Genomic DNA, 120,637 nt, shown 5'->3' on the forward strand with positions numbered 1-120,637 from the left:
CAGCTGCCGTCCCCAGCTCAGAACAGGGACTGTCACATGGACATGAACCTTCAATGCTACCATCTGGCTTTTAGCCAACTGTGAGCACTGGCCTTCCAGATGTGCCATTTGACTTGTAGAGTGTGTTGCTCGGCGTCATCCGGCACACAACTCCAGCACAGAGGCACTTTACTCTTTGCGGTCGTGCTGGAAGACATGTGCAGCACTGGAAGGCTGCAGGCTGTGGCAGGAGCTTAGAGGCCTTCGGGGGCCCATGGGAACGGGGAGCCTGCTTAGGCCGCACAGCTATGCAAGCCAAGGAAACGCTACAGCCGCTGACAGGTCTGTCTGGGGAAAGCAATCAGAAATTACAGTGCCTCTTTCAATGTGAGACCATCTAGAAATGTCAGTTATGACCACAAACATCTAGAGTGCTCTGTAACCCGTGGAGGCTGTTGAAGGATTTGTAGCAGAAAAGAAAGAGAAAAAGACTGTGGGAACCCTGGAAACACATTCTTTCCAACCATTCTGCAGCCATAGATCTTTGTCTCCTCCCACACCTTCATCCTGTCCTTGAGAAGTCTTAGCTAATCACAACTTCTAGTAAGGGTAAGGGGTACCAGACGCATTCAACAGCTACTGAAATGGGGTCGGGGCTTTTTCTCCACACCACACACAACATGGCACAGCTCTTTCAGTCTGGCCAGATCATCTCACTGTAGTCCAAGAGTGACCCTTTTAGGTGACAGGTAAGTGGTGACAACAGGGAAATCCCTGATTCCAAAGACTCACATTTAAAAAGCTGCTCAGGGCTGGCAAGATGGCTCAGCGGATAAAGGCAACTGCTGCCCAGCCTGACCACCTTAATTCCATCCCCAGAACCAAGATGGTGGAAGGAGAGAACCAGTCCCCACAATCTGATCTCCACACACTCTATGGCATGAAGACACATATACACAAATAAATGCAATTTTAAAAAATTAAACCTGCTACAGTGCAATGGGAAACTTGAAGTTTCCCACCTATAAAAATCTTACCAGCTTACTATCAATCTTAAACTCTTAGAGTGATTACAGATCTGTACCTATGACATGGTTTATTTACTGGGCTCATTAAGATAAAAAAGACCCACAGTACAAATTTTAATAAACATCACTCGGTATATAAAAAAATTTCTTCTTAAACTCCATTACAAAAATAAGTGTGGATTTTTATGAGGCTTGCTACTAAAATTCCTCACTGGGCAAGAGAGGAAGCAATGCCTACAGCTCCTCCCAAGGTCCTGGCAAAGAGTAAGGTTGGAAACAAAAGTTCACCCAGAGGAAGCAATGAGTTTGTGAGACTGACTTACAGAGCCGGGAGTAGGGGATTATGGGCAGGAGCTTAGGTGATTTTAAGCAGCCACACTGGGAGGTCTGCACCCAGCAGGGATGATGGTTTCCCCAGAGCTGTATAGATAGAGCCCCTCCTCTCATCCTTCTCCATCTATATCCTCTAGCTCCTCCCCCTAAGACCTTGAGTACACTGCAGTTTAGGCAGAATTGCACACAGCTGGCTGGGAGGAATGAGTGGTACCCAGGTAAAGGTCCCACGACCCTCCCCACTCCTTTCTTTTACGGAGGAAGATAAATAGTCAAACGTGCCCAGCTGTGCTGATCATTGGAGGGCAGACCCAACCGAACAAGGCAGGTGCCCATAGGAACTCACAGAGACTGTGACAGCATGCACAGACCTATACAAGCTCAAGGCGCACAAAGTTCAAGCATGGAGAGGGGGAGGAGAGCACGAAGCCCACCCCTAGCTGAGGACCTGTTGGCAACTGATGGCTTCTAGGAGTCAGAAGGTAGGTTTTCTTTAAAGATATGACCATCACATTCCAGGGCAGGCTCAACACCCAACAGCATTTGTGCAGTACACTTGCACTCAATGGGTTCAAGACAAAGGGGAACATGTGAAGCTGTGTGAGTAGAGAGGTCGGCATGGATTTGGGAGGAGTTGGGCAAGGTGGATAAATAGGATCAAAATACATTGTATGAATGGATGGCACTAGAAGAAACCATCCTGAGTTAGGTAACGCAGTCACAAAAAGAGAAACATGGCATGTACTCTCTCATAAATGGATTTTAGACATAGATCTGGGGAGTACAATCCCAAGGCCAGAGAGTCTGGGAAACAGAACCTTCATTCAATGGCTGATGGAAGAAGAGGCAGACTCCCACGGCTAAGCACTGAGCTAAAGTCAAGAAAGCCAGTAACAGAGAAGGAGTTAAGACTGGGCTGGTTTAACCACCAGAAATAGCTGACCTGACAAGGGTTACCTCTTGAATCCCAGACTGATGCCTGGGAATCCAGCATGGGACTGATCAAGACCCCCTGAATGTGGGTGTCAGTGAGGAGGCCTAGGCAATCTATTGGGCCTTGGGTAGTAGATCAGTATTTATCCCTGGCATACACATGGACTTTGGGTGCCCATCCAACAATGAAAGATGCTCTCTTACCCTGAACTCTAGGGGGAGGGTCTAGGCCCTGCCCTGGATGAAATGACAGACTATGGACATCCCCATGGAAGGCCTCACCCTCCCTGGGGAAAGGAGGGGATGTTGGGGGTGTTGGTGGGAGGGCATGGGAGGAGTGGAGGGAAAAGGAGAGGGACCTGGGATGACAGCTTTGTTTCTAATTTAAATTTAAAAATAAAAATTAAAAATATATACTGTATGAAATTCTCAAAGCATGAATAAAAATATTGTTTAAAAATACTTGGGCGTCCGCTAGACTGGGGTTTCTTCCTTAGTGCACTAAAGCCTAGTGTGAACAGGCCAAGGAAACTAGAGGTGGTGCTAATGAGAAACATCTACCACCATTTAGCTCAGGAAGGAGTTCCACTGTGTTCTTTTGCTTCTGGTGTGAAGGCTCACTGCTCACACCACCCCAGAGCTCTCAAATAAACCATGCTGGCTCTGAGCATGACCCCAGTCTGCAGTCGCTGTCTGCTTACATAAATGGTGTTAACTTGATTTTTGTCTAAAGTGTTCCTTTTCTCAATTATTTTGTTTATTTTGTTTTCTGTGTGTGAGTGTTTTGCCTGCACTGTGTTTGCGCGCCTCGTGTATGCCCAGTGTCTGTGGAGGACAGAAGAGGGCATCAGATTCCCCCATACTATAGCATTATCTGTTCATCAGATTTTACGTTTTATAAACCAAGGAAGCTGGAGTTCTAAAGATTTATTGAAGGCTTAACGCCTCGATGACATGACAGATTCTGGAGATCCACCATGGAGATTGGGTGGGAGACTGGGGATAGGGTGGGAGGAGGGGAGGGAGAGGGAGCTGGGATTGACATGTGAAACAAGCTTGTTTCTAACTTAAATTTAAAAATAAATAAATAAATAAATAACAAGTCGGTTATGGTGGCACACACCAGTAGGACTTGCTGAAGGAGGCAGAGGCAGGAGAATCATGAGTTCAAGGCCAGCCTGGGCTAAAGATTTATTTATTTGTATTTTATGTATCTAGGTGCTTTAATTGCATGTGCCATGTACATGCAATGTATGGCAGATTCCTTTGAAGGCCAGAAGGCTCTGGAACTAGAGTTACATATCGCTGTGAGGCAAGGCACCATGAGGTTCTGGGAACTGAACCTGAGTCTTCTAGAAGGACAACTAGTGTTCTTAACCACTGTGCCATCATTTCCAGCCCCAGGGATCCAAGCTTGATCTTTGTGATCTAGGACTGAAAACAGAGCATGCGGGAGAGAGCAAACACATGAAAACACACAGGAAGCCCATTGGCTGAAATGAAAGCCACTGTCCAAGAGCAATGAATGGCCTGCCTGAGATGCTAAGTGTCATGATTAGCTCATTTGGGTACCTATTCTAAGAACAAAGTTGACAAGAAAATTAAGTTCTGAATCCACAAGCATAAGATAAGACTATGAACAGAGATACCTAGTGAAAAGAGGACGCACTGCTGAGAGAGCTCCATGTAGCTTGAAGATCAAGAAAGCAAGACCTGGGAAGAGCCGAGCAAGAGGCGAGCTCTCTAAGGATAAGTGATAACTCCTCAGGTCCTGTAAGAGAGGGATGAAGACGGAAGCAGCTGCTGCATCCGTCTCCCTTTCCATGGCATAGTGGGTTATTTTTAATTTTTTAGATTTATTTTATCTTATGTAGATGCATGCATAGGTGTGTTGTCTTTTTAAAGATTTGCTTATTTTATTTTATGTATGTGTGTTTTGCCTTCATGTATGTGTACACTATGTTTGCCTTGTGCCATGGAGGCAAGAAGTAGACTGATCCCCTATAACTGGGGTAATGCCCCATTGTAAGATGCCATATGGGTACTGGGAACCAAACTCAGGTCCTCTGAAAGAGCAACCGATGTTCGGTTGTTTTTTTAATTGAAAATATTTTCATATTGTATAGTCTGAGCAGGGCTTCCTTTTCCTCATCTCCTCCCAAATCCTCTCCACCCACAAAACACCATATCTTTTTCCCCCTCTCTCTAGAAAACAAACAGGCAAATCAAATCATAAAAACATAACATCAGAAGCCATAATATATAAACAAAATGCCAGTAAGGTTTTTTTAAGCCCTCAAGTAGAAGCAGGCACCCACAGCTAAACACTGAGCCATACTCCTGGAATCCAGTTGTGGAGAGGGAGGAGGGATGAGCAAAGGAGCCAAGACCCTGCTGGAAAAACGGTTGACCTGACTTAGTAAGAGCATGGAGACCCTAATCGTAAAGCTGGGGAACCACCATTGGACCAAACTAAGCACTCTGAATGTGGGTGCCAGCTAGGAGGCCTGGGCAGTCTATGGAACCTCTAACAGTGGAGCCAGTGTTTATCCCTAGGTCACAAATGGACTTTGGGAGCCCATTCCCTATGGAGGGATACTATTGCCACCCAGATACACAAAAGAGGGCCTAGGCCTTCCCCCAGATGATGTGAGGGACTTTGGAGTGCCTCACTATCCTTGGGGAGTGAGTGGGTCTGTGTTGGGGGGATTGGTGGAAAGCATGGGAGGAGAGGAGGGTGAAGGATTGAGAGGATTATTATGTAAAATAAGATTGTTTCTAAAATAAAAAGTATTTAAAAAAACAAACAAAGCAATATAAAGCAAAATGTCCACAAAAGCACCATTTAGTTCACTTTGTGTTGGCCATCAAACCACTAGGCATGAGATCCACCCTTAAGTGTGGATTATGTACCCCATCAGACTCCATTGGAGAGAACTAATTTTTCCTTTGTGACTGGTTGGCAATTGCAGCTAGCTTCTAGGTTAAGGATGGGAACCAGTGTCCACTTCCCTCTCTCAGCACTAGGGCCCCATCGGCAGCACTGTTCTTAACCATTCCTCTAGTCCCTGGCATATTTATCGTCTTTGGTGTTCAAGATAAATATATCATTCCTACTTAGAATTTGGGAATTTTGCACAAGACTGTGGTTAGTAATCTCTGTTTTCTCTTCCATTTCATGTCTAGCATTGGTTTATTTATCTAGCAAGTGCACACTGAGTTTCTCGGAATTATTGCATTCTTAGTTTGGACTCGTATAGCTGTCTTAATTGTGGACAGGACTAACCCCTAAACCAAAAAGCTGCCGTCTTCAGACACTCAGTTATTGCTGTGAGTGAGCACTAAATACATGTTGGAAATAATAGTTTTTAAGAACTATAAGAAGGAAAATGCAGGCCAGAGATATGGCCCAGCAGTTAAGAGTTAAGAGCATCTGCTGCTCTTGCAGAGCAGGTTTGGTTCCCAGTACCCAAAAGGCAGTTCACAACCATCTGTAAGTCCAGATCTGCGAGATTTTTTTTACCATTTTCTTGCCTTGGCAGGCACTGCACACATATGACGTATAAGCTCTCAATCAGACATGCTAATACACATAAATACAAATATTTTTAAAGAAGTAGAATGAACCACGCATTGTAGAACATTCCTTTAATCCCAGCACTTAGGAGGCAGAGGCAGGCAGATATCTGGAGTTTGAGGCCAGCCTGGTCTACAGAGTGAGTTCCAGGACAGCCAAGGCTTCTCAGTGACATCGTGTCTCAAAATTTTTTAAAAAGCAGAATGTTCATGAGGTAAAGATATTGAATTATCATGGCTTTTAGGAGGTTCTCAGATGACAACTGTTCACACACTCTTAAGTGAAAGTATTTCTTCCACAAAAGACATTCACTCATTATAAGTCCATGAAGATTTATTTTATGGTAACTTTCCACTGTGCAAATGTATTTGTTCATAGTAATTCATAGCTATTTATTAAAAACTGTGAGAAAGAGTTCCTGCCTGATGTAAGATAACAACAAAAACTAAAACCCACAGGGACATGTGGGAGGTAAGATTGATGCAATTTCAATCATCATGGGAGAAGACATTTTATTCCACTTTCCTAGTACTAAGAGACAGCAGAATATTTTTATATGAAAATATTACTGACATAAATATGTATAGAGAATAACATAAACACTCAGGTGTTAGTCTCTCTCTCTCTCTCTCTCTCTCTCTCTCTCTCTCTCTCTCTCTCTCTCTCTCTCTCTCTCTCTCTCTCTTTTGCCCCTACCATATTTGGTTTGCCTTTCGTTATTCTGAGTCATATCCATTTACTCTAAGTTATGCATTAAAATATCATTTGCATAGTTTGTATTTCATAAAAATGCTATTATGTTGTTTCTATCCTATATTTTTCATATGAGATTATAGTTATTGGTGACAATATGTGTGACTCTAGGTCAACTGTTTTTATTTCTATGCAGATTTTATTGTATCACCTTCCACAATGTAGTTATCTGATTCCCTGCTTGTTGTTTATTTCGATTTTTTTCCTTCTTCCAAGCAATGCTAGTAAAAGTGTCTCGGCAGCTGTGTGGGTGCATGTCCACAAGAGAAATCACTAAGCCTTAGTTCACACACTTTAACTACACTTGATATTAGCAAACAACTCATTAGAGACTCATACCAACTTATGCTCCCACTAGCAGGGTGTGACACAGATCTTTCTTTGTGTCCTTCCCAACACTTGGTATTTAAAACAATATACACAGACTTTTAAGCTAGAAAACCTCATAGATAGAATGCTGATTTTGTATCAGGTCCTGCTATCTTGAAACCACTGCAGCTATAAATGTACAGATTTACTCATAGCTTTTCTATGTTCAAGAAGGAAATTGTTTTAGCCTCTACTATTAAATTCTAAAATGGCATTAGGACTTTTTCCTTTTGTCACATTTATTATGTTTGTACACACACAGCCTACTAAGTCACTTGCCTATTTATCAAGTGCTGGCTCATAACTTGCCATCGGAAAAGGTGTGTTCAGAGTGTGCCTCAAGCATTAGCCAAGGAACTCAGCCCACCCTGCTCTTCTCATGCTGGAAATGGTCCCCGTCCCTGCGATGATTCTGCCCCGCTCTGATGCTTCCATCTGCTCTGCAGACTCGCTGCATTGGCATTTGGAGAGTGATCAGATTAGTGAGTTTCTCTCTCAAACATTTAGATAGTTTATCAGTGCAATGCTTTATATTTTGTTTTGTTCTGAGCTTCAGGAGTGTTTCATTTAGCGTAAGGAGCTTATCTTTACAAAGTCCAACCAGTGACTGTTCTCAATATGCCTCATTAGTCCTATTCAGTGGAAACAAGCTAAAAATATTGCTTATTTATACATGTGAAAAATCAAATGATCAAATAGCAGCCGGTAAGCCCTCACAAAATACCAAGGAAACAAGAACTTTGAATAGTTCGTGAAATTTAATAAGCAAAAGGAATTTTGAATTAGACTAGAAGGGAGTAAATTGTTTCCTTTTTATTTTTCCCTATTGGTGCTACAGATTACACCTAGTCCTTGTACATGCTAAGTGCATCTTGTACTACCGAGCTACATTCTGAGAGCTAAAATGTATTCCCACTTTTAAAGAAAAATAAAACATCTGGTTGTCTGTCCGTTCCATTACTTTATTTTGGGGCAATATAAATAAGTTAAATTTTGTCCTTGACACTGTTTGTTTTGTACATGTTTTGACCAGCAAAACTCTTTCCAATGTGACTATCTTAAAACATTGTGCAGAAGGGAGACGTCGTTGGCATATAATAAAAAGGACTTATTCGCTGTGCGATTGCTCACTTGATTGTGAGTCTGCTGCCCTGCAGAAAGGAGGTCCCTGTATTTTTGTACTCAATAGTAATATGCACTTTGCTCAGAGGTCTGCAATTGATACTGGATGGATTTCTGCCTAAACCCTACCAAATCACAGACTTAATTTTGCTTCAACTGGAGTATTTCTTCTCGCTCGCCTTTCCCAAAATGCACTCTGAATGTCTTCTCTTCTTAACAGAATATTATTGCCCAGATAGTGACTTTTCTAACATCCATATATTCTGTACTGTGAGAACAACGCATTGTTTTTAGAAATCTCAACAATAATATTTACTCCTCAACCAACACAGAAATAAAAACTTGAATACACATTTTATTTCTCAGGTCATTATCTGAAGATGAATTAAACATTGATGAACCAATTCACTGATGGTACTTCCTCAACAGCTCAAAAGAAAGGCACAAAAAGGTACTTACCATGTGATGGATGCACACTAAGTTTTGCAAAACAAACTCAATGTTCCAAAAATGGAAAATTGAATCAAGCCAATGTTATAAGTTGATGTCCCCTCCCTCCCTTACCTTAAGATGCAAACTCGAGCTCTTAAGTGGAATATAAAGAGATTGTTAGGTCTAGCACTCCCCAATAAGAGACTTTACAAAAGCAAGTGATAATTCAAACAAATGTACACAGCTAGGTGCATTTCAGGACCATTACAGAGGTGAACTTCTTCGTGATTGGCTAGCTAAGACCTGAAACTGCTCTAATTGCAAAGCCAAACAACTTTTGAGCAAAACACTACTTTACCAACACTTTGTAAAATATGGTTCTCATCAGACCAATCCCCACCATCTCTTGTCACACAGGTGCAATCATGAAGCAAAACTTAAGATAAAGCTAGGCAGTGGTAGTGCACACCTTTAATCCCAACACTTGTGATGCAGAGGCAGGTGGATCTCTGTGAGTTCGAGGCCAGCCTGATCTACACAGTGAGTTCCAGGACAGCCAGGGAACAGAGAAATCCTGTCTCAAAAAACAAAATGGAAGATAAACATTTAAGTGAAAATACTTACAGTTGTGTTTTAGTTAGGGTTTCTACTGCAGCTTAGAGAGGAAGGAGTTTCTTGTATCTTAGCACTTCCAGGTAACATTCCACCACTGAAGGAAGTCGGGGAAGAAACCTGTAGGCAGGAACTGATGCAGAGGCCATGGAAGACTGCTGCTTACTGATTTGTTCCCTTCAGGCTTGCTTCGAATACTCTCTGATAGCACTGAGGACCACCTGTTCGGAAGTAGCCCCACCCACAATGGGCTGTGCCTCCCACACCAGTCACTAATTAAGAAAATGCACCACACACTTGCCTACAGGCCAAGCTTACTGAGGCATTTTCTCAGTTGAGAGGCCCTCTTGCCAAATGACTGTAGTTTCTTTCCTGTTGACATAAAATAGACAGGACAGTTCCCTTCAGGGAGAAAAAAAGGATTTTTTTCAACTATAAATGATATTATACTAACCTGAAAAATATACTAAAGAATTAAGGTTAGATATTTTAATATAGAATTAATGCAACTACATTTGCATTGTAAGTACATTTACAATGTGATTAAATTTTGAAGACTTCAAGGAAAATTGCTGCTATGTTTTATAGTAATACACATTCATAGCCTAATAAAGTTGATATACTGCAGTTACATTTGTAAACAAACGCAAATATAGCATTTTATACAGTGATTACAACTTTCAAAACCGTAACTACATTTAAAGTTACAGACTTGGTATTGTCTTAAATTGTTAAAATCTCTGCTTTAATACCACTGTATGATATTTTGTGCATAGGGACATATTGTTTCAATATTTTAAAAAATATTTATTTTTATTTTATGCGTATGAGTGTTTTACCTAGATATATGTATGTGCTCTATGTGTGTGCCTGGTGCTCATGGAGGCTACAAGAGAGATTCAGTCTCATGGGACCGGAGTCACAATGGTTGTGAGCTCCCCTATGGATGCTGGGAACCAAACCTGGATCCCCTGCAAAAGCAACTACTGCTCTTAACCACTGAGCTCTCTCTCTAGCCTCAAGTAATGGGTACTTTATTTGTGTGTGAGACTAAACATTTCTGAGAAATGCAGACCAATGAGACATTATCACTTTATCTAATCATGCAGCACCAGGTTAAATAAATGTTTAGATAATTGATGACATGTAAAACAATTGGACCATGACTCTGTCACGAACAATAATACAAAACTTGATGTGAGGAAAAAGAGCATCCTTGTTCTTGGAAAAAGAACAAAAGAAAAGGAGCTCGAAAGTAGCATTACTTCCCTCAAAAACTTCTATGTGAGAGCACATAGTTAACTCTCCAGGCTCAGAGCAGATTGAAGTTGTTTTGTCATCCAGTTGTCAAAGTGTTTTAATAAGTCCCAAGTCCACTGGGGTTACAGTAACGGAGTCATTTCCAATTAAAACTAATCAACTATGTAATTTTATATGTCCTTCATTCGTTGACTAAAAATTAAAGTAATTAATTTTGTCCTGAATTAAATAAGGGGACATCTATATTTAAAATGATGGCTATAAGTTATTTTAAAAAACTATACTAAGTCTTCTTAATGCTGAATGAAAATGTCACAGTAAATAGAAGTCAAACAGATAAACTTGAAAATCTTACTTTTGAATTTTGATAGCATGAACATGGAAAAATTGTATTTTCTAGCAAGTACAGTACATTGCTGTTTCTTTTTTTTCTTTTCTTTTCTTTTTTTTTTTTTTGGTTTTTACGAGACAGGGTTTCTCTGTATTGTTTCAGAGGCTATTGGTCCAGCCCGGCCTCGAACTCACAGAGATCCGCCTGCCTCTGCCTCCCGAGTGCTGGGATTAATGTCGTGCGCCACCACCGCCCGGCTGATACATTGCTGTTTCTTGACTGCACTGGTTTTCTAAATTCTAAAACTCTGATTTTTAAAAAAAACTTTTTTTGGAGAATTTCATTCACAATACTGTACTTACATTTCTGGCACCTCAACTCCTTCCCCCCCCAATAAAACCTGATTTATATATTTTAAAAGATGTATTAAGCAGCTCTTTAAGGGATTCTTTTTTTCATTAACTATTCAAACAGATAATAGTAGCTCAAACATGTTGATCAAATATCTTGCTGCTTCTTTTTCTTTCTTTTGAGATAGTGTGCCATTATGTAGCACAGACTAGCCCCCTGCCTCATCCTGAGTGTTAGGATTACAGCAGTGCATTGTCATGCTTGTCTTGCATTTTCAAATTTAAGTCTTCAGTTATGTTACTATGGAAGCTATTGCGGGAAATGTGGGTCATTAGAACCAATTAATTTTTGATAGTGTTTAGAATAACACTGCCTTAGATTTACCTATTGTAATGTTTAAAATTGAAGTGTATTCTATAGTACTCAATTCTACTTGTGTAATATTTTGTTTGCTCTGATATTCTTTCATTGTATTTCCTGTCTTATAAGAAATTTTAACTACATAATGCCAAGAACACAGTGTCCTGGGTTTGCTTTTAGAAGCTTCATCTTTCTGCCTTTTATGTTTAGATCTGTTGTTCAATTCAAATTAAACCCATATGAAATCAGGTATAAAGATAGAGGTTCATTTTATTTTCAATGTGAATACCTAATTGCTCAAGACTGTTTGTCAAAACAGCCTTCTTTTCTCCTTTCCATTAACATGCCACCATGACTAAAAACATTTTTGCATATTTCATGTATGAGTGATATAGTAGGACATTGTGTTTCTGTGCCTGATCACCAATATCTGGATGGTTTGAGTGAAGAGATGTTGGAATAAGCTCAATAGGGCAGGCTATTGTACAACGTGGAGAGTGTTGTTAATAGAAATTGAGGGGATTTGGTAAAATGCTAAGAAAGTGTATGTTAGTGCCTTCCAGGCACAACGGGACTGACACATGTGTACTCACAGACCTGCATGCACAGGATCTGCACAAGTTCAAGCCAGATGGAGTCCTAGTACTGAAAGTAGGAAGTGCACATTGGGTTCCACCCCTAACCAAGATGCTATCTCCAACTGACAACTGCTTGCAAAGGAAAAATTTGTTTTCTCCAATGGAGTCTTCCTGGGAAAACAAAATACTCTTAATTGTAGGTCCAACAGAAGGTGACCAACAGAAAATGAACTCAGTGCAATTTGGGGTTTTGTTTGTTTGTTTACCTTATAAACCTTTATGCTTATATACTATTGTTTCTGATTTTGTATTTTATGGGTTCTGTGTGTGGGGTGTGTGTGTTTGAATGTGTTTCTGAAATCTCTATATGTGCAGACATATATCTCTATATTTATGCCATAGTTTGGTGACTACTGTAGTTTGTACCATGTATATGAGTCAAATCCTCCAGATTTTTCAAAATTCTGTTTTAAATTTTGTCCCTTTTTTCCAAAAATGACTAATGGGATTTGAATTTTTACACTGCATTGAAATGACATGTAAATTTGTTCAAGTTCATATTTGTATGGTAAATTATAGATTTCTTGACATTGAGAATTCCTATCTACATAGTATATCACTTTTTAAGTCATCTTAAGTGTGTATGCAAGCAAAGTTGTGTAGGTTTCAGTGTAGAACCTTTGCACATTTCATTGTATGCATTCCTATTTAACACTTTAGGTTGTTAGAAATATCGCTATTTTTAACTTTGGGTTTTTTTTTCAATTTTTTTGTAGCTAGAGATAGAATTACAATTTATTATTGGGTAATAATTTTGTGCACTAGAGCCTTGTAAAATTCGCTCCATAGTTCTAGTGCACATATATAATGCACTAATCACAGTGTGGTTGCCCTATATCTCTTCCTGAAGTTACAGCACTGGCTAGGAATTCTAGTATAATGCTTAGTGGAAATTGTCAGAGGGGCTATCTGTGACTTGTTTCTAGTCTTGGAGGGAAAGCGTCCAGTGTTTCCCCATTAGGTATGTTAGCTGGTGGTGTTTCATTAGTGAAATTTACCAGACTGAAAAAGGTCCTTTTCTTTCCAGTGTTTTATTGTGAATGACTATTTCATCAATTGCTTTTCTCTACTGAACTGATTACACGTAATTTTCTTCTCCATTATGTTAACATGGTGAGTCACACTGATTTTAAGTATGTAATGGCAGCATTTAAAGCTGTACAATTCCCTCTTTCTTTAACAACATCCATGAATTTTGATGTCACATTTTCTTGTTCATACAACTTGAAATCAACCCAATTTTGTCTGTGTTTTCATCTCGATCCTGTATGTTGTTTACATGTATACTGTCTAAAATTGAAATACTTGGAGGTATTGGTTACTAATATAATACCTTGAGACTATCTGTTGGCTAGTTTTTATATCAACTTGACTGACAAAACCTAGATTCATGTTTTTATAGGGAACCTCAATTGAGAAAATACTCCCATTAGTCTGGCCTGTGGGCAACCCTGTAGGGCATTTTTAATTAGTGACTGAATATGGGAGGGCCCAGCTCCCTGTGGGTAGTACCCTCCCTGAGCTGGTGGTCTTTAGTGATATAAGACAGGAAGATGAGCAAACCATGAGGAGTAAGCCAGCAAGTAGCACTCATGGCCCCTGCATCAGTTCCTGCCCTGACTTCCCTGGATGATGAACTACAACTTATAAGATGAAATAAACCCTTTCCTCCATGAGTTGCTTTTGGTCATGGTATCTTTTTTTTTTTTCGGTTTTTTCGAGACAGGGTTTCTCTGTATTGTTTTGGAGGCTCTCCTGGAACTCGCTCTGTAGACCAGGCTGGCCTCGAACTCACAGAGATCGGCCTGCCTCTGCCTCCCGAGTGCTGGGATTAAAGGCGTGCGCCACCAACGCCCCCGCGGTCATGGTATCTTATCACAGCAACAGAACCCCTAAGACATACTAACTGATTCCTGTCTCTTTAATGAATTAAAACTTGTTTCATAAAACAGCATATGTTCTGTCTTAGTGAATGTCCTTTGTAGTCTTTAAAAATAATTGCTTAGCACAATTGTTGAGAGTAGATTTTAAATACCTAATCATCAGTTCTAACTGTTGATATAGCAAATTGTTTTGATTAAGTCATCTAAATAATTCAATAATTATCTAAATACTCCAACTATTAATGCAGCAAGCCATTCAAAAGTAAAACATGTTGGAGTAGTTTGCCTTTCCTATGTGACCCAGCATTTTGACTGAACACCATCATTCTCAGTCTTAGTTCTGCTTTACAAATGAACCTTAGAACCAAGTAAATTACTCCTAGTCTGTTAGATTCATGGAAAAATAGTGTACCATTACATGGAATTCTTACAAGACACAAGCCAGCATTTTGTATGAATTATATGCATATCAGTCTTGTTATCTGTGTGTTGTGTTTTTACAGAAAAGTAAATGTCACTAAGGTTAAAATCTATGAGAATACTGATATATAAAGAAAATTTTCTTTCCTTTCTAAGGGCAGGGTTAATAGAAACACTAAGGTACTTCTCAGTGCTTCCTGTGTGTGTGTGTGTGTGTGTGTGTGTGTGTGTAAACCAACCACACAGAAATAACATGCTCCTAGAATGAAATAAAGACATACATTGGTAAAGCATTTTTGGACAGCAGGACTAATATCGTAAAAGCATAGTCCCAGTATTACATTTGGAAGGACTTGTTGACTAGGGACCACACTGTGTGAAATCTCTTAAACCTAGCAACCTTGTAAGGTTAATACTTTTAAAAATTTGATTCACAAATAAAATCTATTGAAGGAAACATTAAATGTTAACAAGCATAATTTATTTGCAGCTTTATTTCTAATTAGAGAAATATTTTTCACACACCAGTAAAATACTAGGCAAATATTGGAGAATTTTGTCCTTCAAATATTGGGCAGCTTAATCATAATTATATCTGTAAATATGAGCATCCTGAAACCTATGGTTACCCAATTAAAATCTGTAAACTGTCTGCTCAAATGAGACCTTCTTTTCTTCTCTTTAGATTTTTCACCAACCAAAATATTAAATGGATTAGGATCAAGAGCACATGGATTACACTGCAGTTTTCATAGAGCTCTTACATGTGTTCAAAGGTTTGTACAGCGCATGTTTCAGTCCTTCAAATAACCTACAGAGGACTTTGGGGAAAAACAGGTTATTACAGTAAAGACTCATTATTATTTTTCAGATTTATTCATTTTATTTGATATGCATGAGTGTTTTGCCTGTATATACATATGTGCATACATCACATGTATTCCTGGTGTCCAGAGAGGTCAGAAGAGGGCATTGAATGCCCTGAAACTGAAGTTATGGATGATGGTGAGCCACCATGTTGATCCTGAGAGTAAACCTGGGTTCTCTGCAAGAACAATAAATACTATTAATTACTGGACCATATCTCCAGCTCCAAGCTTCATATATGTGCTCACTCACCTTCAGGGTTAGAGTATACAATCAGTGTGGCTTTAGTTCAAGTTAGTGACATTATTACAACACAATTGTTTCATTTAATATTTTTGAAATAATTATGGGGGCTTCGCTGAGTCTTCTTTCAAGCAATGTCTTCCTGCTTTTGGTGCTCTCGCAATTAAACAGCATGTGGGCAAAAGCATGGCTGTCCTTGCTGCTATATAAGGTCAAATGTAGAACTGAATGATAAAGTTCAAATGTCAATATTTAAACTGATAAAGAGAATTATGGCTCTCTTGTAAAGTGTCAAAGCAAAGACCCTGAGATTGAGCGTGCATTAGATATGTGATTAATAAATGACTAAACAACCAAATGGAATGTGGTCTGTCACTTTACAAAAGCCCAAAGACCAACTAAATCACCTGAGCCCCGAGCAAATAACATGTCTGCATAGCCTGGGAGTCTCTCACAGTGTAACCACGGCTGCAGCAATGAAAATGAAAGACATCCCTGTGATCTCCGCTTCTGGAAATCGTGCACCAAAGGCACATGGCAGACACTTGGACTCCTACCCGTGTGTCCCAGCCTGAAGTCACCACAGCCATTGCCAACACACCTACCACTGGTCCTAAGAATCCTCATGAGAAGCTTCCCCTCAGAGGTCTTCAGAGGCCCTCTTCCTTCAGTCTGCTAGGGCCTTATTTCATTCAGACTATGAATTTGTAATAAAAAAACCACGTGTTACAAGCTGTCACAGAAAGAATTCACTCCCTGCTTTAGTGACAAATATGACAGCTTCAGACACTCTTCTCTGAAGGGACAAATAAGAGAAATAAGAGGGTTCAATTTGTTATGGGAGAAACAAACAAACAAACAAAAACCGGAGTATGTTTTTTTGTGGAACCTGAAGGTTTCATTTTTATTTGGAAAAGAAGAATTATGGCATGAAATGTACAGGAGATAATAGAGCTCAACTAATTTGCTACATGAATTATAAGCATAAATTCAGAAAAAGGAGCAAGCATGAAAAATATCACATTTTAAATGCAATTCTTTGTAAACTACTATCAGGAAAAGTTCATCTTGGCACATAGAAAAGGCAATAGCCCTGAAGAGAATTTACTACCGCCCCCCAACCTCCAGGACTTCTGAACTCCGCATCATCGGTGAGGGATAAAAGGAGTGCTAGGTCTAAAAAGCCTATTAAATCATAATGTTGTGCTTCGCTTGGCCTTAACTATTCTACAGCCCTAGGTTTAACTTAAGTAATAACAAGCTAAATAATTCAAGGCACGCTGATTGCATTTGGTTACAAAGTAGACAGAGAAGAAACAATTTTCAATTCAAAAGTATTCTGAGATGAGATTTTATCTGGCACAATGTCTTACACACTTACTACACAATTTTAGGAATAAAGAGTAAAATGCTTTTAATGGAGGAAAAGAAAGTATATGCTGTTGGTTCTTTGCATGTTCAAATGTATTAACCTGAAAAAAATCCCCATCATTTAGGCTGAAAGTCTTTTGAGTAGTGTTTTTCACATGGGCTGGGAAGCAGGCAGGCAAGATGAACTTGCCAGTTGACACAGTCGCTGCTTTACAACAGGAAAGTCACCTCCGACGTGGCTCTCTGTAATAGAAGTGGGACCCATTATTTCTCAGGGGTTTTGTTTTGGTGTGTGTGTGTGTGTGTGTGTGTGTGTGTGTGTGTGTCTGTCTGTCTGTCTGTCTGTCTGTCTGTCTGAATCAGGGTCTTTCTATTTAGCTCAGGCTGGCCTGGAACTAACTATGTAGCCCAGGCAGGCTTCAAACTCCCAACCCTCTTGCTTCAAGCCTTCCCAGTGATGGGATTACAGACACACTATACCACAACTGGCTTGCTTCTCAATTTCTCTAATTGTGAAGTGAAGCCAAATGAACAGCTTCATTCAGCTTCTATTTCAATGCACGTATATGTGTGTTCATATCGTGTCTATGTCCATGTGTGTGGGTTGCAAGTGTGTGGATATGGATGAACATGTATGTGGGTGCACACGCATGCAGAGGCCAGAGGACATCAGGTGTCATCCTTAAGAACATCATCTACCCCATTTGAGACACAGCCTCTCATGACATCTTTTACATTTAAGGTAAGGGGTTGTGGGCTGTACCACATTGTTCTTTTATATGTTTTCCTCTATAGCATGACTCGGGAAGGTATTTATAGAGGAACTCTAATTCCCAAATGATATGATTAAAGCATTGATCAGTTTTGCAGACTTCCTTTATTTTCTGACTCCAGACCTGGAAAAATGCTAGAAGGCCAGGTTCTGACAAGCCTTCTAGACCATCTACAGGCAGTGTTCAAATACCAAATGGTTTCCTCTGACTGTTCACATCTGACCAGCTCATCCAATCTAATTCATCTACCAATAATATAAATTAAGAAATTGTCCCTTATTATTATAATTGGTATAAACCAGTAGATTACAAATTATAGGACATAGACTATTTAGGGTTTGTTACCGAGAGCCTGGAAGTTCAGGCTTGCATAATGATATTATTTGCCTCTCTTACTTTTATTCACAAATGTATGCAGGAGTTTTGTACAGTTTATCTGATATATGATAGTAGAACAAATTAGATTCAAAACCACATGAGAATCAGGATGTCTTTTATTGTTGTTGCTTTGTTTTGTTGATATACGGTTTCTCTGTGTAGTCCTTGCTGTCTTGGAACTTGCTGTGTAGACCAGACTGGCATTGAACACAGAGACCTACCAGTTCCTCCCTCCTGGGTGCTGGGATTAAAAGTACATGCCACCAGGCCCAGCTCAGGATGACTTTAAATAAGCCAGATGCGAAAGATATTTGAAAGAGTACTTTCTTTCTTACTATTTTTAACCTTAAAAAAGAAAGTCATTTTATAATAAAAATTATGTTTACTCAAAATTATAGGTTTCGTAATTTAAATCTTTGTTATTTCTCATTTTAATGTATATAAAATATATTTTCAATAGGTATAACTTATATAACGAATAAGTTCTTCTTTAAAAGTTTTATGTATATTATATATGCCTGTAGCTCTTGGAGGCCAGAAGAGAGCACAATATCACCTAGAACTGGAGTTAGAGATGGTTGTGAGTTGCCACGTGAGTGCTGGACACCAAACCCAGGTTCTCCAGAAAAAAAGGCAGTACTCTCAACTACTAAGCCACCTCTCCAGCCACCTAAACATTAAAGTTCTCAATTTTAGTAACAGAAAGCATTTTGTCATTCAAACTATGAGAACTGCTAATATAGACAATGATGACAAATCTCTTGCTAGCAATTAATTTCTTCTTCTATAAATTATAGCTAAAAAAGTTTAGCCTTTCTCACACTAACACTGCTAATAGTACTTGAGAAACTGTTGTATAATTTCTAAAGTATATTGAAAGTTCGCTACATCTTTGTCTATCCACCACACTTAGGTAGAAAACACAGCTCTGAATAAAACTACACAGAAGTACATATACACACATACAAAAGTACATGGAAAACTGGTGACGTCTGAGGAAAGCCTATGACGAGCACTGATGTCAATTCTTAATATTTGGTATTGTCCTCTCATTGTAGAAGACATTACCACTGGGATAACTAGGTGAAGGGAACACAAGACATTTCAGAAGTATTTTTGTTAACTTCGTGTGAATGCATAATTTCAAATATTACACTTAAAGAAAAATTTCATATACACAGAAGTGTAATGAAATAAGCACCTTACTTTAAAAAATCTAAAATTGAGATGGTCGTGAAATCAAACATTTATAATCTTAGCACTTGATAGCCTACGGCAGGAGACCTCCCTACTCTACCATAAAGAGATCCAGACTGGAAAAAAAATTAAAAATAACAATCATACTATGTATTTGTAAACATTTGAAAGCTGATTAACTAACTTCGGTAGTGTTCCATGTATAATTGAGATGTTTTCTACATAAAGAGAAGTGATTAGTGACTCCTTAGAAGACTCACTTCAAATCATTTCATTTGGATATAGAATGTGGAATATACTCAATAGTCCTCAAGGATCCTGACAAAAAGTCATTCTTTATGTGCCCTATTTGTTGCAAAAGTAAAACTACCTGAGGAATTTTGATGTAGTGTGTCATACTAACCATTTGTGGCCTATCTTCTCTATTGTAAGTAGGGTAGAAATAGTTGTTTGAACGTGCTGTGGATGCTCCAGGGCCTTCTGCAGATGGTGGCATCTGAATCCAAGCTAGAAGAAAAACAACAAGTGTAGCAGTTACTTAAAGGTTACGGTTCTCTACCACAGGAGAAGTGAACTCGGTATTGCAGTCGAAGCTGAGACCTTCAATGCACCAACATTACGGCCTTGCTCTGCATTATACAATTGCACTTAGGTTGCACCACTTTTGCACTTGACATTTCAGAAAGGACTTGGATTACAATGTACTTCTTTGACATTTCAGAATTGTTGGAGGTTTAGCTTGGTCGACATAAGTAAAAGTAATGGGAATCAGTTGGTGGTGACACATGCCTTTATTCCCAGCAGTCGGGAAGTAGAAGCAGGTCTCAGTGAGTACGAGGCCAGCCTGGTTTACGAAGCAAGTTCCAGAACAGCCAGAGCTATACACACAGAGAAACCCTGTCTTGAAAAATCCAAAAACGTAATATCAAACATTTTCAGAATATATTATCTGTCTTACCTCCCCCAACAAAAAACAGTTCTGCATATTTTTCTATAATATTTTATTTGTTCCATTCAATTAAGTACTGCCTGGTGTTGCTATTATTTTGTCTTGGATTATCTCTCCTAGTAGGCAGAGATCATGCATTATATATCCCGTGCCTTACAAGAGCCTGCACACCTTTCATCCCAGGATGCAGAAGGCAGAGGCAGATAGATCTCTAAGTCCAAGGCTAGCTTGGTCTACATAGTAGGTTCCAGGCCAACCAGTACTACATAGTTAGACTATATATCCCCGTGCCAAAACAATAAGCTAGTAGATAGGAGGTATGCGATCTCTCTCTTTCTCTCTCTCTCTCTCTCTGTCTTTCACTCACACTCTCTCTTTTAGAATTGAACTGATTTTGATAAAGTAATCTGTGATGTTTAGTTTTAATTGTCAACTTGACACAACCTAGACTCACATGGGAAGACAGTCTCAGTGAGGGGTTGGCTAGATCATGTTGGCCAATGGGCAAGTCTGTGGGGAATTACTTTAATTGGTGTGGTAACACCTAGCCTGAAAGTGGACAGCATCATTTTTTGGTTTGGAACACTGGGCTTTATAAGCAAACTGTTCACACAAGCAAGCAGCATGAATGCATTTATTTCTCTTTGCTTCCTGACTGTGGATAGGTTGTAACTAGCTGCTTCAAACTCTACAACTGTGACTTCTCTGCTATGGTGGACTGTAACTGGGAATTGTAAACTGTAACAAACAACTGCCCCCAATTGTTTTTGTCAAGGTACATCATCACAGCAACAGGAAAGAAACTAGGACAAAATCTAAGTCACAAACTTACAGACTCCCATATTGACTACAGGAAACTGCTCATGTCACCTTGGAAATATTTTCAACCTTCTCTGATGTGATTTCCATACCTGTCAAGTGAAGGCGTTGACACTAGACTCTCTCTTTTCTGCTGTGGTTGGGAGTCACAACATAATGATCTGAAGGAACTAACCTCTAAATGGATAACTAAAAACTGAACACAGTAGTCATTACTTGTTCCTCCTTGACTAGTAGGATTAAGGACTATTTACTATATTAAGTCCTGAGTATTTGGCATTTCTTTTTTTTTGTTTTTCGAGACAGGGTTTCTCTGTGTAGCTTTGGAGCCTATCCTGGTCCTTGCTCTGTAGACCAGGCTGACCTCGAACTCACAGAGATCCACCTGCTTCTGCTTCCCAAGTGCTGGGATTAAAGGCATGCACCACTAACGCCCAGCTATACTTGGCATTTCTCAGGGAGTCTATTCATTGTTTCCAACATTATTTAGGAAATCTTATCTATATAACACCTTATACCTCCCTATTATGATACTCACCATATTCCATTTTAATTGCTTACTGAATTATCTACCTTCCTAGCATTGGAAAGATGGCAACTCTATATATTTTAATTAGACCTCAGATGCAACTATTCAAATTTCCTGATGTACTGATCATGTTAACATTTGGTAAATCAAATGCATGTGTACAATCTTTCAAATCACACAATTCCCCAAAGAAAACAAATTTTCCAGCTCAAGTCACAAAACCAATGATAAATAAACATTATATCCATTGAAGCCATTATTTGTGGTGTGTTCATTCCTGTGTCTTCTATTGTAAGAGTTCTCAAACTTGAGCATGGAGCAGCATCATATAGAAAGTTGCTCAAAATTCAGGTAGCTGGGCCTCATACCCAAAGCTTCTGCTTCAGATGGTTTGAAGCAGAAACCCACCTCCCCCCAAAAAATTGTCTTCTGTAAAACAAGTTCCCAGGCGATGCTAATGTTACTGGTCCAGGCCCACGCATTTACAAATAGTGCTCTCTAATGTCCACCAGAGTTTTTCACGTGCAAAAAATGAAATCCTTCTAAAGCAGGTTAACTTTCTTTTTATACAAAACTAACACATGGCTAGATTCTTTCCAATTTAATAATAGGAGTTCAAACTCACAGAGTTATGAATCTCTTCTTCAGATAACTGAGACACATACCTGCAGAATTTACTTCTGCCTGAACTGGCACAACTGTCTCCCTGACCTCCAACATGCCACTGGCTTGTTCCACCTCTGCTCCTGCCTCAGCTTCCAATTCCACAGCATTAACAAGAGCTTCCTCTTGCTTTCTGAAAAGGCCACATATAAAAATAGGTGAGCTTTGGTATAGTCTCAGAATAGTGAGAAACTAAAATGGTGTAACTTAATACTATGAGATAACAATAAGCTGAAAAGCCATTCTAACAGCTGATGTGCCCTTATTAAGTCTGTACAATAGGTGATAATATAAAACAGCTTCAAGAGCTTAAGTCTTAGGATTCAAGCCAGCACACTCCTTTCTATGCAAAAATAATACTGTGCCCTTCGAGACCCAAAACAGGTACGTGAAAATCTGTTTTTATCTTAATATGTCAGTTAAGGTATGTATAAATATGTAGGTGAACTTTTAACCTGACTCACACTGCTAAGTTTGCACCAGCCAGTGTTATAGCAACTACCGCATACAACAAAGTCTTCACTTCTGTGTTTGAATGTCATGAACCCTGCCAGTAAAAGATCTTCAAAGTAGCTTGGTTCTCCTAAAGATCCTGATGAAAATCATATGCTACCTCAGGTTTTGGAGACCTCTTGGACATATGTGTGACAAAAGAAAAAACACAGTATGTCTAGGAAGCCATTCAGTGCTCCCTGTACCATGCAACTACTGTGAACTCTGTGCCAGCGCTTTGAAAGTGACACAAAATCTCTCAGGGTACACTCAGATGCAGAACGCAGCTTTTAAGATGGTTGGAGACAGAACGTCAAGATCAGAGTTCTAGAATGGCAGCACTGAGTTACCATGTCTAACTGCTACCGTCCTGAAGGACTTCAGGCTCACTTCATTTCCTAGAGCCGTGTCTTAACTATGCACAAAGAAATCTAAGCCACCAACAAGGCTTCTCCATCAGGGGAATGCACACTGCGAGCCAGTCCTTCATCTGCTGTTCTCATACTGTTTCTCCAGACAGACTGAAAGTAAGCAAAAGCACCCCAAAGAGAAAGTCATGAATGAGAACCATCGTGGGTACCCTCAGTCTGAATGCAACTCTTCCCATGATCAAGTGCAAAGCACTTAAATGTTTTAAAAACAACCTTGCAATTTACAGGGACTGTTAGTCAGTATGTAACTCCAACATACGGGTTAGACCCCAGAAAACGGTGTATTCATGTTATCTAACGAGTCATTGCTATCACAGAAGGCTGGTTGGTAGTCTGAGATATTGTAATTAAACTGTTTGTTGTTTCTGGGGGCTGAAGAGATTGCTAGTGGTTAGGAGCAATTGTGGCCCTTGCAGTGGACCCAGGTTCAGTTCCCATTACCAACACAGTGTCTAGGAACCGTTTTTAACTCCAGTTGCAGGGGATCCAACACCCTTGTTTGACTTCCTTGAAATAAGCAAATATGTGGCACACATATGTACATGTAGGCAAAATATTCATGCACATGAATAGAAATAAAAAAATCTAAAATATAGAGTTATATTTCTGAAAGAAATGAACACTTACCGAGCTTTCTGCTGCTGAGGGGAGAGTTGATCCCGTTCTCTTAGCTGATCTTGCCTTTTCTTAGCTGTACAATAAAACAAAGCTTATGTGTCATTAAAAAATTCATGTTTCTTTTCTTTAAAGGACAACAGCTTTCACATACAACAAAGAAGGTAGAGGGGAAAGGAGGGAGAGAGACAGATGGACACACACACACACACACACACTTGTCAGGAAATTGAACTGACCAACAGACAGAAAGTGCAGTCAAAGGTTAAAATCTGTAGAGTCCAAAGTGTGTACAGCTTTATTGAGAAAGTACAAACTGGGATCTGGGGAGCAATGGCAATCAGTAGGCAAAGCAGTTTCTGCACAAGAATGAGGACCTGCATTTGAATCTCTAAAACTGAAAAACAAAACAAGCAAACAAAAAACCTGGGCTCAGCAGCACATATCTGTACTCCCAGCACTCATACAGTAAGATAGAGGGTTGAGACAGGACAATTCCTGGAAGCTCCAAGGTCAGCTATCCTGTCTCATGCAAGAGTAGAGCAATGAAGAGGCCTTGCCTCAAACAAGGTAGAGCGCAATTGGACCTCTGATCTCCACATGCTCACCATGGTGCACGCATGTGTGTCCAGACACACACACACAAAATCTCTTTTTCTTAAGTACAAGTTCAAAGGTGCAACCAATTCTCCATTGCAGCCTTACTGAGTGCTGGTGCTGTGAGGATCTACTCACAGGCATCTCCCGGGAAGGACAAGAAGTTGACACCTTGGTGATTCTCAGCTGGTTCCGAAGCACCAAGACTCACCTTGGAGTTTAAATTAGTTATTCTTTTTTTAGCTCTCTGAATCTCAATGTTACTTTTTATTTTAGTTTAGTGAATCCCTTCAATATTATTAAATAATCAGCGTCATTCCCAGGAAGACTATTCACAAAATCCACGCTAATGGGTTATCATTGTGCTTCTCCATACAAAGCATGAATACTTGAAATTACCAGTCAAAGAAAGGGAGTGGATTCAGATGGGAGGGGAGGTGAGGAGGAACTGGGAGGAGCAGAGGGAGGGGAAACCGTAATCAGGATATACTGTGTGAGAAAAGAATCTATTTTCAATAAAAGAAAACAATGAAATTACCAGTCAAAAGCTCCTGCTGCTTCAACAAAATGTTTCTTATTTCTTTTAACCATAACATCTTCACATCAATATTTGGAGCCTAAAATTACAACAGACAGGGAAAGTATGTTTCCTTTTGAAAAGAATGCTTTTATAATAATGAAAAATGTAATCAAACATGAGTCACTCTATGAAACAACAGATTCAAATTCCAGCCTTTCAATTCTTAAAGCATTTAAGTGACTGATCTTAGTCATCTGATTAGATGAGCTATTATAATCAAAATCATTACAAAATTGCCTTAACAGATAATTAGAGGAAATGCAGACACACACACGCACACACACACGCACACCACTTTATTTCAATTTTGGTAAAAAAACAAAGCAAGCTCTATTATTTCCACAACTAAAATTAATAACATAATAATCTTAAAAACTGATTCTAACATGATGGGTCCCCTAAATACTCCCCCATTGCTTATAAGGTAGGTAAGTTTGTTATATGGTACCAACTATTATATCTTAAAGCAAGCCAAGAAGGGTTTATGTACTGCTATCAGTATAAAAATGAAATGAGAAAAAAAACCCTGAACATCTGTAACAGATAATAACATGTGGATCAGCTATAAGCCATGACACAGAGACTAAATGAAAATGGCATAGTACTATCTTGAAATGCCCTGAGTGTTCTCCCCTCCCTGAAACAGGGTGGACCTCAGAGCACACCTGCCCAGGATCTTGAGTGTGTTCTTTCAAAGGAAGGAATAAATCTAAACTGTCATATGACAAGTTCTTTAAATGCTGAAGACAAAGGGAACTCAAGACTGACTCTAGAAACTTTGTAGAAGCAGCCAGATTTGAAAAACATGAGATTTTATAATAGGTGTCTAACATTTTTTTTACAAACTCAGAATTTTAAATTTTTTAAAAAGAACTATGTATTTATCTGCATTCAATGTGTATGGGTGGTTTGCCTGCATGTATGTTAAGCATACCATATGCCATATGCCCTTAGGTGCTCATGGAAACCAGAAGAAGTCAAACTCCCCTGGAGCTGGGATTATAGATTATTGTAAGCTGCCTATTATGAGTGTAGGAAACTTAACAGCTTTTTATCTTGATGCTAGAGAGATGATGGCTCTGTGGTTAATAGCATCTACTACTCTTGCAGAGGACCAGACTTTGATACCCAGCACCCACATGGGATAGCTCACAATGGACTTTAACTCCAGCTCCAAGGGATCTGTTGCCCTCTGCTGGCTTATCCCTAAAATCCTTAGCATGAATGCTATGGAGGTGACCAACTGCTTTCTGCTTAGATTTAAGTCCTGCTCCACTAGAGAAAACACAGGTCTAGTATTGCCAAGCTGCTTAATAACCCATGGTTGGGGAGCTCATAAGTTCCAGGGGTGACCTGCTAGCATTATTTTGCTAACTGTACATAATATCAAACTGCCTTCTAAATTAGCATCTACCTTAGTGCAACTCTCAGAGCTCATCAGAGAAGTTTACTCATGCAGTGTTAGAAGGCTAACAAAGAAACTTGCAACAGCTTCAAGTGCAGAGACTGAGTGTGGAGTGCTGAGTCATAAATGGCCTTCTATGTCACACTCTTTCCCCAAGACTCAGAAACCATCACAGAAGACAGGACAGAAAAATTGTAAGACCCAGAGGTTAGGGATGACCAGAGCAAAACAGTATCTTCTGGACATGATGGAACCCACTGCACTCAAGAACTCGCATCTGCTGTGGATGCCTGCACAAGACCTAACGAGACAAAGCCAATTAACCTGCCAACATGGAGTCCCCACTCCTAAGTGAGGGACAATGGATGGTTACTGGCTTCTGGGGTAAAGAGAACCAGTTTTCTTTAACAATGGGGCTCCTGGTAGGTTTAACATTCTCCAGTGGCTGTCCCCACACCCAGGAATACATGAACAAAACAAACTGAAATTGATGGGTCACTAAATTAAATAAATAGATGAAATGAAAAATTCACATCTTAGTGCTGATTATGGTTTCCAGAAGAGTAACCAACCTGAATAATGTAAATTTCTTCCTTCTCACCATACCATATTTCAAACTTGCGGCTATCACCTTTCACATGTTCTGTGATTCCAGCTTCTTCCATCTACAACGAATCAAACTTTACCTGAGCATTTGATTTCCAATATGGAATTCTATTCATCATACTCTATCATAATCTAAGAGAACAGAATGTGTCGCCTAAGTAAAATACACATTTTATTTTCGATGAGTAGGAAATGGAAGGTATTGGCACGAGGACTTAAGTATTTCTGTGGAAATATGCACTCAAAGTTCAGATACCATGTTTCATTCTAGTTCCTAATATAAATGGCCTACATCTGAATACCCGGGCTGCCTATGTAAGGTTGAATTCTGCTGCAAATTAACTATACAATATTAAAACAAAATTTTGTCAGATGTAAAAGTAATTAAATATCAATATGAAAAGCCACCTGAACTTGATTAATTTCAATGTTTTTTAAAGTAATTATTGACCACATCAATTTATTCCCTATGTTCTATAAATAGCCAATTAATGGATCAGGGAAGTCAAGTTCACAGAGGTTTTTCTATTCCCACCAATTCCTCTTCAGGAAACAAAATACCTAGCTTGAAAGAGTGGCAACCTTCTCATGGCAGTAAAACGTGTGTATAATGCACAACATTTCTTCCTTCCCACTGCCTTCTTACCACTTTTGTTTGTGCTTAACACAATTTTCTTTCACCATTTGCTGCTAACCGTGGCTATTTCCATGTGGGACAACTTCACTCCCTTGTGTAACATTTTCTTTAAGCTCTTCTCTGCCTTTCCTCTTTTCGTTCAATTCCTTCTTAATTGTCTAAAGGAATATCACACTTTGTTCCATTTGTGAACCCCCAAAATGACCCTAATTAAAACTAATAAGCATTAAGGGTAGTGCTCATAAGATTGCTGCATTAAGGTAAAGCAAAGCAATTATACTTAGAAATGCAACTCAGTTGTGTTAACTAAAGAGGCTCTGACATCTACCTTGAATGGAGTCTAAAGTTACTTTCAAATGCTCCCTAATACATCCAACCTGTACCACTCTAGTATCTCTCTGCTCAAATATTTAGATATAAGCATATTTTCTATCCTTTTCAAACGTGAATTGTGTTTCACCACATGGCTGTCTCCATATGTAGTAGGCATACAGACTTCTGAATCAAAGAAGGCCGGGCTGGACCTTCATTCATCAGCTATGTCTTTTAGTGTAAGGTGCTCAAGTCTTCTCAAATTCCATTTTCAACCATAAAATTAATAAAGCATATGTTTCATAGAGTTGATACAGATATATAAGTATTAAACAGCATGATCAGATCATATAAGTTTTTGTGGGTAGGTGTGCATGTGGATATGCATGTTCCCATGTACATGGGTACATATGTACACGTGTGGAGACCAGAGGTTGATGTCAGGTATTTATTGATGCAGGGTCTCTTGCTAAACCCAAAGCTCACCTGACCCAGCTGATCTAACTAGCTTGCTTTGGGGATCCCCTAGAGCTGAGATTACAAGTGGCAGTCACATCCACATAGCAGGTGCTAGTGACCTAAAACTCCAATCTTTACACTTGAATGACAAGTTCTTTACCTAGCTCACCAGTTCACAATGGGCTTTGAATGTATGGCTTTGCTTCCTATCCTTTCCTGTATTTGAATGGCAACTGTATTGCTATTTCCCATTGCTAGTCCATGTAGCACATCATTAATTAAATACATTTGGTGATTTCCCTGGAAATCAAACCACTTTTATGTGACACAAAGTTAGCACTATTATGTGTTAAATTAAAACAACAGTTGATGACAATAAGCAAGCACGCAATCTAATGGATCTGAAGAAACAACGTCTCTATCTGATTGCCTGTGACCAGACATGTGGCTTTTCTATGGAGGTTAAATGCTTGCATTAGAGTACATATTCATTAGAAAGACATGAGAAGGCTGTGTAATTTCAGCTTGGTGTGATGCAGTCAAGACAAAAAGTCCATTTCAGGAGAGAGACGGTGTTCCGCTTTGTTTAGTGGCACACTGACAAGTAGTGACAGACTCTCTTGAGAAAAAAAAAGCAGGAAGAAGCAAGCATAATGAGACCCAAGAAACAGTCTAACTTCCATCTTTCTTAGTCTACAGCTTCACCATTTTCCCAGGAATCTTTATCAAAAATTACAGGCATCACTCACTGACTAGTTTCTTTTCTATTAAAGATACAAATATATCCAAAAACCAAAGAAAAACCAGACAGATTTTCTTCTTTTAAATGTCAAGTAGTATTTATTTTCTGTATCTGGTAAGTCACTAAGCCCTTATGTCTGCCCCCCATTGAAATGTTTCTTGCATCAATTCCTACTTCTGTTTCCATGGTAACTATTGTAATCCTTCTGGCTTCATTAACTCATTAGTCCTTCTTTACTTTAATGAACTTCAGAAACATTCTGTTGAAATGCCTATTATTGTATCAAATTTAAAATAAAATAGAAAATCAATGCAAATAAGAAATTCTGCACTAAGTAGTCACTAGGTCATTCCACAAACAGAATGTGAATCAAATTGGTTTATGTCAAACGTGCCTACAAACATGAAGTATCTTTTCAAGCAGTACATATGCAGATGGCAAGTTCTAAAACCTGTCAGAGAGTACAATGAATTGGTTCTTAGTTGATGTTTATTAAAGCCATAAATAACTCTGCTATGTAACTGAGTGCTTGAGATAAACATGGTTGGATTTTAAAGTATCTGTGGAGGTCCTGCAGATTCAGACTTGAATACGAAATGGACAATGGGAAATCCTAAGGGAGGTGACTTGGGTAGACTTTGGCTAGATACAGCTAGCGGCAGCTGACCAGTACAAGGAAAATCAAAATTAGGGTCTGCTTACTTAAACTAAGTCCTCAAGCCCATGACAGGTCCATCAATATAAGCACTGCTGAATTTTCAGCGGGTCTCAACTATACTGGGAAGGCTAAATATGAAAGAAAACATTCATGCAAAATGACTAAAATGGTAGTGACTGGAGAATTGAAGGCAAGAATTTTCTATCTTCCAATTAGTCTATAAACAAATGTGTTGCTTTTAGAATTCAAACTTGAAAGATAAAATTCATTAGTTTTAAAATAACCAAATTTGCCAATTATAGCCTCATGTGAATTGGAAGTACTGCTGGGCTGCTAATGACTTTCGCAAACAACTGTGTCCTAATTTTAACACAAGACTAATGTCAGGTCACAATGACAGTTTGGGTTCTATAGAGAATAAAATAATTTGAAAGCATAGCACAGAATACATGTGAGAAAGATTCAGCTGCAGGTAGCTTTGGATACCCAGAAAGCATGGGGCTAAGGAGTGGAGGAGGGACAAAGAAAGGAGGGTAGGAATATGCTAAGCAAACAGTTCCCGTTTTAAAAACTGCAGTAAGGAGGGGAAAAGCCTACCCTCCTTGCTTCCTCTATAGCAAAAGCTTCTTGAAAACAAGATCGCGAATTTTATCCAGTACCACTGCAAGAATGCTCAGACATAGCTGCTAGGACACAAAGGGCAGCTTGGAGAATGTCTGAGACTACAGTGATGGGGGAGTTGAATCAAAGCTCTGCACCTGGGCCCTAATCCCCTTGTCCTGATTTCAGACTCCCAAAACCCATGCAAAGCTAGATGTAGTAGTACATGCTTATAATCCTAGTGGTCCCACAGCAAGACAGGAAGTGGAGACAGAAGAATCCCTAGAAGCTCCTGGGCCAGCAAGACTGGTGTGCATAGCAGTGAACAACAGGACACCTTGCTTCAAACAAGCTGGAAGGGGAGGACCAACACCTGAGGTGTCCTATGACCTCCCAAGTTGTGCTGTAGCATATATGTGTCTGTATCCACACATGAACACAATGCATTCTTTTGTTTTGTTGATTCTTTTCAACAGAGGGGTGTGAAGTTAAAGTATAAAACCTACTTATTTAAGTGAAAAAAGTATTAGAGATGGAATACATATAAGACAATATTGTATTGCACAATGTGAGCTTTCTTACTTTCAGGCAGTGCTTGAACCTGTATGATGGGTATCTATCAGCACCTTCGCCGGATTCAACACGCCTCTTACAAAACATAACAGCTTTTTCGTACAAGAAAAGGTGTCTCTGCATGGGCTTGAATCTTGCAAAATCCTTCATTTTTGTAGCACCTTTCCGGTGTCCTACCCAAACACTGAATGCACCTTGCAGAATCATCTTGCCCAGCTCATTCAGATTTCCCTAGAATGAAAAATCAAAACCAATTCAGAGAAGGCAGAGCTATATTCATGCATCAGACACTGACATTTTAGTATTCGGCTTGACCTACTAATATTCTGAAACACATTTTACCTGTTTTATTATTTTTTCAAGTCATCACATAAGACTTTATTGCTGAGGACCCATCACACTTTGGTCACAAGAAATGGATAAATCAATCTAGCACTACCCTGGATAGTTTACCCCTTACAGGCTAACTTTCAGAGCACTAGAAGGTGCTATGTAGACCAATTGATGCAATAGTGTCATGAATGTTAGGGGTATAACCAACTGCTTTCTCTTTTTCCTTTATTATCTTTTATTGAAAATATGTTTTTTTCAGACAATATATTCTGACTACAGTTACCACTCCCTAAACTCCTCTTAGATCCTCCCTACCTTCCCTCCCATACAGATTCACATCCCTTCTGTCACTCCTTAGAAAACTAACGGTATCTAAGGAATAATAATAAAATGAACTAAAACAAACAAAAACAAAAAACTGTAATAGAACGAAATAAACAAGAAAAAGAGTCAAAGGAAAAGCACAAGAAACACAGATGCAGAGATACACATGTTTGTACACACATGAATCCCACAAAATTAGAAGCCATAGTATATACACAAAGAACCCATAATGTAACAAATTTTTTAAATGCCCTGACAAAACATTATGAGACAAAGACCCTCCAAAAATGTCATTTGAGTTCTTTTTGTATTTGCTATCTACTGCTGGGCATGGGGCCTCCCTTAAAAGTCTGTCATGCAGTGGTGTGGGTAAGGAAAGGTGCCGTCCCTACTCCATCCCTTGCTACCTGTGGCAGGCTAGAGAGTTGACCCTGGAGTCACAAGCATGAGAGAACAAGCCCTGCCCTACACCAGCTACAACACACAGGAGAGCAGGCCCAACACCCCACCTGGAGAGTACAACGGAACTGATCCTGTTGTTGAGGGTGTGAGAGCAGGGGAGGTGACCCTGTTCCCTCATCTGCCCCCTCCAGCAATGGGGAGAGAGGACTTTGCACCTCCCCTGGGCTAACAGTAGAGCTGGCCTAATGGTGTGAGTTTGAACTGGCTCCACCCTTTGCTGTAGGCTGCATTGGGTGAGCTAGCTGAAGCAGTGCTGGAGAGCTCATCCAGGTAGTGAGGAGGAGAGAAAGCTAGCCAACTGAACAACCCCCAGCTACCATCCAGGCCCAGAACCAGGGCTGTGAGTTGGCCCACCCCCAATACCCACCAAATCTATGAACTGTTGGAGCATGTGAAAGGAACAAACCTACAGATCCAAAACAGCAGGATCTCCATGACAAAGGACAACGGGATATCCAAGAGGAGTCCCGCTGACAGTCCATTATAGGGTGGTGTAGCAGAAGCCAGAGGCCTCAAGCCAGACCAATGACTCATGGCAATGGACACTTGCAAGCAAAGATATATGGACTAAAGGGGAAACTGTCTCAACGGGCCACATTACAGCTTCCATGACACAATTCTTTTTTAAATGTTTTTGCCTTGTTTTGGTTTGGTTTTTGGTTTTTCTTTTCAAACGGTTGGGGGGGGGCTACAAGGGCAGAGGAAGGATGCAGGAGGGAACAGGGAGATAAGTGGGATTGAATGCATGATGTGAAATCCACAAAGAATAAAAGGAAAACCTTCTTAAAAAGTTGCTTTTCAACTTTTCACCATATCATAACCTTATCTTTGAAACACACCATGTCTCACATTTAAAATTGCTGTGAGGTTGCCACATAAAGAATCTTCCTTTTCCTTGGCTTCTTGGCATTTCCCATGAGGAGTTATTTCAGCTGGAGCTATGCTCATATCTCTTCCTCATTCCTGATGGGCGCGTGATATATTACCACCCTCTGGAGGGAGCTGTTCTGGGGTTGACCCTTTTTATTCATATCTAAATCTAGCCTAGGGCAAGTAGCAATTTGTGAACAGCGTGTCTGCTTAGTCAACCCAAGTTCCAGACTTGAAGGCAGGCTGCTACAGACCAGGAAAATTTCATCAAATTCCATTTGCTGCTGATCGATCTGCAGCCAATTGTCCACTTAGCCTTATCGATAACAATGCTTATATTTTTGTTTCCATTTGTCGGTCTCGTCTATGTTATTTCCCAATCGAATCCAAGGTATTCTGACAAGTCTGCCCCCTAAAATTCCAACAATCACTAAAATGTACTTACAATATAACCACTGATTGCAATCTGATGCATGGAGTCATTCACTGACTTGAGTAAGTCCAACATTGTGTCAAGTGCCTCCTTTAACTGAGTCGTTCCTTCACCTTCTCTGCTGTACTTTAAGAGCTCCTGTAATTAGAGGGTAAGAATTAAACAATATTAGTTGCATATTAAAACTGCTGGGAAAAGAATAATTCAGAGCTAATATGCTTTTGAGCAGTAAATCAAAGACACTGTCACTTTTAAAAGTAATTTCTTTCATGCTGTCTGTCATATTAACACTATATTTAATAAATAGTGTCAAAATTGGGGAAGAAGTAGAATAATGACTAATGAGTATAAAACAAAGGGCACTCAAAATGCTTTTACAGCTAAAACAGAGCTACGAAAACACAGATTAGTTTTCAAAGCAATTACACAAAACGAGTTTTCCTCCTCTACATACAATAATTTGTCACTCATGATGCATAGAGTATCATGAAACGCATTTTAAAAGAAACTGTGTTAGATTTTACATAATAGATTCTACCAGTCCTTTCCCATTAAAGTAGCGGAGTGTCATTTGTATTTTTCATTGAAAATCTTAAAATGAATGAATATATAGTTAGGTCTTAGCAATATGAAAAACTCTATTGCAAAATGTGCTTAAATATGGATAGAACTGTTACGGAGGACCAAGATTTACACACTCACAACTTAATCACTTTGCATAAGTTATTTGTACACACCACCATGAAAAAGCACATTACAAAAATCTTACACCTAAATCTGCCCATTCCTCTACTTCAACCTCTTTCTGGTGCTTTCTAGCCAACCACTTCCTTTTAAATGACTACCAAATCTGAGTTTTAAAAAGGTAAGTAGGAGCTGAAAACATGGCTCATTGATTAAGAGCACTGGCTGTTCTTGCAGAGGACCTGGGTTCTATAACTCTGATGCCCTCTTATGACCTCCATGGGTACCAAACAGATACATGCTACACATACATACATGTAAGCAAAGCACACATACACATAAAATAATTTTAAAGTGAAGAAATAAGCAAATGCTTCATGTAACTACCTTTAAAAGTAACTGATACTTAGTGATTCGTTGAACTGGTTTGAGCAAATAGGAATCCAGACCAAGTCGGTGTTTTAATTTTCGTTGACATTCCTGTCATTAAAAGATAATGATTAGCTGGGCAGCACTCTGGAGGCAAAGGCAGAGAGATCTCTGTAAGCTTGAGAGCAGCTCTCTGGAGGCAAAGGCAGACAGATCTCTGTAAGCTTGAGGCCACCTTGGTCTACATAACAAGTTCTAGGCCAGTCAAAACTACATAATAGAGAAATCCTGTCTCAAAAAAGATAATAATCAATAAATGTTAAATTAAGAAATATAGAAGGGGGCACAGGGGAACAACAAAATACGTATGAAATTCCTTATGGAATGTTTAATTTATAAGCTTATTTTAAAAGTCATTTATTTTTAGAAGACATATACCAAGGCTGGAGAAATGGGTCAGAGGTAAGAGCATTTGCTACTCTTCCAGATAACCAAGTTTCAATTCCCAGCATCCACACAGTGACTCACAATCATCCATAAGTCTAGTTCCAAAGACTCCAATCAATGCCCTCTTTCGATTTTCATGGGCAACAGACAGACACATTGTATGTGTGTGTGTGTGTGTGTACTGATAAAATACTCAGATATAAAAAACAAATAAGTCATTAAACAATTTTAATAAGTAAAAATAAAAATTCATGTGCCTGTAAAATGCCAAGTGCTCATTAATTAGACCCTAGACATGAATCTTTCTTACATCTTTCTTACATGTATCAGAAAAAAATTGCTACTGCATATAGTACAAAAAATATGAAAATACACCTGAAAAACTTTATGAATATTATTTTTAAAATCTGAGAGCACATGCTTGCAATCCCAGCACTCAAGAGGAAGACAAATCCTCTATGATTCTTTAGGCCAACTTGGTCTACATGGATAGAAGAAACAAAGTAGGGAGAGAAGGAAGGGGGAAAGGAAAGAAAGGAAGGCAAGAAGGAAGGGTAGAGGAAGAAGGAAGGAAAAAGGAAAGAAGGATATGTGGATGGATGGATTTAGAAGGTAGAAAATTTCAGCATTTCAAAGTCTAAAAGATTTCCATATAAAAATTCACATTGGTATAAACTGCATAAAATTTGAGAAAGCAGGAAATGATGATAGGTTAGAATGATTAAAATGTTCTTCAATATGTCCAAGAAAATTAACAAAAGACCAGCTCTACAGGCAAGGCCCAGAAAAGAAATAGGTTGTGCTAAATATAAATCTGACTGGGTATGAGAACAGAATATTTTTTAAGATCGCAAGAAAAATACAGACTTCATCAACTGGTGCTATATTTCATTCAGTAATTGGCTTGCTGCCACTTTAAATATAGGGGTCATGACATTAGGTCCTGGGAACAGTGGAGGGACCATCGTTAAGAAAAGATGGGGGATAGGATGAATGTGCATATGGAAAGTGCATAACACAAAAGGACTCGGAAGAGGATATACCTGAATAAAATATAGGGCCTTCCACTAAATGTGATAAAATTCTGCCTATACCCTAATTCAAATAAGAATAAACAAGCAACATTTAAAGACGATAGACTGATACATGCATTTTGATCTCCTTCAAGAAACCCAACTAGAATGATAAAACAAATTTTTCGCAAGACAAAAAGAAATTGAGAAGGGAGAAAATACTTGCAAAACTTAAGAACTAAGTCAATTCACACATGGTATCTAATTACAAGTTGAGAGGGGAAAAAGCCAAAAACAGTTCATTTTTTATGTTAGAGAATTCTGTCTTACCCTTCTCAAAGAAATACCCAGTACCCCTGAGACAGAAAAGTTCAAAGCATTTATGAAACAGACACTGTTGGTGAGGATGTGGAACAATCAGAACACTCTAGTAGTAATGGAAAAACCACAGTCACTATAGAAACAGTCCAACAGCTAGCCATTAAACATAACCAAGAATGATGGCTCACACATTTAATCCCAATACTCAGGAAGCAGGAGCAGATCATCTCTGTGAGTTCAAAGCTGAGCTGGTCTATATAATGCATTCCAGGCTAGTCAGGGCTACTCAGTAAGATCCTGTTCAACATTAAATATAGAGTTGCCATATGACCCATTTTATTCCTAGGTGTATAGCCAAAACAAAAAGAAAAATTTGCTTAATTTTTTTATAACAGGATTGGAGATGGCTCAGTGGTTAAGGGACTAGCTGCTCTTCCAGAGGACTTGGGTTAGATTCCACTTGCAATTACAGTTCCAAAGAATATGAAACCCTCTTTTGGCCTTTGAGGGAACTATATACACATGGTACACAAACATGAACACAGGAAAAACAATTATACACTATAAAATAATTTCTAAAATAATTGTATAATAGCTGTTAAAAGATAGAACAAGCCGGGCAGTGGTGGAGCACGCCTTTAATCCCAGCACTCCGGAAGCAGAGGCCGGTGGATCTCTGTGAGTTCGAGACCAAGCCTGATCTACCAAGCGAGTTCCAGGACAGGCTCCCCCCCCAAAAAAGATAGAACAAGACAAATGTCCATCAACTAATGACCGTATGAATCAAATATGATCTATCTACTCAGCAAAATATTTAAACAGAAAAAGAATAAAGAAATGCTATATACAATAGCATGAAGCTCAAAAATATTATGTGAAATAAGTGGTGCTCAATTTGTGGGTCATGACCCCTTTGGGTGCCATATATCAGATATCTACATTATTATTCATAACAGCAGCAAATTTACAGTTTTAAAGTAGTTACAAAAATAATTTTATGGTTGAGGGCCATCACACATGAGAAACTGTATAAAGGGTCACAGCATTAGGAAGGGTGAGAACCACTGTGTAGACCATCAACATGAGGAACTGCATTAAAGGGTCACAGCATTAGGAAGGGTGAGAACCACTGTGTAGACCATCAACATGAGGAACTGTATTAAAGGTCACAGCATTAGGAAGGGTGAGAACCACTGTGTAGACCATCAACATGAGGAACTGTATTAAAGGGTCACAGCATTAGGCAGGGTGAGAACCACTGTCTAGACCATCAACATGAGGAACTGTATTAAAGGGTCACAGCATTAGGAAGGGTGAGAACCACTGTGTAGACCATCAACATGAGGAACTGCATTAAAGGGTCACAGCATTAGGAAGGTTGAGAATCACTGTGTAGACCATCAACATGAGGAACTGTATTAAAGGTCACAGCATTAGGCAGGGTGAGAACCACTGTGTAGACCATCAACATGAGGAACTGTATTAAAGGGTCACAGCATTAGGAAGGGTGAGAATCACTGTGTAGACCATCAACATGAGGAACTGTATTAAAGGGTCAGAGCATTAGGAAGGGTGAGAACCACTGTCTAGACCATCAACATGAGGAACTGTATTAAAGGGTCACAGCATTAGGAAGGGTGAGAACCACTGTCTAGACCATCAGCATGAGGAACTGTATTAAAGGGTCACAGCATTAGGCAGGGTGAGAACCACTGTGTAGACCATCAACATGAGGAACTGCATTAAAGGGTCACAGCATTAGGAAGGTTGAGAAGTGCTGCTTTAAAGGGATAATTTTTGTAGTATCTTATTTACATTTTCATAAACTTATTGCCAAAACCAAAATTGAATGCACATTAAAATCTAAAATAAGAAGTTTAAAAGCTGCAATAAGCACAACTGAGTATTTATTGCACACACACACACACACGCACAACAGAAAATGATTCTCTATAAAATTGTAAAACAGAGAACCTCTGGGCTAAGGGATATAAGGTTCAACTGATTTCAGATCACCATATTGAAAGTAAGGAGAGTTAATGATCTATATATCTAACAACTTTGAAACTCACATCCTTTTCCTGAAGCACAATGGTAGCCAATTATGTTTCTATTGAACAGCAGTCTGGAGGATCTAAGCAGCTATAGAGAAACTACGTAAGATAGACATATTAAGAAAGTGCCCCCATCTCTCACTAGCACACCAAAGGAAACAACTAGAGACATACTCAATAAACCCTGAAATGCACAAGAAACTTTGAACCAGATTTCATGTGCTTATCCCTCACATAGCCAAACAGACAATTAACAGGCATTTCAGGACAGCATCCAAGATAAGTGGCAGGCACTAATGAAGAAAAAGACTTGAAAAGCAATTTGAATGTAGTTGGAACTATGCAGAGAGAAGAAAACTACTTTAAAAGGAAAATCTATTATCTCCATATAGAAAACTGAAAAGAATTTCTGAAACAAAAATCAGATTCCATTAAAAGTAACTCAGAGGGTACAGAAAATTGTTAACTGGCACACACGGCCACTGTGGAAACCAGTATGGGAGTTCCTGAAATAACTAAGACTTGGACTAGGATCATAGCTCAGTGGAAAACATATTTGCTTTGCAAGTATGAAGACCTGAGTTAGATACACTAGAATCAGCATTTTAAAAAATTTAAAAACAAAGATGTGCGTGGTGGCTTGCAGCATTTATGTACTTGTAATCCCAACACTGAGGAAGAAATAAGCAGATCTTTGTTGCTTGGTGGCCAGTTAGCCTAACCTACTTAGTTTTTTCCAAGCCAATCAAAGACTCTGTCTCAAAAATCGAAGATGGATGGCACCTAAAAAAATGACACTCACCCTAGGCACACATATGCATGTGTACTCATGCATGCCTGTGCACACAGATGTATACATGCAGCTGCAAACACATGAAAATACACACATATATATTTTTTTAAAAAAATAAAATTAGAACTACCATACAACCCAGCTATATTACTCCCAGGACTCTAAATCAGCCTACTAGTGTTATAGAACAATCTTTCTGTAAACTGTGAAGATATATCACTCTAATTGATTTAGTAAAAAGATAAATGGCTAATACTTGGTAAGATTGTATAGGAAGAAAGAATGCTGGGAAGAAAAAAGCGCAGTCACCAGCCAGATGCAGAGCAAACAGGGTGGACACTAAGGAGATGAGTTAATAAAGCCACAAGGCAGAAAGTAAATTAATATAAATGGGCTAATTTAAGTTATGAAAGCTAGTTAGAAATAAGCCTAAGCTATCAGCCTAGCTTTCATAATTAATAATAATTCTCTGCATCATTATTGGGGTGCCACTGGTCCCACAAAAAAGTCTGACTACAAAAGATATCCAACATAGGAACACATAATTCCACATAAGACATGAGAAAGCTTTAAAAGGGGGAGGGTCCAAACACACAAAAAACAGAGGCAGCTCCCTAGTCCCGCAGTCCCTCATGCTGGTCATGGAATAGAGATGCATTTCCCAGCCAGCCACCACCTGTAAGCTTGAGCCACCAGCTCACCATGAGCCAAGCTGCACAGTGATTTAAGTTTTGTTCATGCAGAGAGTAAAGTTTACAGGTATACAGTAAAAACGTCCAGATGGAAAAAAACTCTAAAGAGATGATAGTGTGTTTTAAAACATGTGTGTAGGCTTAAAAAAAGAAAAGAAAATGGATATAAGCAGTCATAGAAAAATGGTTTATTAATAATAAGATAAAGTTTTTACAGAGACAATAACAATATAAAAAGGATAGGCCATATAGAAATGTGAAATACACAGGGAGTCTAGATCCTGTATGGTGATGTATTGACTTTAATTTTTTTTTATTGATGAGCAAACAATAGTTGATGAGAGACACTGGATTATAAAAATTACTGAATTAAACCTATATATTTAAAAATGTCTTAATTTCAAAATGGAAGTGAAAAATATGCTGCATTGGGGAAGAGGTTATGCTTTTGTTTTCACAAAAGTTTGTGAATTTATTCAACATTGATAGAGATCAGATTTTATCAGGGGATTGTTGGGCCCCAAGCCCACGGGGTCTCTGTGAGTTGCTGGTCAGCCTACAAGTGCAACCTGTTTTCCAGTCCAAGTGCTTCCTGTTTTCTAGTCCTGGCTTACTGCCCCGGCCTTGACCCTCTGACGTCAACATTCAGCAGGAGGAAAACATGTTCTCTTCTACCTGGGTTTTTTTTCCACTGTGCTATAAACCTGTATATAAAGCTCCTCCCTCCTACAAGTGAGAGACCTCTTAGCACTTGCAATGAAGACACACACACACACACACACACACACACACACACACACATTCTCCTGGCAATAAAGGCAACACATGCATTCTCTTAGCACAAACAGCTGGACGTCTGGTCTTTCTTTTCCTGATACCTCGGACCTGCTTGTGGCGCGGGCGCTGCAGGGGATGGCCCCTGAAAATCCTGGCTACAGACATCAAGAAATAAACCTTGAAAAACTACAAGACAGATAACATGTATTTTACCTGATCAAACATAAAACAAAAAATCATCTTTGTCTGGCTTGTGTACAATGCACAGTCCATATTTGTGTTAATGCAGATATGCATGTTAACTTTGAAAGTTTATGTGTTTTCACAGCAAGGGAACTAAATAGCAATGAAAACGAGTGGACCAGGTAATCCAGTCTCTGTTGCAATTTCCTCAGAGTACTTCATCCAGAACAGTTTCAAGGCTGTTGTCTGAGATCATTCAGCCTCAAAGACTAAGGATTTGATCACTATCCTAATTTTCTTATGGTTCCCGAAAGATGCCAGACAGCGGGGAAGATATGCAACCAGCCTAGATTGTCTTCAGCAGAGGAATGGACAACACATGCTGGTGTTCAGCAGTCTTGCTGAGCCATAATGAAGAATGAAATTATGTCATTTGCAAAAAAAGAATGGAGCTGGAACCATCATGTTAAGTAAAATAAGGCAGACTCAAAAAGAAATCAGAAGCAAAAATGCAGACATACGTAGAGAAATCATTTATATATAAAAAGGGACTATTTGAGAAGAGAAAAGGGGACTAGAGAGATTTGTGCTAGAACAAGAAAAGGTAATAGGAGGTGACTATGGTCAATAAAGTTGATTACTTAAATCAACGTTATAAAATCCATCACCTTGTACAAAGAATATGCCAATAAAATTTTAAGTTAAAAATATGATAGCAGAAATAAAACTCTGTTAGGGAGAGGAGCAGATAATTCCCAGAAAGCAGAGCAAAAAGACAAAAGGCTATGTTCATAGCAGCGTTGTTTATAATAGCCAGAACCTGGAAACAACCTAGATGTCCCTCAACCAAAGAGTGGATAGAGAAAATGTGGTACATCTACACAATGGAGTACTATTCAGCAGAAAAAAATAATGGAATCATGAGATTCGCAGGCAAATGGATGACACTAGAAGAAACCATCCTGAGTGAGGTAACCCAGTCACAAAAAGAGAAACATAGCATGTACTCTCTCATATATGGATTTTAGACATAGATCTGGGGAGTGCCAGCCTACAATCCTATGGCCAGAGAGTCTGGGAAACAGAAACTTCATTTAGTGGCTGATCGAAGAAGAGGCAGACTCCCTCGGTTAAGTACTGAGCTGAACTCAAGAAAGCCAGTAACAGAGAGGGAGGACTGATGATAAAAGGGATTAAGACTGGGCTGGTTTAACCCCCAGAAACTGCTGACCAGACAAAGGTTAAATCTTGAATCCCAGGCATCAGCCTGGGAATCCAGCATGGGACTGATCAAGACCCCCTGAATCTGGGTGTCAGTGAGGAGGCCTAGGGAATCTATTGAGCCTTGGGCAGCAGATCAGTACCCACCCCAAGTATACATACAGACTTTGGACTCCCATAGAACAATGTGAGGTGCACTCTCACCCTGAACTCTTGGGGAAGGGTCTAGGCCCTGCCCTATATGAAATGACAGACTATGGACACCCCCATGGAGGGCCTCACCCTCCCTGGGGGAATGAGGGGATAACGGGGGTGGGGGGCTGGGAGGAGGGCACGGGAGGAGGGGAGGGAAAGGGAGAGGGACCTGGAACTGACTTGTGAAGCATCCTTGTTTCTTATCTAAATTTAAACTGGAAAAAAAAAGATCTGTCATATAGACAGCAGGACAGGCTACTCAAGAGACCAGTGAGAAGTACCCCCAGATGATATACACAAGGATCCTTAGATGAAAGCTGTAAGCAAGTCTGAAAACTGTAAGATGAAATTTAAAGATATCAGTATGCAAGTATAAGGAGAACAAATTTTTAAGGTGCCTAAAATTGGAAGAGGTTGGGATAGAAAGAAAGCAAAGCATATAGAAAATTAAATGAGTAAAAAGAAAATGGCAATAAAAACACAGGAGAAGGAAAAGCAACCATATTTTACTCTATGAGTCATCTGCCCAGAGAAATTCCAGTCTTAATAATTGAGTTAAATACAGCCAATCGATCTAACAAAAATATACTGGAAGCTTCAGACAAAAAGAATTTCATGTGAATATGGTCATGGGACAAGGAACATTGAAAGAGACGTAAATCTTCATTTTCTAAAGCAGGAAAGAGAAAAATAAGCATATTATTTGGAGATAGGGAGGCAAATACCAGAGGTAGCTAAAAGTGGTTGCCTCTGGGGAACAGCAAATATGTATTTATATGCATAAATGTACTTACATGTGTACTTTGCTTGAGAGCAGAATTGCTACTTCACTTATATGCTTATATAATTTAGTCAAAGCAGAAAATGAATTCATTAATTAAAAATATTCCAATATCTTCCAAAAAGAATATGTTCTTCAATACTCAAATGAATAATACCTGGAAAAAGGCACATTCTGAATACTTCCTCCAAATTAGCTCCGACCTGGGTTTATTCTGACAGTACTTGGCATACATCTGAAAATCATCCTTCTGTAATAAAGAATAAATGCAAATATATTACTAATTTACAAATATGATGTTTTGTTTGGAAAAAAGCTGTGCAAGCGAGTGTGTGGCCAAACATGGAAGGGGATGACACAAAGGGGCCTGCTTTGTGTTCCAAGGACAGCATGACAGCATGCCCATTGAGTCCAACAGCAGGGTACGTAGTTCTACAAGCAAGTTCAGAACTCCTGCTTACCAGACTTGACAGTAAGAAAAGCCTTATCTTTTTTTAACTATTTATTGCCATGATCTAATGGGGGCCAAAAAGGAGTTTTCTGTGCTACCAGGCTGCTGGCTGTCTAAATAAAGGAGCTTGCCGCTCACATCTAGGTTAGGAGTAGTCCTTGGTCCATCACTGGGACATCATCTCATCTAAGTGCATGGCTGCAGTTGTTCTCCCTTGAATTATCTTTCCCTATCTTCATTTATTGTCTGCCTCCTACTGACACTTTACCCTTCAGCTCATGAGTCTCATATATATATATATCTTCAAGCTATGTGTGTGTATGTATACATACATACATACATACACTGCTTATATCTTCAAGCTATGGACGATGCCCTTCTTTGGAGTGCCATAGGACCCTTTGTATATCTCTAATGAAGTAGCATTAAAGATCCCGTACTAGTTAGGGTTTCTTTTCTCTACCTAAATGCTCTTTATCTTGGTAGCCACATTACCCAGCATTGTGCTTGGTAGACAGTAAATCATAAATAGATGGATATTGAATGGACATATCATCCAGAATCATTTATCAAACCAGTACTAAGACTACTAGTTGACAAGAACTCTACCAACTTTGACAGGTACAAAGGCACAAAGGATATGTGACTTCATCAAGTTGGGAAATAATTTATGTATACATGTAAAGATACACAGTATACATAAAATCTCCTATAAGTAGCATAGTGTTGGGTATTTTTAAGGATGGGATCTCCCTAAGTAGTCTAGGATGGCCTCAGACTCACAATCCTGCTGAACCCACCTCTGAGTATACACACCATCATATATTGTAGACTAGCACAGTGTTAAACAACTAGACTCCAAAGGGATATTTGACCAACTGCTATTTGAAAACATTGGGAACTAATTTGTCTATAGTTCAGATATTTTTAGGTTTAGAACATGTTGAGAAAGGTAGTGGCACATATTCTTAGTACTATTCTCTTCTCGTTTCTCATTTTTATCAGGCTTATTCTCTTCAACAATTCCTGAGATAAGACAGCTATTGTAAATTTTGAACAACCTTTTTAATCCAACAGTTTCCCAATCAAAAGAGGGTTGATTTTTCAGGAAGAGGAGAAACTGGATAACTAGATGAAGATTTTTTAAATTCTAGGGCTACATAGTGAGACTGGTGTTTAAGTTTTTTTTTAACTGAATCTTTTATTCTAACTTTAACCAAGCTCAGGGTGATTATATTAATATGCTCCTATCTCTCACATTTTCTTAGCCAGGATGGCCCCTGGATTCCTGAGATTTCCATCGCTAATACCTGAGTAACTGAAACACTTAATACACAAAATAAAAGTATACCCTCACATCATTTTTCTCAAGCAAAATAGTTTTAAATTAAGTACTTGCTAGAATTGATGTGTTTTCTCCAAAAACATAAAAACATTAAAGGGAAGTAAGGGGTATCTTCTCTTCAAGCCTGTTTTATATAAGAGATATTTTGGGTTACCAATATTTATATAATGTCAAAAAGAATCAGACTAACCCTTTCCAAGAAGCAAGGTCCAACTCTTTCTGGAGCATTAGAACAATCTTCCAGGCTGCTCATGAAAATGCTGTGAAATTTGCAGAGAAAAAGTTATTTATGACATAATAAACCAGTAAGTAGCTCCTATTTCCCACTTGTGAAACAGGGTCTCCCTATGTGACCAGGCTGACCTTGAACTCACAGACACCCACATGCCTCTGCCTCCCAAATTCTGAGATTAAAGGTATGCAATATCACACACAGTAACAACTCTTTTTGAAATAACAGAATCACCAAAAGCTTCCCTCTGGCAATTACGTACTTGTTATGAAATTCATATATTTCTGCCATATTTCCAAAGAGAACATCCTTTTTATTTCTCAGGAGAGGTGGCATAAGATCAAACATCTGTGGATTGTCCATCTCAGATCTGTAGCCCTATTAAAAATAAATAATTTTTGCATTTTAAATATTTATATTAATGTTTGCTTGGGCCACTGATGGCATCAGTACAGCAGAATGCATAGAAGATTTGTGGGTAGAGCTGTATAAATTTTACCATTTAGATCCCTTAGTTTTCAGAGGTATCTGTGGCATTTTTTTAGAATGCAGGATAAGGAAGCCAAAGCTTCTATTCCGTGACCAGAATAAAAAAGTAGTACTTTGGCCTTCAAGGCTTTTATTGTAGTGTGGAACCCAAACAAGCCAACTATGAAAAATTATAGTACAGAATATAAAGTTCTCCCTAAATTAAAAGGAAGTGCTTAGATTTCTGTTCAGACCAAATTAGTATCATGGCATTTGTGTCAAATGAGTATTTTTATCCCACCCTCAGTTTTTTCCATCCCAATCTCTAAGTAGCAGCCTGGGAATAATTATAACAATGCACCATGTCCCTAAGAGAACAGCTTCTCTTTTCTATAAGAACCTTTGAATCACGTATTCCCACCACTGAGAGGGAATGTAAATGCAGTCATTAGCAAGTAACAGCAAATACCCACGGCTACCATGGAACAACCAAGGACAGAGACAAACACAAAACTGCTTAGAACACTTTCTAACAAGAGTAGCCAGGGATGGGTCAAGAGAATGGGGGAAAACAATTTGCTACACTTACCAACAAAACAGTAAACAGCTCTCGAACGTATGCCCTTTCTGTCTGTATCAGCTCATTCAGGACATGGCTACAACAAACAGATCACAATTACCAGTTAATGTCCTTTTCACATATCACAGTATAATGGTTCTGTTACTATCATTAGAAATAATCAAAAGAAAAATAAGTTAATCTAGTGGAAGCACCTAGCATCAAAAGATGAAGCTTATTTTACAGTTGTTGCAATAAGTGCCACCCAGAAGTTTGGGTGTGCCTTTATTCCCAGCACTCAGGAGGCAGAAGCAGGAGTTCAAAACTAACCTGCATTCTAGGCCAGTCAGGGCTACATACCAAGACTCTGTTTGGTGGGGAGAAGAAAAGAGACAGATGTTCGAAGGCCATGTGTTAACATAAAAATGACTTCTAATTCACTTAGACTAAGAATAAATTTACTAAAATCTCATAAAACCTGTTTGGGAATGGAAGCCAGGTTTTAATCTTTCTGGACAGCATAATTTGCTGAATCTTCCCCTTTGTAAGAAGAAACACTAGAAGAGCACGTTCAAAACTATCCAGTTCCCGGGAGCTTTCTGATTTTTTTTTCAGACATGTGCAAAACTCATTACATTCATCTTCACATGGGATAGGAGTAAAACTTAAGAATCTACAGCAACACTGTCTGCCGTCTGTATAAACTAGAATACATGTCCTTCCCATTTGATTTCTAACTTACATATTTAAAATTTACTCCCTTCCGTAATATAAGCAACCTATTTAAACTACCTTTGTACATTTCTTCTTTTCTTTTTATACTTTAAAGAACTTAGACCCCGTTTTTCTTTCCAAAATGGGTCATTTAAATTATGTTTAATAATCTTGAGATACATATCTCCATGCAGCTTTATGTAAACTACTGGCTATTTCTAACACCAAGATATGAAACTTTATTTCCTTTTTTTTAAGGCAGAACCCACTATGTACCTCTGGCTGTCCTGGAGCTATGTAGACCAGGCTAGCTTCAAACTCAGAGATTCACCTGCCTCTGCCCCACCCTTAAAGTCTAGGATTAAAAGAATGCACTTCCAGGTCCAGTTCATGATAAGAAACTCACAGGTAAATACTTTCAAGTTAGAATATTAACATAGGAATATAAAAGCATATAAAGAGTCATTGTTCACATCTATGAAGTAGTATGTATATTCCTGTATAGCTTTTTACAAACCACTTCATTGATTTTCATTTCTTTTAAAAATGAAAGAAGTTAGGTCATAGTTTTAACTGTCAACCTGACACAAAACTACAATAGCTTGAAAAGGGAACCATCAAGTGAATAACTGTCCAGTCTGATAAGAGTATAGTTAAGTCAGTGGGGCATTCTTTCAGTTGATGTATGAGGGCTCAGCCCACTGCGGGTGGTACCACCCCGGGCAGATAGTCCTAGACTGTACAAGAAAGAAAGCTTAGCACGCTATGGGGAGCAAGCCAGTAAGCAGCACCCCTCCATGGCGTCTGCTTTAGATCCTACTTCCAGGTCCTGCCCTAACTTCCTCTCATGACAATGATCTAGAAATATAAGCCTAACCAACCATTTCCTCCCCAAATTGCTTTTGGTTTTTATCACAACAGAAACCAAACTAAAATAGATGGTATGTCCCAAGGTACAAACTTCCATTTTTTAGTTGAATCACTCTGGGAATCTAATGTACAGCATGGTTACTATCATTAATGAAGTATCTTACACACAGGAAATATGACCATGTTCTTACCACAAAAAGGCAACTGTCAATGTTAACTGACCTGCTATAAGTAACCATCTTACCATATATATATAAACAAAAATGGACACATTTAGGATATATGATATGATATATATACATATATATACACATATAATTTCAATAAAACCTAGAAACACAGGAGTTGGAAAGAGGGCTCAGTGCTTAAGAGTACATGCTATTCTCACAGAAGACCCAGGTATGGTTACCAGGACCCACATAGAGGCTTACTGCATATTCAGGAGCTCTAACCCCCCTTCTGCCTCCCTGGAAGAACACACATGGTACACAGACATTCAGGCAAAACACAAACACACTCTCTCTCTCTCTCTCTCTCTCTCTCTCTCTCTCTCTCTCTCTCTCTCTCTCTCTCTCTCTCTCTCACACACACAATATAAATAAGTAAATCAATAAATAAATAGCGGGCTAATTATAGATAGATAATGGTTCTAACTGGGAAACACAAAAACAAATGAATCAAACTCTTTCATTTTCCTCTTCAATCTGGAAATGAAAGCTATACAAATGCTACAAGGTGACTGCGATACGGCTCAGTGACAGAGCACAATCCCCAGCACTACCAAATAAAATTCCTCAGCTCCTAAGACAGGTCACAGCTGCTCAAACTCAAATCCAGAATGTGTGACACCTTGCTAGTACTCTTTTAATGTTCTCACTAGGACCCAATTTGGCAAACTGATAGTTCTAAACACACGGACACTGAACCAGAGTCTTCTGTGGAGAGGTATATAGACATATAAATGAATGTAGATTTAAAAAGAAAGAATACTTCTTTAAAATATCCAAGCTATTTTCCAATCCAGGAGACTGATCAGAATTCCTCTTCTCTTGGCTATTCTGAGCAACTTCAATCTGAAATAATAAAAGTTCAATCATGTTAAATACATACATTATCAAATTAACTTCAATTCTGACCTTGAAGATAAACGGATATAAAACACTGTATTTTTCCAAAAATGACTTGGCTGTATCCTAGTGAAATAAATGCTTTGAGTTACTTAAAGGGTTTAGTTTGAATATTTCCATTTACATCAACAAAGGCCACTTGCTAGTTTACCATAGTGATAATAGAAACAACTCTGAGCCCCACCATGTGCCACACATAGTGAAGTAAGAGCTTCACAAATGTTATTCCTTTTTTGTACTAACTTCTTGTGTCCTATCAATTAATAAGTCTGAGATAAGAAAATTTACCAGAGGTCATACCACCAGTAAGTGATGATCTCATTAAAAGGCATGTAGTCCAGTTTATACTGTAATACTACAATGCCTCTTAGTGATACATTCTTGGTACCACTTAATACTGAGGACACACATGTAATACATATGGTCCTGCAGCTGTGAGGAGGCTACTCTGAAGATATCAGCCTATCACAGATAACAGAAGAACAAAATCTTAGACACATGTACTTCCTACTTATTCCCCAAGGATAAAGCCAGGACCCTCAGGGGATGCCTGGAACTGTGCACAGCGCTAAATCTTCTATGCACTACACTTGCCCAGATATATGTATGCATGATAAAAAAGTCATGTGTAAATTAGGAACAGTAAGAGATTAACAATAATAATGCATAATAAAATGTTTTCTCATAATAAAGTGTAGGTAGACTTTTATGAGAAGCAGGTAGACTTTTATGAGTTTGAAGCCAGCCTAGTCTACACACTGAGCTCCAGGACAGCTCAAAATAAGGAAGGAAAAGAGGGAGGAAGGGAGGGAAGGAGGAAGGGAGGAAGGAAGGAAGGATAGAAAGAGAAAATAAAAAGGAAACAAATGAATGTATTTCCTGCATCCCGAGTCAGTCTCTGCATGGTCCACAATAAACCGGACTCTATCCTTCATACTTGTAGTGCTACACTCATTCACGAAAGAAAGCACAGTCTCTAGAAGGACAAAGCATTGTTTAGGTATGTAGAGGTGGGCAGCATGAAGAACTGTTACTGAAATGATTCTGAACTTGAGCCAGTACATAAAACTGCTCACACACTGGGACTAGGCCAATACTGCAATTAAACAAAAAGCAGCAGGTTTTTCTTGTATGTGTAGGTTTTCAAATGTACAAGGTTGGTGTAATGAATGAAAATCATGCCTGAAACCCCCATACTTATTCTGCAATTATAGCAACACAGCCAACTTTGAATTCATTAATCAATTAGACTTACTTTCACATTGCTCTGAACTTGAGTCTGTCTCCAAGACTTCTTCACTGGTAGAGAAATTTGAAATAATGTCAAACCAGAACTAAAGTTAACACTTTCAATGAAAACACGTGCATGTTTACTAAAAAGAAAGCTACTGTTTCAATACATTTGTCAGTATTTAAAACCACTCTAAGGAAGACAGCAATTGGTTAGATGTCTATAGAAATCCAACTTCCTAAGGAACATGATTTTGCCATGTACTACCCATTTTCTCAATAACCACACATTCGATTATTTACCAAAAGAAAGGGGTATTAAGTGTTCACAATTATGTTCATTCTGCCACATAAACATTCAATCACATTGTAGTTCACTTACTAACTGGATCAAAGATTTCCTTGAATTTAGCCCTACATGTATGAAACCAGGGAAGGCAGTTGGGGAGGGTAACGAAAAGAACGAATTATGGGACTGGCAAGTAAAAATGTTTACTGCTAACCCGGATAACCTAAGTTTGCTCCCCAAGACCCATATGATGGAAGGTGAGAAGCAACCCCGGCAAATTGTCCTCTGACCTCCATATATATACAGTTACACACATACAAACACACAAATGCAAATACAAACAAATTATGTATGAAAATGCCATAATGAAAAGCATTGCTTTATATAGAAACTTGAAAATTAATAACAAAAAATCCAAGTGTAGCCTAGTAATTATAACATCTACCCTTTATTTGGCATTTACCACAACCAGGCCCTGATCTTACCCAATAATTTGTTTTCTTTTTCATTTTTCATTCTAAAATCTACACTAAGATTCCATTGTTTTAAAACAATGGAATCTTGAAATTCGCAGGGAAATGGATAGCACTGGAAGAAACCATCCTGAGTGAGGTAACCCAGTCGCAAAAAGACAAACATGGTATGTACTCACTCATATATGGATTTTAGATATGGATCAGGATAGTGCCGGTCTGCACTTCCACAGATAGAGAGTCTGGGAAACAGGAAAGAACCTAAAAGATATGCATATATACATAGTACCCAAGAGAAGAGGATGGAGACAAGATCCTCTGAATGGATGGGGAACAGGGCGAGGGGGGGGTAGTGGGACCTGGGAAGAATAGAGGGGTAAAGAGGAAGGGAGTTGGTCATGGGGGAACAGGAAGTTGAGGGGGTGGGGGTAGAATAGGGGGAAGAGGGAATCATAGGATCGAAGACAGATCAGGCACCAGAGTGACCTCGAGTGATCTAAAGGTATAACATCAATTGGCAAGCTAAGCAATAGTGGAAGGACCACCTCGAATGCCCATTCCTGATAATGAACTTGATGTCTATAACTATCCGGGAGCCTTCATCCTGTGACTGATGGAAGCAGAGGCAAACACACATCTAAGCACTGAACTGAACCCAAGGAACCCAGTGACAGAGAGAGAGGAATGATGAGCAAATTGGCAAAGAATGGGCTGGCAAAACCAGCAGAGACAGCTGATCTGAACAGGGGAGTGCTCTTAGACCCCAGACCGACAGTGGGGAGGCCAGAATGGGACTGATCTGGACCCCCCAAATGTGAGTGTCAGTGAGAAGGCCTGGACAACCTATGGGGCTCTGAGCTGTGGATCAGTGTCTATTCCTGGTATACAATCTGTCTTCATGTGCCTATAGCACAAAGAGAGATGCTCTCTCAGCCTGGACTCTTAGGGGAGTGCCTTGACCCTACCAAGAGTAAAATGATAGACTCTAGACATCCCCTATGTGGAAGTATGTGGCAATAGGGTGGGAGGGAGGGTGGAAGGGGAGTGCGGGAGGAGGGGAGGGAGAGGGAACTGGGATTGACATGTAAAACAAGCTATTTAAAATTAAAAAAAAAAACTAACGAGGAAAAAAAAAAAAAAAAGAACCCATCTCCAATGATTAGCACAGCAAAAGAGTAAGAGTTCCTAACATGAGTCTATTACTAATGGGGCATTCACGTAAAGAGACAGACACTTCTTGTCATAATGCTGCAAAATCAATCTATGAAGTATTTGACATGAGGTCATTTTAATAATTCTTTGAAAAAATAAATATTTTTTCGTGAATTATCAAAAAAAAATCTACACTAAGAAATGGAGATAGTGTCTATCTCATCTTACAGATATTACTAAGGTTAAATACCATGTCAGGAAGTAGACATGGTATTTAAACCCATACATGTTTCTAATCACTACATAACGCATTACCCAAACAATTGGTAAAATGCTCATAAAAACCCATCAAAATTCAAAGTTTTAATCTTTATTTTTAAACAGTAAATTTCCAGCGCTGGGTAAAAACAGGGTGGAGGGTGAACTGGGAATATGGCTTAGTGGCAGAGCACTTACTTTAGCATGTGTTCAGTTTCCGGCACAGAAAAAAGATGGTTTTCACAGACACAAGCAAGTAAAGGGCACGAACAAATCAAGGAGCATACAAATCATGGAGGCCGCTACGTGTCTAGGGCACATTCAACACTGGCCTCAGCATGGAAGATACAAACCTTTGATCCTCCTCTCCTCTCAAAAGCTATTGTCAGGCACACTCAGGAAGTGGATGATCTTTCATAGTCTATAAACTGTATACTTCACTGCCATTCATTAATAAGTATTGACATATAGAGCTATACATTAGACTTAGTGTGAGTGACCGTATAAAATCAGTTTCTTAATAAGTACTGGTATGCTTCACTTTAAAGATACTTAACATACAAAATCTAAACTTATTCCTAAAGGTAAATTATGGATTGTCTGCAAACACATGAAGGGGTACCAAAGGGTATATGTGTGTATCTACATAACACATCTTTTTCTGAAAAGCAACATAAATATATTCATTATTTCAACAACATAAAGGCATACAAATAGCTAAGAAGCTATGTGATATGACAAGCTACCTCTGTGTTTGGGGTAAACAAAGATGACTTGCACACAGATCCTGTCCTTGCAGAGCATCCTGCCTAGCAAGTGCAACAGCAAATAGGTAAGTAGGCTATAGCTGAAAAGAAATAGGAAGCTTGCTGTTATATGAGATGAACACATTACTTAGCCAGGCTACAGGGGAACAGCAGAGGATAGAGAAAAGCTTATCTAGGGGTATGAGCTAGCAATGAAGGAGGCAAAGGAGCAATCGGGGAAAAGCAGTCCAGGGAAACAGAAATTTATGCAAACCTCACAAGGTAAGAAAAAAGGAGGCAGGGAGAATGTGGCAATGGGAGCCAAAAAGACTATTGTCAAGGCTACAAGTGATGCTACCTTAGACTCAGAAAGTGGCAATAAAGAAAGTAATGAGGGGAATAACTAGACGCATAGAAGGCACATGTAGCAACTAAACCAACGAATGGTGCAGAATTGGACAGAAAGAACTAAATTTGAATGAAGGAGGACATGATGTCAACAACAACAACAAGAGTTTTACAGGCTCTGCAGAAGAAATAATGTTCGTGTAGGGTATAGTGAGACTGTTTCTTATGTGAAATTCTGTGTTGTAAATACCAGTCTGAGGCTTAGGTGACAAATCTAGAGTATAAGTAGAGCTTTCAGAGCCAAACCACATCTTACACTTTATTCCTCACTGGCACTACCCTTCTCTACCTTCCCTCTGGTTTCAATGTAAATTCATCAAACATCTTATCACGTCCTTCCAGTTTCCAGGCACTATGCTAGATGGAAGATTCAATTGGATGAAAAGGAAAAAAAAGCAAAACAAGCAGAAACAGAATAAAAAACCAGTTTGACTCATTTTGATGAAAAACTTAGCACACAATTTGATTTGTTCTAATACTTGGTTTACCAATTCCAAGTTTTGAAGACTTTGTCTGAAATATGTCAGAACCTGCATTACCCCCAGATCAATAGGGTAATGCACAGAAGATTCAGAGCTTAAATAGTGATTTGGTTTCATTTACAAACCATGATGGATGGTGGAGACAATCGTCTCTCCCAGTCATTTATTCATTAAGGTGCCTTCTTCCTCATAAATACAGTAGGCAGTCTTAAGTGAAGCAAATCCAAGCTACACCCAACAAATATTTGGATTATGAGTGGTGTGAGAATCTTTAAAGTGAAGAAAGCCCTGATTTCCATTAATTCACCAACTTTTGCTTTTTAAAGATACATTTTTTATTTATTTTGAATTATGTCTATGTCTGTGTGGGTAGGCAGGTGGGTATACAGGTGCCCACAGAGGCCAGAAGAGGGGGTCAGATCCCCTGGAGCTACAGGTTGTTGTGAGCCACCATGTGGGTGCTAGGAAGTGAACTGATGTCCTCTGGAAGAACCGGGAGTGCTCTTAGCCATCTCTCCTGCCTGCCCTTCTTTCTTTTTGTTAAGTGGTTGTTGTATGAAAGAAACTTGACTTCAGAAGCATACTCTAGTCTTAACAGTCATTTTTCTAGGTAAGTTCAATGTCGATAGAGAATAGTGGATGGATGATATGAAAAAAATAGATAAAGTTATTTGAAGGTAGAATTCATGAATGACCTGCTGCTGTTTTGGGGTGCCAAACTGGTTTTTCATGTGTACAAACTCATAAACTGTATTGATGATAAGTAATATAATAAAGATGGGTACCTTTTGAAAAAAGTTTACATGCTTGAAAGAAAGAATATCCAATTCCCACTGCAGAAAGAAAGTGTAATGCCATTAAATAAGAATACCAGAAAGAAAGAAAACTGAAATAATACAAAACAAAATTTTATTTGAATGACTAACGACATGAATGGGTCTTGGACAGCCTGGTTACAAATTAAAGTGCTCTGTTTCAGGGAGACAAGCTTTTGGAGGGGGCTCTATTAAGAAAGGAGATTTATTCAGAGGAAGGGATAGTCCAATTTATTGAGTAATTCTTATTTTCTGCAATTCTGTTTCACTTTCTCTTTAGAATCTCCTTTTAAGTCAGAAGACATTTGTCTTTACAGACAAGGAAACTGAAGTTATCAATGTAAGTTTTCAATTATTTTAGGGTTGGGATTGGAAGGAGGTGTTCAGACTTGGGCATCTCTTTCAAATAAGCTTAGGTTTAGATGGGATAGATATGCTTAGGATAGGATATAGGTAGATTATAATTTATTTATCATCTTCTCTATATATATATGCTTTAGATATGTTTGAGACATTTTGTTTATTGACACAATTTAGTTTTGTCTTAAGTCTAAATCCTTTCTTTAGACTAAAATTGAAGGGAGCGATTTTATGTATCTGTAAGCGCTGACCACTCCCGTGTGGGTGTGTTCACAGTACATAGAATGTATGATGGTAAATAGAGCTAGGGGGAGGGGACGCTCGCTCTTTGGGTTTCGGTTTTGACCTGGAGAGCAGCGTGACCTTTGGTTCTTGGATTTCTTGGTTTTCAAGTAAGTGATTTCTCTTTCAATAAATATCCTAGGATATCCCCTTTTGTGTAGTTTAATATTTCTGCCTAAGGACACACAGCTAAAGTATCCAGAAATCTAACCAATGTCTGCTTTATGTTTAGAAATATCAACTGCTGAGTTTAATCAGGTCAGTTTGGCTACTGTTATTTTTTTTTACTATTTTCAGTGTCTTTGATATTTCCAGTATTTTGGTGTATTTTTAATATAATCAATATTTTTCATTTACACAATTGCTCACAGTCTTTATATATACATATGTATATATATGGGAATTACTAACCATATAACTTCGATTGCATTTGTAACTTCATCCATACTGGAGATGATCTGTATTTATTCATTACCTCTGGCTCAAGCCTTGTCTGCTTTTCAAAGTAGTTTCATACACTAGTAAAGTGACTGATTTAGTTTAGGTCAGAGACTGAATTTAGTCATATGGTCACCTCTTCTCCTAACCTAATTTCTGCAAAAGACCAAACTGCTCTCTCCCCAAAAAGCTGCAGAGACACAGCTCCAGGAAACCCTTGAGGGAATAGTTCTTATATTCAGACTAGTTCAACACCATTACAAGAATTATTAATTTCCTATAGAACTCAGAAAGGAATGGGATAGTTCACAATTAAATAGGTTTCAAAGATTAAAACAAGAAAATGGAATCTATAGCAAGAAATTACTAACACAATTAACATTTACCAGCATCCATTTAGAAAAAGCAACCCACTCTACTATGTCAGACCCTCATACAGGCATCATAGAAGAGCCAAGTAATAGCTTATTGGAGTAACAATGGGTATGTATACTTATAATTACATGTATGTGCATATAAGTTTCATGTTCTTTTCTCTGAGTACCTACTGAAGAAAGATGAAAGTCTGACGCTGGAAAATTGTCACACTCATTTCTCAATCTAGAATACCCCATGCTGAGGTGTCCATCATCTGACAAAATTCAATGTTACTACTGTGGTTTATGAACATAAAGTAATCTTATTCTGACTTCTGTCTTGTACAACGGCATTCAAGCATACATAAAGAGACTAAAATGTTTTAAATTTATCAGGATTGAAAAAAATTCAGTAGATACATCAAATGCATCAAAGGAAACAATAGCAAGAGAAAAACGAAATAGCAAGTGTGAAAACAAGCTACTTTACCATATTTAGGTGAAAAAAACATTGCTCTGGATCTCATCAAATTTTCAGGTGCAGGCATCACAAACTGGACTGGTCTGTCAGATCTATCTTTTGGGTTCTTAGAACCAGCCTGTTGGTTCTCAAATATGCTTCGAATTCTTTCAAGCTTGAGTTGTACAGTCTGCATTTGAGCCTACAGATTACATAAGAATTCTATAAACTGGGGCTGGAGAGATGGCTTGGCAGTTAAGAACACTGGGTACCTTTGAAGAGGACCTGAGTTCAATTCTCAGCATCCACAGAACCATCTGTAATTCTAGTTTGTTTTTTTTCGTTTTGGTTTTCTTTTTTTTTTCATAATTATTTTTTATTAAAATTTTTTATTTTTAAATTTAAATTCAAATTAAAAACAAGGTTTCTTCACATATCAATCTCACGTCCCTCTCCCTTTCCCTCCCCTCCTCCCATTCCCTCCTACCACTCACCCAATACCCCCTCCTTTCCCCAGGGAGGGTGAGTTCTTTTGTTTTTATGAGACAGGGTTTCTCCGTATTGTTTTGGAGGCTATCGGTCCAGCCCGGCCTCGAACTCACAGAGATCCACCTGCCTCTGCTGGGATTAAAGGTGTGCACCACCACCGCCCGGCTCTTTTTTGGTTTTCAAGACAGGGCTTCTCAATATTGCTTTGGAGCCTGTCCTGGAACTTACTCTGTAGACCAGGCTGGCTTCGAACTCACAGAGATCTGCCTGCCTCTGCCTCCCAAGTGCTGGGATTAAAGGTGTGTGCCGCCAACACCTGGCTCTATAATTCTGGTTTTTGGGTTATCCAACACCTTCTTCTACCTTTTGTAGGCACCAGGCATATACACATGCAGTTAAAACACATATACACAAAATAAAATATAAAATTATATGAGCTGCTGGGCATAGTGGAGCTTATCTTTAATTCCATCACTGAATAGACAGAGGCAAGTGGATCTCTGTGAGTTCAACGTCAACCAAGTTTACATAGCTAGTTCCAAGTCAGCCAAGGCTACATTGCCAGGCTTGCCTCAAAAAAACATGAAATGGAATGAAAAAAAACATGAAATGGAATGAAATGAGTCATAGCAACTACTATTAAATTCTTCAGATACAGTTTAAAATTTGAATCTCAGGACTGGGGAGATGGCTTAGTCAGTAAAGTGCCTGCTATATGACCGTGAAAACCCGAGTTCAGATCGCCAGCAGCCATATAAAATCCAGGCATGGCAGGAACATCTGTCACTTCAGTGCTGGCAAAGCAGAGACAGGAGGATCCCTGGAGCTCACTGCCCCCCCCCAATCTAACTGAATCAACGAGAGCTCCAAGTTCACTGGAGACTGTCTCAAAATAAGGAGTGTGACTCAAAAAGATCCTGAAAGGCAACCTTTGGCTCCCACCAGCATGCACACATGCACACACCCACATAAACATGTAGATATGCTACATACCAAATACATGAATATGTAAGCATCAAAGTGATATATCTTTAGATTATAGTGTGTAGAAGAAAATTTTAATTGCTGTTTGTGGACTACAGAAATGGTTCATTGGGTAAAGTACTTCCACACAAGTATAAGGACCTGTCTTTGCATCCTAAGAACACACATACAAAGTGGGACACAGCATATGAATCTGTATGTCGTATGCTCATACACATGTATACATATACACATACAAGCATACAACACAAACACAGAAACAACTTATTTTGAACTTAAAATATAACTAGAACAAAATTAGGAAAGAAACAACAAGCTAGTATATTCTCTATGTAAATAAAAAACCAAAGTCCCAATGTAAACAATCATAAAATACCCTAACACTCTACTCCACTTAGGGGCCTTCCTCTGAGGGTACAGAACAAAATGTATGAGAAAGTTCACAGCATGGAACTCGCGATAACTGCACAGAAGCAGCCAACGGTTCTCTTTCCTAGAAGCCACCAAAATGCCTGAAGTGGAGTAGAAGAAGCGGACCTTCCACAAGTTCACCTACTGCCGCAACATGGACCTGGACCAACTTCTGGACATGTCCTATGAGTAACTGATGCAGCCCGACAGAGGCGATGCCTGAACCACAGCCTGTGGTGAAAGCCTCATTCACTACTAAAGTGCTTGGGAAAAGGCCAAGAAGGAGGCGCCACCCATGGAGAAGCCCAAGGTGGTGAAGACCCACCTGAGGGACATGATCATCCTGCCGGAGATGGTAGGCAGTATGATGGGTGTGTACAATGGCAAGACCGCCAACCAGGTAGAGATTAAACCAGAAATGATTGCCCCCCCCATAAAAAAGCTCGTAGCACAGGTAAAGAACTTAAAAATCATTGAGTCAGACAGTGTAATGGCACACACTTTTAGGAGTTCTGGGTCAACCAAGGCTATACAGTGAGACCCTGTCTCAAACAAACAAACTAAATAGTAATAATGACAACAACAACAATAGTAGACTCAGAGCTCATGGCAAAAGGTAGTCATATTATATAGCAAACATGTGCCTGTGGATTCTTTGATACTTGACAGTGGCACTACTATCACCCCTTAATCCTCAAGGGGACTGTGTGTATACAAACTGATATGAAGCTGACTATGGGATAGTAAAACTCTTACACCATGGTAATTTGCTTGTGTCTTTGAATAAAATGTTTCTCACCTTGAGTTCAGGAGACAGGAACACATCAAATTCATATTGCAGATTCTCAATATCATAATTGATAAAGGGCACAGCCATTTGAAGGAAATTTTCCACATCCTGAAGGGCTTTCTTAGCATCTTCTTTAGTCTGGAACTTTCTCACTCCCTGATTAGCAAGGAGGCATTCTCCTTGATCACAGCACTGACGTGCCTGATGAGGAAAACCAAAGCAGCAAACAGAAGAATGGATAAAGAGGACATAGGTTTGCCTTTAAACTAGCCGTCTCGCTTCTTCATTATTACATCTTAGTGGACGGGAGGGGAACGTGGGTGGGTGTGCAAAGCACACTCATGCTACAGCATACATGTAGAAGTCGGAGGACAAATTGGTAGTAGACAGTTCTCTCCTTCCAGCATGTGAGCCCTTGGGATTAAACTCTGATTATAATGCTTGTCAACAAGTGGCCGCCATCTTGTGGGCCTGTCTCACTTCTGTCAATAAGAATTGTTTTCAGAGGTCAGCTTTGGTGACCCACACCTTTAATCCCAGGACTTGGGAGGCAGAGGCAGGTAGATCTCTGTGAGTTCAAGGCCAGCTTGGTCTACAGAGTGAGTTCCAGGACAGACAGGGCTACATAGTGATACTCCAACGCCATTAAAAAAAGAAAAGAAAAATTGCTTTCAGAGCTGGTAATAAGTGATGTCTAGTGGTGCCCCCAGAAATTCTGATTCAGTAGCTCTGGGCTACCTGTCAGACATTTATACTGCTAAAGTGCTCCACAGGTATGGCTGACACATAGTCGAGATTGGGAAGCACTGCATTTATTTCATAAGAAGTAATTTCTTCTGCAGTAGGTGCCTGACCATTTTCTCAGCACTAACAGTTTAGTTGCATGCAATTTCCTACAAATCAATAACTGAAATATGAAACTCCTAACAAAACATAAAGTGTAATAGTAATGCCTAATGATTGCCAAGGACAAGAATAAAGGGTGCTTTTTTTTTGAACCAGAAAAAGAGCTGTGAAGATTAGTATGCTTATGTTCAGATGTGATGTTGACAAATGATACTCCTGTTTACATTCTGCTGCCATGACCAGATCTGTAGAGTGGCCATTCTATTCACTGCTTAATCACAAAATAGGGCTGACCCACAGTCACCAGCTAATTTGTAGTGCTGTACTATGAAATGTGGAACGAATTTCAGGCTTCTGCAAAATGTCCCTAGGCTTTTAAGTACTCTGACCACAGAATATCACCAGGTTTCAGAGATAGACTTAAAATAGAAAGGTAGCCATCACCACCACAGTCTCCACATTGAGAACAGAGCAAAATTGGTACTACACTGAATCTGCCATGAATACTACATAGGGAGATAGACTGGAAAACCACGAAGAGGCTCAGTCGTTAATACCTCTTGCAAATTTAAACACAAGGCTATATATATATATATATATAGAGAGAGAGAGAGAGAGAGAGAGTGAGTATATATATATACTCTGACCCCCTAAGAAGAGGTACTATAAGGCATATAGCCAAGTATCTGAGAATATAAAAGGTACAGCATAAGGCATATGGGCAAGAATGCAAAGATTAGAGAACTCAAGAAGAGAAAATAATGATCTTTGTCAGAAATGGGTCATTTCCCATCATATTACCTGCTGTAGGAGTTTGTGCATTTTGAAGGTCCTGCTCAGCTGTATCCGCTTTACCCTGATCTCATTAACCAAAACATCAGAAAGGTAGCGTAGCTCATTGCACCTCTGGCAAATTAAATCAAGTGCATAGTGATGGTTTGATGCAAGCTTGTGGCCATGTAGTATCACAAGGTGGGCCTTGGCTAACAGCTCCTGATTTGAAAGAGGAGAGAAAAATCATTACCGCATGATCTCTGCTCATATAGAATGGGAGGGGGGAATCATTAAAGAATGGTCATAAAACATGATTTCATGTAATTTTTCTGCATTCAACAAAAGAAAACACATATGCGTGCACGTGTATGCGCATACACACATACAGACACACACACACAAATCTTACAGTGACAATGATTAGGTACAACAGTGATATCAACCATCAGAAGCTCATGCATTTCTGGATATAAAATGAAAGTCAACTACCCCATTCCACTCGGGGCATGAAGACTGCCTTCTAGTGTAGTATGCACAGATGTAAAACAGAAACACATACAGCACCCGGCATGAAGTAAACAGCAGCCAAATGAAAGCTAATACATTTCAACCTTAAGTCAAGCTGCCGCTCACTTGTGTGCTTTTGACATACCTGAAGTGAATAGCAGCAGGAATTCTCTAGGCTTTACCTCTGTTCTATCAACTACTCACTCCCAGTGGCTGACTCCCATTGTGCAGTGATACATATGGTACAGTAGGGACATACGTAATACTTCCCAAAGCTAAATAAGGCAAACTGAAGCCTAGATGAGGCAGTGAATGGCCTGCCTGGCTATTGGGAAATCTACAATTAAAATAGAGTTGCTTTTTAAATGGGCTAGATATTCAATCTCATATATGAAAATACTACTATTCTAGTTAGCTTTAATTGCCAACTTGACACAGTCTAGAGCAGTGTTTCTTAACCTGTGGGACATGACTTCCCCAAAGTTGCATTTGTTCAGAGTCTTTTTGTTGGTTTTGGTTTTTTGAGACAGGGTTTCTCTGTGTAGCCTTGACTGTCCTGGAACTCACTCTGTACACAAGACTGGCCTTGAGCTCACAGAGATCTGCCTGCTTCCACCTCCCAAGTGCTGGAATTAAAGGCGAGAGCCACCACAACCTGGCTGTTCAGAGTATTTTATCACAGCAATGGAAGAAAACTAGAACTACTACCGAACTGAATGTTTTAAATGACAAGTTCTGTGCCATACGTTTTAAATCACATTGAAAAAAATTTATTAAAAACAAATCCCCTAGCTTTCAAATCAGTTCACCTTGTCTTTCCACTATGACTATCACAAGGAGATGTCAAGTGCAGCACAATCTGAAGTCTACCAGCCTAATTCCTTTACTGGTTACTGCAACTTCTGGCCCTCAATTGTCATTCACACATGCTTGTGATTCAATCATGAGTTTGTTTTCTAAGAATATATTTGTAAAAGCATCGTTTTGCTGTCATATACAAGGCAGTAAAGAAAATGCAGTTTACTAAGTATTAAAGTCACGAATCTAAGCTTTAGAATTAACAAGAACGCTAACAATGGCTTTTCCTTTGAGTACATACTACATATCCAGGAGCAATGCTAAGCACTAACTGTACATCTAAATAAATCCTCATCTATCACCCTATAAAGTAGGTCATTTTACTCCCAAGATCCAGAAAATGACACTGAGGCTTAGAAATCAATTTGCCCAAGGTCCAACAGCTTGTCAGACCAAGCAGAGCTATCTGTGTGGGTCTATGGTTGATTCAACTGCATATACATATAATGAACATTAGACATCCATAGCCTTATATTATTCCATAATTTTCAGAAACCAAATAACTCGTTTTTTGAGACAGGATCTCATGTGGAATAGGCTAACTATGTATCTGAGGCCTATGACTATGTATCATCCTTGGTAGACTATATTCCTAACATCTCCAAGACAATTTACAGTCTCATTATAGATCCTACAAACTTACATAATTTCATACATGAAGCACCTGCAGTGTTATCCTAGGTCTGCACTTCAAATGGATTCAGGCTAGCATCATTGTGTTAACTATATAGTTATGACAGGTTAAGTATAATAAGCCCTTATACTAAGCCCCGGTGAAGTATAAACAAAGAGAAAAACAATCTTACCTGAGATTTTTCATCCAAGTTTTCTATTTTTTTAAGTCTTTGTTTTATTTGGGCTAAGTTCCCTGTTATATCACCCAGTTCTATTTGTTGATTTAATAAAATTTCAATTTGACTCACAACCTAAAAGTAAGAAATAAAGGTTTTAAAAGCATGTGAGTTATTAAGAATTCACTGTTATGCTTAGTCTTGCTGCAGCTTGATATGCCATGTTTTACTGATACTCATAGGAGACCTACCCTTTGCTGAATGGAGATAGAAGAGGAGGGGATTGGGGATGGGAGGGGGGAATGAGTTAGAGGGACTTGGAGGGGAAAATGAGGGGGAGGCTTCAGCCAGGATGTAAAATAAATAAATGAATAAAAACAGAGGAAAGCCGGCTCTGGTGGCGCAGGCCCGTAGGATTTGCTGAAGGAGGCAGAGGCAGGAGGATCTGGAGTTCGAGGCCACCCTGAACTACACATTTTGCCGGGCATTGGTGGCGCACACCTTTAATCCCAGCACTCGGGAGGCAGAGGCAGGCAGATCTCTGTGAATTTGAGGCCATCCTGGTCCATGAGCAAGTTCCAGGACAGCCTCCAAAACAATACAGAGAAACCCTGTCTCAAAAAACAAAAGACAAAACAGAGGAAAAAATTTACCTTTAGTAATTATCAATTTACATAACAAATGCTATTAAATAAGAATGCAAATATGAGAAAATTACACATATACAAAATATGGTCATCTATTTTACTCACAGAAATAAATATAATCTGTTAAAATGCAGCCTCTTAGATATCCACACACACTTAATGATATACAGAAGATCCCTGTGTACACGTGTAGTCATGTATATGCAGACATACTTGCATAAATGTGTGTACATGCAAATATGCATACATGTATACACATGCATGTGTTTTCCCCAGCTTATAAACAATGACCCTTCAGTAGCAATGAGCACACCTTGCGCCCACATCTTCATATTTAATACAATTTCCAAGAAAAAGAAACCACAGTTGCTCAGGAAAATGAATGCCTCTAAGGCTAAGATAGAACACATAAAAGATGAGTTTGAATTATCTCTTCATGCCATTAAGGGAGGAAGTTATTTTTTAAAATCTTGACAAACATCACAATAGAGTAGCTAGTCTGAAACATCAAAGTAGTTAAGAATAGCAACTGGAATACAGAGGCTACTGAGATGGCTAAGAGGTTAACAGTGACCTCATGAGGGCCTGCAATGATTGACACACACATATGCAAATACACACAGTTTTAAAATAATAAAAGTCTAGTATGGTAAATCACACCTTTAATCCAAGCACTCAGGAGGCAGAGGTAGCAGAATCTCTGAGTTCAAAACTAGCCTATACTACATAGTAAGTTCTAGGCCACCCAAGGATATATACTAAGACCTAACCTCAAAAATAAATAAATAAATAATAGATGAATAAATAAATACCTCTTTGTTTTTTTTCTTTTTTCTTTCTTAGTCCCTTTATGGGACTGGAGATGGCTCAACAGTCAGGATGCCTACTTCTCTCCCATAGGAGCAGGGTTTGGTTCACAGCACCCATATCAGATTACTCATTACCACTATTACTCCAGTTCCAAGGATCCAATGTCCTCTGGTCTCCACAGACACATGCACAAATGTGCTATAGATATGCTCATGCAAGCGCATGCATACACACACACACACACACACACACACACACAGATAAAAACAATCTTTAAAACAAAATCATTTTTTAAACACAGTATAGCAATGATGAATGGGACAATAGCTCAGTCAGTAAAAATGCTTGTCACACAGTCATGAGGACCTAAGTTCAATACTCAGAAGCTGCATTTTTCAAAATCTGGTGTGGTCACTTGTGTCTGTGACCCCAGTGCAGAAGAGGTGGAGGTGAGAGGCTCCCTGAGAAGCTAGCAAATGAGAAACCCTGTCTCAAAAACCAAGATGAATGATTTTTTATAACCCCTGGCCTCCTCAAAACCACACACACACACGAGAGAGAGAGAGAGAGAGAGAGAGAATATCAATGAGTCATAAGCCATGAAAATTGTAGAAATGTATGAATCAAATATGAATGAGAAGGAAAAGCTTGCTTAGTTCCTATGGCAGATAAATACTGAAAGATCATCCGTGAAGGCTGCTGAAATAAAGAAAGGTTCAGACAAGAATCAACAGATGCTCCATGGACAATTCTGATGGGGAAACCAGATACTTTCCGTCTTCTCCCCATGCATTTACTACTAGTTACAAGGGGAGGGAGAGCTGTGAAGCAGTGAAGAAACAGAACAATCCTCGTGCTGGTTAACCCATGTCCACACCAGTGAAGTGGAGTAAGCAGACATGGCTGACCTCCAGATGTGACACCCTGGAAGGAGCGCATCACTTCTGCAGTACTCTAGTTGTGAACATGTGGACAATCTTATCATGAAAAGATGTTAAGCAAAGTCAAAATGAACACGTTCTACTTCGAAATATTAGCAGTGTAAAATGTTTTCTAAAGCAAAAAGATGTTCTGTCCTCCAGGAGATGACATAGACAGAACATGCTAAAGTATTAGTAGACCCAAGACAAGGCCTTATATTGAAATAAAAGAGAAAAGGTATAAAAGTAATTACTGGGAACCAAATATGGTAGCTCACACCTGTGATCCCAGAAGATCTCAAGAGACAGACGCATGAGAATTGCAAATTCAAGGCCAGCCTGGGCTACATAATGTAGAAAGATCTTATTTCCAAAGAAAACCACAAAAATAAACAATGAAGAGGACTGATGAGAAGGCTTACCAAGTTATAAAGGAACATACTTACAAACTCAATGCCTAGAATCACACAGTAGGAGGAGGTCACAATTCCATTAAGTGGTCCTCTAACCTCCATATACACACCCATTATTGGGTTAACTGACAAAATTGGAATAATGATTACAGATAATATAAAGGTCTTGTACTGTCATGGAATGTAGTGATTCTGATAACTGAACAATGATTCCGTAAGACAGTATTATTACTATAAGAAAAAAGTAAAAGATTTAGGAGAAAATGGCCCTCCCTATAGCATGTGGTATCTAAAGATCAATGAGTATTGTTTCCTTGGAAAACTATCTTACAGCCTGAAAGCACTTTGTATTGAAAACGTTTGAAGGACGAACATGAAAGTAGAGAAAGACTGTCCCTGTCACACTCAATGACATGTCAGTGCTTTGTCACAGTGGAAGAAGGCTTGGATGTTAGCAGAGCTCTTCTTTGTTCCAAGTCAAGGAACCCGTCTCCTTTATTCTCCCCAGGGTGAAAACTGGCATCGTGAAAGGCTGGCCTCCTGATGCTAATGAATAAGGGTCTCCATCACAAGGAAAGAACTGTCTCAACTGACCTCTTGAAAGTCTTGCTCAAACTTCCATAGCTGCAGATACTGCTCCATTTTTTGCTGGTGTTTTTCCCAAAATCCATCAAAAGCAGTTTCCATATCATGCACTTGAGTCAGCAACCTTAATGAACAAAAGCCAATGAATTATTTTTAAAAAATCATATGTAGGGCAGGTATGCAGCTGCTCATTAAGATTCTAAACACTCTCCCAGACCAACATGATGTACAATTCTGCCATGGGCCCAAAGTGACAGGGTCAAGTGAGCATAGACTGAAATCTCTGAAACTGTAAGACAAAATAAGTATTTCCTCAGTAAGAACAAGAAAGAAAGAATGAGTGAGTGAATGAATGAATCAATGAATGATAGGCAAAGATCAAGAGTCGTAGCACACACCTTTAACCTAATACTTAGGAAAATAAATGCAGATCTCTTTAAGTTTAAGTCCAGCCCAGTTTATATGGAATTCCAGACCAGCCTGAGCTACATAGTGAGGTCGTCTCTCAAAAAAAAAAAAAAAGAATTAAAGGCAAAAATAGTCTATGACACTATGACACTTGGCTCAGGCAAAGAAAAATCAATGTCTGGGGAACTTAATTCTGCAAGCAAACTAATGTCTGCAGACCAACCCAGAGAAGATGTTCCCAGACTTTCAGAGATCCAGAAATACTTTCATACCTAACAGCAACAAACAATGTAAAATTCCCAGTTTGAAAATATGAGTAAATAATAAAAGAAGGGAGTGCTTACTTATTAATAGTGTACCAGTCACCACTTATGTGCTGAGGACATTCAAGACTTGAACTGACAGTTTCTTCAGTGTTAGGCACTTGCAGGTTCATGAGCAGAATTTTTCCTTCTTTGGTTACAGCTGTTAAGTCACTCTACATAAAAGTACAACAGGATATGCCAGATAGTTAGGTAGTAATCAAACATGAATGATTTGAAGAGAAGGGAATATAGAAGTACAGAGAATGTACGGCACAGTAGGTAGAAGCAATTCCAGGACAGCCTTTGCTTTCTCAGTATTTCAGGATCACAGAATCTGCAAATGTGAGGCTCTATGGCCAGGTTGGTAAATGTGCTAGCCTTTGAAGATTCCAGACCTGACTTCAATATCCAAAACACACATTAATAAAAACAGGAAAATGGGCAGTGGTTGCCCATACCTTTAATCCCAGCACTTGGGAGGAAGAGGCAGGCAAATCTCTGTGAGTTCAAGACCAGTTTGGTCAACAGAGCAAGTTCCAGGACAGACTCCAAAGCTACTCATAAAAACCCTGTCTCAAAAAAACAAAAATCAAAACAAAAGAGGAAAGATGGTGTACATTTCTAATACATGTGCCAGGGAGGTAGATCTAAACAGATCCCTGGGGCTCACTAGTCAGCCAACAGAGCCACTGAGAAACCCCGTCCCAAAAAAACAAGGTAGGGTGCTGGAGAGATGGTTCTGTGGTTAAGAGCACTGACTGCTCTTCCAGAGGACCCAGATTCAATTCCCAGTACCCACAGGGCAGCTCTTGACTGTCTGTAACTCCAGTTCCAGGGAATCTGACACCTTTTTCTAATCTCCATGGGCACTGAATGAACATAATGCACAGACAACAGGCAAGCTAAAAATAAGCTAACATAAAATAACAACAGGCAAGCTAAAAATAAAGTAACAATCAAAAAGCACGAGGTGGATGTCAAATGAGGAAGAACAATGTCCACTGGCCTCACACACGTGCACCTACACACACATGACATAAACACTCATACAAATGTGAGGCTCAAAGAAGTTCCTGTCTTACAAACAGGGACTAGAGTCCCCAGCTGGTGAAATAGACATTAGAGACAGAAGTACCAACCATGCTGTTTCTAGCTTCCTGTTACAGACAGCAAGTTCTAACCGACCTTGTTCTACCTTGTTGATATTTTTAATGTGCTCACAGAAAACCATATTAACACAGTAACAACTACCATATCAGAAATCATAGTTACAAAGCAGATTTAATGCATATTCAAAAAGAATCATATACCTTTTTTACTAATCATTAGTTATTACCAATTACTTTCTGCCTTAAGTCTTCTCTTAGTTCACATCTGGATTTAATGAACATCATGAAGCACATGCCTAGGAAGACTATATGCACAGACCTTCTTCAGAGACCTACACGATTCAAGATTTCCTTAAGAAGATCCACAGGATGTACAGAGCTATGAGTACATAGTTGGCATAAAAAATAGGTAGTATGGCAAAAGAAAAGAGTATGTAATTAGCATGTATGAGGCCCTAAGTTTAATTCCCAGCACCAAGAAAATTTTAAAAATTAAAAAAAATCAAACTAATATTAATGAAGCACAAATTATGTGCTAAAAATCCACTGCATGCATGCTACATGTTTATCTATTACATCATCCCTACAGCTGCATACAAATCAGTCATGCAAGCCAAGCCATGAGTGGTGTCACTTGCTTATAACTGGTGAAAACATAAGAATCAGTAGTTCAAGGACAGCTACGGCTGGGAGTTTAAAATCAGTCTATGCTACAAGAAACTCTGTCTCAAGCAACAAGCACAAGGGTCATGCATCATCATCACAGTTGCCACCGTATTGCATACAGGCTTCTGTTTCCATATTATGATGAAAACATTTGGCTTTTCATATCTTATAACTAAAACATAGCACCCTATGTAGAACTGAAAACTGCCAGGGCATCCAATGTGTTATTATGGGTAAGGGAGATAAATAAGACTCAGATGCCTGATTTTCTTTGTCCAAATTTTCTTACATTTTGAGGAAAGTGCCTCTAAAAGTCAAATTGTCAGAACTGTTCCTCTCCTACCACAGACAGAACTGAGTGGAACAAAATCAATTCTCCAAGGAACTAGAAAGATGCCTAGGGAGATGCACTTGCTTCTCTTGCAGAGGACTCAGGTTCAGTTCCCAGAACCCACATAGCAGCTGACAATCACCTGTAACCCCAGTTCCAGGAGATCTGATGCTCTCTTCTGGTCTCTGAAGACACTAGGCACACATGTGGGGTACACATATACATATACATATACACAGAGGCAAAAAAGCAAACACATAAAGTAAAAATAAAAGAAAAATATTTTCAATATATCTTCCATCTTCACTATGTAAAAATCAATGTGAAATAAGCACATCAAACAGCTTTCTGAAACAAAAAAATACCATGTGGCAGGGTGTGATGGTGCACACATGTAATTCCAGAACTCAGGAAGTTCAGAGAAAAAGGTTCCAAGTTTAGGCCATCCTCGGTTACATAGTGAGAATCCAGTTCACAAACCACCAAGAGCTTAGGATTGCAACTTAGTGACAGAGCTTGCCTAACACTCAGGAGGACCTGGATTCTATTCTTAATACCACACAAAAAGACCAGGAGGATCAAGATAAACAGGTCAAGTTTGTGTGTTCCTTTTCTAATAAGACATACCTTCAGGAGACGATACCTTTCAGCATGAGCTGCCAGAATCTCTTCTATCGAAGGAATATCGTCTGGTAGCTCTGCTTCAGCCAGTTCTGTTCCAAAGGACTGCAACATTTGCGCCATTTGTTTCACTGTAACAGCAAACTTCTCTATAGCCTGTAAAAAGCCAGAGGATCTTTGATGGGAACTTGTATTTTTCCATATATGGGCATAAACAACAAACATGTACACTACGAACTCTACTAAGAAAAACTGGCACTACCCCTGACAATTAATGCTCACTCTGCATCTGAATCCCCAAGAGACTAAAAAGCAGTGTCAAAATCCTTGAATGTGTATTTCTACATGTCCCTTGGACAATCATGGAAACCCTTTGTAAAAGATGCCATGTGCTGAGTACTTCACTGCATGGCCTTGAACATCAGTGTCCTTCTTCCTTTATCAAACTCAGCACTTAACACAATTGCTTTCTAACAACTTCACTTCTAAAGAGATGTGAGAACAGCAATGTCACTCAGTATTTATCAGTGTTTGTGATCAGCACTCCACAAAGCTTGAGAATCTAAGGAACTGGAGGGCAAGTTGTCACAATTCATTGCAGGTGTTGCCAAAGATCTGAAATGGTTATCCCAAAGGTGCTGTTGCCCTAAAATGGCAAGGAAGGCTGTACTATTTTGTTTCCAAAAAACAGTTCATCACAGGAAGACAGGAGAAATGCAGACACAATATAAACCATCTGTTAGGCGTGTATCTTAAGATACTTGCTCTTTCATTTAGGACAAGGCGCTGTTCACTCTAACAGTTTACCTTCATGTGAACACCTGAATTGCTGAATGAACCTTCCAAATACATGGTTCCAATGAGGACTGGGAAATGGAACCCTGATTTAGCGGTCATCATTATTTTCTTTGGAAGAGTTCTCATATCGTGAGACTCAGAGTCAAGACACTTAAGTCCCAGGCTTTATTTTACTTGGGAAGCTACAGCCCTTACCTCTTTTGGAAGTCTCTAGACTAGGACTCTGACAAAGTTAATATCCTTGGGAGTACCAGTAGACCAAAATGAATATACTCGCATTTTCTGAGGATTTCCACGTACCAAGCAGTGAGTCAAACATTTTATACTCATTATCTCATTTAAACTTCCCAAGATCCCTATGAGGTAATATACTATCAATCTCATTTTATAGATAGAAAAAGACTTGTAGAGGTGGTATACATTGTCCAAGATCCAAGTGCAGAATTTGAACCCAAACCCTCTGTCTCTTTGTTACTACAGAATCACAGGAAGGGATGGACAGAGAATCCTCTCTTTTCTCCCGAGGCCTCTCCTTCAATTGCCATCCTTAGTGACTCATCATCATTTCTAGATATATCATATAAAAAGAAAACCAAAATGTTGAATCATATATTTATTTGAAAAGTAGGAGACCAAATATTGCTTTTTCTGAGTAGGAAATTTTTTCTAGATAGAATGAAGAATACGCTCTACACGTAAGGGCAGAAGCAACATACATTTCTGAAGATGATCCATTCACTGTGGCAGTACTGCAGGGTGCCGCCTAACTCAGGGGTTAATTGCTTGTCATCAGTGTATGTCAGCAAATCACTAACTGAGCTCAGCATAACAACCTATGTAAGTAAGCAAGAAAGACACTGTTAACCGTCCTTCATGACAGCCCTCCGTCAAACTGCAAAATGAATTTCAGTGAGCACTTAGCAGAACATCATCCGGTCCAAATGCTTCAAACAGTTCTTTCCTGTGCGTGCCTCTCACCCCACCATCTTCAGAGAACAACAGCTTCTATTGCAAAACATTTCTAACCATCAAAATTAGCTTCTACAGAAACCCAAATACCCTAATTCTTCTTGTCTGAGGGGTTTTATTATAATGAGCAGTCTTGTACACGCACATATATGCACACACACACACACAAAGACTTTCTTTGCTCAGACAAAGCAAAAGGACTTTATGTAGTAAGTTACAATTCAGGTATCAAATTTTACGAGCACTCTATTCCAAACAATAAAAACTTATAGATATATTTTCAAAATAAAGACGTGGTACTCTGAGTTATCTTAGGATCATGGTATTTTGGATACGTAAACTATACACGTTATTTGAAAATAAAAATTCCAAAGTATATACACACATAGATATATGAACACATCTATAACATATAACACATATTTTTCAAAGAATTGACTTGTTATAAGTTGCCTGAATTAGTCCTTTTCATCAGTAGAAGCAGATGGCTGTAGGACATTTCAAGAACTAAATTTTTGAGAGACAAATTTATTTAAGTGTTCCATGGACACGAGCAAAACAAACAGCATAGGGTACAGAATACATAAACAATAGAAGGACCAAAGATTCAAGCAATAATCTTACTGGTAATTTCAGCATAAAATCCTCTTGGCTAAATCGAAATCCAATGTCCGTGAAAGTCCGTTGAAGAAAACTAGTAGGCCGTAAAACCAGAACTAAGTGCAAGCTCCCAGGGAAAGAGGCCTGTAGCAAGAAAGAACAAAAGAGTGAGCGGGTACACAATTGACAAGACAAACTCCCAACTGAGCACAAATCAGAAGACATGTCATTGGAGGAAGCAAACTTTAAAGTCACAGAAGTCAGTAAAAGGCCAACATGCTTCAATGAATGGTGATAATATCTAAAACCAAGGAAACAGAAATAAAAATAAGATGGGGGTATTGGGCCAGATCCTTATAATTTTCCCAGTATGGAATTTTCTCACAGAACACAAGCACATCCTAAGCTGCAGGGAATTATTATCTAAAGCTGAATCTTGAAGTTAGTTTTGTTTTTATTGTTTTCTTTCTTTTTAATTGATATATCAACATTTGTACTTATTTGTGTGCTATTCGATACATACACACGTGTGATGATTGCATCATTAGTTAGCAAACATTAATTTGTGCTGGGAACTTTCAAACTCTTCTAGTTATCTTGTAATTACAGAATGCAGTTAACCCTGCCTTACAGGGCCCCACAGCTACTCCCTCCTGTTTAACTGTGCATGCTACATATTATCCAACCTCACTGTAAGGCTCTTCCCCCTCTCCCTGCCCCTTCCTACATTAAGAGACTCTTAGTCTCTGCTCCACTTTCAAGTGATCAACTTTTGTAGCTTCTACCAATGAGAAAAAATATGAAACTAGCTGTCTTTCTGTGCCTGGCTCATTTTATTCAATAAAATTCCCAACTCCAGTTCCATCCATGTTACCAAAAACAAAGGATGGTATGTCAGTTTTACAGTGCGTATACAACATTTTATCTTTTCATCCACGGATGGATATCTTGCATGGTTTCACACACTGCCTATTGTTGATAGTGCTGCAATCAACACGGATATTCAGGTAGCCCTTTACAATACTTATTTCAACTTCCCTGGACATATCCATAGAGGGAGTTGGATTACATGCTAATTGTATTCTCAATTTTTGTGAAGAAACTGTTTTCCAATAACAACTGCAGATTCACAGAGGGGGCTCTCCTCTCTTCGATTTGTCAGCATGCTATTTTTGGTCTTTTGCATATTAGTCATTCTAGTCTTACTGTGATTTTGCTTTGCATGTCCCTGATTAGTGATGCTGATCATGTTTAAACACCTGTTTGATATTCATATAACTTCTTTTAAGAAACGCTATTCCTATCATTTGCTCATTTTTAATTAGACTGGGATTTTGAGGACTTTTTGTTTTGTTTTGCTACTGAGGTTGGGGATCTTTATAACAGTCTAGGTATTAACCCTTTAGTGGACACACAGTTTAAAATATTTCCTCTCTGTGGACTATCCCTTCATTGCGTTCATTGTTTTCTTTTTTCATTGTTTCCTTTTTATACTGATGTTCTTTTCATTAATTTAATCTTGATTGTCTATTCTTTGGGGCCTGCATTTTTGGATATATATTTTTTCAGTGATACTAATTCATTTAAGAATTCTTCCTATATTTTTGCTAGTTTCATAGTTTTGAGTTTTTGTATTTAGGTCCTTGATCCAATTTGAACTATTAGTTTATGGTGAGAGACAGGAAACTAGTTTCATTCCTAGATGTACAGCTTCAATACCTTTATTATATGTGTTCTTGGTTCTTTTTATTAGAAATCAGTTGACAACAAATTTCTGGGTTCTTTTCCTTTCCACTGGTCTATGTATCTGCTTTTATGCCACAAATTTGCTGAATTGGAAGTATAACTAGATTTGTTTCCTGTAAAAATGAAAACAGCGGTCAATGGTGGCACATGCCTTTAATGCCAGCACTCTGGAAGCAGAATCAGGAGGATCTCTGTGAGTTCAAGGCCAGTCTGGTCTACAAGAGCTAGTTCCAGGACAGCTAGGACTACACAGAGAAACTGTCTCTCTATATAAAAACAAACAAACAAACAAAAAACGATAATGGAGCAGCCAATGGCTCAGCAGCTAAAGGCACTTGAAAGCGGAAGGAGAAAACTGACTCCACAGAGTTGTCAGCACCCCACACATACACATATTATACACACACACACACACACACACACACACACCATAATAATGATAAACTTTATAAGAAATTTTAAAAACAGAATTAGGAGGCAAGTCCTTGGGATAACCCAAGTCAAAGGGAGCAGAAATATTATCTAACTATACTAAGCACTTGATGAAAACTATATCATAGAATCACATTTTTGTTTTCAACCAAGGAAGTCTTATTTTCATCACTATGTGCCTACTGCGTACAATTAAATGAAAGAAAATCAAGCGGTTTCAGGCACTGAGTACACACAAATTAACTAAATGCTTTCCCTTGCCAAGAAAATGACAGTTTAATAACTGAGTTTATTAGTAATCAGTACAGCATGGTAAGTCAAAAATGAAACAAAATAATTAGAATAATGTACACAGAAAGCAGTATCACAAAGGTTGTAAAACATGAGAGGGCCAGAATTCCCTTAAAGAAAAGAGAGGAATTAATTGAATCTAAATGCCACCTGAATTTTTCAGTATTTCCTTGACTTCTAGGGGAAAAAAAAGGCTAGCACACAGTGGGCAGTTGTTCTAGCCTTTCATTTTGTAGCTGTGATAAAATACTCAGTCTAAAAGTGACTTAGGGTTTCCAGTTTGTTTGTAATGCCAGGTTACATCTATCATATGGGAAATCAAATCCAAAAGAACCTGGGGAAACTGGTCACATCCCCAATCAAAAGGGGAGAGAAAATGAGTGCACCATGATGGCTTCTTTGCTCAGCTCGCCTTCTCCTCTCTTATACAGTCTAGGGGCAGCTGCCAAGGGGATAGTGGTGTCTAAAGTGAACATAGTCTTCCCTCATTAACAGTCAAAACAATCTCCCATAGGTCAACGTGATCTTTATAATTCCTCATTGAGACCCTCTTTCCAGAGGATTACAGATTGTGTCAAATTGACAAATAAGACCAGCCATCACTGCAGTGAAAAGTAATTGCTACATAAAGGAATTCCAAAGTAAACACACACACACACACACACACACACACACACACACACACACACACACACGGACTACTATGCAAGATTGGCTATGAAAAGAAATAGCACAGTCCAGCATATTAAACAGCATGATCACCACTATTAAATGCCTACTGTATGCCAAATATTTAGCCAATACTTACAGTTCTACTTCACCATAGTTCGGGGACTGAGTTAAGTTGCTTCTTTTACAAATAAAATGAAGCTCAGAGTATTTAAGCATAACCCATGAAGCCTTGACTTATGCTAAGTCTGTGGCCTTAATCATTGAACTACCTTACCCTTGAAGAAGTCCTATCAAGAAAGGTAGAAGAAAAAGACTCTGAGAGGAAAAGATGTTGGAGGGGCAGGCAAGAACCACAACAGGAACTAGTCTGATGTTTTCCCCCTTAGAAATAAAGGGAGTCTCTAGGAACTTTTGAGTACTATAGTGCCATGGTCAGATACGTGTTTTATTTTATTTTAAATTTTCCTGTGGTGCTAGGAATTAAACCCACAATTCTACATCCCTAGAACTACATCCCTAGCCATGACCTCTTGGAAAGATCTCATGAGCCTTGAGAAAGAACTTAATTCAGATACAAGTAGCACCAGACTTGAAATGACCTTGTAGAATGGTACAGTAAGCCAAGTGATCCTCAACCAGTGCAAAAAGAGCAGGAGTCATGGCAAAATCCAGGAAGTAGCATCATTAAATTATAATTATTAATTGTACTTGATGAGAAAGAGGGACTCAGTGAAACCTATTCCCAGATTTGATATTTGAGTAATCCTGATAGAAACAAAACAGAAGCATGTTTCATGAAGGAAGGCAAGATTCTGGTTGCTTTCTATAGATACTGTGTGTTGGAAGAGGCAACAAGGCATTCCCATGACATCTATAAGACAGCTCTCTAGAGGGAAGGAGGGAAGAAAGGTCTCGTCTAGGAGTGTAGTCACCAACCTCAAGAGGGGAGATTAATGCATACGAAAGTAAACTATGTAAAAATGTTTCAAGTATACTCATTTTAAGCTTAATACAGTACTAGTGATTGAACAAAGCTAAAAAACAAATTAACAATGAGTTTATGAGAACCACCTGTACTCCCTGTTCAATTTAGTTCTCCAGTTAAAACTACTCTAAAAAAATAAAGTCTATAAAAAAGAAAATACCATTATTGAGATATGAAGCCTAGATCTCAGGGCTGGCAAATAAGTCAGCAGCAAAGAGCACTAGTTACTTTTCCAGAGGACCCAAGTCTAGTTCCCAGCACCCAAGTCAGACTGCTCACAACTATCTGTAAGTCCAGGCCCAAGGGACCTGTCACCTTCTTCTGAACTCCTTAGGTACTACATTTACTGCATACATATTGTGCACAGAAGTACATTCTGACAAACACTCATAGACATAAAAACAAAACCTTCAAAAAATTTAAGGCCAGCTTTGTGTACACAGGAAGTTCCAGTCCAACCAGAGCTACATAGGGAGACCCTGTATAGAAAGTGAGATGGAGGGAGGGAGAGGGGGGAGGGAAGGAGGGAGAGAGGGGGAGATTGGGAGGGGGGAGGAGAGGAGAGGAGAGAGAAGGGATTAATAGCACTAGCTGCTGTTCCAAATATCCCAAATTCAGTTCTCAACACCTACATCAAACATCTTACAAGTGTCTCTAATTCAAGTTCCAGAAAACCCAAAGCCCTCTGCTGGACTCTGAGCATCTGTATACACAGGTGCATGCACACTCAGGTGCCCGGACATACACACATTCGGACACACACAATCAAAATATATAAAATACTAAAAATGAAATAAAAATAAAAAGCATCGTATCATGGAGGAGTCAGATATCTTGTTTCTCTTGAAAAATCAAAAGCTAGACAGTGCTTGGGCTCATTGGCCAACATGACAACAGATGATCAGGACTGGCTGGTCTCTGTCCACTTTTGGATGCTCCCTCGTTCACCACAGTGCTCACCACTTCCTGCTGCTCCTCAACATAAAGGAAGTATGCTGGCAGACATTTGCTATCATTTAGGCTCTACGTCAACTAAATCCTGTCATCCTCACATACGGTGTAGGCATTTAGATTTGTCACCTTTGCTTCACATTTCAGGTTGATGCACTGAACTATAAACTGATTCTTGTACCATCCCCATTATGCTTCTCCAAAATTTTCTTGTTCGTGGAGTCTGGTTTTACAGTAGGGTAAAGAAGGATTTTAATTCTGCTTGATACTTGATAAAATCTGCGAGTGCAAGATTTTTATTACTGCTGTAAATGATTGCTAAAGCTTAGTGATTAAAACAACACAAATCACTGCTCCTGGAGGTCAGAGGTCCAAGATTAGTATCACTGGACTAAAATCAAGGCATCCCGGTCCCAGGCTGTGTTCCTTCTTGAGGCTCTAGATAAGAATCTATTGCCTTGACATTTTCAGTTTCTAGGGACTGTCTATTACATCTTTGGTTTATGGTCTTGCAATTGTTTTGACCTCCACTTCTGTGATTACATATTCTCTTATGCTTTCTCCACTTCCTTTCCTTTTTTATGATACTCAGGATGGAACCCAAGGCCTCACACACACAAGATAAGATCTCTACTATTGAGCTAAACCCCAATCCCTCCCTCTGTTAGTAATGAAGATCCTTGTGATTATACAAGTCCTACCTTGGAAATGTGGAATAATTTCCCAATCTCAAGATTGTTTTTATTATCTATGACAGGGTCTCATGTATCCCAATTTGGCTTTGAATTTCATGCCTTGAACTTCTGATCTTCCTGCCTCTAATACTCTAATACAGGTATGTGCTACCACATCTAGTTCATGCTGTACCGGGTATAACCAGGATGTTGTGCATGCTAAACAGACAGTCTACCAATTGAGTTACACTCCTAGCCTCCTCAAGATTCTTCATCATGCTAATCACACTATACAGTTCCTTTTACCTTAACCTATTCATAGTTTTGGGGAATGAGGACACAGACACACAGCTCCCTGTATTCAGTTTCTCCAGTTGTTAAATGAAGATGGAAATGGAACCTCTTCACGTTAAGGAGTTAGCAGAGTTTTTTTTAACAATGCTCAATGTGAGTGTGAGTCTCAGGATAAGCATTTAGTCAATACTGCTACTCCTACCCTTGCACCCTTAAAGCTTAAAGATGTCCTGAAAAAAACTTTTAAAATATATCTGATTTATATGTGATGTTTGTTTGTTTGTTAAAGAGTATATGTGCTGGGAATTTATGGTGATTTCCTAGCATGCATGAGGTCTTGGGTTCATTCCGCAACACCACAAAACAACAAAAACATAATCTGAAAAAAAGAGGGATCGCAAAAAGTATTCATGTACGGCTGCAGATTCACTTTTTACAAGACAATTTGCCAAGCGCTTGCTCAGGACTGACTAAGACAACATGTCTAGGATTGAAAACTCACTGTACTTGATTTGCATGTGAACATGAAGATATAACTAATATGCCTGGTCTGAACTGCATGCTTCAATTTCATAAAACAAATAACTGATAAATCAGATGCACTGTTTACCTCAACTCACTTGTTAAGTAGCTGTATAGCTATTGCCCTCAAAAGCCTACTAAATTTTAGATTAGCTATTGACTTAGCATGTCATCTACAAAGAATTTCAGAAGCATTCTACAGTGAAAAACACTGCAAGAATAACTCTATAGGCAATAAAGGAATTGCTCATGTTTTGATGGCACAATTTCCTTTAAAAATGACATCTTTGAAGTTTTTCTCCCTCAGCACTATATTGAAAAAATCCTAAGCAGACCTTCACTTTTCTAATCCTCAGGAATTACTGGATACTAGAAATGCATTTGGAACCGGTGTTTAGAATAGAAGTGGAGAGAATGGTTTCTCAAATGAAGAGAGGGTTAGCTGAAAAATGGCCCCGTGAGGGAATGGAGAGTTGGATAACCATCCAATTTAGGTCGCTTTATTTTTATATTGTATTTATATGTATTTGAAAGAGGGGGGAGAGAGAAAGAAAGAGTATGAATATATGTGTAGGAGTCCAAAGGGACCAAAAGAGGATATCAGATACCCTGGAACTGGGGTTATAGCAGGCTGTGAGCAACCTGACATGGTTTCTAGGAATGGAACTCAGGTCCTTTAGAAGAACAGCAAGTGCTCTTAACTACTGAGCCATCTCTCCAGCCCCTAATTTATGCTATTTATAAGTATGGTTTAATGCATTGATTTAACATTACATTCTTCATTTACCTACTCATGACTATCACATTCAATTCTCTTTCTGTGGTGTAGTATTCATTGTCGCTTCAATGCTTATGGATTTTTGTAAGTATCTCAGATGGACTGTTAAGGCTCCCCAGTTGTGCTGAGTATGGTGGCTCATGACTATAATACTGGCACTCAGGATCCCATCCTGAGCAAATATTCTAGGTTAGCTTGAGCTGCTTGCTAAGATGCGATGTCAAAAATAACAACTTGTGAGCATCATTGCTCCAAGAGTATAGGTTTTATTGTGGTTTTATTGTGGTTTAAGTTGGTTGGTTGGCTTCTTTATAGACAATGTCTTACTGTGTCACTTCTAGCTAACCTAGCTAGAACTTGCTATGTAGACCAAGCTGGTCTCAAATTCAGAGATCTGGCTGTCTCTGCTTCTTGAGTGCTGGAATTAAAGGTGTGCACCACCATGCCTGTCAAAACTCCTATTTTTAAAAAGGGGAAAACAAACAATAATTTTATGTAAACATTATAGAGTATAAACAAAACACATCTGTAGGGTACAATCACTGAATGAAAACATTCATATATCTGAATATAGGTCAATATGAATAAATATATATTCACTCTCCTTCCTGTGCTTGGTATGAGAATCTAGATGGAATAGAGAAATCTGTAGAAAATTTAAACTGACAGGTCATGCAGATTAAGATTAATTAATCCAAAATGATTAATTTGTCCATGTTATTTAGGAATGTAGCTAAAGTATCTTACTCTCCATACACAGAAATGCTTATAACTAAGAATTTCAAGATAATACATTTACACAAACAACTTAATGAAAAAACTCAAACAGCATATCATAACAGATACACAGAGCACAGCAATCACAGACCATGACCACTGAGCTGTGATGTTTCAGTTTAGTAATACAGCATTTCTAAATGCTTTATGAATATCTAATCTGCATGGTTATATAAACATGAAAAGGCACAATTTTTATTTTCTCCAAAATTAAATTCTACATTCTACATCTATAAATCATTTTAAGAACTTGTCAAAACAGCAAAGAGAAGCAGCAATAGGCTAAATCTTAATAAAAACAAAAGAAAGAAAGACTGCTTGAGAAGAATCAGCACTGGTTGGAGTTTCTTGCAGACACTTTTATCTTTGGAGATATGTAGCTACTTAGAGGCACATATCTCTAATAGATACACACTGCCCAATGTCACAGGGCCTGGACTCATGTGCCCAACCACTCACTGCTCACAGCCCCAACCCAGCTATCTGCAGCAACTCTTCCTAGGTCTTCAAGAAAACAGACCCAAAACACGTTCTCTATTAGCTTGCCCTCCTAGAGAACGTGCCCTTGATTCATACCAACCCCAGGACTGCCCAGGTACATTTTCTTCATTCACTAATGCATAAACCTGACATGTCATTTAACTATTAAAGTCCTCAAAGTAAAGTATTCTTTTGCGTGATACTTTTAGGGAGGCAATTCATTCAACCTATGGGGTTGCTAACTATTTCTTCTTCATAAAAAAAATCATATGGAGCCGGGCGGTGGTGGCACACGCCTTTAATCCCAGCACTTGGGAGGCAGAGGCAGGTGGATCTCTGTGAGTTCGAGGCCAACATGGTCTACAGAGCAAGTGCCGGGACAGCCTCCAAAGCTACACAGAGAACCCCTGTCTCGAAAAAACCAAAAAAAAATCATATGGGCATTCTGCCTACATGTACATGTGTGTACCATGCATATGCTTGTTATCTAAAAAGACTAGAAGAGAGCATAGGATTCCTCATGTCTGGAATTACAAATGGTTGTGAGGTGCCATGTAGGTGTTGGAAACCAAAACCAAGTGTACTCTGAAAGTGTAGCCAGTGCTCATAGCCATTGAGTCATCTCTCCAATGGCTAGTTATTTCTTTTAAAAATGTTCAAAGTGTGTCACACACTATAAAGTGTTGTTTAATTACTACAAAAAGTGGTTTCTATTCCTATGGCATTTTTTTAACCTTTTTGGCAAAGAAAGACGGTAATATTAAGGGTCCTTGGCTGAAAGGCATTACCTACAGTGTAGACTTGTTACACACACTTTTCAATTTAGCCTTCCTACTATTTTATCACAGGAGGTATTATCTTCTTATGGATGTGAAAAGAGAAACACCGTGGTAAACAGTGGTGCTGAGGCCTTTCTGGAACAAAAATAGCTTTGTCTAGACATCTAACCTTTCATATACATGCAGGGTTACTCTTTGTAATTTAGAAATGAATTCATTTGACTATAAAATGGGACCAGTAACCATTTCTGAAGTTATGGAAAGCAATCTAGCATCATGTAGTCCATGGAATGGAAACATTATAATCTAATATGACAGAATACGATGTCATGGGAAACCCTATGACCTGGAACTATAGAAAGGAGTTTTCTATGACAAGAGCCACTTTAATTATCTCCCCTATTCTAACCCCATCCCCACTCTTCAAGAATACAGAACGTATGAGTTACTTCAAGTGTTGCCCAGCAACTTGCTAAGAGCCCCAGAGAGCAAGACAGTCCTAAGCAATACCGCTTCCTTGTGATTTGTCCCTTTTATCACATGTATCTCTTCTAATCCCCTCCTCATCACTCAGCTAATCATTCAGTTTCCATCAGGTAATCAGTTTAATCCTCTCTTGAGACTTTACATTCTGTTAGACCATCTTGTTAGGCACGCCAAAGCCTCCAGAATCAGTCCAAATCCAAAACTCCTTCCCAATTAAGCCATTTGTCACTAACTAGCAGGCCCAAATTTTTCACTTTAGTCAAGTAAAGCAAATTTTCCTCCCACTATAGCTCCAGGCTTCAGAATCGATCCAATCAATTGCATTTGAAGATACCTGTTCCTAAGGGGCCACTTAGAGTAATTCATTTGAGGGAAATTAAAATCGAGGGGAAAAATTCAGAGAACGGTAAGAGAAGTGCATGTAGTGACTTACGGTGTAAACAAAGGGCATCTGCCATGCAAGGCCTTCCCCACTCCCAGCCTGAAGCTCCTTTGAGCATTTACAAATATACATCCCCTCTCTACTAGACTGAGCATGCCTTTAGCCGGTAGCTATTACATATTTACCATTGAAACTGCTGTCATAGAAAACATGGCAAAGACGTGCCTATTCCGTTGCTATGTGTATGCTGTATGTGTGTATATTAACGTGTGTATACACAAAACTAAGTTCAGCACTGAGAAAATATGCATGCACAGAAAAGAATTAGGAACTTTTCAAAGGTAAAGTCAAGGCACCTTTGATACTAAAACTGCTAATATCAGTTCCACACAATATTGCTGAAAAATGTATATGCATCATAAATTGTCTGCTAAATGTCTGAAGAAATTATTCTCATAACATAAAAACATGTGTAGGGCTAAACACATAACTTTATAAAAATAAATATAGTTTTCAAAGAATATCCTATTCTAAAACCGTTATTACAAAAATTATTTACTCAACTATTAGCATTTGCTATCACTTAGCAATAATGCAATTCTTTACTTTCCCTGTCCTGGGTTGGATTTTAATTTAATTGAGCTTTTTCTATAAGTAATTTTTAACTTTTCATTTTTGTGCATGCTACCTCAATACTTGGGCAGGCAAGTTTGTATCTTAAGCCATCACAACAATAATTGTTTTTTAAGGTGGAATTTAGTGACTGTGGATGACTGGTTTGTTGTTAATTTAGTCTGAGTTATTTCAGTGTTTGTCTAAAACAAACCTGAAGATCATGTTAGAGATCCTCTGGGTAATTTAGAGTGCAAATACATGAATATATGAATGAATGAATGAATGAATGAATGAATGAATGAATGAAAATGTAGGTAAGAAACTTTATGGAAAGTAACTGAAGGAGGGTCTTGAAAATTTTAGCTTATGTTAGAAAACAAGCCACCTTTCAGTCCCTTAAAATAGCTGGCAATTGGTAGAATTTTGATCATTGAAAGTGCACATTTGTAAAAGAATTGGAACTACAAAAATTTCCTGTCATTACAGATGTTTGAATGTTTCCACTTTTAAAGTGACAGCTAAGCAGGGCTGCCTTTTTAAATGGTGATGAAATCACCTCCAGGATCACCCATCCAGGATATCACACTCTACTTGCCTGATGTCAAAAAAGGCATAAATCCTTTTGCTAGGTATTCTTTTAACTAGTGATTTAAAGCTATGCAGGCAAACAACTTTAAATTGCTAATACACTCTTAAACAAATAACATGGCCAACAATGTTCTCTGATAAACTTGATGACATTTAGATTTGGAAGTAATATTCTACCTCTTTTCCTTAAATTACCCGAGGCCAGTCTCACAGTAATCACATCAAAGCAATTCACGAAAATACAAAACTCCATTCTCCCCATCTGTCCTTAAAAGCCCCACTCAGCAGTTTGTGCTGTAGCACCATGCTGCAGCATCCCTGCACTTGAACTTGGGAATAGGCTTTCCAGGACTGCAGGCAGAGCCCTTACCGCATTCCTTCTGAACCTCATCTTGCCTCTCGGGGGATTTGCTTCTGCCATCTCGCCTAGACACAATTACACTCTTCTTTTCCGATTGTCAATGCAACATTGATGAAATACGAGCTGCTTCTTGGGTGGTATTTAAAACCAGCAGCCAAAAATCTCTATCAAACAAAGCTATGGCTGCTTCCATTACCACCGCGGCAGAGCTGCAAAAAAATCCACTATCCTTGATTAGTCAGCTGACAGATCCTTCCCTGCTGCTCATTGTAATTCAGAGTTGACACAGTCCCCCAACTACTTAGCCTGATTGAACCTTGTGGATTAGCATGTGCTGGACTATTCAAGAAGATCAGGCACGTCCTAAGAGTGGAAGGAGAAAAACACTCTCCTCCTTAGGAACAGGCTGGATAGGACTGGCTTTCCTCTGCATAGTTGGATTTTTTTAAGGTGGAATGCTAAGATTCTTTGTGAAGGTAGTACTCACTGATATCTTGTCCTGTCCTGGTGAGACTTAAACTTCAATTCTATATTGTTTTACTACATCCTATTCTGTGATTAAGTGTTGAGAAAGGTTGAAGTTTATGAAGTGGTACCCTGATAATCTTGAAAGAACAGAAGATGCATGTAAACTTTTTAAGGTGGAGAAGATTCTCTCTTAAATTAACCTTCCCCCAAAACAGCTAAAGACAGCATTTTGAATGTTCTTACTACAAATAAATGATAAATGTTTAATGTGATAGACATGTCACTACACAGCATAAATGTGTATGAAAGCATCACATTTTGCCCTGTTGGTGGATAGTTTTTTTTTTTCTTTTGTTTTTTGAGATGAGGTTTCTGTGTGAAGCACTGTCAGTCCTGGAACTCACTCTGTAGACCAGGCCATAAACTCTGCCTGCCTCTGTCTCACAATTGTTGGGTATAAAGGCTTGCACCACCCAGTCTGGTCACAATTATTTTTTTAATATTTATTTTATCTTATGCATGCATGTGTGAGCCTGAGTATATGTCTATGTACCACATTCAAGAGCCCACAGAGGTTAGGAAAGAGGTCAAATCCCCTGGACCTGGAGTTACAGATGTTTGTGAGTCACCATGTGGATGCTGAGAACTGAACCCAGGTCCTCTGCAAGAACAGCAAGTACTCTTAACTGCTGAGTCATCTCTCCATTCTCATCTGTATAATTATCATGTGTCAATCATAATAATTTCAAATTCTTCTCTCATTAATTGTGAAAGCTATCCTACCTACTTTCATTTATTTGGGAAGCTGTAAGTTAAGGTCTTCAAATTGAACTATATAGCTATCTTACTGAAAGTAATAGACCACACGGGGCTGTAACTCAGTGGTAGCACACATGTAGCCCTAGGTTCTATCTCCAGGACCAGAAGAAAAATGACAAATGCTAAAATAATAGACTACAAAAATCCCTGTTATACTATGGCTACCTTCACCAGAATATTTTACAAAATTTTAACTTTACCTCATGAAATAAGCTGGCATTCAATAGTCATCTTTTTTAAAAATTAGATTTAGATTTTTTCATACACTATATTCTGATTACAGTTCAATACTCCTCTTTATCCCATCACTAGCCATCTTTACTTCAAGCAATGTCTGGTAGCTATTGATAGTTGAGATATAATATTTAATGTGAGCTTGAGCCTGAGTGTGTAAACTAGATCAACAACAGAAACATTCAAAATGCTAAAAACAAAAGAGGGCTAAAGAGATGGTTCAGTGTTTAGGAGGACCCAAACATGAATACTAGCACACAAGTCAGATGGTCCACAACCACAACTCTACTCCAGTTTCAAGGGATCCAGCATCTTCTTTTGGACTCCTTGAACAGCAACACTCATATATTCAATACACACATAATTAAAAATGAAACAAATCTTTACAAAGAAGATAAATTGTGAAAAAGAACCATCTAACCAACTGTATCTCCAGAACTATCTGTTGTGTGTGTGTGTGGTGATTTAAATGAGAATGTCCCCCTTGTGTATTTGAACACTTGGTCCTCAGTGGCATTGTTTAGGGAGATTTAGTACGTGTGGTCTTATTAGAGTCATGAATATTCATCCTTCTGCTGTTTTCAGAGAGTTTTATGGCAGCAAAAGTAAAAGAAATTAAGATGCACTATTAATGATTAAATACCTGTTGTAAACAAATAGCAGAAAGCCATTACTAACTGGCCCCCAAATAAGGAAAAATTCATGATGAATATGAAATGGATGATCTTATTCACTTTGCTAATATATCTACTATAGCAAAAAGTACTGACTCAGAACTGTAACAGCCTCAATATTTGTCATGCCTTTACAACTAAATAAACTTCCTCTGGCGAAAGTGGCCTCTGAGTCAGTCAGGAGACAGAGAACTGCAGGCCACAGGAACGAGAAGTTCTGATGAGCTATTACATGTGACTTGACAAGAGATAACAATAATATACTATCCCATTCAAAGAGTTATAATGGATTTTTACCACAAAGGAACAATAAATATTTGAAAAGACATGTTTTTCTCAATTTAAGCATTATACAATGTGTAGATGTATGAAACTTCACATGATAACCAATAAATATGAACTCATATTTTTATATATCTGCTTAAAAATAAACAGCTCATATGGTACCATTTATTGTATCAAATATTGCATCATTTATTGCTAAGTTTTCTGTTTTTGTCAAATAAAGTAATAGAAACAAAAAAATTAAATGAAAAGAAAAAGAATTTATCATGGTTGATTATATTGGAATCTCAAAGAAAAAGTATACTGAGTCCCAGAAACTTGGCTCTGATGGAGAATATAGGCCACATGAAATTTCCACAGACAATCCCCCTAGGACTTAGTATCTCAAGTTCTTTACTGAGACCTATCTAAATTTTTCAGACCACAAAATCTTCCTACGTTCCTTCTCATTGTATCAATACCAATATTTATTGTCTCCATTAATATCAAAATAATCCATATTTTCAAAAGGCTAAGTATACTTAAAAGAAAAAGTTAATGTAGTATACATGGTACATACTGAGATTTTCTGGAGGGAAATTTTAAGTGAAGACCATGTATCCCGTCTTCGATCCAGAATAATAGTAAATCGGGAGTCAGCGCCACTTTGTCTACAAGAGAAGAATAATTTTATTATTTATGACTATATATTGAACAATTGATGTTTAACTGAAGACAAGTTTGGATTTGGAAGTGCTACATAAGCCAGAAGTCATGGTGCATGCTTTTTAATCTCAGCAATCAGGAGGCAGAGTCAGGCAGGTCTCTGTGAGTTTGAGGCCAATCTGGTCTACAGAGTGAGTTCCAGAACAGCCAGAGTTACACAGAGAAACCCTGTCACAAAATAAACCAAAAGAAAAGGTACTTTTTAAAAATTATTTTACATTTATAATCCCGCATTACTATTACTGTCTTTTTCAATACTAACTTCAATCTTTTAAATAGGAAAATGAAGTGGCTGAAGAGTTAGCTCACTGCTTAAGAGTACAAGCTCCTCTTGCAGAGGTCCTGAGTTTGATTCCCAGCTCCTACATCAAATGGCTCACAATCACCTGTAACTCCAGGTCCAAGGAATCTATTACCCTTTTCTGGCTTCCATGGGAATACACAGAGACATGACATTCACTCACGCAAAACCACACACATACATACAAAATAGAAAAATGAAAGTATATAAAATGAAATAGGAAATGCTTATATGACAAAGATGGATTAGGAAAATGGGTTTGGAATCCTGAAGTGTTGGTGGTGAGAAAACTCAACAACCTCTGCCTTTCATAACATCAAGTTTAACTTCACACAGCAATCTATCAATGATCTTTTCATTCACTTGAAAAATACATAGTTAAATATATTGTTTTTCACAGCAGGCTGCTCTTTGAGTTTGAAAGAAGGCAGTTTAATGGATAATGTAACTTTGATTTGCCCTAAAAATACTTTTAAGCCTCAACAGGTACAAAATAGATTTACTCTTCTAGAGCTCGATTTTTGTTCATAAGACTCTTTAAATAAAATATGTTCTCTATTCTTTAGGGTTAGTAAATGAAAAATGCTTCCTTCAAAATGGTATCTTGGCTGAGTGTAGTGGCACAGGCTTTTAATTCCAGCACTCTGGAAGCAGAAGTAGGCAGATCTCTGTGAAATGTGAGGCCAGTCTGCTCTACACAGGGAAGTGCATAGGGAAGTCCAGGCCGGCCAGCCAGCCAGCCAGCCAGGTCTACAAAGTATGACCCTGCCTGGATCGATAGATGATGGATGGATGGGTGGATGGATGGATGGGTGGGTGGGTGGGTGGGTGGATGGATGGATGGATGGATGGATAGATAGATAGATAGATAGATAATGTTCAACATAAACATAATCTCTAGTGTGCATGTGTGTGTGTGCGTGTGTGTATGTGTGTGTGGTGTGTGTGTGTGTGTGTGTGTATGTGTGTGTAAAACATTGGATACCTTCTTCTATCCCTTTCCACCTATTCTTTTGAGGTAAGGTCCTTTCCATAAACATGGGGCTCACATTTTCTTGGCTAAGCTGGAAATGAAAAAGACCAGAGATTCTGCTGTTCTGCCTCCTCATAGCAGATGTGTGAGACACCTGGCTTGTTATGTGGATGCTGGAATCTGATAAATAGCCCTAAGGATTTGTACAGCAAGCACTCTTACTGTTGAGAAATCTTTCCAACCCCTCTAAGGAGGCTTTTAAATTTTTCTTTTTAACACACACTAGTGCCAACTGATTTTATTATCAAATTAGCCTGCCTGGTAACTCCCAACACCACTGTGGTATGCAACCCTTGGACAATGGGAAAACCAGTTTTCTTTGCTCTAGTAAAGTATTCTTTAATATGACTGTCATATTTAGTGAGGGCTAGCACTCCTAGAGAACTACATCTGCTTACACAGCTCCTCGGCATACTTACATATTTTCTCCTCAGGATATATTTCGTATCCACAGCCTATACTTTACAGTATATATGTATATATATATATATATATATATATATATATATATTGGTTTTATGAGACAGGGTTTCTCTGTATTGTTTTGGAGGCTGTCGGTCCAGCCTGGCCTCGAACTCACAGAGATCTGCCTGCCTCTGCCTCCCGAGTGCTGGGATTAAAGGTGTGCGCCACCACCACCCGGTTACAGTATATTTTTAAATATATTTAGAATTTAGCCAGAGATAATGCATGCTTTCAAACCCAGCACTTAGAAGGCAGAAGCAGGCGGATCTCTGTGATTTCAAGGCCAGCCTGGTATACAGAGTAATTTCCAGGACATCCAGGACTATATAGAGAAACCCTGTCTTGAAAAATAAAACAGAACAAATGAACAAACAGAAGAAAAAGAATTTAAGTAGCTTCCAGCCTCCTCTTTGTTAGTTATATTAATCCACTTTAGGTGACATTTACTTACTATTCACAATAACAATAATAAGAACCATACTAATAAGAAATCTTCCTCTTATAACCTTAAAGTAGCTATTTGATATAAAACAAAATTTTATTTTTATTATTTTTTTTTGGTTTTTTCGAGACAGGGTTTCTCTGTATTGTTTTGGAGGCTGTCCTGGAACTCACTCTGTAGACTAGGCTGGCCTCGAACTCACAGAGATCCACCTGCCTCTGCCTCCCGAGTGCTGGGATTAAAGGCGTGCGCCACCAACGCCCGGCAAAACAAAATTTTAGAATGCAGCAAAATACTATACCTTGCAATAGATGTCAAGTAGGTGAGCACTTTTGCAATTACATCCTCTGGGATGCATCTGAAGTTACAGTTTTCTGGAAATGTAATGATCCAAGCATTGTCCCTTCCCCGGCCACCTAAAATCAACCAAATCAACCAAATTATCAATTTACTGGATTAATCCAGAGTTTTATGAGAATCATGATTTCCATATAAACCAAAACAACAATGAGTAAAAATCCAGCACTGTGGTTCCTAAAACAAAAGCAAACCGAGCAAGAAAAGCAAAGAGGAGAAAATGAATGAGCAAGTAAGAAGAAAATTTCATGTGATACACACAGCAAATATGGCTGAAGAAACAGATAATCTTCCAAGTTGGACAACCAAGAAGACTAAGGAAACACAGTGTATGCTAAGGTCTGATCCTAAATTACAAATGAGAAATTAACAATGGAAAACTTCATAAAACTGAGCACAGTAATTCATGGTAAATAGGAAAGAAAATGATCTAAATGTTACAATTAAAGTTCAAATCAGGGCTGGAGTGATAGCTTAGTTGGCAAAATGCTGTCCATACAAGCATGAAATATGGTAGCAGATCATCCAGAACCCAAATAAATATGGTAGCATGTGCTTCTTACTAGAACTCAGAAAGTGGAGAGAGGCAGAAATCTACCATGCTTTACTGTCAAATATTAAACTAGATTATAGAACCAGGAATATTACTAGACATAAAAAAGTTTGGGAGAGCTGGGCATAGAGGCACGCGCCTTTAATCATAGCACTCTGGAGGCAGAGGTAGGCAGATCACTGTGAATGCTAGGCCAGCCTGGTCTACAGAGTGAGTTACAGGACAGCCAGAGCTACACAGTGAGACCCTGCCTCGAAAAAGACAAAAAATATTTTAAAAAAAAAGAAAAAGAAAAAGGAAGGAAGGAAGGAAGGAAGGAAGGAAGGAAGGAAGGAAGGAAGGAAGGAAGGGAGACAGGCAGTGATGGCGCACGCCTTTAATCTCAGCACTCAGGAGGCAGAGACAGGTGGATCTTTGTGAGTTTGAGGCCAGCCAAGTCTACAGAGCAAGTTCCAGGACAGACTCCAAAGCTACACAGAGAAACCTTGTCTTGAAAAAAAAAAGTAAAATAATTATTTATTTAAGTTCATTAGATAATGTTTAAATTGTCAATCTACCAAAGGGATACAACCCTGAATGCTTATGCACGTAATAATAGAGCTACAAACAATATGAAGTAAAATTGATGGAACTTTACCATCCAATCCTCAACATCTGACAGAATATAATCTCTCTCTCCCTCTCACTCTGTGCTGCTTACTTTTTGTCAACTTGACACAAACAATAGGTGCCTGGAAAGAGGGACTCTCGACTGAGAAACTGCCTCCATCAGATTGGCCTATGGGCATGTCTGTGGAGCATTTTTTGATTAATAATTGATGTGGGAGGTTCCAGCCCAATGTGGGCAGTGCTACCCATGCCAGGTGGTCCAGGTTGCTAAAGAAAGCAATGTGAGCAAGTCTTGGAAATCAAGCTAGTAGTCAGTCCATTTCACCCATAACTTCTCTAAATGATGAACTTGAGATTCAGTCTTGTAAACCAAATAACCCTACCATGTCAGTCAGGGTTCTCCACAGGAACAGAACCGAACCAAGAATAGCCATCACATCTCCTCAGTTGCTTTTAGTCATGGTGTTTATCACAGCAATAGAAAGCAAACTTGGACATCCCCTTCCTTCCCTCCCCTAACCTCTCTTCCTTTCTCTCCTCCCAAACAAGCTGGAGGGAGCACTCATACTATTTAAGCAAATATCATCTATCAAGGGAAATGATATATGGCTCCTCTAAGGGTCAACAATTATCTCTGCCTGGCTCATCTACTAAATTTTAATCTATAAAACTTATTACCATTGAGCACCTACATGTATTATACTGGGTAGTACATCTCTAATGTAAAAAAAGAGATTTTTAAATTCTAAATTGGGGGATGTTAATGTTCGTCCATTGGAAACATTTTTTCAAAAGAAAATGTAAGCAGAAGCATTTTTTATAATCACAGAAATGCTGAGGACGAAGGAAAAGTGGGATGAGTGTGGATGGAGGCAACAAGCACCAAGGATGGTTCTAATCACAACATAATTTAGGCTATACAATGGGCTGGAAGTGTAGCTTAGTGGTAGAACACTTGAGTGATGCAAAAGTACTTGAGACATGAGAATTCCACCACTGTCCGGGAAACACTGACAATCATAAAAGTAAACTAACACACTGCTAAATTTACTATAATAGAATAGTAGTTTCCTATATCCACTGGCGATGCACTCTAGTCATCAGAAACTACCAAATCGTGTGTGTGTGTGCGTGCGTGCGTGTGTGCGTGCGTGCGTGTGTATGTGTGTGTGTGTGTGTGTGTGTCCCTGCCAGGGCACTTCAGGATGGCACACAGTTCCAGAGTTAATCTGTCTCCCCTTGTTTTATATCTTGGGGCCTCATGTGCATCACTCTTACCTTTTCTCTTTTTCAGGACTAGGTAAGGCCTGAAGCCAGTCTCAGACCCAGCATCACCCTATATCTGTTATGCTTTAAGTTTGGGCACCATTGTGAAGAGAAAGGATTAGGGCCTAGAAATATGGCTCAGCAGTTAAGAGCACTGGTGAACCTCCCAGAGGATCCTGGGCTGCTTCTCAGAACCCACATGGCAGTTGTCCATTTCCAGGAGATCTGATGCCCTCTTCCACAGGTAGCTCATGTATGTAGTAAACAGACATCCATGTAGAAAAAACACCCAAACACACAAAAATAGTAAGTATAAAATGATAAATGGCCAGGTGTGGTGGCATGAACCTTTAAACAACCCAGAAATTGAAAAGCAGAGGTAGATCGTGTTCTGACTTTGAGGCCAGCCTTGTTTACAGAGTGAGTTCCAGGCCAGTCAACACTACATAATGAGACTCTGACTCTACGTAGGTACACAGGTAGCTAGGTAGGTAGGTAGGCAGGTTGGTAGATAGACAGACAGACAGATAGATAGATAGATAGATAGATAGATAGATAGATAGATAGACAGACAGACAGACAGACAGACAGACAGACAGACAGACAGACAGACAGACAGACAGACAGATAGAGCCAGTCTACACCCTTCTAAGACAAATACATTTCCCCATCGTGGGTATCTAAAGATTTAGTCTAAAAGTCAAACGCACTAGAGTGCTAAGGTTGGTCTTAACGACCTATTGAAAACTGTTGACCAGTCCTTAATTATTCTAAGTGGCTACTTGTTTAGTAACTAGATGCCCAACATATAAATGATTATTGTAACATGTTTTAATCTAATATAGGTATGTTTATATATGTGTATATATGGATAACAAGCTATTTATGTAAGTTGCAAATGAACTCATTGATCAGTTCACACATTTATCTGCCCTTAAATAAATGATAAAGTGTGCTTACCAGACAGGAAGGCAATGTCTTGCATTACGAAATGATTGATGTCCTTTAACTGGAGGAGAAGCCCAGTTTCTACGACAAACAAGAGAAGAAACAATACCAATGTTAAAGCATAGCTAGAAGCATACAGAAATCCTCACTGTGCCCAGTAGAACTCTGGGCCCTTAGAGATGTGTGCATACAGACATATCAGCAGTCGTCTCGTCTTTCCTCCCTTAGCTACAGGGAAAGGCAGCCATGCTCTTTATGCCATCACAGGGTATATAAAAACAATGGCCCACTTTTCAGAATCTATGTCTAGAACAAAACCTACTCTTACTCATCAGAAAACTGAGAACAAGGTACACACAGTAGTCATGCACACACTGCAGCACACTGTCTTCCACTTTCCTCCCACAGAACTCTATCAGCAAAGACAAAGCACCTTTAGGGTTTTTATAAAAATTGTTTGGGATCCTTAAAATATCCCAAGGCAGGTGTTATTAACCCGTTTTTAGGAAGATTAACAGTACAGTGGTTCAATTCACAACATGTGTTTCTGAATGAGAAAGACTTCAATTCAAATCCCCCTTAATGCACTTAGTAGCTGTACAAACTTGGACAGGCCAGCTGCATAGACTCATTGAGACTCAGTTTCCTCATCTGTCACCTGGGCATCATAATACCTACCTAAAAAGATGCTGTGAACTATAATGTGAAACAGCTCACAAAACAGTAGATACCTAATTAACAGTGGCATTTTAAGTCACTGCCCCGTATGTTTCATATAATCGCTTCAGTTGTCCTAGATCTTAAATGCTAGCTCACAATGTTCAAATCTACCAAACACTACAGGGATCAAAACTAAAAGTCCATTATCTACCTCTAGTCCATGAACAAGGATAACTTTTTAAAAGAAAATAGGTCACTCAACTAGGGTATTTTGGACTGCTGATTTAATGCCTGTGGTTTATTTCACATCTCTTATTGAAGTCATATTTTTCACTTGCTTCCTGATATAATCGACCTTCGAAGTCATCATATTTGGTGGTGTCAGGCTGATGACACACCCTTCTTAGTGCTCCTGAAATTATCAGAACAAGACTCCTCAAAAGAATTGACAAAGTTGTAGAATACCATATCTTACAGCATGACCTATCCAATTGGAGACATAGAGCGATTAACTGGCATATTTATTTTCATAAAATACAATTCATTAAAAACATGGTTGAGGGCCCACAAAATGGCCTGGCAACCTGAGTTTGGTCCCTGGGACCCAGATGGTAGAAGGAAAGACTGACTTCTTTAAGTTGAAAAAGAATAGGTTAAGGGTTAAAAATTAGTCTTGATTAACAATTGACTAAAGTCAGAGGAAGTAACAATGGAAGGGCAAGAGAAGACAGACGGCTGACACTAAGCATCCGAAGAGGATGAGGTAAGACTGTTGCTGAGAACAAGGAAGTGGAGAACACTAGAGTCTTCGATTGAGAGAGTCATGATGCTGAGTTGCGCCCTGTTTTGACTCTCAGGCTCTTGCATGGCACGAAGATTTCCTCTTGTGATACAAACGTGAAAAAGAGTATGATTCATGTTTCTCTTGCAGACTCCTTAAACTTTTTCATTTCAAAGCCTAAGAAGTAAAAAGACTGGAGATGTAGTTCAGTTGGTAGCATGCTTACCTTGTATGCATGAAGCCCTGAGGTTCATTTCCTGCAACATGTTGGCACATATTTGTAACCCATTCAGCACTCACACAGGAGGAGGAGGCAAGACTACAGAAAAATTGAGGTCATACTTGACTACATCAAGTTTGAGGCCTCCCTTGGTTACATGAGACCTTGTTTCAAAAACAAAAAACAAGGGCTGGATAGATGGCTCAGCCATTAAAGGCTGAACTCGCAATCAAAACAAAAACAAAAAGGAAACAACAAACTTTAAAAAAAAAACTTCATCAGGACACTGGACCAAAGTCACATTACAGCATCTTCCATGACGTTCAAAGACACCTTTGACAGGAAGCTGGCCAAGCTGCTCCATTTCAGACAAATAAAAAAAACATGCATTCTTATCTCTTGAAATATACAGCAAACCTCAAAAGGGCTGGTTTGGAGCTGGAAAGATGGCTCAGTAGTATTCCGCTGTGGCAGATGACTCAAATTTGGTTCTCAGCTCCCAACTGCCTGCAACTCCAGCTCCAAGGGATCCAAGGCCTCTGAATCCTTGTGGGTATTGCATTCATATTATATGCACATATCCACACAGAGATACACATGTACACATAATTAAAAGTAATAAATCTTCTCTGCTAAAAAAAAAAAACCCTTGTTTGTATATAAACAATCAGGCACAAACTGAAAACCAAAGATAAGCAAATCTCTTACACTTCACTCACATATGATAAAAAACTTCAGACTCTTAAGTCTCTTTTATTAAATGTGTGTGACATTTTGCCTGCTTCTTTGTATGTGGACCATGTGCACATAGTATTTGCAGATGCCAGAAGAGGGAGTAACATCCCCTATAACTGGAGTTCTAATGGTGCACGCCTTTAATCCCAGCACTCAGGCGGCAGAGGCAGGTGGATCTCTGAGTTCAAGACCAGCCTGGTCTATAGAGTGAGTTCCGGGACAGCCTCCAAAGTTACCCAGAGAAACCCTGTCTCAAAAAGAAAAAAGAATAACTGGAGGTCTAGATGGTTATAAACCACCATATGGGTATAGGAACTGAACCAGTCTTCTGCAAGAGCAACAAGAGTTCTTAACAACTGGACCATCTCTCTAACCCCTACTATCTTGATCATAAAGTTGCACACAACCACTAATTCTTTTATCACAAATGAGGAATTAAGGTTAGAATTCAAAGATTTTTTGAAGTGCTACAAGGTATCTCATGTAGCCCATGCTGGCCTTGAATATCTTATCTTCCTGCCTCTACCTCCCAAATGTTAGGAGATACAGTTGTGTCACCATGTTGGGCTTGCTTGCTTTTTCCTTCTTTCTTTCCTTCCTTCTTTCTTTCTTTCCTTCATTTTTTCTTGTTGTTTCTTGAGACAGGGCTTCTCTGTTGAGCCCTAGCTGCCCTGAAACTCACTCTGTAGTCCAGGCTGACCTCCACTGGAGAGATCTGCCTGCGTCTGCCTCTCAAGAGCTGGGATTACAGGTGTGTGCCACCACGTCTAATTATTATTGGTCAAATACCATGCTAGGCCATTTTGGATAGATGTTCTAGGAAAAATTAAAGAATCAAATAAATTTATGAAATGTTGAAGATTAAACATATTGCCATAACTCCTAACAACTATACCTAACTCCTCGAGTACAGGCCAAATGTGCAATGTTCTCATTAGCTATCTGATCAAGAATTCCTTTGGTTGTTTGGTTGAATAGTTGGGTTTTCTTCTCATGACAAAAAGGCCAACAGAAAGAATATTGTGCAGAGGTGCTTAGTTCAAAATGTCAGAATAATCCAAAAGACTGCCTTGCAAGGTGCAGAAGACCATTGCCACAGTCTCGCTATTTACAGTTTTTAGAGACCAAGCAGCTCTGGGGAGAGTTGCTACAGAGGAGACTCGACACTCTTAGAGTTCTTATTTCTGAATGTGTGCCTAAATGATAGGAGTATAGATTACCATTCCAGACATTTCAGTTCTACTGAGCTAAGTAATGGTTCCTAGAGAGAAAATTATCATTTAAATAAGTAAGTAATTGATATGTACAATGTGCATTTTATAGAAAGCATTTGTATTTCAGATCCCAAAATATAATAGCAATAAGTTCCAGCCCTGGTGCTTTTCTTTTGCAGTGACACTCTTTTGTGAGCATTTGTGCTCTGTCTGGGGTTTCTGTTCATATATGACAGACGAAAACTGGTTCTGAACTGCACATACATACCACCCAGCCCACACTAAAGGGTCAGGGCGAAGAAACCGCTCCCATTCTCATGCTTTCCCAAAAATGAACAGGAAGCGAAAGCAAAGTACACGTGAAAACACAAAAGAAAATAAACGCCACCCAGGAAGACCACAGCAAGCAACCCAACTGCCGGCAAGAGGACAGAACTAGGAAATAAGTGTAATAAATGGGTTCTGGGTAATACGCTATCATGGTGTAGCTCTTACCATTTGTAAAGCACAAGACATTTCAATGCTATTTCCTGGTCTTCAAAACAAACCTGCAAAGTTGACATTAAAAGCCTCATCCTTTAAATGCTTTTACTAATTTATTTACTTTATATGTAAGGATAGTTTTCTGCGTATATGTCTCTATAGCTCAAGTGTGCTCAGTGCACCTGTAGCACAGAAGAAGACCTCAGACCACCTGGCACTAGAATTATAGACGCTGTGAGCTACCATATGAGGGCTGGGAATTGAATCCAGGGCCTCCGGAAGAGCAGCCAGTGCTCTTAACTGCTGAGCCATCTCTCCAGCCCCCAAAGCCCCATTTTAAGATAAAGAAAAGGGGTTCAAGGAAACTAGGAGGCATGCATATACGAACTCAAGAATCTCCTACGAAATAACCACCAGATGCCAGTCAGAGTCTCAACTTGGAGCAGAGTCTAGAATGGATTGAGATAAGGTTTCAGGCATCATTGACTAATTTTGACAAAGAAGCTAAAAATATAAAATGAAAAAAAACCAACATTCAACAAATGGTGCTGGTATAACTGGCTGTCAACATGTAGAAGAATGCAAATAGATCCATATCTATCACCATGCACAAAACTCAAGTCCAAATGGATCAAAGACCTCAATATAAATCCATCCACACTGAACCTCATAGAAGAGAAAAACAGGGAATATATTTGAACGCATAGGCACAGGAGACCACTTCCTAAATAGAACACCAGTAGCACAGACACTAACAGCAACAATTAATAAAAACTGAGAAGCTTCAGTACAGCAAAGAACACGGTTAACAAGACAAAACAGCTCCCTACAGAATGGGAAAAGATCTTCACCAACCCCACAGCTGACAGAGGGCTGATTTCTAAAATATATAATGAACTCAAGAAGCTAGCCAGCAAAACACCAAACAATCCAATTAAAAAGTGGGATACATTGGGGGGATGCATTTGTGAGTACTTAAGGGAGGAATTGGAATGAATATGGTCAAAATGCCTGATAGGAATTCTCAAAGAACTAATAAAATATTCATTTTAAAAAAGCAACCTCTGATCCCAGCACTCGGGAGGCAGAGGCAGGCGGATCTCTGTGAGTTCCAGGCCAGCCTGGTCTACAAAGCAAGTTCCAGGACAGTCTCCAAAACAATACAGAGAAACCCTGTCTCAAAAAACCAAAAAACAAACAAACAAAAAAAGCAACCTCTGGCCAGGCGATGAGTGGTTTGAGAGTGTAGCTCAGTGGCGGAGCACGGGAACCCCAGTTTCAATGGCCAACACCAAAACAAAGAAAGGCAATGAGGCAAGTCCCAAATTGAGTGAAGGTGGAAAGCTAACAGAAAATGGCAAACCTGATAAACAGGAAAAAAAGCAGCCATTAACCAAAAATACTGGAAAAGATGCTATACTGCATTTGGAATGCAAATTTCAAAAGCAGTTTAATAAACATTGTATTATAACTTTTCTCAAGATAGGATCTCTTACTACAGGGCAGAACCCGTGCCCAGCAATAGCTGGTCAACACAATGAAATTTGTCCCATTTTGCTTTGTTTATATTGATTTCTATTTTTCTGTTTTGTGGAGTTTTTTTGTACATGTTTCTTATGCTTTTGTTTTGTTTTTGTTTGTTTTTCGAGAGGGAAAGAACATCAGGTTGGGTAGGAAGGCAGGTGGGGAGGATCTGGTACGATAGGGAATAGATAAAGCACATGACCAAAATATATTATAAGAAAACAATTTTTTATAAAAATAAAATGTAATTCAAATCAAGACAGTGTCTTATGTAGCCCAGATTTGCCTTGAACTTACTCTGTATCTGAGGGTGGCCTTGAACAACTGATCATCGTGCCTCCACCTTCAGTTCAGTTTATGTGATGCTGAGGTGTGAACAGAGGACTTTTTGCTAGCACTATCAACCGAGCTGTATCAATTTAAAAAAGTTTTCATTTTATATATCAACCCTAGTTCCCCCTCCTTCCCCTTCTCACACCCTCCTAAGATTTACTTCTATTCAAGTGTGTGTGTGCGTGTGTGTGTGTGTATGAGTGTGGGTGCCCCTGGAAGCTAGAAGAAGGCATTAGATACCCTGGAGGTGGAGTTATAGGTGTTTATGAGCTGCAGATACGGGTGGGCAGGATTGAACTCAGGTCCTCTAGAAAAGCAGCAAGGACTCTCAACCACTGAGCCATCTCCCTATCCCTAAACAGTACACATATTTTTAATCTGGCATTAGCAAGTGCCTATATATTCAATATGATTATTACAGATGTATTTTAGGGTTGGATGCGGCTCTTACCACAGGATTTCTTTGCATTTTTCACAAAGCATGCATTTTTGAAAGACACAATTATTTTAGTGATTACCACAAGAAAGTACAGCTTAACAGTGATCAAAATTAGGAATCAATACTGCTTGCATAATATGAACAGTATAAAACAGGGAGGAAATCATTAAATGTGACAACTAAGAGATCATGATGGCCTTCAAGCTAAGGGTCCCCTAGTTGGGTACAGCGGTGCATCCCTTCCATTTCAGCAGTAATTAAAGCATGAGGCACAAGACTGTCACAAGTCTCAAGTCAGTCTTGGCTACAGTGAGTTCCAGGCCAGCCTGGGAAGCTGAAAGCTTGTCTTTTGAAAAGAAAAAAGTCAGACACCATATCAAAACAAATGTCTACAAATGTTGCCTGAGTACCTGCAATGCATCCCTGTACCACCCCTCCAAGGCTTACACAGCACACAATAAGGAAGAACTTCCAAATTTGGGAAGGAGATGTTCAGCCTTTATTTGTGCTTTGAAGGAATGAATCAAGGTATTGAGTGGAATTCTAGCAAAAGTTGAGGAATGGAAGGAATGAGCGACATGATAAAAAAAAAAGGTTGCAAGGCAGTAGTCCATCTTTCAACACAATTTTGTTGTTGTTTTATGTATCTTTCAGCTACTCTAATAATTCATGTGTTCAAAGCTACAGTCAGGTCCCGTTAATGTCAGTGTACAGAAGCCAGTTAGGCATCAACCCAGATGAGGGGGGACTCTTTATCTAGAGGCAATTCTGGCCCAGAGTGATGAATGTTACAATTGTACTGATTGTAGGTTGCAGTGAGCACAGGGTAAAAGGACATCCAGAACTAAACTGATAAGATACTTGCACAGAAGAAATGAAAAGCAAACAGATTCTCTAGCCTAGTCCTTGAGGACTACCTCCGGGGAGGGATCCTTTCTACAGCTCAAGACTTAAAGGATTTGAAGGTGGTCCAACCAGCTATCAATCTGTCCTGGGTCAGACACATTTGCATGGGCTGCAAGTGAAAGGGTAATCTTTGCAGGCGCTGATATTCACATGTATATGTGTGCATATAGCGCAATGACATGCAAATATGAAGCATTGTGATTCAAATGAATGGTCTGCAAAACCTAGAAAAGGCTAAAACCTCCACTGACTCCGAGTTTGTTATACTCCTCCAGTTCTAAAGCTATTTTGCAACTTGATCAAACCTTTAAAATTGGCAGATGATAAAAATCTTTGATAAATGCAAAATCTATGTTAAAGAAGCATTTTTTTTCAGAAATGTGTTTGCATCCTCTTCAAAATGAGTACCAGGGAAAAGCTATTTTTATTAAAAAAGAATTCACTTTCTTGGATAATTCTGAAAGCTTGCCTTGGAAACAAACAAGTAGACACCAACGGCTCCTATTCCAGCCCTCTTGAAGGCTGAGGTGGGAGGATTTCCATAAAATCAAGGCTAGTCTGCACTATAAAGTAATTTCCAGGTCTGCCTGAGCTTGAGTGAGACCCCGCCCCCCAAAACAAACGCAAAGCAAAACAAAAGCACAAAAGAAAGAAAAAAAATAGAGAGGACGGAAGGAAGAAAACAAAAGTAACAAAACAAAGAAAACTCGCTTCATTACACAATTTTATTTATTTTTGTTTGTTTTTTGTTTTTGTTTTTGTTTTTTGAGACATAGTCTCCACACAGCTCTGGCTGTCCTGGAACTCACTATGTAGACCAAGCTGGCCTCGCACTCAGAAATTCACCCACTTTTGCCTCTTTTACTTAAGCGACCACACCTGGCCAGCACTCCATTTTAAATGTCACAGACCGTTCCTTAGCAATATAAATTGAGAATGAAAAGAAAAGCCCTTTGGAGCTAGCAAGATGGTTCAGCAGGTGAAGGCACTGCTGCCTGCAAGCCTGAAAATCTGACCTGGGTTTCTCTCCTGGAAACAACAGAAAGGTAGCAGGAGAAATCTAATGCTATAAAGCTGTCCTCTGATCTCCACCAATATGTGCCCCACATCCACACCTGCACACAAGAATAATCTTTTTTGCATGTCCCAAAGGAAATTTATTTATTTTTAGTTTATATACATAGGTCTTTTGCCATGGGGTTTGAGTCCCCTGGAATTGGAGTTACAGACAGTTTGTGAGCTGCCATGTGGGTGCTGGGAATTGAACCCAGGTCCTTTGGAAGTAGTCAATTCTCTTAACCACTGAACCATCTCTCCAGCCCCTACAAGAATAATCTTTTACATAGAAAATTTTCTTTAGTTTTAATTAATTTACATATTTATGCATGTTTTGCTGGCATATACATCTATGAACCTTGTGCGTTCTATGCCAAGTGTCTCTGGAATTCAGAAGAGGTCATCAGATCCCCTGAAAATGAAGTTATAGCCCACTGTGAGCAGTCCTATGTGGGTGCTGGGATTTAAACCTGGTTTCTCTGGCAAGTGCTCTTAAACACTGATGAACCTCAAGACCAGGAATTCCTTTCTTTTTTGTGGTTTTTCAAGGCAGGGTTTCTCTGTGTTGTTCTGGTTGCCCTGGAACTCCATAGACCAGGCTGGCCTTGAACTCACACAGATCCCCCTGCCACCAACTCACTTAGATCTGCCTGCTGGGATTAACCACAACCACCTGACTATGGAATTCCTTTCCTTATTCATCCAAATCAACATTTGCTCAGTATCCGCAAGGGCAAATGAGTCTAGCCATGCTTGAACATGAGCTTACAGATGTAATGACAATCACAAACATGATGGTCACAGCCACGAACTAAGCGTTCTAAATGTATTAAGTATATGCATTCTCATCTTTTTAAAGTTTTATTATAACATCTGACCTTTTGAGGACAGCTATTTAAAGCACAAGCTATAAAAGTATACAAGATGGCTCACTAAAGTCAGAACCCACAATATCCATGTAGACATTAACTGCCAACTCTCTTACTCCGTGGCTATTCATCACTTCTCGGGTTTAGAAAATCTAATTTTGAAATGCACAGCATCTGCAACAGTAAATCCAATTAAAATGGTTTACTTTGGTTTATAATTCGTGCAGGAGAACACACAATATCTGTTAGTGATCCTTCCAAGGTCACAACAAAGGAAGCAAAACTGACCCTCTTTCATAAACAGTGCAAAATGATCTAATGATGGTGCTTGCAAATGCAAATTCAAGAATGTTCCAGCATACACATACTCAGAACTTCTAAGTGCCATCAAGAAAGCTAAGAATAACTATACCTCATCACACCAGTTTGTTTTTAATAGAGGAGTTTTTTAAAAATAACTCTAAGGTTTTCCTTGTCAACATACTGGACACCCAATAGCTAAGGTGTCAGCTAATTAACCAACAGGCACAAGGCTGAGAATGAGGAATCTAAGAAGCAGAGAGTGTGCAGTATCCCTGAATGTAAACACAGGACTTGATGCTGACCTAGCTGAAGTATTATTTTGAAGGGACAGGCAACTCAGTGTCTATCAGACTCTCCAGCCACAAAGATTTTCAAAATTCATCTTTGAGCAGCATGTGAACTTTCTCTTTCCCCTAGAAACTTTGCAAAGAATCAGCAACAGTTTAGTAAAAACAAACTCTGAGCCAGGAAGATGGCACAAACCTGGGATCCTAGCATCGAAGGAGGCTGATGAGAGGATCAAGAGTTTGAGGGCAGTTGCTTTTTGAGACCCTTCCTCAAAAAGATGAGGAGTATAATACATAAAGTTACACATAAAGCATAACTTAGTGGCAGGCCACAAGCTTGGCATGCCCTGGGCTCTAATTCTATCCCCCCAACCAGCATGTAAGAAATAAAAGAAATTGATGTCCATGAAGAAAATTACAGAAAAATATTCACTGCTTGGGACACAAAACAATTTTTAGGCCAGCCTAGGCTATGAGACCTTGTCCCAAATAAGTAAACAAACAAACCCACTAGATTGATCTGTAGATTCTAAGCATATTCTAACTAGATTTTTATATGCAAATTGACAAGCTAATGATAAAAAATAAAGTTCTAAAGATTGGCAAAGGACCTAGAAGAGTCAACATAATCTTTTTATTACTTTTATTTTTATTTATTTTGAGTGGCCGGAGAGATCACTCAACAGTTAAGAACACTTCCTGTGACCAGGCATGGTGGCATCTTCAATATTAGCAGAGACAGACAAATCTCAGGGAGTTCCAGGGCAACCTGGTCTAGACTAGCTGGATCCATGGGCTCTGAGTTCAAGGGTTCAGTGAGAAACCCTGTCTCAAAAAATGGGATGGAGAGCTACTGAGAAAGATGGCCAGAGTCAACATCTGGCCTCCATCTCACACATATTTGCACCCATACAAACACATCAAGTTCACATGTATTAATAAAGGAAGACTTCCCAGACTAATTGTTATTTACTTGTGGTTTTCAGATAGTTCTGCAAATTTAGGTTGCAATGTTCCTTAGCTTACAGCACAACAAAATGAACACTGGAGGATGGAGTCTGGAGCTAGAGACAGTAAAAGACAGTAGAAAGAACTGACAGCAGCAAGAAAAGACAGCTAACAGAGAAGGGATATATGGAAAGATTAGACAGAGCAGACATTGTAAAGCAAAAGGCAGAGAGATCTACGCATTTGCCATAGAGACAAAGAGCCCCCACTGGAACCTCTGGGCACTGTATAGATCATATTAAAGTAACGGATGCTGTTCTTAGGACAGACTTGAGTCATCAGGAAAGGATGCAATTATTACCAGCTTCAGGAGTCTGGAAGGTAAGAAATCTTTTTTGAAAACCTTTCCATCTGAAATGGTTAGAAATTTGAGAAGAAAAATAAACCAGGCACTATAAGAGCTGATGCCCAGTTTCCCAGAGAATGTCTGGTTTCCCACAGAAGTTTGCCCTGGACCAGGGCTGGGGAAGTAGTTCCATCAGCAAAGTGCTTGTCTGGCATGCATGAAATCCTGGGTTTGATCCACAAAACCACATAAAAAATAGAATGGCAGCTTATACTTGTAAACCCAGCACTAGGAAGGTAGAGGTAGGAGCACCATGAATTCAGGATCATCCTCAACTACACAGAGCTTTTCAGGGTAACCTGGGCTATGAGACATTTCAAAAAAGAAAGTTTAGCCTCATAAGAAATCCATTATCGTTGGAATACATTTTACAACATTGTACAATGCACATCAAATAAGTGTTGTCATTTATACTCTATTGTAGCTAGAACTTAATGATGTCAAATTGCACTTGAAACCAAATTTGCTCATGAATAGGTTTTCACAGCTCCTTAAATTCTCAGTTGGATGAGGTTCTATTAGAAGAATAGTTTTCATTCTTTGTGGAGTACAAAATATTCTTCCTTATTCATCATTAAGTAAGATAGCATGTGAGAAGGGAAAACTGTAAAAGAAAGCTCAAAAGAAAAGATATAATAAATGTGGTTATTTACTATTCAGGCTGTGCTACCTATCAAGACAGCATAGGGAAGGAGACTTAAGTTAAGAGAAGACAAGAAGAAACAAGGTTTACTTCTCTCTACTTCTTCCCAGCTGCAGACTCCTTGGTCAGTTCAACCTGAATGTTCCACAAAAATCACATACTCAGTACTGAATTCTGGGGTTGGGAATGTTGCCTCTGTGACAGAGCATGTGCTTAGCATGTGTGAGGCTCTGGGCTCCATTCTGAACACTAACTTGTCCTTTCTCTTCCATTCCCAGTCTTTTGTTTGTTTAGTTGGTTTTCGGTTTTCTGGTTTGGGTTTTTTTTTCTTTGAGACAGACCCTCACTAGCTAGCCCTGGCTGGCCTCCAACTCAGAGGGATTCCCTGCTGCTTCTCCTTTCCTGGTACTAGGATTAAAAGTGCCTCACCACCATCATTCCTAGTCTTTTTTCCCTTGGCTTTCCAAGACAGGATTTCTTTGCATATCCTGGAACTAGCTTGGTAGATCAGTCTGGTCTCAAACAGAAATTCCCCTGCCTCTGACTCCTTAATGCTGGGATTAAAGACATGTGCCACTATGCCTACCTACTCTAATCATTTTTAGAATCATATACAATTCTGCAAACCAACTATGTTCTCCCCTTCCTGCTTTGTCTTTGCCCATATTATTTCCTATGTCTGGAATACCTTCTCTGCCTCTACCACATCCATTCCAATGCCTTGTCTACCTGGAAAAAGTTTTAATTCCTTATGCCTTGTGCATAACTAGCCCTTTGAGACCTTCGTTCTCCAGAAGCAAAAGTCTGAGGCAGCCCAGAGATGACTGACAGAAGAGAACCTGGTACACACGTGTAACTATGTAATAAGGGATCTTTCAAAGGGTTCTTTGTGACAATTCAAAGCTTCCTAAACACATTTGTAGATTATATTACTATTTTAAGTATATGAAATCCAAGCAGGCATGGTGGTACACGCCTTTAATCCCAGCACTTAGGAGGCAGAGGCAGGTGGATCTCTGTGAGCTCAAAGCCAGCCTGGTCTACAAAGCGAGGTCCAGGACAGGCTCCAAAGCTACACAGAGAAACCCTGTCTTGAAGATACAAAAGATGAAACAAAAAAGTATATGAAATCCTTTTTTACATTTAAAGGTATAAACTAGGTATGGTGGCACACACCTGTAATCCCACCATTTGGGAAGTGAAGGCAGTAGGATCCAGAGTTTGAGATCAGCTTTGAGACTGTCAAAAAGCCAAAAAGGGGCTGGGGAGATAACTCAGCAATTGAGAGTGCATGCTGGCGCTGGCTACCTGAGTAGCCACATGGCGGAAGGAAAGAATGGGTTCTTTCAAGTCATCCTTTGACCTCCACTTATGTGCTAGGGCACATGCTCCCACACACATGCACACAGAAAAGTCAAAATAAATAAGTTTAATTTTGAAAAGATCAAATTAAGGTTATAGTACAATCTGTATGTGGTATTACGAACCTATTGTTTCAGTTACTCTGGAGGGTGACGTAGGAGATCATTTAAGTCAGGCATTCAAAAGCAATCCAGGCAAATAAAGAATGCCCATCTCAAAAACAAAACCAAAAAATCATAAAGTTATAATATCCTATAGTGTGCCGCAGCCACAAGAATACCGCTCTTTGTGGGCAAGTAGAGGTTAACTGCTGGAAACAATGAAAGACAAGTAAGAGCTGCCAGTTCCTCCACCCCCTACTATAACCCATCCCCCATCCCCACTAAAGCACAGCAGAGTGACTAGTATCATTTAAATGCCAGGTTATGTTACCATGTCATACTGACTAAGGAATGGCTGCATGCTAGAAACTTTCAACGATCAAGAAATTGAACCTAGAATGAAGAGAAACACCTAGCAACAGAAATTTCCATTTGTATTTCATTCTTGTGATGAGGAGGATTGTAATATTGAGGTAGAGCATTTGCCTAACATCCATCCATGGTCCTGGGGTTCAATCCCCAGAATCTCTTTCTCTCACATGTGCGCGTGCGTGCGTGGTGTGTGTGTGTGTGTGTGTGTGTGTGTGTGTGTGTGTGTGTGTTAGGAGTAGTGGTTAACATGGGGGCCTACTAATCTCAGCACTGAGGATTATTGAGGCCATCCTGAGCTACATAATGAGACACTTACAGTTTTTTTAAGTGTTTTTTTTTCCCTATGAAGTTAGTTTTTAGCTCTCACTGCACACTGCACGTACACATAAATTTTCCATTGGTTTCTTTTGTACCCTCCCAAATCCATTTAAATTGCCCTTAAACCCTGAAGGAGTTTGTGCCCCATTGCCACACTTCCCTTAATGATTTATTTTTACATACAGAAAATAACATTGACCACTTCCAAACAAAATACTCAAGACCAAAGGGTTCTTTGTTACCAACAAGCCTTAGACAGAGCTCCGAGTTTCCTGTGGTTTAACTAAAGATGTTGGCGTAACCTCCTTCTAATAAGTGGACAGCTTCGAATAAGAAGTGGAATTTGGGACACGCACTGTGGCTACTTGGTTTGTGAAAAGAAAAACTGCACCAAGTTTAGTTTTCGATTCCCAAGTTCCCATTACAAGAAACATCCCAGGGCAAGCACCACAGAGGCACAGAAGACATGGCCGGCATCTGCAGCACCTGGCAGATACCGCAGTACTCCCAGTGGTCCCATAGGAACTTTGAGTCCCCTAGCCAGCCTCAGCATGCTCCCGACACATCAACTCTGACTGTGTACATCACCCTTCCTTTGCACTACTCTCAAGCCTTTACCAAAGTACTGTGGGAATTTGTTAGCTTCGGTTTTGTCCCTCCAAGAAAAGTAAGAAAGAACCTCTGCCTTTGTAGTAAGAGCATCAGAGAGGCAGGAAGCTCATGGGACCAAGCTGGAAAGATGTGGTGGTCTTGGCGGATAAGCGCAAATACAAACTCCTCCTCCAACTTTCAGGCCCGCGGCTTTCAGAATCCCAGCGCCTTTTCTAACTTAGCCCTAGCACGTGTTAATGAAACAAACAACAAGCACCCACACGCGTAAACAAGCCTAGCTTTTTTAACTACAGCGAGTGTTACAGGGAAGTACATTCTCCGGGAGGCTTGGCTCTGGGGTTCGGGATGCAGAGTGGGAAGGTCCCTTGTGTTCCCAACTCCACCGGGAGGCACCTAGATGGGTGGAAAGTGGGTAAGAGTCGTGGGAAGGTCTCACCTTGCCTGGCGGGCTTCTGGAAGTCCACCCAAGAGGCTTGAGCAGAGTTGAAAGCCACAAACACCCTCAGCATGGCAGCTGGCCGGAGGAACTGAGGACCACAGCCAGGATGGCCCCATACTAGGAGCACCACCGCAGTGTGTAGGGGGTATACAGTGAAGGGGGGAGGGAAAGGGAAGAGGGGGTACGGCAAACACCCAAACACTGAGAGCAAGGAGAAAACAAAGTGCACCCACCCCACAGCAGGCTGGAGAGGGAGCTGGGGAGAGGGGAGAGCTCGGTGTCCCAGGCCGCTGGATGGGAGTGCACCGGGAAATGACACTCACCTGCAAGGAAGACTGCCTGCAGCAAACAGAGGTAGTTCTTCCCGTATTTCTCTGCAATCCTAACACGATGCAGGGCCATGGCCATGTCCACCTGCACCGGGACTGTCTGCGTGAACGGCATGAAACTGTAGCCATAGCCGCCCGGGTTCAGCAGGAGACTCCCAGCACCAGGCATCTGAGCAACAGTCCTGGGCAATGGCCTGAACGCCATCCATGGCGAGGCAGGAGCAGAAACGAGAGGGGGCCCCGCTGGAGGGGACCCTGCTTCCGCCATCCTCAAGCGGGACTCCTTGGTCAGGGACCCCAAGCCAAACCTGCTGCTGCCAGACTGGCCGGCAAGCAGCCCGGCCAGTCTGTGCAAGCACAGACACTGCCGGAAGGGTCACAGCCTGAGCAGTTAGTTCTGCGGCTCAGAAGACTAGAGCCTCCTAGCTGAGACCAACAAGCCCCAGGACGGAGAGCCTATGCGTCCGGAGCCCAGAAACTCACAGAGACTTCAGGACTCTGGCTTCAAAGTGCTTCTGGTTTCAGCCACTGAGAGTTGAGAGCAACTCTGCTCCCTTTGGGCGAGCACCCACATCCCTGCCTGGTTTGCAATGGGATGAACAGGGGCGGGACACCAGGAACCAGAGGGGACAGCCCCCACAGAGACGCCCACTGAAGAATAGGGAAGGCTGGAGCACGTGGTGGGAGGGGATAGTCCAACCTAGCACTCTGCACACTCTGAGCATTTGAAGCTGGAGAGGGAGGTTCCTTGCATCCTGCTTCCCGGGCCAGGGCAGGGGTGGAGTAGAGGTGCACAGTGTGAGCGTGCACCTGCCAATAAAAAACTGTTAGAACACTTTACTTGTGCCAAGAGAGCTGCTCTAGCTAGTCACAAAGGGCGGATGCTCTAACGGCCGGCAAGGGCTCAAGCACAATCTCCACCCTTGCTTCTCAAGGGCTAGGGTCCTGGGAAACCCTGTATAATACACTGAGCTGCCATCTTTTTTTTCTGATGTTCATTAAAAGAAACAGGTCCTTCAAAACTTGCTCTTCTGGTGGTCACATACTTTAAGAACAGTTCCAGTGGCACTATACTTGCAGGGAACAAACCTCTTCCACAAATGTTAGCAGCTCTTTCATGAAATGCTTTGAGTAAAATGAAGATATATCTGAAATGGAAATTCTACTGTCTGAGGAAAAGTAGCATTTGAAATCAAAACTCCCGACTCCTTTCATTTTTAGCTACAATTAGTGATGAAGCGTTTAGGTGTAAACAGTGACGTGAAAGTAAACAGGGCTGATTGGTGAATCTCTGTATTGCCCAGATAATTATTTACTAAGGTGAATTAGAGCTCAAAACTGGCATTTGTTAAACAATGGGAGAAATCCAGTGTGACTACTCTGGTTATGTAGGTTACCTGACAATAAGAAAAGTACACAATTGATCCATCTAAAGAAAGTACTATCATTGTGCATATTACAAAGCTTATTTATCATAACACACACACACACACACACACACACACACACTAGGCATAGTGATTCATGATTTTAATTCCAGCACTGGGGACCTGGGAAAGCAGAGACAGGCTGATATCTGTGAGGAGTTCAAGGACATAGGGAGTTCTAGGTCAACCAGGGATACACTAGTCAGGCAGCTCACAACTATCATGACTCAGGGGATCCAATATTTCTGGCTTCCATGGGCACCACCTACATGTACCATGTACACACACACACACACACACACACATACACACACACACACACACACACACACGACACCTAAGCTGCTGATCCCATCCCTTCATTATTGTGAGGTGAAAATAGCAGCAATAATTATGGATATGCAGGTAACTCTGTAGTAGAATGTAGAATCATATGAACACACACCTAGGAATAGTATAATATTCTCCTCTCCTTCTCTCCCTCTCTCCCTCCCTCCCCCTCTCCCTCCTCCTCCCCCCCCCTCTCTCCAGAGTCTTATACTATAGCCTAAGATGTTCTGAAACACATTTTACAGACTAGGCTATCCTCAAACTCCCAGTCACTTTTCTGCCTCATTCTTCTGAATGCTGGGATGATAAGGGTGAACCACCCTACCAAGCACAGATTTCTCTTCCTATATGGTAATTATTTTCAACCCAGAACCTTGTTTTTCATTCATCCTATCTATCTAAAGACTATCCACCCCAGACAGACAGCTTTATACAAGCCTCCTACAGTCAGAGCTGTGCACTGTCATATCAGGAAAATGATAACCATATCTTAGTTTTACAAGAACACTGAATTGGCATAAGTAGAAATAACCTTGTAGCTGAGTGAGAATCTTGCCACAGCTACCAGAATTGAGTGCAAGCCTGGAGGCAGAAGCATTGTGTGCTCACCTGACCTCTACAGCGCTGGGCTTGATGTCTGCCTCACTAGCAGACTCCTCCCAGTTCATTGTGGTTCTCCAGAGTGCAAAGAAAGGCATCCCTTTCCCTCTTTCTCTCCCCAGGGGTTAAGGGTTTTTGGTTTTTTCAGTGTAAAACTTACCTTAGGTGGTGTGAAATAGCAAAAGTAGCACATATCATTTCCATTGTCTTCTTTTTAAATGTATACACCCAGGGATGGAGAGATGGCTCAGCCGTTAACAGCATGCACTGCTTTTGCAGAGGCCTGAGTTTAGTTCTCAGCGTCCACACTGGGCAGCTCAAAAGCACCTGTAACCCCAGGTCCGGGGCAATCTGATACCCCAGCCTTCATGTGTGTCTGCACCTAACTGCACGCACACATGAACATGCATACATATGATTTTAAAAATACATACATTTAGAAACTTACCACGGTTTATAAACAAAGGCCATTGTGGGAGGTTCTAGCTTAGGTAGAGCAGAAGAAAGCCTCATGAAAAGGCCCATGGACCAAAGGGAGCTAGCTTGACCGTACATAACCCTGAACATCCCAAAGACTGGGAGACATACATCTAAAGACAGTGACATTCACTAGCACAGAGAAAGTCGTTTGCATCACTAGCTACACTTCTTACAGATGGACATTAGCACATTCCCCTAGCCAGAGAGCAGAGACTTGAGCAGGGGTTGGGGGTGGGGTGACTGAAGAGTTCCCAGGGAAGGCATCTGAAATTCTACTATTTCTTGGTTTCTGCTCCCATCATGGGATTCCCCTCATCAGCTTTTCAACACTAAAGCAAAGGCTGGTAGTCAAGAAGTCCCTTCTGTTAAGTTTTCCAATCAGCAGTTCTGGGCCTCTTTTTAAAATATAAACAGAGGCAAATCACCAAATGATAGAGGTAAGTCTCTCTGGGGGTTCCTTTTCGGTTTTCCCGGCCTCCCCCCAGCTAGGCCATAGTTATTCAAACACTTAATCTGACTGCTGCCTTGAGGTATTCTGCACTGTGGTTAACATCTGCAAATCAGTTGACTTTAAGCAAAGGAGATAATCCTTGAAAGCCTGGGTGGCCACATTCACTCAGCTGTAAGGCCTTAACAGCAAAACTTAAGTTTCCCTGTGGAAGAAATTCTGAGGCAAGTCTCTAAGAACCTTTCTGCCTGAGAGTTTGCAGCTCATCCACCCTCTAACTGAGACAAATCCTTGAGAAAATTCCTCCCCGCCCCATTCCTGCTTTCTCTGGTTTCCAGAGTACCAAGCTCTCTTCTCGTCTCTGTCTCTGTCTCTGTCTCTGTCTCTCTCTCTCTCTCTCTCTCTCTCTCTCTGTGTCTCTGTCTCTCTTTCTCTCTCTCTGTCTCTCTCTCTCTCTCAATAGATTATAGATAGGTGTATGTGTGTGTTTAAATAGACACAGAGGCACACACAACATAAGACTCCTGTTTGTCCTATAGAACTATGACTGACACAAGACACCAAAGGCAAATGGCTGCCAACATGAAGAGCAAAACTGATCTGGTCCCTTGCTACATATCTCTCCCACACAGCCTCTTTGTGGATTTTCCCCATCCACATCTGTGCCCTTGATAGTCCTTTTTGCTGTCTTCACAGAAGCATAACCCCTGATGTTTCTCGGCACCATGATTGCACTTGCCTGCTCCCCTGTGGTCAAGTCTGTTTAAATGTCATTTCCTTGATGACCCTATTGAAAATGCACTTCTCCCTACTCCCACGAGCTCCACCCCAGCACACTGAATTGTATTAACTCAAATCAAGGACGACTTCCTTATATTTGATTATTTGTTGGTGCATTTACTACTTTATTATCTGAGACTTTCCCTTTTTTATCAGTCTTTGAAGAGGGGATTGTTTTGATTTTTTGTTTTTTATTTTTTGGTTTTTGGTTTTTCGAGACACGGTTTCTCTATGGCTTTGGAGACTGTCCTGGAACTAGCTCTTGTAGACCAGGCTGGCCTCGAACTCACAGAGATCCGCCTGCCTCTGCCTCCTGAGTGCTGGGATTAAAGGCGTGCGCCACCACCGCCCGGCTTGTTTTGATTTTTTTAAGACTGGGTTTCACTGTGTAGACCAGGTTGGCCTTGAACTCAGATCTGCCTGTCTCTGCCTCCTGAATTATGCGCTTTGTTCATTGTTGGATTGCCAGGCCAGGTTGGCCTTGAACTCAGATCTGCCTGTCTCTGCCTCCTGAGTTACACGCTTTGTTCACTGTTAGATGGCCATAATCTAAAGCAGTGTCTTGTTCTTTAAGAGATGATATATAGGTGGTGAGTAACCAGTAAGCGGGGGAAGAAACAAATGTAAATCAGTAACAGGAGAATTTTACAAAACAAAACAAAAAGCTAATGGCTCTATACAAAAATATTCAAGACATTATCATAGTCTATTACAATAGTGGATTGTGATAACCAAAGACTAATTGGAAAACAAGAAAGAAAGCTTCTATACCTGGGGACATGATTGATAACATTACAAAAATTTGCATGGTGTTGGGTATGCAGTTCAGTTGGAAGAGTGCTTGCCTAGCATGCAGGGAGCCCTGACTTGGATCCCCATCACTGGGTAAAAGTAAGTGTGGTGCAAGCCTGTAATCCCAGAGGAGAATCAGGTCAAAGTCAGCCTCAGCAGCGGAGAGTGTTTAGAGAAGACCCTGATAGGCACAGAGGGTAATGGGGTAGAAGCTAAGTTGTGTCCTTCAGATCCTCCTTCGAAATACCAAGGGTTTACTGTCCTATCCTTTGAGAGAAGCCTGAGGCGGTTAGTTCCGATTAAAGATCTCTTCACCATAGGAGATGCCTAGTTTAAAGGCAGCATCTTTTGAATTCACACAGTGGGTTTCAGGACTCAACTTGCTTGCATCACATCAGAACCACTGCAAAATATTATCCAGTCCGTAGAACTTCTTGAAGCAGCTAATGGGGGCTTCTGCTGGGATCTATCACTTTAGTTGTGACTTCTTCCTCAGCTCAACCCTCTTCCCTCTCTTCTTCCCTCTCCTTCGAAATGGAATCTCAGTAACATACCTTAGAAAACCTTGTCTCCATTTCCATCAGCTGAAACGATTAAACAATAGGGAGAGGAAGAGGAGTGGCTGTGGGATATTTGAGGAGAGAAGGGGTGAATTCATCATTTCAATAAGAAATTAAAATTTTAGGAAAGTATAGTGGGACTGTCTGACTGTGTTGTGACAATAACAGTCACACAATGAAATCAGGGGGTCCAATATCCAACAGGAGTCCATGAAAGAAGGGAGGCAATGGAGAAAGACATTTCAAAGAAAAAAGGAAAAAATAATGGCTATTTGTACTATAAAAGACCTGTCTGAGGTTTGGGATGCGCCTCAGTGGTGCTTGCCCAAGAGACAAAGGCTCTAGATTCTATCCCAAGAGCAGTAAGAAAATAAAACGGCCTACCAGGTGCAAATGTGATACTTTAAGCAAAAACTGTATGGATACATACTGTTAAAGGATTCCAGTGGCACAAAAGAACCTATGTATTTATAGAGGGAAAGAGGTAAATGCGCTAGAAAAGAGTAAGCATCAGTGTGAACTCCTGGTTAGGAATGCTGGGCTTTAGAAACTAATGGACCTGTGGGATGGAGCTCAGTAAGCAGACTGCTTCTTTACTATGTATGCACTTGGTCACCATCACCTGGAATTCTTACTGCACACATCTGCATTCCTAAGTACTCAAGGAACAAAGGCAGAAGGATAGAGGTTCATGGTCATCCTTGGCTATGTAGTAAGTTCAAAGCCAGCTTGGGTCACATGAGTCTTTTCTCAAAAAATAAATGACCTAATGAAAAGTATGTTTGCTGCTGGGTGGTGGTGGCATACGACTTTAATCATAGCACTCGGGAGGCAGAAGCAGGTGGATCTCCATGAGTTCGAGGCCAGTCTGGTCTACAAGAGCTAGTTCCAGGACAGTCTCCAAAGCCACAGGGAAACACTATCTCTAAAAAAAAAAAAGAAAAGTATGTTTGCCAGGCATGGTGGCACATACCTTTAATCTGTGCACTCCAAAGGCAGAGGCAGGCAGATCTGTGTGAGTTCAAGGACAGCTAAGAATCAACAACACAGTAAGACTGTCTCAAACTAACACTCCTCCCACTACAAAGAAAAGAAAGAAAACTATAGCCAAAATCATGGGGAAACCAAGGTAGTAAGATCCTATCTCAAATAAATAAATAAACACACAAATAGACAAAAGCTGGGGAAAGCTTTTTAATTTTAGAACAATTTTCGTTGCTTTTCAAGACATGGTTTCTCTGTGTAGCCCTGGCTGTCCTTTGCCTCTGCCTTCTGTGTGCTGGAATTAATGACATGCACCTCACACCCAGCTTACAGAACTTCCTCCTGATCAGCTAAAATTCTAAATTGAACCAAAGTATTAAGAAAAAATAACAGTAGTCAAAAGATATATTAAAAAACCTACAGGAATCCTTCTTGTGGGTGGTTGTCCTAGTTTGCTTGTAACAGCATGACCAAAAGCGATGTGGGGAGGAAAGGGTTACTTGGCCTATGTTTCTGTGTCACAGTCAGTAGTCTGTCATCCAGAGGAGCCAGTACAGGAGCTCCCAGTGGAAACCTGGAGGCATGAGCTGAAGCAGAGAGCATGGAGGAGAGCTGATTAATGACTTGTTCTCCATGGCTTGCTCCATTTGCTCTTTCAGACAATCCAGGACCACCTGCCTGGAGCGGTGCTGCCCACCGTGGCCTAGGGTCTCCCACATCAATCATCTGTCAAGAAAATGTCCCCTAGACTCGCCAACAAGCCAGTCTGATGGAAGCATCTTCTCCTTCCTCTCATATACAAGCTCAGTGACAAAAAAAAAGAACCAATACAAAGATGTGAACAGTCAGAAAGCTGATCACTTTATTGGAAGTTACCAGAGAAAGGAGTGACCTCAAAATGAAACATTAATTAACAAGAGGAAGCTAAGGCAACAACAATGGGAACACAGACAAAGGGAATTCTAGAAAGGGATGTCCCTGGAGAAAAAGCCAGTTCAGGTCTAAGAAAGACAGGAAGTTAACTTTGAGAGGCCTCCCCTCTCATTCCTTTCTAGATCCTTCTAAACAATGAGCTTCCATTAGGGCCTTTTGGTCAATATATGCACTCTCCAAGAACTTTACAATTCAGAAAAAGAGATAGTGGGAATCTGTAGCAGCTTCCTCATTTTTAGAAAGTTGTAAGCTTTTTACAAAACTTTCCCATTCTTTCCCCCCAGAAATTGTCTGCCTCCTCAAATCTGCCTCCTGGAAGATTTGCCTCAAGAGAAATCTGTCCAAATATATGAGAGATGAATTGGGTGTGGTGGCTCAGGCCTGTAATGCCAAGTACTTGAGAGGGTGATGTAGGAAACTGATGCATGTTTGAAGCTAGCCTGAGGTGAAATATAACAAAACTGAAACATCACCATATTCTTTTAGAAGATTGTCTTCAAGATGTCCTACTTTGGGCCTGCTTCTCCTAGTTCACCTTCTGGGGACCAAAGAGAACAGATTGATTCTGCTCCCACCCCGTCGGGAAAAATTGAGCATAAGTAGTAGAAAAGTCTTTTCTTTATCAAGAATGTATATGCTAGCATCTAAATGCACAATTAGTCCTATGCAAATTCAGGTAACACAGAGCATTTTCTCATGGCACAATCATGACAAGGCTCAGAGATAAACACTTGGATTCCATGGATCCTCAGAAAGGTGAAGGCATCCATGTGTATCATCCATGAGTGTGTGTGTGTGTGTAATGTGCATGGTGGGGATGTGTGTATGTTACAGCATGTTTGTGGGAGTCAGAAGATAACTTTCAGAAACATGGTCTTCCTTTCCACTATGTAGCTCAGGAGCAACAAGTGCCTTTACCCTCTTGAACTGTCTCAGCAGCCTGGAAAAGAAGGTGTCTACCATGGAGATGGAATTAAACAAGTAGGGAGGATGCTATTTTAAATAGGAATATCCCAACATAGGAATATTCTAGTCATGCCTTCATAATTTCCTTTCATGAATCTATGGTAAATATACTCTTATCACGAATGTCTGTCCTTCAAACAGTTGTGGCTCATTTTTTGTCCCCTACCAAAAGAAGTCACTGGACACCACATTCTGTCCCAGTTAGCTTCACTTCAGACACATTCTTACTCTTCCCTTCTCATTATCATGTAAAAAGTTTTCAATCACACAGAGTAACCTTGAGCTGAGTACACTCAGGAACAAATCTCACAGAATCATACACTGTATCATAGTCAAGGAAGCTGACCTAAAATTGTTTTGTTTAAAGGCCAAATTGGGAAGAAATCAACTAGCTTTGAATGTTATTTATGCACTGAGTACATAAAGGAGTTTTAGCGTTTACAAGAAAAATCTCAGGCCAGGCAAGCTACGAATATCAGCAACAGCCTGGAGGGAGGGAGGGAGGGAGGGAGGGAGAGAGAGAGAGAGAGAGAGAGAGAGAGAGAGAGAGAGAGAGAGAGAGAGAGAGAGAGAGAGAGAGAGAGAGAGAGAGAGAGAGAGAGAGAGAGGAGAGAGAGAGCATGCTTGTCAGATAAGCAACCCCATGGTGGGTGGGGGAGGGGAAAGTTAAGAAGCAGCGAAAGCATACTTAGGTGTGGGCTAGCATCTGAAAGAGAAAGAAAGGGGAGAAGAAAAAAGGAACACTACACCTTTCTGAGAAGGAGCAGTAATGGCAGTACTAAGACTCAGAACAGCAGGGTGACCCAAAAAGAACCTCATTTGGCACATTACCAAGTACATTTTATTTAATTTAAAAAGATTATAGTCAGGAGTGATGGATGCCTTTGATCTGAGCACTCCTGAGATAGAAGGCAGGTGGAATTCTGTGAGCTTGAGGTCAACCTAGTATCAGAGTTCCAGGCTAGCCAAAGTTACAGAGGCCCTGTTTCAAAAGACTATATATGTATACCTAGAGGAATGACTAATTCAAGCTACTATTTATGTACATAGACACACACACACAAAGTAAATAAATAAATCTTAAAAATGTTTTAAAAATCCAATAGGAGTTTATGTATTTTCTGATAGTAGTGATATCTACTGAGAATCAAGCAACACCACAACACCTTATATCAATAAATCACAATCCCCTCTGGGGTAATTATAGTGTTTGGAATATCATCCTATGTTTGTATATCTATGCTTTATCTGCATGTATGCCTTTATGGTAGAAGAGGGCATCAGATCCAATTATAGATGGTTGTAATCCACGATGTTGAACTCAAGAACTCTGGAAGAGCAACCAGTGCTCTTAAACTCTAAGCCAACTCTCCAGCACTTATTGGATTTAGCAACACTTCAGCTCAACTAAAATGGATTTTTACCTGAAATGGAACAATTTTCTGAGATAATTTTCTGTAACCCTTATGTTAGATATTCCATTATCCTTATGTTAAATATTTTCCATGGTTTGAACCATTAAGCCATTATCTAATGAAAATTCTTTTGTGGCACCTAGAATCATACATATTCATTTCTGCCACCTCTTTTTATTTGTTTTAGATATGGTACCACCATGTCTACCTTGCTAGTCTGGAACTTGCTATAGAGCAAGCTGGCCTCAAACTCCCAAAAGATCCACCTGCCTCTGTCTCCCTGCTGAGTTCTGCAATGAAAGGCACCATGTCACCTCTTTTCAACTTGGCATTTGTGGGGCATAACACTAGCATGATGGTTTCAATCTGGGTCACAGAAACTGAAAATATGAGAAAATGACCCCACTGATCAAGGCAGAGGAGCCACTCAGTGACAGAAGGGTAAAGAAACAATGGGTGGTGTCAAGGACCTGGAAGTAGTAGTCACTAGAGAAGTACCATGGAAGCTACAGGACTTGTCTGACTCAACACTAGCCTCCCTGTGCAGCCACAATGTGCAGTCTGAGTCACTCCATCATGAAAGCTTGCCATGTTTGAAAATGCAATTGTGAATGAATATAAGTATCCCAGTCCTAGTGTCCATCAAGACATCTGCCTGCCTCTGCCTCCCGAGTGCTGGGATTAAAAGCATGTACCACCACCGCCCAGCTAGAAAAAGACATTTTAACTCTTGAAGATTTGCAAACTGTGCAAAAGCATAAAAGAACAGAAAGACAAAACCCAGTTTTAATCCCAATACTCAATGGAAACCACAGGTAACAGTAAAGAGAAAGTTCCAGTCATTTTGAGATTATACTGTTTATTATTTTGAGTATTTTTTAGTGATGGCTAAATTTTAAAATTTATTATTTTATGTGTATTTTGCCTGCATGCATATATGAGTATCACTAGCATGCCTGGTGCCCATGGAAGTCAGAAGAAGTTGTGGGAACCCCCAGAAACTGTAGTAAGAAGGTTGTGAGCTATCAAGTGGGTGCTGGGAAATGAACCCAGGGCGTCTGCAAGAGCAACAACTTCTCTTAACCATGGAGCCATCTCTTTGGTCCAGCAGCAAGCAGGACACAGAAATTACACTTGGATGGCTCCAGGCTTTTCAGCCTCAAAGCTTCCTCCCCCGCCTAGCATAACTTCATTCAGCAAGACGGCACCTCCTAAACCTACCCAAACAATGTTGCCAACTGTAGACCAAATGTTGCTAAAATTCATTCCCCTTTCTCACAAGGTCCCAACGATAACCCTAGGCAGGATTCCATCAAGTCTGGGGAATCAATGGATTTATTTGCTGGGCTTCCTTCCTTACAGAATATAAACGAAGTGTTACTTACCAGGGTGTGGATGCTCCTTTCCCAACAGGCAGCACCTGGAAAGCTTTTACCCAACATGGACCAGGACTTCCCCATAGGCACATAGATAGAGTCCCCTCCTCTACTCTTGCTTTGTCTATGTACTCTAGACTCTCCTCCAGACCATGCTCAATTAAGGCCAAGTTACATACGGCGGTGGTATAGAGCCACTGAACTCTGAGGAGGGTATCATGACCCTCTTCAGGAAGTGGGAAAATGTAAACCACCCACAAGCCCAGCTGTGGACGATCTTTGCAAGGAGGCACAGCTGAAAACCTCAAGGTAGCCCTTGCTTGGCTCTGGGGACACTCATGACCCCAAGGATTCCAACAAATGAGCCTATGAGAGGCATTCTCATTCAAATTACCAGTGTCCAGCAGACATGCCCAGAAGTCAGTCTTTTGGTGGTAAGTCCTCAATTGAGGTTTCTTTCTCTTAAGTGACTCTAGTTTATATCAAGTTGAGAAAAACTAACAAGCTTACTACATATGTTTGTACATCAAGCATTTAAATTCCATTTTCCCTTTTATTTTAAGAATATTTTTAGGGTCTGGAAAGATGGCTTAGACATCAAGAACACGTACTTGTTGCTCTTACAGAGGACCAGGGTTCAATTCCCAACACCTACATGGTAGTTCACAACCGTCTGTAACTCCAGTTCTAAGGGATATAATGGATGCCCTCTCCTGACCTCCGTGGGCACCAGGCACACACTTAGTACACACACACACACACACACACACACACACACACACACACACACACATACACACACAGGCAAATACTAATACACATAAAAGAAATATATCAAAAATAAGTATTTAAAGGCACACAAATAATTTATTCTCTTTTTTCCCTCCCTGAGCCAGGGTTTCTCTGTGTAGCCCTGGCTGTCCTGGAACTCACTCTGTAGACCAGGCTGGCCTCGAATTCAGATATCCACCCATCTCTTCCTCCTGAGTGTTGTGCCCAGATGCTCCCCACAACCTCAGATAGAGTTTCTCTGTGTAACCACTCTGCTGTCCTGATACTCAATCTGTAGACAATGCTGACCTTGAACTCACAGAGATCCACCTGTCTCTGCCTCCTGAGTGCTGGGATTAAAGGTGTGCACCACCATCTCCCATTCTATTTGCCTGTATGCCAGCAGAGCAGGACAGGAGGCAGCAAGGATCCCATTATAGATGGTTGGGAGCCCCCATGTGGTTGGTGGTAACTGAACTCAGGACCT

At 39.7% G+C, this 120,637-nt stretch overlaps 1 protein-coding gene across 9 annotated transcripts; it reads right to left on the bottom strand.

The window, feature by feature from the left end:
- Positions 1-14,907: 14,907 nt before the first annotated feature.
- Positions 14,908-119,526, bottom strand: Mcf2 (MCF.2 cell line derived transforming sequence). 9 transcript variants are annotated; one of them, XM_040744658.1, is made up of 29 exons: positions 119,389-119,525; positions 92,961-93,029; positions 89,517-89,631; positions 86,829-86,919; positions 72,001-72,120; positions 71,124-71,240; positions 69,616-69,765; positions 66,922-67,055; positions 66,179-66,293; positions 62,810-62,929; positions 60,666-60,857; positions 59,028-59,219; positions 56,375-56,546; positions 54,419-54,466; positions 49,851-49,894; positions 48,459-48,541; positions 45,915-45,981; positions 45,120-45,235; positions 44,816-44,885; positions 42,987-43,079; positions 34,371-34,463; positions 33,312-33,437; positions 30,887-31,108; positions 26,863-26,955; positions 24,844-24,922; positions 23,721-23,784; positions 22,173-22,303; positions 19,614-19,717; positions 14,909-15,426 (listed from the first exon to the last, which is right to left on the bottom strand). In XM_040744658.1, the coding sequence occupies exons 2-29, from the start codon at positions 92,983-92,985 to the stop codon at positions 15,313-15,315; spliced, it is 3,090 nt and encodes a 1,029-aa protein (XP_040600592.1). In that variant the 5' UTR covers positions 92,986-93,029; positions 119,389-119,525; the 3' UTR covers positions 14,909-15,312. The 9 variants fall into 9 exon arrangements, with proteins under 9 accessions (XP_040600595.1, XP_040600592.1, XP_040600593.1 ...); XM_040744662.1 differs by lacking the exon at positions 14,909-15,426 and adding an exon at positions 15,453-16,188 and having other exon boundaries at positions 119,389-119,524; XM_040744660.1 differs by lacking the exon at positions 14,909-15,426 and adding an exon at positions 16,365-17,105 and having other exon boundaries at positions 119,389-119,524.
- Positions 119,527-120,637: the final 1,111 nt, after the last annotated feature.

This window comes from Mesocricetus auratus, unplaced genomic scaffold (assembly GCF_017639785.1).
Source record: "Mesocricetus auratus isolate SY011 unplaced genomic scaffold, BCM_Maur_2.0 Super-Scaffold_100003, whole genome shotgun sequence".
Classification (NCBI taxonomy): domain Eukaryota; kingdom Metazoa; phylum Chordata; class Mammalia; order Rodentia; family Cricetidae; genus Mesocricetus; species Mesocricetus auratus.

Bases quoted from the DNA above. Each gene is read 5' to 3' on its own strand.
- Mcf2 (XM_040744658.1), bottom strand. From the start codon at position 92,985: ATGCAAGACATTGCCTTCCTGTCTG. The intron at 72,121-86,828 runs GTATGTACCATG...TTCTTGCTACAG, and splicing joins TTTCCCTCCAGAAAATCTCA to GCCTCTTTCCCTGGGAGCTT. The intron at 23,785-24,843 runs GTAATTTCATTG...TTTATTGTACAG, and splicing joins GCAGCAGGAGCTTTTGACTG to CTAAGAAAAGGCAAGATCAG.